Source organism: Spea bombifrons, chromosome 10 (genome assembly GCF_027358695.1).
Source record: "Spea bombifrons isolate aSpeBom1 chromosome 10, aSpeBom1.2.pri, whole genome shotgun sequence".
Lineage (NCBI taxonomy): Eukaryota > Metazoa > Chordata > Amphibia > Anura > Pelobatidae > Spea > Spea bombifrons.
This window is the reverse complement of record NC_071096.1, coordinates 28027460-28151530: the sequence shown is the minus strand read 5'-3', so window position 1 is coordinate 28151530 and position 124071 is coordinate 28027460. Positions and strand designations below refer to the sequence as shown.

Genomic DNA, 124071 nt, shown 5'->3' with positions numbered 1-124071 from the left:
TATATAGTCTTGCTGCGTGCTTATGTAGAATCGTATAAAATGCCTAAATATTATCAAATGAAAAGTGCTGTTTGACCAAAAGAAAGTTTACTTTCTAAAATTTACTTGCTTAGGAATATTACTAAAAGGTAACATTTTAATTGTTGGTTTGTTATTTTTTTAGCTTTTCAAATTAAGATAATAATTTAGGCATTTGGAGCTAACTTATAAGCATACCTGGGAACTCTCCGGTTCGCGGGCTCTTCGCCCATTTAACCTTTAAATGAGGGTGTTTCCTATGACATTGGCAGAAACGCCCACTGACATCAGTGGTAACGCCCACTAATGCCAGCGGGAACGCCCATTGACATCAGTTGGCAGTCCTGGCTACGTCCCGCAAGGGTATACCCCAAGCAGCCGGAGCCCTCAAGTTCCCAGGTTTCCTAATATGTCTGGACTGAAACATAGTTTTCATACTTTACTGAAAGACATCAATGGCATCGTCATTCGTGCTTCATCCAGAGCATCTGGTTTGCAGGCCACTTTTAATTCACTGTTTCTGCCCTGATGCCCTGGAGAGCTTGCAATCCATCATAGGTCAGTTAGGCTATAAAGGTATTTATTTTCGCTTTTTCTATACCTATCGCAGGCCGTACTGCCCATGCTCACACACTGCTCTGCACAGGCGCTAAAGCATTAGGGTTTCTCTCCAGGCCACCATGGTCCAGAATTGAACCCTGCCACTCCGGCCCATGCCAGTGGCACTATAATCTAGTAGACAGCCTAACATGCCCTCAACGTAAATATTGGTTGAAGGAGCTCTGCAAACATTGCTACTTCTACGGGTTTATTCTCACTTGATCCACATGCCAACTCTTTTCCTTGAACATAATCTTATGAAGATTTTTTTTTCTTACAGCTAAAAGTTCTTTGAATATTGCCAGAGTCACTAAATGATTATGCATTGATGACCATATTAATCTGGGTTTTAAGTCCAGTCTTTAGAAATAAAACAAATCATAGCATTGGTCAACAATAAATCACTCACACAGTGTTGGGAAGAAATTCCAAAAAATAATAATAAAACAAAAACATTACTGCAGCTTTAATAGAGATAACGTCTAGAACTGGTTAGCTTCCTGTTAGATTATCCAAAGAATGTTCCTATATATCATAACATGTAATGATTTCAACTATGTGCTCTCGCACACTGACCTTTTACAAAACAACTTTGAAATTCTAGACAAGGAGACGGTAAATCCACGTTGAATCACATTTTAAAAAAGCAGCCCTTCATTGTAGGGTGAGGCTTCTTCAAAAATCATCTGGTTTCACACCTTTCCAATTCAAACGCTCTCTCTAAAAAGCTTCTAAAACAACAAAAAAGATAGCAGTTTTTTAAAAGGGCAGGCGCACTTAGATGTTAGAAATATATATATATATATATATATATTCAGTATATCCGTACAGAACAATAAAAGATAAAAGGAAAGACGCAGCTGGTGACCCCACATCACAAGCCAACTTTCCTCGTTCGTATTATTTTTTTCTTATGCTGTGCTGGATCAATGAGTGACAGAGACAAAGTGTAAATTATACTTTAGCTTCTCATGTCTCTGAAATGACAGCGGTGCCACAGCCAGACGTCCATCACGTGTAGCCATGCACCTTCAACTCAATTAATTGGCCAAGAAAACTCAAAATTTCGCAAGACAGTAGCTCATTCAGGCCTAGGGTGGCAGATACAGGGGCCAGCAGCATAATAGGAAGCCAGTTGCCCTAATACCACTTCTCAATGGGCTAGTTAAAAGGGAGATCCTTGATCTCCCCAATTGGCCTATTAACATCATGCCAAGTCCATAGTTTTCTTCCACCCAGTGAAGCCCAGTAGTAAGGACGGCAACGAGGATGGGGTAGCTGGCGGGGTTAAATCTAAGACAAAGTCCATGATAAATCACTCAAAAGGAAATAAATCACTCAAAAGGAAACTTTGTATGATTTTGCTTTTTGCTGATGTTTATATAGCCTAAGGGTATTCTGGCCCCTTTTTCAAGAGGCATCATAGTAATACATGAAGAAAGTCTGTTAAGTTAAACTCATCCTGCCAGCTTTTGATCCAAAAGGCAAAAAAAAACTGTTTTTCCGATTTTGACAACTCGGGAGAAAAAATCTTTCTTGACTCCAAAAGGCAGATTTCTCCTTGGACCAAACACAAAAAAAAAATCAGTAATTCCGTTCAGAGAACCAGGAGTTTCCAGGTGGGATAAACATTTCAACTCATGGCATCAAACCCAGTGAACTTCTCCGGCAAAATGGGTGAGATGGACCTTGCTGTGTTCTCCCTCAATGTAACAGGGGCTACTTTACTGCATGAAAATGTGCCCACATGCATTAGAACATAACAAATATAGAAACACAACTTAATGGTAGATAAGAACCATTTGGCCCTTTTCCTGGTGCAGAGAACTTAATCGGTCTTGTCTTATGTCTATCCCATGTTTAAACTCCCTCACGGTATTAGTCTCTACCTCTTCTGCTGGGAGGCTGTTCCAAAAAAGAAACCACAATATATATATATATATTTGCTCCTAAATAATATACTGTCCATTTTAATTTTATTGGTAATGTTGTGTACTACAATATTTCTACAAAATCTACTGATATTCAATAAATAAAATGTACTAAGAAATATTATTATTATTATTGTTATTATTATTGTAAACAAGGGTCTAGGATGTTACAATGTTAATCTTTAGGAAATGACATTTTAGGTCCAAAATAGTAAAGTATTTTTTGGTAGTTATGGGATAGTTGTGCTGAACCATATGGCATTTGGAAACAATTTGCTTTTTTAATTAATTCAGACACAGTCAGGTATGTATTTATGGGCATTTTTATTGCAGTTCTCTCAGGAAATAATAATATTTTTATGGTTATATCAGGTTGCAATGTTTACATCGACGGGGAAGATGTATAAAGGTGGTTTTGTGGAAACAAAAGCAGCCTTAAGGGTGGTGCATATCTGAGGGGTAAATTTGCTCACCCCAAAAAGCTCCAAAGGAAAGCCCACTGTGAGAAAAAAAACCCCATTATTAAAATGTTGTGTTTAACAATTGTGTAATTAAGCATATCATCGGATATGTTATTCCTAATTTGTAAAATATTACCTCATTCGTTGTGTTTTTACCAGGAATGCTTAATTGTCATGTGACTCAAAAGCAGACAGTGTAAGGTTGCTGCCCTAGAAAGAGGAAACATTCTTACAAGTTAATACAAAAGAGTGAAATGAATGTATAAGTGGAACAGCACCTTTAGCTGTGACCATAGCTATATGCTTACTGCAATATTTTTCAGGAAGGCTGTTGCCCAGCAACCCACGTGACTGACACAAGGAGCCGGCTCCTCTGTCCTAGCGTCCATCTGGACCCAGGCAGGAAGTTGTGGGAGGGACTTAGCTCACAGAGTGTGTTCTGATTTGCTGTTCCTTTCTTTTCCCGCCATTTTGTTAATAGACTTGTGTTTCCAGTCACAGGCTGCGCGGGAGCTCGTACCCTGCTGCTGACAGTCATGGAGTGTAATGGCTGAGAGGTCAGTTAAGTGCCTAGTTTTTCCACCCCTGTGTTGTGTGGTAATATTATGTTGGGCCCTTTAATTTAGTAATATTTTATTATTAATTTTATTGATATAAACAGGGTTCGACATAACGAAGGAACGTGGAGGAATCTGCAATAAACACTTTTGTTTTATGTTAATTTTGCTTTATTTGTGCTGATGTAGAAAACCAGTTGGGCCCAAGAAAAGAGGCACCATTTTAATATAAAGAGGATTTATATTAATCCTTAGTATTCTTTTTACTACATACGTGCATACTACATACTCCTATGTTACTCAATGAGCTGGATGAGCTAAACCCAGGTTCTGGCTCTAGATGAGCTGACATTATTTGGTTAAATAATTCTACCAATCCAGTTGAATAACTCGCCACCAGTGTAAACTCTCAAGACGGTCTCTTCGTAATGCATATTTAAAACGGTGGGATACAGTGTTTCAACTTACCTACAACTCTTGGTCTAATGAAGAATCCCCAAAGGTTTACCCTCCTTCCTCTACTTATCTGCAGTGTTTTGGGTTTATTTATTTATTAATCAAAGGGTTAAAATAATATACATCGCCGGTCAATTATTTTATCTGCTTCTTCTAAGAAAGATCAAGAGTTTTGGGCTAAAGATGGCTTTAACATGACTGCTAAATGCAAACGCAATTAGGACAGCGAGGATGAGTCAGATAGTGATCCCCTTTCATGTAGGAATATAAAAGGATATGCATGGTTTTGTCTAAAATGACAAGCAGAGCAGGTTTACTAATGGGTATCTAATAGAAAAAGAGAATTTTATGATGCTCATTAATTACCAAAGTGTCATGTGCTTCTGGCAGAGCGACTTAATCCTTCCCTGTAGATTAGGAAGCTTCCACAAAGGACTTCAAAGGGTTCTCCAACCTGTCCCCGGGGAGATTCTGCCTGCAAAGCCACACAGTATTACCGGACCAAATTACAAGAACGGTGTCTTTGTGACACTGACCGCCGTTCTAATAGCAGGAAGAGAAGGACATTGAAAGAGTATGTCCCACCTAGAACTGGAATCGGCCATGGCCCAATTCTCCTTGATTTAGGACACCTTGTGGACTGAGCCGAATCCAAACTGGACACGAGTTACACCAGCATTCAAAAGTTTGGGGCCACTGAGATATTTCCATATAGATATATGACTATTGTAGCCGGAAACGGAATTAAAGGAATATCTTCATAGGTGTACAGAAGTCCTTTGTCTCTCCCATCACTCCTGTGTCCCATCACTCCTGTGTTCCAATGGCACGTTGTGTTCGCTGATCCAAGTTTAAGTGACTATTAAATATATTTAATATTTTTAATTCACGTGCACGGCTTTTCTGAAGCTGTACGATACAGTGTACATTTGGATTACAAAAAAAAAATCTTTGCGATATCCCTTAGGGGAATATTTAAATTCACAACACACGTTTTAATCCTGTAAAAAAAAAGACACGCATGCTCTGTTTAGAACGCTGTGAAACGTGACAAATTCTCTAATCCAGTAAGAATTGTAGTTATTTTAATTCCATGAAAGGTTGCATGCAAGTTGACGCCATGAAAAGTCACTAATCGGATACACTGGAGAAAAATGTAATGCCATAAAAAGTTACGCATAGGGCTGTACCGCGTATACACCCCATACCGCGAAAAAAACAAATTGTGGCAAGTTGTTCCACCTTTTTATAGCCACGCTGGTCTCTTTACATCATTTGCAATCTGTGGGTTTGTGGCACGTTAATCCAGCCTTGGGCTTGCATGCCATTTGATATCATAAAAAAAGCAAATTTTTACCGTTCACGGTATATAAAGACACAAACCCAGCAGGTTTTAACAGCAGGGAGAGGAGACGTTTTAATACTGTGACGAAAAGGCCAGATCGGGATGTGGGATCGCAGTGAGAGATGCACATGTGGTTTTACAAGAAATAGCGTGTACGGTTTTCAAGCCACAGAATGTTGGGCGCAGTTTTAATGCTGTAAAACATTTCAGGCAGTTTTAATCTTTTTAAAAGTTGCACATGTTTTTAATTGCATGAAAGGGAACACAATTGTTCTCCAAATGTTAATTCAATGCCAGAAACAATTATATAATAAAAGACAATATCCAGACACATGGCTTTTATTAAATGTGATTTTTTTTTAAAGGGATTTGAAATATGTGTCAGAAAATGTTAGATCAAAAAGACAGAACCAGGATAGAAGTTTTCTTTTTATTTTACTATTATATGTGATATGTACTGTAATGGAAGGCAAAACGTCTGGGTTGACGTTATCCCAAATGGGAAATGCAGACACCCTCAAAAAAGGCTATGTAAATGGAAACCCTTACTATCTAAAGTGTGCAGTTGATAGCATATCTCACACTTGTTTCCGTGGAGTTTACGAAGGTTTGGTAACTTGGTCCATGCCACTGCAATACAAACTCCTGGGTGTCTACAGACTTCAGAAATGATGGCTTGATGTTTTTTTGCAGAGCTTCCAAATGAGAAGATCCTATATGCCTCTAGATATTTTGAAAGAATATACATAGTGCATACAATAGTATTATTTTCTTTTGTTTATATAGCTTCAACAATTTATGTCCATACATTCAAGGGGTCTGACAAAACTAAAACAGAGAGACTAAGACGAACCGATAAAGAAGGTCCTGCTCAAGCTTGCAGTCTAGTAGGAGTGGGGTGAGGAGAGACATAAGGTAGGAGGAAGGCGAGAGGTAGTGTTAGTGAATTAGGGGTCGGTAAGTTCTAGCTACAGAGATTTTATGGCTTCTCCGAAGAAGTGGGTTTTGAGGTTTTTCTTGAATATTGAGAGGGAGATTGAAAGCTGGGGATCGGTGGAAGCGAGTCCTAGAGGTAAGGGGCAGCACGAGTGACGTCTTGTAAGCGGGAAAAGGAAGAGGTGATAAGCGACGAGGAAAGACTTTTGTGAAAAGAGATAAACTGCATGGGGTCACAATCAGTAACAAAGAACAGAAACCTACACCTATCTACAGAGCAGTCTTTTTACGAAGGGGAAAAGGGACAGCTGACCTGTGTCCGAGCTTATGTTAAAGAAACATCTTCAATATTCTATATTTTCTTATATTTTAATGAAATTTTTTAATGGCAGATTCAATTCAAAGTTAGATTCAAATTTGAATTCTTGGTCCAGATTCGATTTGAGATTCGAGCTGACCATACATAGTGAAATAAGATGATTTTTGGTAATGTACATCGATATGATGCTGAACTAATTACAGTGAAAAAGACCAACATGAAGTACATCTGTGTGACCAAAGATTTCATGTCCTACATTTGTTAAAAAGGGCCATTGATTGAATTACACTTTTAGCTAAAGACAATGCCTAATAAGCGGCCGTTAGCATGCGTTACACTCAATATGGGTGTTCACAGAAGTGTTCAATTAAAACCCAGCCCTGAGTCCGGATTTATAGCACTATCTAGTTCCAAAATGTGCTCTATAAGAAAAACATAATGCATTCAATATGTTCCCTGGTTTCTTAATAGTGGAAATTGTGAGGGCTGTGGTGTGGGGATTAGTGAATATAGAATGAGCATTTCATTTGTTATCCTTAACTGCTTTGGTTGAAGGTCACAGTGGAAGATTCAGATTGGAGTGGTCAGAATCCTTTTCCACCCCTTCTGTGGATGGCATACTGGACTAAACAGAGGGCACACATACGTATACCATGACTGTTTTACATTTTCAGAGGAAATAGAAGCCATTGGCGATAACATCAATAACATCAGACATCAGTACTCTGGGTACCAAAGTTTATTTTTTTGAGTACAGGGAAGGAAGGAAACAGCAGGAGATGGAATAGATTTGGAGATGTGGAGATGTGGACAGAAAGGAAGGCTAATATATTATTACCCCAATCCGCTTAGAACATATTGAACTTGACTTCTCCCCATTATGTATTTACTTTGTCCTTTAACATATTAAACTTTCCAACCCTTATACTGTGTTACATTGTTACCTTATATTTCCTTAAACTCTCCTATTCATGGTTTTCCAACTATCTTATGTCCTAACATATAAAAACATACTTTACATCCTTTTCTGTGTTGGCCCAATCAAAGATATCTTTGACTCTTAAGCTAAAATGACATCCTGCATCACAAATGAAACAACTTTACCTTTTGATATCCTCGTAATTAAGGTCAAGCTTATTTTGGTTTTACCCACATTAAGCATCCCAACAAATTATATATGGGTTCGTGATTATTAAAGACATAAATCACTCTACTTGTGTTACTGCAATCCTGATCCACGAATGTCCAGTCAATTCACCCTGAGGTTACAGGTGGTAGAGATATTGCCCGATGACAGTACAACTTCCAGACACTTCTTGAGGAGACCCTCTAGCTTACCATTTCTTACCCAAATGACTCTTTTTTTGTAGAATCTAGAACTATATACAATGATATCAAATTCTAGTTTGAAAACAATGCAAAGATTGGAATTTTTTTGTAAGTCAGGAACATTTAAACAGTCACATAAATCATAGTTACATTGCAAAAAGAGACACACAATCACACATCCCTGCTGCTTCCTTTTTTTAAAATCACTAGTCTTTCCCCAAAAAAGGGGAAAAAAATCATCCTTGGACTCACAAATGGCTCGCAGAATTCTCCTTTGTTGAGCCATATACATATATAATATATTTTTGAAAATGGTGTACATTTATCCTAAAACACTGGCTGAATCTCTCAAGGGCTAAGTTTTATCTTTATTCATTCATTTTTCAATATTTACAAATAAAACGAGCACTTCGTTTTTGGCTAATCCCATTTTTGGCATTTATGTTTTGGTTTGGTCATTGAACATATTTGAAATATTTCATAAATAAAACAATCAATAATAGACCACGCCAAAGATGACAATAACTTGGGCGCACTCATATTTGCTGAGCGCTGCATAAATCAAGCTGCATTTGAGTATAAGACTCTAGAATCGAATCCCCTTTTCTGTCATCGTAGCTGCTGCCAATAATCACATTCATACTGGCTACAAAACCGAAGGAGGTTTAACACAATTTTTGGTTCATGAATACACTCGATAGGTGTGACTGTACATATGTCGCTGGGTCTTGTTATCACTCTGCTACATTCTGAAAATATTTAGAGGGCGGATTAAAAAGAAGGGGGGATATGAGGAGTGTCCATTCTGGTTGAGATACTGTATGTATTATCGGTGCTGATTACGCATGAATGGGTTTCAGTGGCATGGATTGAATACGTTTTTAGTAGAGGTTCTGTTATTCTTGTTTTTAGCAGGATACCATTAATTGTGTCCCAACTCTTTGGCCTCAACCTCTACCCACAAAGAACTCATTCGCACACAGAGTATTAGGTAACTATAGGATCTTCCAAAATAAGATGTACTCATCAGAGAAAAAATGCCCTACCAGCACTAACAAATAATGGTTGTAGGATAAAACAAAAATAATGAGTTACCCAAACCAGTAAGAAAACAGACACCCTTACACTGCCCCCCAGGCTTGTTACTAGAGTTAGTGTTAACATTTTCCATGTCTTTTTGAGATCACCAATTGTTGAGTTAACTTCAGTTTTATTGGTGGGTGGTAATCAAAAGCCAATTAAATCTGCCAGCCTGACGTCAGTTATTTGGTAGGAAACCAATACTCAAAAGTTCTACCTTTCTATATAATCATCAGAAGGATGACTTTACTATGGCCTTTTACTATTTAGATTGGCCTTTTATCTAAGTCCTTTATTTATCTTTTAAGGAAGATAAAATACTTTCCTATCAGTACTTTCTGGTGTTAGATTTGTAGGGTATTCGACGAACAAGTTGTGCTGTGTTACAAGCAGTTCATCCAAGAATAGTTGCCTTAAACTACAATATTCCTTTGGAAGTTATTGTTTCTAAATCTTAGGCTGTAATTATGGCTATGCACTTTATACTCTGTGGCTTCAGATTACCATGGAATTGAATACTTTTTCTATATACTAAATTAGGCACTATAATTTGTGGGTTCTGGCCACCCACGAAGACACTTTTGGACACAAGACAACTGTTTTTTTTAACCATTGTAGCTAAAACAAAAAGGGAAAAGAAAAATAAGTTGCCGGAACTATGTGGTAGAACCAGCCTCATGACTCCAAAAGGAGTCATGTGTTGACATTCCAACGTCAGAGGCTTTTGGGAAGGAGTGCGATTGTTCATTTGGATTGAAACATCTATAAGGTTTTTTCTTCTACACTAATAGCCTAGATGATGCCTCCTCACCTGAGCAAAGTAGATTATGTGTAAGTATGTAGCAACGGGCTCTAATGATAGTCTTATCTCATACATGGGCCAGCTTAGTCATGTGTCCAAGAAGTTAGCTCCGGTTTCATAAATTAATCACTGTAACTATCAGCCTACAACTACAGTCCCCTCGCAGCAAAACTGTGGGGCATATTGCGCTCTTGGGTGATGAGGCCTGCTGGTGTGCTGATGCTGAGTGGGCCGGTTACAAGAGAGATCTCTGCTTTGCGCCTTTTAAGTCTTTAAGTCACAGAGTGCCAGAATATGACCTCATACTCTGGCATTCTGCAGAGAAGATGGTGGCCGTAGAGGGGACACTAGAGGCCACTGGCCTGGGTCAGACCTAGGGACAGAGCCCAAGGTCAATACATCGCTGGGAGAACCCAACATCCTTAAACATAATGCCCAACTGGAAGCCAGAGACTTCTTCATGGATATCTGTACAGCATCTAGCTTTACTAAAAATTATGGTTCTATATCAGACACTTTCTAGAACCTACATTTTATTTGAGTTATAATTAATTCAGTTTGCCACTGATGTAGTGCATAACTTGAAATTAAAATCCAGTGTTTCATCTTATATTCTGTCATGTTTCTACATATGATTGGTGTCGCCTCACATCCCTTTCAGGTATAATAGTACGTTCTCTCAAAGTCTCTGATCTTTTTATTTCATTTGCAGTTCGAAACATGCTGTTTGCTGGAGAGTTGCACACAGAACGTTGGTGAATATCCTCTCCTTAAGGACCACCTTCATTGTTCTGTGATGGGCTCTGTCTGTTGTTAATTGTCATTAAGTGCTTCTGATATCTGATCCCGTCCTAAACTTGCATTGCGGGTTTTATCACTGCGGTGGCCATCGAAGTTCTATGTGTTATCAGAGATGTCCGGCAGCCCCCTCTTCCCTATACTCTGCTGTGAAATAATGTTGTCCCAAACCAGCAGAGCTGGTTTAACAGTTGAAGCAACCCTTTTAGTGCTGATATCAGACATGTCTGTAGAACGTCCTACAATTTCCTATCTTTTCATCGCATGGGCTGCGTTGTGTATATAAGTTAACATGGGCAATCAATTATTGGGTAAATCTATACCTAACGCTCCAAATATCAGCCATATAGTGATGGTTTAATAACATATGTCGTAATCCGCAGGGAACTGATAAATTCTTTTTTTTGGACGCCCAAAACTAATATTTTCAAGAAAAATTATTTAAAAAAGCATGGATTTAGTCAGATTTATCCACATGGGAATAACTTCTAAGCAGTTCAATGCATCTGAAGGTATTGTGTAAGTTACATATCAGCAGATAAAGAGTCTAGGCAAAAATTAAAAGTCAGAAGTTGCACAACCAGCATGTAGTGCTTTCTATTTAGGTGATTTGACCTTATTTACAAAAATAAATGTAAAGCCATCAACTTTACTGTCTAAGACCGTTGTACAGTAATCATATAAATGCCCATCTTACTACGCAGACCTGTTGTAAAGTTAAGGAAAAACGCGCATTAAACAGTCATTTTACAGCTATTTTTGGCACTTCGTGTCAACATTGTAAGCTTGCGAGCCGGGCTCTCTCCACTTAACGTATCGGTTTGTCTTAGTCTGTCAATTCTCATCTTGTCAGATCCCTTGAATATATGTATTGTAAGAAGCGCTACATAAATTGTTGGTATATTGCTATATAAATAAAATATATTAATAATAATAACAACTAGTATCCTTGCACACTATGTTTCTATGTTTCTTCGCTCACCCTGGATGCATGACTGAGCAACGCTAGATTCATCACTGGTGTGAACATCCACTCCCAAAGACTGTACATGAGCATAAATACCGCTCAGATTTCACTTCAAGGGTTTCACTAAAATCAGCCGGTCTTACCGATCCCTGAAATAAAAATGTACGCATGGCTGCCCCTTGAAAAATATCTCAAAGTGTTACAGAAAACAAAGTTAACTGGAGCTGTTAATTGGAGAAATTGGAGACCTGTCTGCGATCCTAGTTGACAACTATGTTCTTTGTGATTTATTGTATAGTCAATAAAACATTAAAAAAATTATACACAGCAGGGTTTTTTTTGTGCTAAATTCTTGTAATGAAACAGTTTCTTCCATCAAAGCACGAGTCAGAGGTTCTTAGCACCTGTTTGATAATTATTTGCGCACCAGTGATCTTCATTGTCCTACCTGAGGCGTAAGTGGCTTTATCTAACACAATATTTATTTTTTTCTCCAAATGTTCAAAAGCGTTTAGGATCAAAGTGTCTATGAACAATTACGTACGGCAAAGAAACACGATGAGCCAGGACAAGGATAGGTAAATGCTTCAGGATTAAACCTTTATTTGCCAAAAGCACTTCAATGAGATTTATTTACTGAGGATATTTTTCGACAGAAGAATTCACGTACACACGGGGTTGGCAAATGAGTATTTAAAGTTGTAATCCTGTTTGTGCCAAGATTCCATACTCCATGCAAGAATGCATTAGAAAAATTCCACCTAAAACCTAATGATAAGCTTCTACAACGCAAATGAACAAAAATAATTGGGAACCACCACAATTTACCAATTTCTCCTAAGCCTTAGAGGTCTGCAGCATACAGATTATATAATATAATGAAATAGACATTGTAAACATGTTATTCATAACATATTTGTTTAAGAACTTAGTTTCTTTTTGCCCTAATATCGCATATCTGGCATGTTATCATACCTGAAAATCTTCTGGATTTGACTATAAGCATCATTTTCTTTCTCTCTCCAACCTAAAGGCAGAAATTTGAATCTGGTGGTTGTGCCAATGCGCAGAATGGCCGGCTCTGCGACTCTCCATGTGCTATACACCGCTAAGAGTAGAGGTACCTCCTTTTATATATTCCTTGTGGAGCCTTTATACGAGGTTAGATTTACATCTCACTCACTCATTCAGAGATTGTAATCTTGTGATCAGACAGTTCACGTTGTCTCTTACAGATTGTGATCGGAACTAGACTACTATATAAAACTACTGTATGCCACTCATACCATTGCACACCCCTTTTTTTGATTATGTTTCTTATTCTTCTTGTTATGAAAATAATGTGTTTTTGACTCTAACAATGCTTATCCAAGTAAGTAAATACACACCTTGAATGTTGAGAATTGCTGGCCTACAGCAGGTAGACATTGCCATTGTGCATCCTAACACTTCAGTATCTCTTCATTATTATTACGACAGTCGGTTTACTGGCCCTTAGGTAGACCAGTACTCTAGCTACAAGTACATGCAACTGATTCACTGGCCTTTGAATAACAACCATTTCACCTTTTGTGTCAAAATGGTAATCCAGTAGCCGATTTATAGCCTTAGAAATTTGACCTTCACAGGTTTGAAAGAAAAAAAGCAATTGTTACAAATGTTACTAGTGAAAGTTGCCTTGATGGTTGAACCTGTAAGAAGGTTAACTTTGTTTGTTTTTTTCCAATACTGCCAATGCGCCTGAAATGAATTTCCAGAAAACTCTATCACAAAGTTCGTATTATTCTTTGCTTCATCCGCACTGCCACACAGACAGCCTGATCATTGAAAATATAGTCACTTTACATACGTGTGACCAGTGTCATACCATCTACACAACTGATTAGGAGTTTGGTGCGGTTTTCTTTGTGTTTTATTGTTATTTGGGAGTATTTCATCTTTTTTGCCATATGTGGTTTTTTTTGTATTATGTTGAGTTTGTCATCCTTGGCCCCTATTTGGGACATCGTTCTTTTTGTGTGCAAACATTTGTCCTTTAAACAATTGGCATTTTTCCATACACCTTGTAACTTTATAGGTGGTCGATATTCTGGATTCTTGTATTTTATAAGGTCTGGAATTACTTTTAATTTGGTTTTATAATAATACGTTTTATATTATTTTTTATTCTTTAGATTTCTACACATAATGCTCACTCTACGACAAAGTTTCCTATACAACGATTGTACAATTCTTATCTCTTTACTACCCCTTTCAAAATATAATCTTGTTTGAGTTTCACATTTTAATTTGTGTTGCAAAGAAGGCATGATAACACACTATCTACAGCTCATAGTGTTGAGTGTTGAGAATGTTTTATCCCAAGTGTGGTGCTTTCACAAGAGATAAGCAATGCAATGACTCTAAGCAAACCAAACCTCTCAGAGCAATAATTACAGATCAATACTACATTCAAAAAGAATTATCCTGTGGTTTTGGAATAATGCAGAATAACAAACATTTACTATATATTTAACCCATATAATTCGAAATGGGAATACCATTTCCAACTATGGTACTTGATGATTATATTTGACCTGAAAAAAATGTATTTATCTTAAATCCAAGATTTCTGTATGCTGTACAATTCCTCATAATGTCTTGAGCTATTTGTCAGATAATATAAATTATAATACTCACTGTCTACAAACCAACCAGTAAGATCACGTAAAATGTTTAAAGGGTTATATTGTGCCCTTTGGTCAGACTGCAAACCCACTCGATATTTAAGTAGACATTTATCCGACTACTGCATAAAATAGTTTTAGCTACTTCATTTGAAGGAATAGCTGGAATGGTCTTTACATGTGCTCGATATTTTTACGTGAATGTTTCCCCATACTACGCGTGCTACAAATCCTCTTTGTTCTTTCCCTTTTTTTGGACCAGAAGTTGAAAGCTTCACAGAGCACCTGGTCCCAGTAATAATGAGATCTGAGCGGAAAGAACAGACTGCCTAAAGGAAATGAAATACAAACTGTAATCTTAATGTTATGCATCGGCCAATGTTCTCTGCATCTTCTCTGTTGTTCTCCAACAATCATCTTTAGTACCGCTTACCTGGACTTTTAAGTGAGAGGCATAAAAATAACTCTATATTCCATGAATAACGTTGTTTTATAAAATATTCCATTAAGGAATAAAATATTACTGCTTTGTTGCAGTAATAATTGTTTCTAACAGATTTTCTTTCACAATAGTAAGACCATAGTTTCAAACCCACAATGGGAAAAACAAATCCCCCCTCATTCAACATTTCAGGGCTTCTATGGCCCTCTTTTGCATGCGTGTATCTACATAAAACATATTTGAAATGCTTGGGTCTGTGTGTAATGAATACTAAGTGACTGTGTATATTTATGCATGTGTAAATGGACCACTTACTATATCAACACGTCTTTGTTTTAGACTATGTGTGATACAATGAAAGGGATAATGGTGTTTACTTTGGGTGTATCAATATATGTATCAACATACTGATCACTCAAAGAAGAAGCCGTGGCAACAATTCAACATTACAATTAACATAGATTGCCCCCATACCCATAGAAACATTATGTTAATGAAAGTCTATGTTAGCTTCGAGGTAATCCTAATGTTTTATGTCACATAGGCCTATGTCGCATAAATTGAATGCCACATATTGCATTGGGGCAAGACATTTGTAAAGAAATATGTATAGAATAATATTCAGAATATCATTAAGCCAGCTACATTGGGGATAATGTTTAAAAAGGCAGTTTATAAATCTGTGTCCATCGTAACCACGGGGGAAGGCTTCTGCTGATTGGACCATTCCAGTGTTTGCTATAACTTTACAAAATTTGTACTATTATCTTGATTTTTTTTTTAAAAAAAACACCATAATCTTAAAAGTATTTTTGATCCCTTATATCTTCTTGTCTTTGACAAGGTCAGTGTCCCTTCAGCTACACCAGTGTTGGTACTATATAAATAGTAAAATATAAAAAAGTATACATTTCTGTAAAACGTGATTATACTGTAAACTACTGCTATTTAACCTAATGAAAATTTCCACTAATTTAAGTAAATAAAGAGTGGTGTAACATATGAGTGCTGTAGACCACCTATAAACGCAAATCAACATTAAGGTTTTTTTTTAAAATCCTGGTTTTAACTTAAAATGCTCTAAAAATTCACAAAGTATGGCATGGTAGATGCATGGAGAGATTTGTGCACTTTAATCAATAGCACAGCATACAAAATGTTTCACCACTAAGAATATATTACAATATACAATGCAGTAGATGGGGAAATAAGGACTTTTGTTGGTACTTTGATCTCCATCATTGATACAAGGGAACAACATGGGGTTAGAAAGAGACCCAAGCTTCAGTTTGGTGGAGTTGGAATTCTATTTTAACATACTTCCTTTCTAGAAGACCAAGTAAGCTGTACATTCTCACTGTAACATAATCTACTGCAGTTTTATAACCAAACTGAGTATGCTTGGTTTATTTTGGACCTTAGCCACAGGTACCTGGCCAATCAGTGCTACGTTTTTGCCTGTTCCCCAGAGGGCAGGAATTAGGTTACCAACCAAGGACTAAATTTATCATGTGGTGAGAAAACTCTCCATTTAGAAATGCTCTTTAATTCTTACTGCATTATGAAGTGCATACTTATCAGGCTGGGATCAGACTGGGAGGATTAGTAAGTACTTTGATACCCGAGCTTCATAAAATAATATTTGTGGATTTGTTATGGCATTCCAAAAGGGGCCCCAAGCAAGAACATTTAAATAGCGGTTCATTGCTTGTAGTGGTACAATAAATTAAATTAGTAGTCTGGCTATATATATATATATATATATATATATATATATATATATATATCCTTTACAATGGAAGAGTTGACAGTGTCATGTACTGCAGAATTGTGAAAACATTTACAAATATATTAGCATACTTAATAAAGGATTATATACAAAAGACAAACTGAGATCTGTGGCACAAGGTTGGCAACGTAGCTTCATCTACTGTCCACTGCAAGGGGCAGTAGATAATGAGTAATAATAATGCAGAGCCTAAGAAGTTATGAAGGCTGCTCAACTGGTAAAGTTGGGTTTTCAATGCATAAGTATAAATTATTTTTACCTATAAGTACCATTATGTAATATTGTGTTGTTTACCGCACTGTTAAATGTAGCACTTGGAAAACGTGACAGATCCACTTTAAATACCACCTTTAAATGAGAGATGTTTACGCTGGTGAGGAAATGTTCACTACTAATAGGTTTCTACCTATGTCTGGCATGTACAACATGTAAGTCTAGAAGCATACATTTTCCCTGGACCCTATATCATTACATGCAAGCTACCCCCCCCCCTCCCACCTGCTCAACATTCAGTGGTTCATGGTACGGAACAAGCCCCAGCCATAAACTGTTTAGAAGCTCTTCTTTGCCAGACCTCAAGTCTAAAGCCCTTCATCTTAGCAAACTTTTTTAATATGCACTTTTAATGAGTAAATTTACATTATATTTTAATGGCCAGACACTCCTAGGTACGACTGACTAATTTTTAATGTTATAAATAATTATTTGCACAAATAAACTTATTTACTTGAGGTAGTTGGCTAACAATGTAAATTAAGCCATTATAAAATTATGAGAATATATTAATTGAACGTTTTTAGTGCAGCCAGATTTTCTATTTGAACAGGGAGATATTAACTGTCCATGTCATGATTTGTAATATGATCATAAAATGTCTTCTTGCCTTAATTTTTAATCATCAGTTATAATAGTTGGCACTTTACGTTTTAGTTGTGCTTGGTGTCCATTTATCTAGCTTGAAAGTGCAAGGATATATTCTGATTTGTTGTAACTCACACTTATTGCATAGTGTTCTAGGTTAGCAGGGAAGGGCCTTATTAGTGGCCATTTTTATTTGATATCTTCAAAATAGGTCAGTGTCTTTTCATGACAAGCTGATGATAACAAGAAGCACACATGAAGAGCCTGTGAAAGGCAGCTTTAGATCCCACAAAAATATGTTGCTGTTGGAGGTTTTTCTTTTCTCATCACACAGTTTTTTCCCACACACGGTTGCAATTACCACATCAGCCGACCAAGTGGGAAAACAGGCTATGTTCAAAGTGAAAACATTTTTTTTTCTCAAACGGCAAACTTCCTCTTGCCAGACTTCTTCACAGAAGAGTAAACATGTACACTCATACCTACTATAAAGGCTTTCCAGAATAAGAAAACCTTCTAGAAGTTATTTCAGCCACATTCTACAAACTCAACAGGAAAGGCATCGGACACAGACGCCAGAGCAGATTCCTACGTCTTGTCTCTCAGAATTTGCCCCTTCTAATGTGGAATCTGGTTACGCTGTTTGCTCATGGTATGGTTTATTTTCTGACATCATACTACATACCCCCTTTGCTTTGATATTCTTAAATGTCCAGTGACAAAATATGCAAAGGCAACCAATCAGGTAAGAAGACCTAGAACAGCTGGCAGAAAATGTACATCATTGGGCACATTATAGTTTCTTCAGCAAGACCACTGTAGTGAACGGACCTTCTGTCTATATGGCCTGGTGGGCAGTTTGACTCTGCCTGGGCACAAATAAAGGTTGGCCTCTCTCTCTATACTTGGCAGCAAATGCAGGATTAACACAGAATCTTCAGTAAACATTTCAGCTAATTGTCAAGAAATCCATTTTGATTATATTTGGTTTGTATTAAAAACCGCGATTGACCTTTTCATAAGATATCTGATTAAATGGAGGGTCTCCTGTTCTTTAAAGACAGGAGAAGTAAAGCTTGAAAAGGGATAAGGGTGAGAACATTATGATCTCACCATATGTATTTAGACATTTTTTAATCAGTGTAGTTCCTTTTTATCCATTGCAGGTCTTTACAATGAGTAAATGGTTAAATGGCTATTGCAATACCCCACAATTTCCCTTCTCCCAGACCTGCTGTTAAATTCACTCTGCAGTTAAAAGGACACAGCTTAAGTCTTTTGTTATAATACGGACACACTGATGTCATCTGGCTCAGGTCCAGCCTTTCGCTGCCCACTTATCCATGGGAAAATGCTTCTCATCTGAAGGTAACCCTCTGTTTAACGTGATAAAATGATTTCACATCCAGTTATTTAGTCCTGGAATCCGTGCACACAAAACCCTCAACGAAATTAGGAAAAAATGGCAGAATTATTTTTTTGCCACTTGCTCAAAAGTATATTCCGCTTTAGCTGGAAAAATAAGACAAACAAACTAATGAAATGGCTAAAGTATACATAAAAATTATCTACATATCTGTAAAATTACAAAGCTAAAGCCACTGTAACCAAACTCCAAACTTACCATTCCACAATTTTTAATCAGGCCACAGTTACCTTTACTGCTAGACCATCAGTGTGAGGCACAGGCACTGTTTGGGGCACTGACTATCTATTTGGGATCCAAGATGGCACATGCAAGATGTTTGGGGAAATATGGTACAGGGAAGTTGTTTGGGGGCACAGATGACACTGGCAAGCAGTTTTGGGGCAAAAATGGCACAGACAATCTGGGGCAAAGATGGCACAGACAAGCTTTCTTGGTACAAAGATGGAACAGACAAGCTGCTTGGAGGCAAAAATGGTATAGACATTTTGGTATAAATTGTTATCAGAATGCACTCCCTTTTTTGAAATGCAGTTTTTCAACTACCTTGCTGCCGCTTGTGGATCCCATCCACAAGATCATGTAAGATCCCTGCATGCAAACATCATTGAAGCATTGCAGGACTAACGACACCTCTTCCAATGACTGTACCTCCTTCCGTTCCCGCTAATTGGTGCCCCGGTATTATGGCATCACAAGCTCTTTTTGTGCTTTACCTGGTTTGCAGCTTTTTCTTTTAGACAAAAACGAGGAACCCAAGCAGGCCCCCCAGGACAGCCAGTCTCCTTATAACTATATTAGTTGTACCGCTCTGATGGCGGCCTTGTCTGTGTCGCACAGCTGCATCTGTATAGGTGAGGGCTGTGCAGAAGTCATTTAGGGGCCTTTGGCCTTAAAGTACCAGGGCCACTTTGCATCGCCTGTCGGGCTGTGTTTTAATACTTGTGAAATGAAGACAAACTGGCAAATAGAGAACTGATTTCATAGCTCCCAGTGGGGACTGAGAGCACATGGCTTTAGAGCAAGGGTCAGTATAGTACTAGCTGTGTGTAGGCTGAACAAAATGACATCTTGCCAGCCAAACACCCACAAGGCACTTTTTGCCCCATATACAATGTGTGCTTGGTTCTACATGTTTGGCTTTTTTTTCACGCATTTCTACAGATTTGTAAAGCTGGATGACAGGATGCTAATCTAACAAAACTCTTTCTAGTAGAAGCAAAATTTATTGCGGAATGTGATCCCTGGACTGTACATCACATAAAGGTTATCGGTTCTATTGCTTGCATTAGGCAAGGCTTCTATTAGCAGATAAGACTCACCACATGTCACACTTATCTGAATAGCAAACATTTAGTAAATGCGGTGCACGGCTAATCTATTACTTGGGACCCCAAATTCCACACAAAATTTATTGGGCTTCAAGTTATTTAGATATGTAGTCTCAATGTATCATACACAGGAATTTTGTGCTATAAATTATGCTGCTGCTATCAGCTGAACTGCATAGAAGAAACTGCACTGTGGAGTGTGCTTTTATACTTCTATTCATAGAGGTTCTCAAACTGGGATTCTTGGACCATTGGTCCCATGGATCATCTTTTAATAAGATATTGAAATATACAGAATTTGTCAACTAATAATAAACACTGGACCATCTAGATGACCCATATATAAAACTCTAGATTTTATTATTTAATATACCAATACCAAGATTGTATGTTTAGTCCCCAAACATCCCTGTCTCCATAAGTTATTTAGATTCTCTCCTAGCCTACAAAAAGGAGTTCCTCCTTCCCCGGAAAATACTTTCCAAACCTTCAGAGATTTAATGTGGGACGATTGCATTGCCTGGGGACTTTGTGAGCCCGCTTTGCACAAGCTCACTTTCCATTATCACAACACATCAGCTGTTCATAATGCAGCCGTACTTGTGTGTTTCAAAGCTAGGAACTCTTCTGTAACCTGAAGACCCAGGACACAAGAGACACAGTCTATGATTGTAAGTAGAAATCCAAGATCATATCAGGACAATCCTGCTACACCAGGACACTTTCAGACATTTGAGGACAGTTTTCTACTGAGTAATCATTTGGAACATCTCCAGATCTTTTTTAACCAAAGAAGATCAGCATTGTATATTTTTGACTTGGGAGATTAAACCATACATATACTGCACATACGCGTGTAGAATTACTCAATGTCTGTAGAAGAGCCCAAGACTTCAAAGTGAATTGTTGCATATTGGGTACTTTGGAATATTCTAATAGCATTAATGTTTTTGTCATGCATCGTTTTATGTGTCTGTTTCATCTTTTAATAAGGTCAAGTGTAATTTAGTCTTTGAGCGTCCGAGATCTTTTAAAATCAAAAGAGCTGTCAGCCTAGAAGGAAAGCAATCTGGAAAACAGCTTAATTAGGAAGCATGTGAGCTTTGAAACATATGTCAGTGAAATGGAATGCTATGTAAACAGCTAAGATTGCACTAATCAGTGTCAGCTAATATCCCTGACTACATGCACACAATGGAATAATGCAGCCTCCCGTAGATAGGAAACCAATATCACGGTCTATTAGTGTGCTCTTTTTGTAGTAGTTGTGCAAGTGGTACAGATCACTTCTGCTGCCTCTTGGGAGAGAGTGTAGTTTATCCAGGATGTAAAATGGAGCAATACTTGCTGGGTTAGAATTAAATTAAAAACTAGAACAACTTCAAAATGGAAATAATGGGCTTGATAGAAGTCAATACCCCCATTGATGCATAGCTCCATTAGCTGTATTAGTAATTACTTGATTTTTTAGCTCAGTGAAGATAAGCATTTACTGAAGGATATCACAGATGTCTTCTGCGTTATTACTATGGAGATTTACTACCCAACTTTACCAAGAATTGATCCACACATCTTGCTGTTGGGCTTGGCACTTTAATGCATTGAGATCATAAACCCTTGCTCTTAACCAAGCTCGTGGCCATAGAAAGTCTTTCTATACCCAGGAAACATCCCTTCTGTAGACCTGGCCCTGGTGTCATTGACGGTCAGTAACATCAGCATCCCTTCTGTACAAGTCCGGCAGCACCACTAATGAGAATGAATGTTGCCATTTTGTAGGCACAAATCTGTTGCAAGGAAATGTATGTCACTAACTATCTGATTTCAACATAAACTCCTTCGGTGAGCAAAGAGCCCTCTGTTTCTCTTAGGGGCAGACATCTGACTGTTCCAGTTCCTTTTAACTTCAGGCACAGTGTGGAGACAGTACCCTGTGCACTGGACAGATGTAAAAGGCGATAGGAAAAGGTTCCAGCAAGCCGACTTTAAAGACAGAACAAAGCACAGCAAGATCAGAGACAGCAAAGGGAATGTTGTGACACTAAGACAATTAATTACTCCTGGATGTGAAGGCGTGAGCTGCACTGCATGCTGGGAGGAGCAGCAAGGGGTTCTTGGATGAAGAACAGTACAAAAAGAAAAGTAGCTTATCATGTTATTGAACTGCTCTGCGTTTCTGTCATTTGCAAAGCAGTTCCTCTAGAAAGGGAATGAATATGAGAAAACTGTTTGTTAAGTTAACTGTGGCAGACATATTTATTTATTGCTGAGTAATAATAATTGTCCTGTAAACTCAGCTAATTAAATATTTAGGTGAAGAATAACATTGAAAAAGGCACAAAAAAACATGTTTTTGGCCTTGTCCCTAAAAGCACTTAGTTCTTCACTGTTTAAAAGCAATGGGGTATCCTGACCTTTAATGGATCCTGTACGATGGGAGAACTTTGCTGTTAAAAGCTGTCTCTTAAAGTGGACTTATCATCTAAACAATGTCTTACATTAATCAGATGAAAAAATGTCAAATGGCCCAAATGGTTTACTATTTGAAGAATTTCAATACCATGATCGTTTTAGCAAAACTGGGGTGGGGACACACTTTAATGAGGAATAATGTATATATATATATTTCATTTGTTCATTTTTTTTTTTTGAGGTTGATGAGAATAACGATGGCCATAAATGCATCCTGTGTATCAGTAGCCAGAATTACCCATAGTGTTGTAGTTGCAATATCATACTGGATAGCAATATCATCATGCAGCCCTCAAATACTCATCCATAACAGAATGACATATTTGCGTTTATATTTATTTGCATTTATGTTTATTTGTGCTAGGTTATCTCTCTGTGTTCCCCTAACTTATATGTTACCTGGGGGGCTGGTCTGTCCTATTTAAACACCTGGCACATATTCTCGAGATGCTCAGTTGTTTGGCTGTTCCTGCTGCAACTTGGTGTTGGGATTCCTCCCGAACCTAGACCTTAACCTGTACCCATACCTGCTTCTGTGTCCAGCCTCCTTCCCAGCCTTCCTCTCGTACCCTGTTCCTGTGACGTCGTCCTCAACCACAATATTCTTTGCACTCCTTGTTTGACTGCGGCTTGTCTTTTGAGCTCATTTTCTTGTTCATCCGCCTGTGTCTAGGTTCCTACCGTCTGTCCTGTACCCTTTCGTCCAGTATCCACCTGACTGCCAGCCATCTACCAGCATTCAGCACCCTACTGTCTACCTGGTTACTGCTCCCTGTGCGGCCTACCACTTAGTTGTGTTTTCTACTAGTGGGCAGTGCTAGTTGCAGACTACCTGCATAAGTTCCTAATCTCTCCAACCACATAACCATGTATGTCCTTTAGTCTGATTTTTTTTAGCACCATACTTTTTATTTAGTTTTTTTTTCATTTGTATCAGAAATTCCGAACTTGTTTCACCAATCGTTTGCTTCTTGGCAGTGGAACGTGGAGCAGATGTATGTCTTTTAGAAACCATAGACTTTTTTTTATCACACCACCACCCACCATCGTTGTCTGGAACACCAAAATAGACTTTGGATGAAAGACGGAGCGGCACACAGAGTAAAAATGCTAGATGTGTTATTTTATCTTTTCTTATTGGGCAGATTCCCGCCGCTTGCTTTTCTGCCGTATGTTATGGCATCTTTCGATCAACCAACAAAGGAAACCTTTTGAACGCAGCATGTGGTCAGATTGTAACGTTCTTCAAAGTTAGCAAAAAATCAGAAATATTGGCCTATAGGTATTGTCTTTTTCTTTACCTGTGGTCTTCATTATGTTTGTAGCTCTAACTGTATAGAAAAGGATACCAAACTTTCAAAGCGGTTTGAACAGTATAGTTTGTTAGAAGGCAAATCTTTTCGCTTTTTATATTATTCCAGCAAAGATTTCTAAAGAGATGAAATGCTTTGATGTCTGACTTTTCTTCTTCCTCACTGTTGTCCATGTTTATGAATCAAACCCTCCTTGGAAATGTCATTTAAGAATACATTAATTTGCTTTTGGCTTTTATTTTCTTATTAAAACACCAGGGGGGCATTTTTAGAAAAGGTCTGAATGTGGCAAAAACACCACGAGAGAGCAGAGCTCTGGAATTATATGACATATAGGAATTGAAACAAATTCTTTGATGTAACTAATCTGAGGTTCATTTTGTGTTGCAAAGCTATTAACCCATTTTTATGATAACAAAATGTTACCTCTTTTATAGATGTTTTGTTGGCATGTTGAGGCCTGAATACGTTAATCTCAGACACCAATATACTGCATCATGTTGGGGAAGCAAAGAAGAGGGTATCTAACTAGCTTTGTGAAGTCGTTGACTTTGATAGATCAGCTACTTTTGGTTGAAGGACAACTTCTATCCGTCTCTTCTTGTCCTCCTACATCCCTGATCCGTGGTAGGTTCACTTTGCTTTCAGTTGGCTGGTTTTTAATGAACTTTCCTCAGGTGCAATACTACCTGACAATGTCCTTGTAGATTATAATCTTTCAAGAGCTTGGCTCTCTTATACTTCTATAGCAATATCTCTTTAATGTATGTTTTCCCCTTGTAATGGTGCTACAGAATGTGTGGCGGCGCTGTAAATAAAATGTACCACAATGTAGGAATAAAGGATGCCAACTCTGTATGGTAGGAACATATTATGGAACTTATAAAACTACTAATATACACATCAACAGCTTATTCAAACAGCTGGCAAAATACTTTTACGCCTTATTACATAGCAAGTAGCCGGTGTACTCCTACCACTGAATAGACCTCTGTGTTCTTTGTTTTGTATCTGTAGCTCATAAAATAATCGGATACCTTGGCGCTCCCTTTTGTACCATAGACAATTGCATTTGTCACCTGATGTAAGTAGGTGTAACTTTCGTATAGTTAAGTTAGCTTCCAGCAATACCAAATTTTGGGTCAAATTTAGACGCCAGAGAAAAGACAGCTTTTGCTTTTATGAGGTGCATAGAGATTAACATAAAATACCACATACATTTAGCATTTAGAAGCCATGGCTACCTGACTTCTTGGATTTGTCTAGTCTTAGTCAAAGAGAACCCTGGTCACGCAATTGCATGGTAATTGCAAATATGTTCCTTAGGATACATCCAAATAACTGCGATAAGCAAACCATAAGGGTTTTGGAATCTGGAAAAGTACTTGAAGATAAAATTAAAAACACATATCTGATAGTCGACCCTCTGAAGGACATCTTAAATTGAAACATTTGATGATGTCTAAAAGGAATGCCTTAAGAGTGTAAAAGTAACAACAAGACCAATGTATTAGTTTCCCCTAAATGCAAATCAGCCTTAGTGTGATAAATTGTATTTCTGCAAATTAATGAACAAAGGAGGCAGCTCAATGTAAATAGTCTTGTACAGCATATTGTTCTAAGAGTATTGACTTTCAAATGATCCTGGTTTCCAAAACAGCGCACATCAATAATATAGTCAAAATGCAAATATGCTGTAAATGGGTCTATAATAAATGTTTCATTCAACATTTATTTTTCCCTCAAATCATCTTTTAAAGCCCTTTCATGCTAATGTCTGGAAGATGTGACATTAGAAAGATTGCTTTGACGTGACTAAGGGGCTCCAGGATTAACAGAAAGAGAAAGGGCACAATAAAACATTCAAAGGACCTCTTTCAGAGGAATTACGCCTCGCTTTGAAATTTGCCCAAGGTTGGATTCCATTTAAACATGTTGGCGTACATGCAAATGAGCGGTTAGGAGCAAATGTCTAGAATTTCAAGCAAAGGTTTAAACAAAAACAAAAAGAAACTTTGGAAGTGAAAACAATAATTTAACTTTCACAGATTCCTTTTACAGAGTTATATGTATCTGTGCACATTTTTGGATTAGATGCCTGCCACATTCTATAAATCCTTAATTTTTACCTTCTTGTTTCTTACTACGTTAAACATGAAAAGAATACATTTTTCGAATTCACTTTTATTTTGATCTTCAAACCTTGACAGTGGATACACTTTGCCCGACTAATGGGAGATGAACATGGCCACTGTGACATGACACTGATGTTCTTTCAACCTGTTGAGAGGTAGTTATACCTTCTATGGTTTATGATATGTAGGTTCTAAATATACCAAGGAATACTCTATAAGAAGTCTTAGAATTCCCCCAATTGGCCATCAAAATCCTTTTTCCCCATACAATGTTTTGGGTTTTTTTTTTATCAAAGACTGTCATTGACCTCCTTACCTCTTGTTTCTGTAAGTCGAATTGTTATGTTATGCACTACATGTTATGTCCTGTTTACCCATTGTACAACGCTGCAGGATATGATGGTGCTATATAAAACAATAAATAATAATAATACCTGAAAATTGTATGTATATGTCAATTATCATAACTGATTACTCAAACTTCCTAAAGTGTTAAAGATTGAGACAGAATATACTACCTTCTTTTTATTTTAACCATTAATAATGTATAATCTCCCAAACATCTGGAAGTGCATTAGTTGGCTTGAATTTTGGAGATTCTATTGACTTGACAGTAGTTTTTACAGAAGTTCTAACGAGACACAATTGAAACTCAATAGTAATTAGTGTTTTAGAAGAACAGCCAGAAAGGAAATGAGGACCAGATACTCAACATTCTCTCACAATGATAAAATAGAATTGCATATATTACAAAATCGCTTGTGGCTCCAAGAGATGTTCAAAGTGTATCTTAGGTCTTTCTTTGCTGACGAGGACACATGATCTACTCATTCTTTTCTGTCTGTGAGATTACATATCTGGTATATACTGCAGAGCAGCAACTTTTATGTGCCAGTTGTCAGTATATATGTGAAATATATGTGTGTCCTGGAAAAAATAGAAACATAAAATTTGATGACAGAGAAGAGCCATTCCATCCTTCTGGTCCGTCCATTTTTCCTGATGAGAAGACTCAAGCCTTATTCTCGGCTTAGATTCAGAACAGTGTGTTTACATTTTCTCACTGTATTAGCCTCTACTTCCCCTACTGCAAGGCTGTTCCACTTTGCCCATATCCAAAAAAAAGCAGAAAGTAGCAGTTCCTATCCCATGGGATGGGAGAAAAAATGATAGCATGTAGAACCCCAGACCCTTCCTTTAATTCTGATACTGCTATCAATGTAGAGGCCCCTGACTAGCATTAACATGGAATGAAATTGTGTTTTCATCTGAAACGTTCACAGTTAAAATGTTCTAATAGATTTTAAACCATAAATCATCATATATAAATATAATTTGAAACTTTTGCCACAGTGCAGCGAAATAGCAAAGCTTAAAATTCTAGAACACAAAAAGGTAGCATGTGTCATAGTGTGACATTTCCTTTAAAGAAAAAGGAAATATTATATTTGCTCTTGCGTGTCTGCAACTGAATGTGTTAATTCGTTTTCCCACTGCTTGCTGGTAGTTTTTGATAATTTCTGTTGCATTGTTAGATGTTTTGCAACATCAACTATTTGAGAACTGAATACAAATCAAACTCCATCTTTTCTCCGCTACCGCTTCTAATTAACGATAATTTGCCGCTAAACGTACCTCATTTGCATTTAATGACGCTTGAAAGTTTAGCCCTTCATTATCAAAGGCCTTTGTGTTATGATTTAACTTCAAGTGTCTGCCAAAACGTGTCTTGGAAGACTTTCAAAGAATGAACCAAGCATTTTGCATAGACTAGCATATTAGAAACGCACATTCTTATTATAACGAATTAATAAACATCTGACTATATTTGCCTAGTTTCAAGGGTACTTTTAACAGCCAAATGTATCCAAGTACTTTATGCTTGTATATTATTGCATATTAATTTATTAAATATGTCACCCACAACCTTTGAATATATCTGAATATTTTAGCAACTGGATCTGCTTTTTTTAAGTAAAGAGGGTACCTGGTCACAATATTCTAAGCGATGATTCTTGGTTCTTTGTTTTGGGCTGCATCAATGACAATATTACAAGATGTATTATTATACATTTGTGGGCGTAGGGGCACTTTATGCATCTTTATGGTTGTGGAGCACCATGTGTAGATGTCCACATCCACTGATCAGCTATGAAGGAAGAGTTGGGGTGATCTGGAACCAGTCGCAATAATAACCTATAATATGACTAAACTCTAGGTAGAAGACAACTGGTTTATGTCTAGAATCTTCATTGTGGTCAACTATGGAACTATAGGTCACAGGTTGAAAAGGAAAACAGGTTTGTAGGCCTTTTGAAATGACTGCTATCCCACTACATAGCCTTTTGTTACCATCACATTTAGGAAGATTTGAGAATCAAGGACATAAAACTTTCTATCCCTCGTAAGGTATGTGCCTACTAGAGACTAAGCAGGAGATAAAAGCCCAACATATCCAGGCCCTGCCTACTTTTTAAACAAAGTAGACTGCTGCCTAGGGGTCTCACCTGGTAGAGGGTGCCACCTTTAGGTTATTATCTATATTTACAAGCACATGGAGGAGGCAAAGAGCATTGTTGACTAAGGGCCAACTTTGGTGCTGTTCTGGGCACTGGCATGTATGGGGGAAGAAAATACATTTCTACACGTGATGTGATTTTAAATGTTTCCCGTGTTTTGACTGCTCACCATTCACAGTTCAATCATCAGAAAAGTTCATTCTTGAAGCTAATCAGCTTCTTGAGCTGATTTAATTTAAAATCCTTTAGGTTGCTGTAAATTCATTTCTATATCTTGAAATATATATTTTTTTCTAGTAGGAATCTGACACAGCAGAATATGTTCCATGGATCAAATTGTTCTCATCTTTTAAACCTTTTGGAATGAGATGCAACACAATGTTACTCCAGCTGTGAAGAAACAAAAAGATAATTATTACAGACACCTTCTTCACAGTTAGATCGATTCTAGTTGTTCCTTTTAAACATTCAACTGATGATCACCTCTGTGAAGTTGGACAGGGAGATATTGGGTGTTATGCTATTTCTAGAATAATAAATATTCCATCTAGTGCTTGTTTCATCACTTATATTATGTATATTATGTTTAAAAACCAATAAGATTTTGAACCACATCAGAGCATACTTAAGTTTTGAAGGGGGGGGTCATAGGCTTTAATCACTTTAATCACTAGACAAGAGGGATGCATGACCGAGACAATCTAAAAACGGCGTCCATTGATGCAATTGTCCATAAACAATATGTTCCAAAGGCCAACTATCTCCTTGCATAGCACATATGTAGGACCCCCCCTGCATCCTGTGTTAAGGAGGTTTCTCTCATGTATGTATCCATGCATATCGTTCAATATGTCAAAGGGCCAATCTTTGCTAAAAGAAGCCTTCGATCTCCCAAGCCTGGGGCTCCTGCGCCACAGGAGCCAGTAACATATTTTTGCCTAGACCTAGAGAGGCAGATCTGGGAGCGGCAGCCCCTGAGCCTCTTCATCATGTGCCAATCTCTAGCGGACACTAACTTTTTGTAGGCCAACTGTATTGGCAGAACTCAGTGGCATCATTTTCTAGTAAATTAATGTCTGGATATGGCATCATATCCTGTCCTTCTGCACAAGATCAGCAGCAGACATTAAGGACTATGGTAGGGCTGGAAAAGGCAGTCTACGGCAGCAACTCCAATAAATACCTAAAAATGTATTTAAATTCACCTGCAGTTTCAATCCTCCAACACTATGCATTAGCGTGGGTCAACCCTGGAAAAATCTTCTGAATAAGGCCTGAGGGGGCTCTGTCTAATGCCGAGTTCAGTTGTTGAGTTGTCCCTTTGTATCATTGATGTAGAAGTATATGATGATGTGCAACAGTTTGAAAGGAGATGCAAGCAAAATCGTTAAAATAACAATAGACATAATATACTGCCAATACTTTTAGCATACTCAAGGGTTAATTTCCAAAAATGATTTCACATCTGACTCAAATTACACTAACTAAATAGTGATTGTAAATCTTCTATGGTTGTTATCACAATGAAACAGCTAGGAACAGCACATGTGGCAAAGATTAGTTCCCTTTTCCCCCCTTTTTTTTTCCAGACTGATTCCAAGTGGGGCCGCCTCCTGAAATTCAGAGTGAAAAAAGGAAAACAGATCTCAACTGTACAGAAAAGACATCCACACTTCTCTCCCATTACATCCTTAATCGCAATGTATCTTAGTTACAATAAACAGTATGTTGCAACATTACATGGCATGAAACATTTAACAAAACAAAAAGAACAAGAAAAATCACAGCAAGTACAGAAAGAACATAAGTTAAATCTAAATATCTAGCTTTTCTTTACATTATTAATTGCATACCTTGGATCTTGTAGTTTAGATTGTAGATATGACTGAGTATGTTTTAGTGTTAGTGCCTATGTGTAAGTGTGAGTGTATATATGTAAATGTGTGTTAGTGAGTGTATGTGTAAATACGTATTAGCGAGAATCTGTGTGCTGGTGCATATGTTAGCTACCAAAAGGGGCAAGATGCTGGGAGCTTTACCTGATCACTGGGCTATAAGGTTCCAGCCTTACATTGACTTTTATTAACTTTGAAATACGTCAAATATATAGAGGTTCTCAGAGTCAATTCATGGACACAGTTCTAACACAACGCATATATAGGCTACTTGTTAGTAATTACTAACAGTGAAAGTTTATTGAAAATGCATACGGCTTTCTCAAAGCTAATTCAAAGTATTTTAGATGAGTTTCTTCTGATTTATACATTTCCTGTTCATTGTTTACAAAGAAAGGTGTTATATGAGTGTACCCATAGTGTACGCTGAAAAAGAAGAAGTGAAAACATTGAAGAGGGCTAAATATTTCTGCAATCTTTATAAGATATCCCCACGGTGTAGATCAGAAAAGGATTAGATATAAACCCAAAATAAACATATCTTTTTTTGCGTGTTTATGTAAAACTAATTAGTTAGTCTAAGCAAAAAGAAATCAACATGGAATTTCACCATCAGTATATTGCCAAAAAATCTTCTAGCCAGAAATGTTCTCACTTTTAATGTGTCCGTGACAAACTATATTTCGGCATCAAAGAAAAAACTATGTTTCTGCTAACACAGCGACCCTTTTAAACTCCCACAAGCTTGTGCCTGGAGTTGATGAACTTTTTTAAGGATTTATAACCCTTAGTCTTTATTCTTTTGCAGAATTGTGCCTGATTCCTTTTCATATTCTTTGAAACTCATGTTGCTAACTCTGGGCACTTTGCCAGAAAGCCATGTTGCCAAGAACGTCTGCTGCGGCTTTCTTTAAACTTCTGAGTAATTTCCCAGCATACATAAGGGAACTTCAGTAGGTACACAGTACACATCTGTGTCTTGCAACTTTTAATGATCACAAGACATGAAATGTTTGTAGGCCTCAAAATCTGTGGTTCCGCCCTGGTCTACTAGTGGTCTGCAAAGATCAAAGTAGCGGGCCTTATCTTTTGTTGAGTTCCATATGTATATCTAGTGGTTGCTGAGCACTTATACTGCATTACGTTATTTATTCTGGCTTTAGTATCAGCATGAATTGTATATTTAGGCACACTGTCCAGAAGTAATTCATATTAGAGTGGGACCGTAGCTCTGACTGTCAAACAGTTATCCCTAAATAACTTGTAGAACATGGATATTTAACCGAATCGACTAAATCAGTGTTCATATGGAAAGACCAGCAATGCATTGCCAAGTTCCCTATGATTAATAATAAATCTTCAATAAATGTAAGCTGCTATTTTATAAAACTTGTTTTCAAACATATATATATATATTTATATATACAAAGATTACTATAACGTTAGGTCCTCCATTAATAACCAATGCTTTATAGTTATACCCTTAACTGTTTTGGGCTTTGGTGGCACACAAGGGGCCCATTCATAACTACTACCAACAGTGCCATCTACAGCCATTTGGAATTGTTTTTATGGGTTGGCTGGAGTAACGCATTAGAAACACCCCTACAATATATGTTTATTCTAGAATAAATATTTACACATATATACCAGTGTGTAAGCTTCTAGACATACTTATTGAATGCACAGTATATTGAGTGTGAGTCTAGACTCCAAGAACACATTCTAGATCAGAACCACCCAGGTTTAGATATCTGGTGATTTTAATTACACCTAATACAAGTGCCCTTTCCACCACAACAAGAGGAACACATACAATATTGGCATGGCATTGAATGCCATGTTAATATTTCGGCAGATACATACTTGGCAGGCCCGGCAAACAATGCCACACACTCATCCGATCTGCCGCATGCGGCCATCTGCTGTACATGCTGTACATGTATAAAGGTAGAATCCGGCAGTGCATATCCAGCCGCCGGCCGTACTTACATCATCAGGCAGTCGCTGGCCTACAGTGCAAGTGCTGCCTCGTGATTGCCAGTCTGGGCCTGATGCTTAGTCATATGTGCATGTCTCTTGTGATATAGCAGACAGGTGCCTACTGACTCTAAAGGATAAGAGACCACTGGAAACGCGTCTTAAGATGTTAAGAACTAAGGAGATTCAGCAATGCATGACAATTGCATACTTAATGCATGGTAATTGCATATTTAATGCATGGGAATTGCATGGCTTTTTATGCATCTTTGATGTCACCAATGTAACATAGCAAGGTATTCAGATCCACGGTTGTCTGAAATAATATACATCTTAAAAAAAAGTTGTAGAATGTGTAGGCACATTAAGGATCCATAAAAACAAATGAGATCACAAGTAGCTTTAGTCCTGTCCAATTTTTACCGTAAGGAGATATTGTACATGCGGATGTACCTCGAGTATTATTCAGTTCTTAAGCTTTGATCTTACTTTATTGTTATTTAGCATACGGAAACGTGTCCTCGAATGTTGAAAGGGACAGGATGTGTGCAGACTCCAAGCTAGGCATGTGTGCATAGCGTATTCTCTTTCCTCTTAAGGAGCTTCAAAAAAAAAAAACAATCAACAGTCAAAACGCAAAATGCTTTGATTCCCCGGCACAAAGGAAATATATTCAGATGATAGAAAAGTCACAGGAAGTGACCATGGGAACGCAGACAAACTGTTCGCATAATCCTGTGATTTCTGCTTTGAACTGATATTTTCATCAAGTCAACAAAGACTGTAATGAAACCACTGAAGTTTAAAAAAAAATCATAAAAAAATATATAAACCCATGTGTTTTAATTATTAGCAGTTAACTCTTTAGGTTCCGACAGAAGAAATGTCACCACTTAACCCTGGGCTTTCTGTTTGTTTCATTTGACTTTACGGCTTTTGCTGTGTTGATTCACGTTTCTTCAAAAGGATGCTTTTCCGCCTACCTTCTTGAATTTCAAACTATATGCAGCATTAGAAACTTTCATTCTTCAACAGAATTTCCAAACACTTCCATGATTCCCTAATTATTTAACCAGCTAAACGTTTGTATCATTCATATTTCTTCAGGGGTATACTTAAATGCCATGTGACACAAAAGGGGGCACTCATAGGTTGTTGCCATAAAAACTGACGTTGTGATGTTTGTATACGAGTAAACCATAAGAAAAAAAGAAGAAAATGGCAGATCAGTTATGATTTCCTTGTTAAGTATACTAGAGATTATAATTATTTGTTTTCTAAACACCTATACACATATAAACATATAGTCCAAAGTCATAGTTTAGCTGGGGTATCAAGGACATGTGATTTTTAGTCCATTCATTTTCATCACTATCACTTACTAATTTTTATCCCATCTGGTGGTAATTTTCCATGTCCTTCACTTGTGGTTTTCCACTTTTATTTCTGCCATCTTCTCATTCATTTAATGTCTGCATGTTTACATCATGTTATCTCCAGTTACCTTTGGCAATTCTAAAACATATTATTTATTTCACTGAGGCTGTTTTTTCAGTGTTCCTGGCTCAATAGTCATCAGCTCAATAGAACCTCTTGTATTGAGCTGGATTACTCGTGTGTCCTCCTCACATCTGATTTGAGCCAACAAATCAATTTTAGTTTCCATATTGATGTTAATCATCCAGGCCAAGAAACATTGCAACATAAGTTCTTTCTGCAAATTAGTTATGAAAAATACATCAATAGACACATAAAATAAGAGTCACTTGCCCTTCACAGTCACTGCTTCGGTAACTTGTTCATGACCTTCAGTGCTCCAGTAATACAATAGTGTTTGGTCAATGCGCCCACACATCTCAAAAGCGTGCGGAAATAAAATATGTCTACAAACCCCTGACATGTCAGTAATGATACTAAAATCCCCATAGAGACAGATTATTACTTTCATCTTTTCTCTAGGCTTTGAAGTGATGCCGTGTGTGTGTTCTGTTTTGGAATTTACTGAACTTTTAAGATGCATGTCATTAGGTAGACTCAAGAAGGAAAATTTTGATCTCAAACTTGCAAGTTTCTTTCCCCGACCTGTGCCTTGCTATGCCACCATCATTAATTTGCTCCCCGACCGTGCAGAATAATATCCAAGGAAAGGAAAGAAGCATTATTTGTTGTAGTATTTGAATATTTCATTAGCTCCTATTGTCTTTTCCAAACATAATAGCTTTACACATCCAATATCCAGCAGTGTCCTATATTGCTTATCTCTAGAAATCCAAGACATAGAATATAAATAGAAAATAAAAGTTGTCCTTCGGCTTTGAAGTTGGGGGAGAAAGACAATCATATGTCAAATTGTGAAAGATAGAATCAGAGAGTTTTACATAATTCTCAGAAATGTTACGGTTGCAACCAATGACTTCCAAAGACCTGATTTGGAAACAGTGATGGCATATTGTAAGTTTGAATAGCCTGGCTATCAAAAAAGGACACATTTGTAGGAACTTTTTATAGTTGTCTGAAAACATGTATATGTATATATATATATATATATATATATATATATATATATATATATACAGCCTTGCCAGCCTCAAAGTTAAACAGTTTGGGACTAGTACGCACGCTCTGTTGTGTATTAGCTAAGCAGGATGTGTAAGAGATAATTTTGTGCTACGATGGAAGTCAACAGTCTTTTGTGGTCTTACTACTTGTATGGTTAATAATAAAAAGGTGCAATCCTCTCCCCTTACTGGGAAAACCAGTTACTCAGTCCATATGCTACATGCAACTATGTCTCTAGTCACAAGGAAATATAATTACATGCAGTAGCCATCAGTCATTAGTACAGCAGAAGTATGATGTAAACCATATAATTTACATCCCTCCTTGATCTTGTCTTCTGTTCAGGGTAGCTTTATGCCTGTTCCATGCCTGTGCTACACTTAAGGATGAATCAGTCCAAGGTCATCAGAAGGCAAAGCTGGTTCTAAATGTCAGAACTATTGTTGGCCAACTATTGTTGAAGTGGTATTGTAGTTTGGGGTAGCCGTATTAGTCCAGAGTATACGAATGCAAAAAACAGAATGTTGCAGAATCTTGTAATACCTTTTTTATTGGACTAACAGTATTTAAAATAATAGACGAGCTTTCGGGAGTCCTCCCTTTATCAAGTCAAAAGCATTTCTGACCAAGCAAGTGAAAAACACAGTTTAAAACTGACCAGTATATGTCCTGATACAGGGTTAAAACAGGGGTTAAAACAACAAGGTAGAGAATTTGCAGACAAAAAACTAAGAGGGTCATAAATAGTAAATAGTGGCATATACTGCACAGAGAAGTGGTATGGTATCTACAATTCCAAAATCCTTCTCTGTAAAGGGATTTGGTAGAAAGAGTTTGGTTAAAGGTGTAGCAAGCACGCCATGTATCGACTTTTAACTTTGAGATGTATAATAAAAACTCTAATAAAAGCATCATACCCCCAAAAGAAATATATATAATGCATCTAAATATTCTAACAATCAAATAATGTCCAAATAAATACACAAAAATGTTTTCATCTCGCATTCCAAACCAAGAATATATTAACACTTTTAACGCTATGTAAACTGACGTTCGAAGCCTTCTTTGTACACAATGACTTCCATGGGCAGTAAGGGGTCAAATATTTTGTCTACATGCAGCACAAAATTATTTTGGCACCTTATAAATAAATGACAAGAACAGGTGGAGAACAGATTTAAAATAAAAAACATGGAGTTCACCACATCAATGTTATTGCATTTTTTATTACCATGCTTTAAATACTTTTTCCTCTTAAAAAAAAAAAACAACACAAGGTCTAGAGTAAATGATCGTTGTCATATGGAGAAACAAAATCAAAATTCTTCATGCAATTTTTTCTTTAAATAAACATGTAATGCTAGCCAATAACATCTAAATGAGACATTTGTAACTTGAGCAAGGGTAAGAACTTATAACCTGTATTCAAAGGAACAATAAAAAAATTCCAATAAAAGTTATTTCATATGAAAGATTATTGTATCTGTAGCAGAACTGGCTTTTTAACATATTTGCACGCTGCTTATTTATGAACAGGAGGAAAAAGTGACCCATCTCTTTGTTTTCAAACCGCACAAATTTGCTTTAAGCATACCTGTGAACTATCAGGGTTTTATCCCTGAGCCTCAGTGTGATAGGGCAAATTTTCTCATTCTTGTTCACTCTCTTACTCTCTACAAATGTTTCCCTACCTTCTCTGCCGACCACTTCTGTTTCTGTTGACCACTTCCGCTTCCACATATCTTTTATCTTCTGCCTTCTCTTCAATCTTCAATCTGATATCTTCGTCCCTATCTCCGCAGACATAACCTGGCTGGAACTGCCACTAAAATGGTAGCGCCTGCAATGATGTCTTTTCCCCGAGCCTCCAATTGGGGGAGAGGAAATCACTGAAAGTACCGTCAATTTCCTCTACCTTGAACTGAGGGCAAGATGGCAGCGCATCCAATTCTTCTTCATCTCTATTGTGTTAACCCAGAAAAGGCAGTAGGGAAAAATAATAGCATAAGACTAAGCACCCAATTAATATATTTTCTTCTATTTACACATTATTAATTTATTTTACAAATATGTAAAATGTTATTAAAATTATCTAGTTTACCTCAAATTATGTTAAAGTTTTTTATCCTGTAGATGTTTGGTCATACATCATGCAGCCAGACATAGTAGTATATATTGTTACATATGGATGTTTTCCTGTAGAGGAAAGCACAGGACTGATATCAATGGTGACATTGTGATACTGTATGAATGACTTTTATGTACGAATAAGATGACTAATATCTTAGATCATCCAATTTCAAGAAAAAAATGCCCGTATGAAATCATCTGTTATAATTGTTATTGTTCTTTTGTGTGCTCTTTTATGTGGGATGCATTACCCGCAGGATACCCTGTGGGGGGGAGTAACCATTGTTAAGCCAAACAGTTATCATCCATGCTGTTTTCAGAGGCGTCTGTTGACTAAAGGTTGAATTGGCTCATGATGACAGTTTCTTACTTCAGTGCCATGGCTTTGTGCTGCTTTCAAGCCTTATGCCTATACCTCTAATACATTAGCCTCTGCTAGTGAATATAATACTTTGTTATATTAAAACTAATCCATTGATGCTCTATTTTTATGACCGTTTCTAGCATTTCTACTCCTTAGCTATACTGGTTCTCATATATTTTATGAGAGGTGATACAAGACTCATTTTCTGTGCCTCAATCCAGATTACACTTTATACTGGTTTAACAGTTCTGTGAGTTACTGCTCAGAAATTAAGCCAGGCCTTCTTCTAAGAAATGGTGCTATATTGAAGTACATCTGTCACTTTTCCTAAATTCTACACTATACTCTACAATTCAGTGCCCATATAATGCTTCTTATAGGTTAAAAGAATATATATTAAATATGTGCCATTTAACAGGTGGGAGGAAGAGAAGTTGATAATCTCATTATTTTACTTAATTATTCTACTAGATGAAAGATGCGTATAAAGTCTTTCATTTTTATGAAAAATGTTCATAAAACTGAGTGGGTTAATGTCAACATTACATCACCTGTACTCCATAAAATGTTAAGCTGGCTAGCAGATGGAATTTAATTTACCTGTCTAGTCTATTAATTATCCTATCTGCATAAAAGTTCCAACTTCAAAGTAAGTTCATGAAAATCCATTGTTTTTGCTGAGTTTGATGCCTGGAGGATATTGCAGGAACTATGTAATAAATATTTTTTATGTACTGTTGAACATTTAGTTCTTTGTGAATAGTAGAAGAGGAGCGGGAAACATGTTGGCTAGTAATTGTCTGCTGAGGTTCTTGACAATGTAATTTATGACTCTGAAGGGTAGAGGAGTCTTTGAAGGGTGGTCTGAGATGAGCATGAAAACTGTGTAGAAGAAGAGGAAGGTTATGGCGCAGTAGTACACACCACCAGAGGGAAGCCAAGGGCAATCAATCTGAAGGGACAACCAAAACCAAAATCAAACCTAGATCTGGGGCCAGAAGATCAATCCAAGAAGGGACAAAGCAGGGACAAAGATGAAGCCGAAGACCAGGAGACAAACCGAGATGTGAGGCAGGAATTCAGTCCAGAGTGGGGTCAAGACAGTGGGGACAGAGTCAAAGTCCAGGAGACAGGCCAGTGTATAAGCTGAGATGTCAGTGCAAAAAGGGGTTAGGACAGGTAAGGGAGGTATTCAGGAAAATAGGCAGGAGGGCTCTGTTTAAATAACTTTAGAAGCTATACCATGCATACCCACTAAAGTCTTTAACCCCTTAATAGCCAACTACATCACAATACAATACCAGCATTAAGAATACCCCGGGTTGTCTACTGTTCAAAAATATATGTTTGATGGGGTTAAAACGAATTAGGGGACTTCAAAAGCTGTTCCCAAATAGAATATGGAGAAAGGATGACCAGATGGCAGAAATCCAAAATGAAAAATGCCCTCAAACAACCCAACAAGCATATGCATGGGTGGTATCGCAGTACTCATGAGATGTTTTTTAACACAAATTGTATCGGGAGCTGTAAATTCATACATAAAGTATAATGTGTGTGAAAACACTACCACAAACTTTGACAAAAGCTAATAGTAAAATTAGTGCATAGAAAGAGTTGAAATACAAGCATTTGAAATACTCTGGGGTTTGACAGGGTAAATTGAATTGGCCAGATTCAAAGATGTCACAAATTGGGCATGGGCACAGGATGACCAAATCCCCAAAAAACTGTCAAACCTATGCATGGGTCGTAACAGATATGCAGCAGGGGATCTGCTGAGGAGGTTAGTAATTTTCTTAACAAAGGCTACCTTGTTCAGATATAATCCAATAAAATTCTAACTATTGTGAATTAGCTGGATATTTTGCATGCTCTTTCATTAATATTTATTTTCTGCATTGCTTTGATACTTTTTACGATTAGGATGGTATTATACAAGATGAAAGTCTAACCATTAAAACCTTGGGTCCATGTATACTTTGATAACATGGCTCTCTACAGAGCCACACTGAGCATGACTTAGTGGCTCTTGCACTTTAAGGCCACCGTTTACCAAATGACATGCAGTCGGGTGGTAAAGCACAATCACACGTTACATTTCTATACTTCCTTGATACTTCCATGAGCCAATTAGAGTGGTGGTTTTGACATGTATGTGGCTATATAGGACATGACATACCCACCATTTCCCCAATGTGCCAGATTGACAGTCAGGGCCTGCCTTTCCTTCATTAACCCAATATAATGTATTACTTGATGTAAAAAAAGCCTGACTTTGTAAATTTCTTTGTTGTTGCCCACTGCAAAGATACTTTTATTCAAGTGAATGTTACGTGTTCTTTGAATAGTTTTGTCCAAATTATCAGTACTATATCACAAAAATAATGTATTTTGAAACAGACTCTACATAAACTTTGAAACATTTTCTAAAGAAAATAGTTTTCTACAAAGATTTGTTTCGCATTTGAAGTTTTGCCTTTGAAAGCAAAAAAAGAAAAAAAAAAGCTTCCTCAGCATAGGTTTGTCAGCATATCGTCTTTGGGAATAAGAGAGAGTTTCACAACAGGAAAGCAACAAAATTTTGCCCCAGGCTTTTGGGTCTTTTGTTGTCCGATGCGGACGATGAAAAATAAAAACTTGAAACAAAGCAATTTGCTTTCACCTCATCTGTGAAAAACCTAATGTATCAAGGAAGGTGAGAAAAAGAAGTTGTACTAGCTTATATGAGAGGAGAGATTGTAATACAAGAACAACAAAGAGTGGTACAAATACCATTATAACGGTCCCAGGGTCAACACCTTCTATTTCTCACCTATACCATAATAATGAGAAAAAAAACAATAACTTTTACACTCACCCTTGCTTTCCACTGTCTACAGAGCCTACCCACTGTGCTGCATACAACTCACCTGACCTGGAACAGCCAAAGGTGAAGTTATATTTTTTTAAAGCATAAAATACAGGAATGTAGATTGGCATTGACAAAAACTTTATTTTATTTCATTTTGCTCCAATAAACTTCCTTTATCTGTAGACCTAGAGGCTGCCATTGTTGTCAGTCATGTGATGTCTTGGATGGCTTTTCCTGCTAAAACACCACACTGAGCTGATTCTTTATGGCAATTCTAATGAAGTCTGTTGCTCCATAGACTTTTATTAGTCTGACTGGGTGATTAACACTGAGTCGTTCTATTTTTCAAGCACGAGTAGTTTGATAAGAAGTCAGTTTGTTTGTCTAGTACATTGGAGTGAGAGACCATTACTAGAACACATGCAAATAACTAATAGGCAGCTATCTGAAATAATTATGCAAAAACTAGAACTGTTTTAAAAGCAGAAAGCAATGCTTTTGAAAATGTATTTTAATCTGATACTAGTGATTAAAATGGTAACAGTATCGCTTACTCATATTTAAAGGTGCAGTGAAAAAAAGACATATTCTTTAGGATGTTCAGTTGTTTAGTTCTGAAATGGATACCACTTTGAATTGTCCTGCCCTGTATTTGGAAACTGTCCCAAGGCATGGTTTTTTTCCTTTGAGTTTAATATTATTAGCTTTGATTTAAGTGCTTGGTACTATCTGGCAACTCAAGTTTCCATCCACTAGCTTTGCATGGAGTGGCAGCAACAGTCCAATAGGTGAAAAAACAGGAAGGTATGATATCTGTGCTCAACCTTGGTTATTCACACACCAAATAGCCTAAAATGTTTCTTACAGATTCAGAGACATTCCGATTCGAATTAAGTACGAGGAGGAAAGTGTATTCAAAATGAACAGGGATACTAGTTCAAGAAGTCATAGGCTAGACCTGGTAGGCCAAAGACTTAGAAGTGAAAAAATAATGTATCAAATTCCTTTGAGAGTGATGGACAAGTTAGTCGTCATGCACAAATTGTAAAAAGTTAATTAACACAGCAAAAAAAATGAGTATGCTTTAGAGGATTTCTTAGTTTTACAATATTTCAATCCATCACTTTTCATGAATGGACGGCCACCCTGGTTTCATTTTTTCCTACTTTTGGCTGGGAACTACGTGGTGGTGTGACCCCAATCCACCAGAGGTTCCATTTTCCTCAATGTCCATGGCGTTTGAATTTATAATAAGTGCACCCAACCTGCATCAAAGCTTTCCAAACAGAATCCATTGTTGTATTTATAGCATGTTTTTGAGTTGTTTTGATTTTATTTTAAATATTTATATTATATATTAACAGCTTTGAGCTCAATCAGTTGTTTTGTTCATCATTTTGTTCACAGCAAACCAGTTTTTTTCTGTTCTTTCTACTGAATAACACAATTCATAAAGTTCTTTATCGACCCGTTTGGCCATCACGTACATTCTGTGGCCAACAGCGTGTTTCAGAATAAAGCAGAAACAACAGCTTTTTATCTGCCCCCTCAAATTCCTTCTTCTTTGTGTGCTTTATAATCGGTTTGCATTTGACTTTGCTTACAGTTTCTCTTCCAACAACTGACACATTTGAAACCCTTCCCTGTTACTGATCTGATTGATAATCTGGGCATTTACTAAGGAATCCATGTATAATCTGGTGTATCTCCAGGGGCCAAATGTGCTATTAGCAGGCAACCATATGTTAATATCATTTATTTGATATTAGGCAAAAGTGTCTGCTTCACAGTCAAGATAGATACGTTTGTTAAAATAGTTCAATAGTTAAATGGTACCAAAGTTGAATAAACTGGTGATATACAGTATGCACTTAATTAGCCATTATTTCAGAATTAATGCGAGGCATGATAATGGAAACACGTGTGTTTAGATACTTTGTCATATTGTAAAAGATAGTAAAAAAAACAAACAGATGTAACTACAGATGCACCAACTACCTAACTGATCTACCATAATTGAGGCTATGCATAAGACATGGCTTTAGTGATTTCCTATTGTGTTATCACCATACAAAACCAACTGAATAATCCAATCAGCAGGATTCCACTATTGTGATATGGACACTTTTTGCATTAAGATGTAATCTTTTATACATAGACCCTATCATATTTGCAAGGCAGTTTGTGAATATGTTTTATGGCGGTTATTCCAGTATAAATCCAGTAAAAAAAAATAAGTATTCAGAAAAAATAATGCCTTTTTAGATCCTGGTGATGAGCACAGATGGATAGGAAAACTTACATAGGGTCTTTCCATCAAAGGTTAGTACAAAGAATGACAACCAGTTTGCCCACTAACTGAAGGATCAAGCTGTCAGCACCTGTTCTGTTGAACAGCCAGGTATTTTCTGTTAAGTTCTATGGGATTCAGAGACAAATTGAGAGGTCAGTGAGAAAGGTCAAGCACACAGCACAGACTGGTTAACCTTGGGCTTTAGTGTCTTGCTCACACCAAAAACAGATAGCAAATGCCTCCTCTAGGCTGAGGTTTTTGCAGGGAATATGTAGGAAGCAGATGCTTTTCCCAATTTAAGTCTTACTTATGCGCACGAAGACTCCATTACATAGGAGTGGTGTAAAAAATATAAAATGTGTCCATCACGCTGGGACCTTGAAGCAATGGTGTGCTAGGTACTTGACGTACAGCATAGACGTTAAAGAAGTTTCTACATGTCTTCTATGTTGACGTCATTAAAAAATGATGTCAACAAGTGCAGTCCTATAACATTTTATTCAATAAGTGATCATTAGAAATAGTAGTAATGCGTGACTATGGTTTGTGAAGCTTATCACCTTGCTATTGGAGGGATGGTCCCTCCTTGGGATCCAAATCCATTTGTCCTCTCCTGTTTATTATTAATCAAGAAGTAGCTCTTCTTACAGTCGGTACATTCAAAGAAAAAAATAAAACTGATAGACAAATCAATACATCCTGCTCGCAAGGTTACACTTCAAGGGTGTCTCTTTTTTCTATGGACTCAGAATGTTCAATAGCCCTAAAATCACCATAATGTGTACAGAAACAGCACGGAAATGTGAATTACATTTCAAAATTAAAATTCATTATTTGGATTTCTCACTTTGTTGAATTGCTAGCAATAGATCACAAAGTTTCATAAAAGGTCCCCGAGTGTTTTGAGGTATATATCATCTTCTGTCCTTTAACAGAGACTTCCTAATTTAAAGTGATTTTGTTTACCCACAGATGACAAAGACCAATTTATTTTCTTATAATCCACTTCTTGGATTTGCACTGAAACTGTATTGTTGTATCCCTCACCATATGTGAATGCCCCAAGGTTTTCTGTTACAAACAAGAACAAACATTGAACATCTGTAATGCCGGTTTTATTTGCCACTTAACATCAATTGATGCAGGTTTATATGATACAGAGAGGGCTCTATATGTTTCCAAGACCATACTCCGGTCGGTCTGTGTAATAAAAAGCCTGGAGTTTTAAATTCTCCAAATAGATCCCAGGTGTGTTTCCATGGTAACTCTTTAGGAGGTATTCTCCACAAAAGTAAAAAGAGTTTTGGTATCCACATTTCAATCCAGGATACATTTTTTAACTATTTGGTTCTCTGTGGACTTTTCATTGACTACATCCCATATTATTAATTGGGTGCCATGTTTTTCAAGCATCATGAAGAGTCACGTGGATGATCACTAGATCAAAAGCACTAGAGACTAATATATATATATATTTGATTTAGACTTTTCTGATCAACAGAGCATACATTTATATAGAAACATGGCATTTGGTGGCAGAAAAGAACCATTCGGCATATGTAGTCTTTTTGCCTGATGTAAGGACTCACACCCCTATTCTGTAAATAGAAGAGAACTTGACAACAATCCATCAGTCCCTTCTTTTGGTTATGTCCCCAAGGCTTCTGGAGATATTCAGGTGATTGGAACCTAATGGTAGTCAAACAGGTTTGTGAGCCAGCAGGATGAACCATGCATAAACCTCAAAGCCCAGTTTATAGCTATTACCAGAAGATATTCTAAAAGACCCATATCTAATGACTGTTCCAAATACTTCTTTAATATTCGTGGCCTATGTGCTAACCCGGTGGTTTCTGGTCCCTGTTTATATACTAAGTCATCTATACTTTGCATTGTTGAAAGCTATTAGAAATAATCATCTATTTACTGCTGACTCTCTTCCTAAAAAACCTAATATTTTGGTTGCTGCAAAAATCTGTGGCAGTATCTGTTAGCACATGTTCATTACTGCTCAAAGCACAAATGCATACACTTTCCCGTCGTCATAAATTTATAGCCACTCTCTAATTAACGTAATTAAGAAGATAATTGGCTTAAAATAGGTTACACCGAGTCACCCTCAATTAAACCACTCAACAGAACGCCACTGCTATTAGGACTTACCCCTTGAAATCGTATGACAAATTACAATGTGTATGAAAGGGAAAAAAGAGACCAATTTGTTATTTTGAATGGTTCACAAGGCACTGGATGATATAATATTCTTAACAGAGACAGACGAAAAGCCTGCAGGGGAAGGATGAGGTCTTTATTTTAAAGCAGCAGACACACAGTCTCCTCAAACAAAGGATGCCCTCCCTCTCTGTGCAGGCAAAGCATTTCCACAGAAAAAGATTTTGGTGTTTTAGTTTCTGCAGACGGTTATTACACACTGACATTAAACAAGCCAAAAACCTTCTGAACTAACCCCGGGGCTACCGACAATAATTACAGCCTTCTCATGCTACCATTAGCCAAAAATGGAAGGAACCTAGACAAAACAGGCCAACAGGCTAGAACAACACAAAGCACAACAGAAAACCAAACAAGAATCAAAATTGGTTATTAAATGTCAATCAATTATAATCATCCCACGCAGACTGTCTTTACCACAGTCAATCTCTATCCTTCCCTACTGTCTTTTTATCCTTTATGGTGTGTCAATATCCTTACTGTATTACACTTTAACTTTCACGTCTTTGCTCTTATTGTATTGCCTTAACCCACCATGTGCTCCACTACCACAACATTTTAATAGGCTGAACACATTTTACAGTACCTGACGGCTTGCCAGTAAATGTCCTTGTAAGTCCTTTTTAGTTATAACGAGTGCCATTTAGCTTGTGTTTGGGTTGGGTGCAGCAGATACAGCTGTCTAAATGCATGGCTAACTAAGTTGGTCAACGCTATTCTGGGTTCTTTCAATGAGAACCTCCATTCAGAGTACCCACTAAAACCTCACTGTACCAAGCTCCTACGTAGCTCATCTTTACCTAGTCTTAATCTTAAACACATGCCAAGTGACGGTTTCTCACGTATTATCTTGGAAACGTCCATGTGAATTTAGTAAACACTTTTTTATGATCAACATACGACATGATGTATGCGTGGTAATCGAGACTGAAGAGGATAGTGCCATGTATCGGCTATAAAAAGCAGCCTAGAATAAAATAATTTTGGGTTCCAAATGGGGAAAGCAAAAGGTGTTGATATCACGAAGAATGGTTGGAAAGGTACGGTGTAGCAGAGGCCTGCTCCACACGCAGTCCCCGCATTAGCTCCTTGATCTCTACAGATAAGATCTGCACAGGCAACCTCATAAGTGTCTAATTTGCTTTCTGTTGATGAATGATGTTCAGCAACGCTGTGGCATGAGTGACATATTTAAGATTATACATGTGTTTTGGTTTTAAATAGTATCCTTTATGGCTGGGTGATCAGATTTTAGGTAAAAGCCCCTAAATGAGACTTCTGTTAGCCCTAAAGATTGCCTACTGAAAGGAAAGACATATGACATCATAATTTTCGTATATCTTTTTGATATGCCTAGCAATAATTACATAAATGGGGTATAAAGTGATCACTGATTAGTGCAGAAAATTGATTAACCCATGTTAAGTTTCATCACCAATGAACAGCATCTCGGAGAGAATAGGGTCATCATATTCAGATACCCATTGCTTTTGTCACATCTTTTATGTTATATATATATATATATATATATATATATATATGTTTATAGACTATTAGGTGAACCAGAAAATAAACTAAGAAAAGGACTTTAGTTCCGCTTGCTTATCTTCTAACCTTCTAAACTCAGGATTAAAAGATCAGAGGGGGATTTGGCTGAGAGAAGATTGAGCTTTCTTACATCTGCATGCCGCTCCAACTCTCATGATCAAATGAGCTTTTGCAGCTAAAAAATAAATGGGGTTTATGAATTCATACATCTAAGTGTATTTTTTGTGTAGAGACGCATTAGCTATTGAGATGTAAAATGAAAGATGACATAGGCGGAGAATACATGAAGTGTGAGTATTAGCTGCTGCAAGAAATCATAAGCGGCTTTAAGAGCCAGAGATAATTCTATATGGGAAAGTTTTTTAATAGATATATATTGGGAGGGGGGTTTAACACGAGAACTGCAGCAGTCACAGTTAAAATCCCAATATACGGTATATAGATTGCTCATAAACTCTGTAGAAGAAAGTATTTCCAAAACACATCCAAAGACCAAAGAAATTTGCCCCTGGTCAAATTCTTTGGTCTGTTGAATCCCTCATATTACTTTAAGTTCCACCACAAGGGCTTAAGTGGATACACAATGTTTTAATAGATAGGTTTATTGATTGGGAGTCCCGTAGTTTTAACACATATTCACATATGAAACTAAAATAACAAAGAACCCGTCCTAGGGTGTTTTCGCTGACCTAGCAGCTTGTGGGAGAGATACACATTTCAACTCACTGACCTCATTTTGCATTATGAAGGGATAACCCCAGTGAGCTTCTCCTGCAAGGAGGACTACGCCAACCCGCCATAATTAACAGACAATGGGAAATTGTAAGTATACTCATAAGTGTAAGTATACTCATATTTAAAACTATACATTAACCTGGCCAGTTTAGCCATTCTTGGAGGAAAATCTCACTGGGTTGGATGGTTTAATGCATAGCACGATACAATGTTTAGCCCTCCAGAAAAAAAATATACTAGGACATTGCCACAATTGTCTAAAGCAAGCCTGAACATTTCTTGCTGTTTGCGACATCTTTCCGGATGGTTCCAGTATAAAAAATGTATTTTGGATTTACCGTTGACCATCCAAAATGGTGTCAAAATAATGAGCAAATATTGACAGCCCTGATTATTCTATATGGATCTTAAATAAGTTTCTATGTGTAGTTTTTTTTTGTGAATAAGCCAGATATAGGACTTTCCATCACTTATGATTTTATTGTGATAATGGTTAAAATTTAGTCTTCAGGAATGTTTGCCTTGCAGATCTTGCCATTATGAGGGGGGACATATACTAGACCATTAGCCCTGCCGTCTAATACCACTACACCTGCTGTTTTTGATCAGTATACTAATGTCAGTTACAATACTTTTTTTAGAACTTACAACACATGTCTACAATAACATTATTAAGGAAAGGATTATTGGTTTAAGTTTAAAAGAACTACTAGGCACAACTTGCTCTGATATGGCATACTGGTTGGAGTAAGGTCTGATCATCGGGAGCACTGTTCTTTGATCTCCAAAAGGTTTGAACCATGGTGGTCATGAACCTTTTTCGCTCGTGAATCTTAGTTTCTTTTTCCTGTTTAGATAATTGGCGTGTAAGAAAGGCAGTTAAAAAGCTCATTCCACAACCCACCTGTTCAACCATATGCTTGGCTTCAGTTTTTAAAGGGCCTTAATCACACAGTGTTTATATATTACATTCGCAAAGCGTAATAAATTACCAATATTAACATCATCTGGTTCTAATTATCAAACTGGGTTTCTTTTTTAAAGCACTGATTCATCATTTAACTTTCTTATTTCATGGAAAAAATGGAATGCATGTATTTACAGAAAAGTTAATAAAAAAATATTCCACACCCATCATGGGAAATGCAGAATGTGGGTCTAAATATCTGCAAAAATAAACTTAAACATTCTGTTTAAGTTACTATCAGGCAGGTGTACCAAGTTGAGTTTTAGTAGGTCTGTAAAGATCTACCTCCCACAGTGAACAAAAGACTTGAACGTGTGGCCCCAAAATGTGCTATCAATTTAGCAAGTCTTGGCAAACACCTTTACACTTGAAACCATGCATGCTTTGTACTTTATGGCTCAAGAAAAAGTAATTGTTTTAACTGAAATTTGTATTGTCCAGTAACAAATTGCTGGACATGGGTTGGATCCCTTTGGAGGTGAAGTCCATGGGTACCCTTTAGCCACCATGATTTTAAATCTCCTTTTCCCAGGAGGATGAGTTCTCTGCAGCCAACAGTACTTGATCAGGTGTGACTACAAAAATGTCATGTGCACCACTAAGATGTTGGTCTTTGGTGGCAAAGGGCGTGTTTCCCCAATGGGAGAGTACGTCTCAGCGAGTGTAAAAATATATTCCTTCTTTTTTATCTACTGAATAAAAATGCATAGACGACCACAACCTGGATTCCTTGAGATTCCAATGGATTTGAAAATGTATTTTACTACCTATTACTGATTAAATAAGTATTATGAGTTAATTTATTATATAGCCATTTACTTTACATTAATATGTGATATGTTGTAATTTTTGTTCTATTTTACTTAAATACATAATACATTTGTCCACAAAGTGGCCTGTAAAATTACAAAACGTATACTATCTTTAAGTTGGACCAAACAGAAATCAGTTCTCTGTCATTCAAAGCCTACAAAATAAATTAAAGGCTCTGTAGTTCTGTAAAAGATAATTAGGATTATACAGATTGGGTAACAATATAAGAATTATGAGAGGCCAATGCATGTCATCGACAGAATTAAATTTGATGATTCTATGTCTTTTTTGTTTCTGCTTAACATCTTAAAATTGAAAGCATGATGCTTTCGGAGAAATGACAGGGAGATGATAAAAAGGTGTGTTTTCTTTCAAGATGAATCAGATTGGCATGTTCTAGACAAAGTTTTGATTTTTTTTTCATACATTACACAGCAAGCCATCCCTTAAGACAGGGGAGAGACATCTTATGGTATGATAACAAAGGAAAGAGCAGTTGTCTTTGCTTCAGGAGAAAGAACGGGTACTGCTAACCCCTGGAGATGTTCATCATGTTATCAACAGACATAATGTCATTTATAATGAAGATTAGAATAGAAATGGAATATAGAGTTGAAACTTGGTGAAGAGGTAGGGAATATGTTTCTTATATTTGTAGAAAATAATGGCAACTTTACAAAAAGAGCCAATCCCATGGGAAATTAGCCCATGCAGTTAAGCCATTCTTGATTAGTAACTATCAAATGATCATGTTTCTATTTGACCTTCCACCCACAGTTAGTGTTGCTTGCAGTTATTAAGGCTATCATCAAGAATTGGCATTGTATATCCCTTGGACAGTTATTATGGAGGCAAACAAAGAATACATCATACCTCCCAAACACCATGCAACAACCAGTGAACTGCAAGGGCCCATGGTTCAAAATGTGGAGAGAGCTTGAACATAAACATAACAAATCCCTACTACAGCTCACTTTGTGGACTTCCATCATGCAAGTTTTAAGAACCTTCCTCTTGTTTCTTCAGAGGAAAGGGTGGGTCTTGCCTCTGGTTACACAAGCCCCTGGTACACCTAACTAGCCACTTTGCCCCTCAGCAGAGAAATGTGTAAAGGGAATTAGAATCACCCATTGTAGCTGGTAAAAAAGGGCGGACATATTGTCATTTCCTCAGGTGTGCTGTAGTTGAGTATATTCTGTGTACTGTACTTACGCTATAGAGCTGTTCTTGATTATACATACAGTCATCCTAATACAATATTTTTCATAAATATGCTTTCTAAGGAAAGTGAAATATTTTGTTATTTTACCATTATTAGCATGCAACTGCAGACGCTATTTATCATTTTCTGCTTCTGATGCTACATTATGCCTGGCATCAGACATACTCATAGATCGCACAATATCCTTTTCTTGCTGAGGAAAAAAGTTACTGCAGAGGGAATACATAATGCCAAACGAACAAAGTCGGTTTCTGAAACTGTGATCATATTGGTCATCTAAACTGCCTGGATTCCGGACTTCAGCCTCGGAAGTGCAGCACATCCGCCTGTCTATACACAGCAAGACAAGTCACTCTTTTCATTAGAATGTTTGAACTGCAGATCAGAAAGGGGAAGATTAAAACAAATATGAATTTAATCACAAGATCAGCCTTTTTTCTTGATGCGAACACAGGAATAGAACCCCAGGACATCTGCCTTAAATCAAAGATCTTTTGCTCACCACTGTCACAGGCTTATGTTAATATACTGATAATAGATTCTTCAAAATTAATGCAATATATATCAAGGTTTCATTTATAAAGTTATAAGCATACTAATATATATATAAATATTACAGTTAGCTACAGCCAAATTAGTACAACGGTTAACTATATTTAAGCTTTGTGCTTAGTGTCTTGAAGGTCTTGCAGGTTTTTTGCAGGTGTCTTTCACGTAAACAACATTGAGTGACATTATCAAGGTCATGCCAAGTACCCAAGATAATGGGTATATAAGAAAAGTAAAAGCGAGTTGGGGGCAAAACTGTGATTGCTGAGAGACTGTATCCCACGTGTATGTTGCAAATTATTATCTTTATTGGCAAGCATTTGATGTTCATTGGATAATAGTAAATCTACTCTTCCGCTTCTCAGAAAATTAGATTACAAAAACGTTATGAGGTGTTGAATCCCAAGAGTAATATTTCACAGGGAGTGAATGATATTTTTGACTTATTAAATATTACAATTTCGCCTAGGTGTAGGGGAGGACTGCTCGGATTTGACAATGGTGCTCCACAATTATATATATATATTAGAGTTTATAGAGTACGTAATCTCACATCTATATAAAGACTAGTCCTTTTTTTGATCTTGTATGGCCCTTCTGTGCAATACTTTTTATTGAATGTGCCTTGAACCTTGGCTGGAGTGCATTGAGTAGGTGTTTGCCAAGGTTGAGGAAACCAGTATATTGCTTAGCCCTTTAAATTAATCAGCTCGTCCTCTCCTGGTAATGTATAGGAGTGGGTATATCCTCCAACCTGGTCTGGGGTTTAGTACCAATGGCTCGTGTATGTACTGGTCCTTGTGGGATATTTGATGATTGCCCTTCGTAGTTTTTCCTAGATTGTTTATTCTCAGAAGGTGAAAACACCTACATTATTGTACTCCTTCCTGTATATTATGTACCCTCTACCACATTGAAACATATGTTGACACTGCTAAAATATAGGAAATATATACATACTTATCACGCACTTGTGGCGCCTAACCGCTTAAACATAGGGGTCATTAATAATGTTTGGACAGAAGAGGCATTGAACCTTTTAAATTGGAGAGAATTACTTAACAAGATGCTATTATGTGATCCCTATTTTGTCCTTTCTTGAACGGGAAATGTAATTAAGAAAGAACAATTACAAGCCATTTATGCTTCAGAGATAAAAGAAGGAGAGCAGTTTTCAAAGGTGCATTGAAGATAAGAAGGCAGAGGACAGAGGATGTTTCTCTGTATTTTACTTTTTGATCTATCAATCTGATTATTGAACCGAGGTAAGTTCAAAAAACCCTGAGAGACGTTCTATTGAGGTGCTATAAAATATACGTAACCTGTGAACAGCCAAAAGAAATCACTATATATATATATATATATATATAGCACAAAATTAGTGGGTAATGATTTCATTGTAAAATGATGGGAAGGTGTTATGGATACTTTGTTTGAATTGAGTAAATGTAATGTAAATACTTCTTCATTGGGACACCAACATGCACCACACTCTCACTACACCCAAGCTTCACCTCTTTCAAGCATATTCAGTTGACCACATTTTATGACATCGGTTTAGGAAAGTCAGCAGTTTGAGACATAATCAATGCTAGTGTGACGGTACTGCCAAAGGGCCAACAAGGACTATTGGTATAGACAGTGCATCTCCATGAATGTGTCATAGTTGTACCAACAGATCAAGGTATATCTCAGTATGCAACTTCCTCTATCAGTGCATTTGGGTTATACAAATATGAACTGCAGGGCCCTACGCAGCACCCATGACTCCAAAACCACTGGTAAATACCCCAAACCAGGCAAGGCGTATGCATGACACAGGTGTGGTTGGGCATAGCATGACATCACATAATATGGCTAGAGCCACACTGTGACATCATGTGAAGCAGGTGTCTCTTTTATTGTAATTCTTATTTTGGCTGCATGGCACTGGTCACATAATGGCCATTTAAGAAGCCAATTTCAGTGAGTGGCAATGATTACGAGGGAGAGGTTTCTTATGCATTTTGTGAAAGCTTGCTTTCCAGCGCAGGTAGAATTATAAATAAAGTACAGTCAGCTAACCCATCCTTCTAATGCCATACAACATATGTTTGGGCAAACGGCCACACTGATTGTAAATTATCCCATATGTTCTGTAAAGGCACAGCATCAAAATAAATTCTAAGACGGTTAGAAAATACAACTCAGCATTTAAATTCCAAAGTCAGCTCCATGATTCTTTATAAAGGTCGGAACATCACATTGCATGTCATTCTGCAATAATATTAATAATAAAAATATGGCATTAATATTCAGGCTTCTATTTGATTCTCCCCTTTTTGAAAATGTCCCACAAACTGCATGCACTTTGTGAAAGTTTTAAACATTTCAGTACAATCCAGATTTGAAATATGATTTTCTCTGCAACAAAAAAATCTGATAAGAAAAAAGGAAAAGTGGGAGCCTCTGGCCTTTCCCCTCCTCCGCATCTTCCACACACACTCTTTTCCGTCTCCCTTTATCTGGCTTTCATTATAGGACCTGCATGGACTCTTTTGTAGGAAAGTCTTCAGGGAGATAGGCACTTTCTCAGCTCCTGTGATGTTCCTGAAGATTAAAAAGCACCTTTGAAGCTTCAACATCTCTGTGTAACCCCCATTGGTAAAGGGACCTTAGAAAGAGCTGAGCCATCTGGCAAACTGACATGAAGACAAAATAAAGTGATTGAAACACTTTCTTCAAAGACTCAATGGCCGGCTAGCAGATTTGTTGATTTGGATTTTGTCTTTTATGTGTTCCGTCAGAAGTTAGAAGAACACCTATCCAATCGCACTGGGGACTGATTGGAGTTATATCTTTGCTGTATTATTAGATGTCAGAGTAAGAAGTCAGCTATAGCGAACACAAAACCGCTATTTGTCACCACGGAGACTTCTCATTGTTGTACATTAAACAGTTTAACATTTTGCCTGAACGATCTAGCAAACACCTGCCATGTTAACCCTACAGAAATTGAAGTGTTAATAGAGATATCATCTTTATTTGTTACTCCTTTACATGGATATGCTGATATCCTACTGGGGGCGCAGTAGTAATGCCCCTATCAAACAGGAACAACTCCATCCAATAATTTGCACCACTTCCTAACCACATATTTAGCAGAGTATGAGTTGTGGGAGTTGGGTGCCATATTTCAAGTGAGACACCTAGCACATATAAACTTTAAGGATACAACTGTGGATAACAGGTAAAAATGTATGTCTACTCAGTATATATGAGCATTGCTTGGAAAACATATTGATTCATTTCACATGTTATTCTATCTTAACCACCATTTTTATGCTCTGTATATTGGATCGGTGTCAGTATCTATAGGAGCATCCATCAAGATCGGTATTGCCCGGTTATACATATTTTGAGATTTAAGGTTAACAAAACGTACACAGAAAATGGTTTTATTTTGGGGTTCAGGAAACGATGGGGTTAAACATCTGGAACATTAAGAAACTAGAATTTCTTGTCTGCTGCCTGCCTCGTGTATATATTACGCATAATGAAAGAGATCCTCCCCACTGCTAAGCCCAAACTTTCTCAGAGAAAGCAATTACAATAACAGCTAGTAGCAATCAACAAGCCAGAGTCATCAGAAGCATAGGAAATATGCATGTGGCGCTAACAGAGCAAAAAGCAGAGGGGGACACATGATAAGCAAACCAAACGAAACCAAACATCCATTTAGGGCCCAAAAACTTCACACAACTTTTATTTTTATATTTTACTCTAGAAGGCTTTGTTATATTAAAGATGAACTTGATAATTTAGGGAAAAAATGCCTTTTGTCATTCTTAATACAAATCTATGTGGAACTCTGTAGTCAGCACATCCTAACATCAAATGCAAAAAGAAGACATTTTCAGAAAGGTAGAAATGTCAGATCTTTTGACTTGATGAAGGTGCTGGGCAGGTACGTGCTGTGTCATGGCTGGCCTAAAGCAGGGGTAAGCATGCTTCTGGTCAGTTCTGGTGCACCGGGCATGGATCACTTTGAATATGGAACACAAATAAAGAAGTTACATTTACATCTCTTGGTGGTGAGCAATGGCTTATTATATCTGTTTGAAAGAAGTTGGAGTCACAGGTATCCCTGGAAAGCTTCAGCTCTCTCCTGTATATTGAATTGATTGCAAGTGTTTTGCTTACAGCATTTTACCTAAGCAAACACTTACTGGATTGCTACATTTAACATCTCTAATAGGCACAAGGTGATGCAGTACCACAATTGTATACTTGTCCCATACTTAGAGACAATTTTTCAGCAGTTGCTCATTATGTGGCTAATGATTAATGACAGATATCTATAAATTTCTGCTCTACCGTCTATGAAGCTGCTGCAATTTTATTTTATATGTACTTGTTTTTCTTTCCCTTCCTTGTTTGACTGCACACTTACAAAAATGTGACCTTTCAGAACCAAGCCCCATATTGATATATTATAAGATTGAACAAGGAACACTTAAGAGCAAATACAATAAAAACTAATCTTTAATTTATAAAGATAAAAAAATAAATCACCCCATATATAAGTGAGGTGTTTTTTTGCTACTTTCCAATGATCTCCTGTAGGTTCTTAGGATCCTGTTAATCACCATTTTCATATTCCTAGGAGATGCATAAGTGTGTTATTGTTGAATAAAGAGTGAATTCTCAGATTACTGATTAAATAACATTATCTGTAGTAACTGGTATTTAACACAAATGCATTTGATTTAAAGTGTGCATTATTAAGCAGGGAATTAATGTTACACAAAAAATACACAAGAAAAATAGTAATTTAGTAAGGACTTAGTTTGTTTAATTAATATTTATTTATTCTAAGATTGATATTTAGACCAGTATGCCGTAGTGACAGCTACTTCTGGTCACCCTTCAGCACTCGAGAGAGGAAAAACCCCTGGGGGAACCTCTGGGGGAAACCTCTGGGGAACCATGGCTTAAGAGATTGTCCTTCTCTCTGGACAATAAGGGGTTCAAGGGGTGGGCTAAGGCACAAGTAACCAAAACACTCAGTGGTCACATAAAATGTGTTATAGTGAATGTGTGTTTATATGTGTTATAATGAGTGTGCTAGTGTGTTAGTATGTGGCAGTAGCTAGTTTAGTGTTAGCATGTGTGTATGGGTGGGTGCCAGTGAGTGATGTTAGCATGAGCGTGTTGGAGTGTACCTAGGGCCACTAACCCTAGGCTGTCCCCTAAAGAAGTTAACTATATGTTTAGACTTGTAGAATAGAAAGCGTCAAAAATTAGCTGATCAGTAACTAACCATAAAGACACAAAACAATGGTACATGACTACTGGACTTTTTCATACTTCTAAGCCTTTGTTTATTCTTCTCTTATTTCTTTATTGTAGATAGCAGATGGTAAATTTGAATCTACGCTACCTGCCTTTGACCCTTTGCGTCAGTCTTACCTCGTCTCTGGATTTCCTTTCTGTACTTCACCTCTGGACTATTTGTTGCCCTCATGCATAGATTCACCTTCTCAGCTGGTGTTTCTATCATCACCCAACTGAGAGAGTTTTTACATTTGTACGGGTGTGCAGTGTCTCTTCCTGCATTTGGACTCCTCATCTGAGGTAAGGACTCCTTGCCATTATAGCTCTTTATAAAGATGTGAATGGCTTCTACACACAAGCAAAAAAGGTACTGATGCATCAATGTTACCTTTACATTCTTGCAATGCACTTTATATACACATAGATAACAGCAGCTTATAAATGAATCAAATGTAATGAAGTGGTCTAAATGTTGTAGTTTACATTATTTATATACATAATCTGCAACAGAAATAGTTAATAAACATTCAATCATATATATAATGCTGTTGTAAGGTGCTAATGATTTTATACATGGTTTGATAATATTTTGAGTTTCCTAGCTAGTTGTTCTCATTTGTCACATCAACAAATACCAGGGTAGCATTTATTGTGTGAAATACAAAGCAGGGGGAGGCATCAGGTAAAGCTTCTCCTATTCCTGGACCTCATGTCATCTGCTCAAACCTGGATAAGATTATCTCACGAGACAAAGCTAAGCAACAGCTGGAGATCCTCCTGCTTTATAACAAGATATTTTGCTAATTTTGTAACAGTTTTAGGTGAGGGAAAAGCATCATAAAAATAACACCTTTTAGACTAAACTACAAATGAAAAACAAATGCCTTTCCGCAGAAAGGTTGCTGTTTCAGCCATCTTTTCCAAGATACATACAGTTTCACATGTTGCCGACCACATGTGTCCTGGACAAAATGAGTGTTATGTCTACTCTAGTAAGAAGCAAGATAAAGCAGGTGTATTGTTAAGAATACATTGTTAAGAAGGGTGGTAGATAAGAAGAATCGCCTCCTAACAATAGTAGAGGCTAATGCAATGAGGGAGTTTTAACATTCATTGGATAGGCATTTTGCTATCCCAAACATATATATTGGTCAAGACCAATTTGACTGTATCTGCCACTGCCACTGCAGCTTATATCCCCATCACTATGAGAGGGTCACCAGAAACAAAGTACTTCAAAGCTATTTATTTATTCTCTTTAACTGAAAGTGTCTCTGTTTCATCCCTCATTGATCATTTTCTTTCTCAATCAAAAGGGAAAACTATTGATATATTTCACACAGTCTATAGAACTACCTTCAATTAGGAATGGTAGTGACAAAATTTGGCAGGTTGGCAGATTTGTGTTAGTGTCATGACATAACGAGCTTCATTTCAAATGTAAACTTAAAAACATCAAACAAATCACTCAAAGGGTCTACATAGTCACTAAAATCAAATTTAGTGCATTCATATCCAGTAGTATAATTGTTGGATGAAACTACAAAACCGATGGAAAGTGGATTCAATGTTAACTCCCCTGGACTAAGTATTTGAACTCTGCAGGGTCTCTTGAGAGTTTGATCCAGGTCAAGTTCAACATCAATGTAGAAGCACAGAGTTCATCTGAACTCCATGGGAACTTGCAGCAAATAAGTTATAAGCCTTGTCCTTATCAAGTTCTGCTGAAGATCAAAGTCTTCACTAGTTGCTAGCCTAGAACAATGTGTTACAATTTATAGTTAAGAAGTGGTCTTATAATATGTCCAAATGTGATGGCATGCCGTCTCATACAAAGTTCTATAATTATGATGAAACAATATTTTGGGAATAGTATTCAGACAAAATGAATGCTTCACCTGAAAAAATAATTTCACATATCCACAGCTATTAAGGTTTTTTAAAGCTTTATGTTTCTTAAAACATATCTAAAGACCAAATTACAACATTCCCCACCTTTATCTTGAGTACACGATCTCTTTTCATTTTTTTTAAAGAAGCAAACAGAATAACAGAGAGCATTTTGGGTCAAAAAGCATTCTTTCACTAATTGCAATGGTACTGTGGATGCATGACACGGATTATTATTAGCAAGTGCAGGAGATATGCTTTAAAAAAAATGAAATAGGGCTCTTAAAAGCGTGGACATTAATCTTCCATAAAGACACTAGCAAGTATTTTAAATTGATTTTTTTCAAGCACCTTAACAGTTCATCGTTAAGCAGTTTGCTTTTAATATGGATATTTTGACTAGTTGAAAAAACGAATTGATTTTTCTTTACAACATGAATTTTAGAACAACATTTTTTTCATTAACTCTTAAATTATTGAGATTAATTATGATTATCTGATGATTTTCAACACTGATTTACACCCTTGTCACTGTGCGTTTTGGCACTTTAAGGCCAGCGACCGCTGAATGAAGTACTTGGAGCTACTGGGTGGGCATGCAAGGGCACAAGCAATGCTGCAAAATGCTCACAACTTGCGGCTCACAACTGGTGGCTGAAAATTGAAGGGCACAATTTGCCACTCGAACAGCATCAAAGGTAAGTGTGTGGCACCATCAGTCACCAGCCTACTGGGCATTTACCTGGTTTGTCAGATAGCCAGTCTAAGCCTGGTATACAGCATTACTTTTCTCTTGTGTTCCTTCTATGGTAACAAAAGGCTCATCTTATGTTCTATTGTAAAATGGAGATATCATAATATTGTCCTATATAAAGGACTGGAAATTTGGCTCCACACCACTATGTTATATAATTAGAAACAGTTTCTCTCATTTCTATTCTAGCTCTCATGACACAATGCCAAAAATGTTCAAAAAAAGTACCCATCTGGCAACATCAAATAGATCGAAAAAATGTAAACAGCTTTTTTTTGTGCACATGAAAAGGTACAAATATACATATACAAATATGAAAAATATTGTTTTACCTTTTCTTCTTTCTAAGAAATAGGTTAGCATGTGGACGCATTCCATATTTTTTTTACACAAACTAGACGTTTGTTATTATTTATAGGACAAATCAGAAACATTTTCTGTTACTCCTATTTTTGGAAATATCCCAAAACCTTTAATATTTGGTAAACAGATAAGCAATTTTCTAAAGGCTTATGTGTTAGAAGAATGATAGAATAAATAAATATGTGGGCTATACTGTACTATTGCCAGATGGACTGTAATACATATTAGAACAAGAATCACATTCTGCCACTAGAATATCCATTTTTCTTGTTTCTGAAGCTCTTATATGTTGCCCAAACTAATGTTATCTGTTTAGAGTTTTGTGCATGGGTATACAATGTATCACACTGGTGCCAAACCAGATCAGTCCAGATATAGCACAGTACCACGCTGTGTGAATGATATTGCCCAGAAGAGAGGAGAACAGAGTAACAGACATGTACTCCAGATGTGGTTCCAGCTTTAAAAATAAACAGCAGAAAGAAATGGTATAGTAAAGACTATATGTTGTATACGTGTAGAATATATGAATAATAATTTATATACTTCTTTCTTAGCATATGTTTCATAATCAAGATTGTAAGCTTGCGAGCAGGACTCTCTCCACCTAATGTATCGGTTTATCTTAGTCTGTCAATTCTCGTCTTGTCATACCCCTTGAATATATGTATTGTATTAAGCGCTGCGTAAATTGTTGGCGCTATATAAATAAAAGATAATATTAATAATAATTTGGTTTAAGTGGGCATGTCTGTGATTGGACTGTTCAGAAGGACCAGGCTTTGTTGTTGACCAACAACAAAATCACCTTGGCTTTCAATTTCACCTACATGGGACTTGAAGGCCAGGAAGTGTAATTTGGTACCAAATTTCTAGCAAACAGTATGGTCATCACAATCTATGAAATCTAAAGGTAGTAGAGACAAAGCAACAGTACATAGCATGACCCAGAACTATCCAAAGTCATGAGCCAGGGTCACAGAAGTCCATAGTTCAAAAAAAAGCATAGGAGAAATCAGGCAATGAACATAGGGTCAAAGGTCTATAACAGCTTAGCCTTGATTGGAGGGTGTTCTTGGAATTTAAGTGGCTTCCTCAGTCTAGAAGAATGATCTATACAAAGCCACGTTTATGCTTGCAAGAGCAACTGGTGATGCTTTCAACATCTCACTAGAATCTGACTGCACATCCACCAAACATTTGAGTGTTGTCCAGCTCTGTGTGACTAGCTTACACCCTAAGACCATTCTTTTTCCATTCTACTAAAACATGTACTTGAAATTACATGATTTATTTACACTAAAAGTTAGTTAATGGGGCAAAAAGCTGAATTGTAATAAAACCTTAGAACATTGTGACCCAAAATTCTAATTGACAAGATAATTTGAAAATGTCCTGTTTATATGCAAACACAATGATTATGCTTGAAATAAATAGAGACATTTTTCATAACTTCAGATATGAGCCAGCAGGCTGTCTTGAGTAATTAAGAGCTTCATGCAGCATTGAGTTGTAGACTGGATCCATTCTGTGTTCATTGTGTGGTGTCCTGTGTATGTGTTGAACGCTTCACTTGCTGTTTGGCAGATGTTTTGGGCAGATAGATTGCCTATGTATGTGTTTTCCCTCCTCATCTGTGTTGAGAGTTGACAGCCCCATCCAAAGGCATCATCTTCTGAAAAGTAGTGCAAGATAATATTAGATGAAGTCAGATAAAATTAGAATCTCTTGTATTTGTGTGTTCCACCAGTAGCTACATCAGTGATCCAAAAGAAGACAAGAAACATCATGAGAATCCTTCTGACTATTGTAACATACCAACTAACACCAAAGAGGTTCTGGATAAATAATTGAATGCCAATGTTGGCTTTGATGTGGAGGGCTAAGCAATATATGGTCATATAGTGTGACTGAATCCTATGTTTATGTTTTGAGCTTTTAAGAAGCATTTGCTGGTTGTGCGCCGATTCCTTGCTTTCTTGTATGCATATCTTACATATTTCAGTAGCAAACTGTTGCCATTAAAATTATCTGCCTAGAAATAGTTAATATGATTTCTATAAACATTGTTTTGTTAATTGTATATGATAATGGTGGATTCACTACATTGCCTGTAATTATACTGCAAGGTACAATGCGACAATTAATGAAAATAGTGAGAAGTATGGAATAGTGTGCCCCCTAGTGACTGTAATAAAGAGATGTTTTGAGATATATATTTAAAAGGAACTCTTACCGTCACAGCTTTACGTTGAATAAGTGTAATTGTTGTGACATTACATAGCATAAAAGTTAACTTTATGGAAGCTGAGATTGGTGACAGCATTTGGCAGCCTAAACAGCAATCCGGTCAGATAAATTAATGGGGAGTTATATTTACCAATTTTTTATTTTATTGTGTAAACACAATCACATGGGTACATTTACTGTACATCATTTTAAAATGTAGGATTTGGGATAAAGGATAAGCCAGTAAGTGGCCTGTTATACCATAAATACCAAGAGTTAAGTTTGTTTAAAATAGAGTTAAGGAGGTAATTTAATGTTCCTGACACCTTACTAAAGAAGAATGCTTATTAACGTATTAAACAATTGCCTGAGGTGGGAGCTGCAGCTCTGGTGCTTTAGCTGCCTTCCTCCTACTTCATGCTCAAATGATTCTAGATCAGTTCTAGGAAAGAGATCCCATTGAAATTAATGGGAGCGCTTGCAGCTCATGCACACAGGGGTCTGAACAGACCCTCGCCCACAACATTTGCCAAGACAGTGCTGGAGTTGACTGGAGGTAAGTATATTATGTACAGGGAGTTGTGTTTTGCTGAACACATCGCGTGCAGGCAAAAAAGATGGGCATGCATTTGGAAAAGGAACACCACCATACCTAGGACCTCCTCGGTTGAGACACCACTTCTCCAGTCCAATCTCTGGGTCGTGGAAGCAGCGTTTATACACATGCACTCTATCACCACATCACCACTCTATTCTCCCTCTTGCCTCATACAAATTTAAAGTGTTTTGGACTAGCCTCACCCATGTGTGGATAACCCCGTCCATTGTAAAGTCCCTTCCCCTGAAGAAGGGTCGAGGTATGAACGCCATGAAAATGTAAAGGGACCATGCAGTTACTCTATGCATTAAAGTGCATATGATGGCTGGAGTGTCATCTACCTTAGCACTATGCCTAATGCACACTTCCACTACTTAAAACATGTTTTCACCTGTTAGGGCTCTCATAAAATCTCTCACAAAGCCTATGTTAGATAAAAAGGCATCGTACTAGAAGGATGCCATGAGTTTTTCTATGAGAAATAAAGTAAAAAGTTGATTACAGTACCATATGTTTAAATATTTCTAATATTTTCATTAGAGATGGAGTAATGATATTTAAAGCTTATACCTCCAGCAAAACAGATCAGTCACGAACCTCAAGTAAAATTCCACTGGAAAATGTAGTGACCAGATTAACACGAGTCAGTGGACACTATTTCAATAAGTGATGAATAATCTGCCAGATTTAATCACATTAAAGCAATTTGGGCACATTTTGGAAAATGTCAGTTTATTCATCTTGACGTGGTCCCTTTCAGAGGGTTACAATCTTGTTCTATCAAACATTCATGCAGAAACTCTTTAGCCCAACAGAATTAAGTGGCAGTGACATTTGGAATTTCATCCTAACTAAACATCACTTTTACTATCTCGCAGAAATGCTTTCTTCGTGAACCCGAGGAGAGTTTGGTGGCTGCGGCTATCTGTGCAGCTTTAACTCCTTCATGGCGGGACTATTTTTGGGAAATTGTACCTTTATGACAATGACTGGTTTTAAAAGATCTGCTGTGTTTGTGTTTAGCTGTAATTTTATTCATTCTCATTTACTGTATCCACACAAACTTTTTTACTGTTTCTGGCCCTGGTATATTTTTTCGATGTTGCTGAATCCCATGATATCAAGTCATTGCAGCAACAATGCTGAGCAAAGATAGCATTTGTTAATCCTTTTCTAACAGAGCCGTAGCTAGCTCCTTTTGCGCACGAGGCAAGAATGGAAAATTGTGCCCCCTAGCTATTTTTTTACAGAGGCTATTTAATTTACACTGCCCTTACACACTGCCTTTACACACACCTGCCCATAAACACATATATTCACATACACTGCCTTTACACACACCTGCCCATAAACACACACACATACACTGCCCTTACACACAACTGCCCATTAACAGACATATACACTGCCCTTACACACGACTGTCCATATAAACTGCCTTTACACATACCTGCCCATAAACACGCATATACACATACACTGCTCTTACACACACCTGTCCATACATGCTACCTGTACACACACCTGCCCATTAACATGCATATACACATACACTGCCCTTACACACACACCTGCCCATAAACACACATATACACATACACTGCCTTTACACACACCTGCCCATAAACACACATATACACATACACTGCCTTTACACACACCAGCCCATAAACATGCATATACACATACACTGACCTTATACATGACTGTCCACACACAATGCCTTTACACATACTTGCCCATAAACACACATATACACATACACTGCCCTTACACACCCCTGCCTTTTCACATATGCACATACACACACCAGCTTCCAAACACACAAATACCTACTCTGCTCTTACACACACCTGCCCATACACACACACAAGCTTACAAACACACACATATATTGTTGTATTTGAGTGTATGTATTTCAATAGCATGCCTGTCACGTAAAGTGTCGCGAAGGGGTTAATGAAGAAGCAAAAAGGTGAATCAAAACCATTGGTTTCAATAATACACATAAACTGAACTTGTCATGTAAAAACATGGGCATGCTCCACTCTAAAGGGACACTCCAGCCACGATATGCACTTTAATGCAAATAATGTCCATGTGGTCCCTTTACATTTTTGTGGTACCCACCTTGCAGAATCTTCGATATAGTGGTGTAACAGAAAATACTTTGGCCCCTCTGCAATACTTACATTGGGGGCTCCCAGGGTCCTTCTACATACACAGTAAAATTCAAGCACACACAGTAACAAACACACCCATGCTAACATAATTAAACACACACACAGTAAAATATGTACACACTAACACACACAGTAACATAATAACATTCACACAAACACACTTACATACACACACAGAAACATACTTAAACACACACAGTAACATATTTACACAGTAACATAACATTCACACAAACACACTCGCACAGTAACATACTTAAAAACACGGTAACATACTTACACGCACAACATAACTATGTTTTTGTCCAGTGACCAGCAGCTCTTCTGCTCACCCGCTGTCCCCACACACTGCCAATGTCTAAGCACCGGGAAATGATATCATATCTCTGCACTCAGACTCAGCATGCAGGCATTGAGGGAGCGACACTCTGCGACCCAGTGGTATACATAGAGGATAATTAGAAAAAAATGTAATAATTGTAATGATGCTCCCCTGCTGCAGAATCCCGCATATGCATTTGCCCCTTTCCCCAACCCTAGCTTCAGCGCTGGCTTGGCGGACACTGTGCATGCGCAGAAATGCTCCTGTTGATTTCAGTAAACTGTCCCTCTATGAAATTAAAGAATGCTTGGAAAGATATGCTGCACTTTCTTTCTTTTTCTGTAAATATAAAGGTGCAAAATCACCCCATAAAATGTAGCACATATAATTTATAAATATATATATATTTATATTTTTTAATGCAAAGTAAGCTGAGACTAAATTAACCTCCACATCCTATGCAGCAGTATGGAATCTAGATGTGTAAAGGCTGGTAGTTTTATTTATACTATTAGCCTGATTTTAGGTATTGACGCCACTGTGTGTTTGCGACGCCTTTATAAAAAACACTAAATAATTAGTCATAAGGCAGAACTACTAGTGATTATTATTTTTTACAAGAGATGGTTACTTTTGCTTTAAAGTTTCACCCCTGATGACCTGTAGCTTTGCTGCTGCTTCTTCTTTCTATTATTATTATTATTATTGTTATTGTTTTTTGTTATTATTTTATTATTATGAAATTATGATTGTTGTTAACAGTGCAACGTAGTACTCCGGCCGCGAGGTGGTGCTCTGCGTGTCCACACCGAGCGAGCTGGCCTGAGAGCCGAGTCTTACCCCAGTGCGCATGCCCGTAGTACCATCCGCCCGCTACCCGCAACAACAACAACAAAGAAAGCGGACGGCGCGGAGAGGTGACGTCATTACCGCAACGGGGAAACGTAATTTGAAGCGACCGGCGGCTGAAATGGGCAAAAAACACAAGAAACACAAAGGGGATAAACACGGATATGAGGCAAAAACAGACGTGCGGGGAGCCGGTGAGACGTTTTACGTATTCGCCGTATACTCATTACTGACGTAGTGTGTACGCTCCCCGTTTATTATGTACCATGGGCCGTGCTGTATACACACTGTAAACTACATAATGACCTCCGCATGTAGGCTATACAGTATGCGATTGAATGGGCTCTATGCGTCTTAATTCACTTCCCTATTCCCCCTGCAATGGAGTTTGTCTGCAGCCATATTCTTATCTATTATTATTAATGTATTAATGTAAACCAAAGATTATATGTATGAATAAACGTGTCTTCTGACCTCATGGAAATAGATGTTATATGTGAAGTACATTGATGCACTACTGTGTTACTTACTGTACAGCACTACAGAATATGATGGTGCTATATAAATCAATAAATAATATTGAAGATAGAATTTGTTGTTAGTAGCTTCTTTTTATGATGATTATTATCATCAGCTTTCAACTCATAGTCCTAATCTCTTGTTCTTCTGTCATACGTATATATATATATATATACACACACGCACACATTAAATACTACCATTGATCTCTATGAATTGTCACAATCCGTGTGTGTGTATATATATATATATATATATATATATATATATATACACACGCACACACGGATTGTGACAATTCATAGAGATTCATATATATATTATTATGTTATAGAAGCTGGAGTCTGAGATCAGTTTTCATAAAATTCCTTTATTTCCCTCAACTAGAATATGTGGAAAAGCCACTAAAACTTGTTCTGAAAGTGGGAACCGGAGAGGTGAAGGAACTGTCCACTGCTCGTGCCGCAGCTCTCCCCCAGGGCTTCCAGGAGGATAAATCTGACCATGAAAAACACAAGGAGAAAAAGAAAAAGAAGAAAAAGAAAGGGGAAAAGGATGTAAATCCAAGTGAGGAAAAGAAGAAGAAAAAGGTGTGTTTGCCATTGGGCTTTGCTGTGTTTTGAAACTGTTTATCTTTTGTTTATGAAAGTGATCAACGTTATGTTATAAATAAGTGCGAATGTATATGTCAAGGAAAGAAGTGTTCTGATTCTGTTCCTATTGCTGTGAAGTATGAGATAATACAGAACAGAATATTAAGCTTCTTGCGCCACCTCTTTATCATCATGTGATTCATGAAAAATAATTTTATTTGACATGAGTCATTTGCATATAGAGCCACCCAGCGCTGTCTCAATTTTACCTTTATTCCTGCGTCTGTGTTCATCTCAGAATGCAGAGATTGTACTATGTATGCACATAGTGTTAGATTTCCTTAAAGCTATAGTCCTACGTCGGTGATGAAAAAATTAGCTTGTGAAAGTACCTTTGGTTTACATTATTATTCAATTGCTAATGAAAGCCAGCAGTTTTTGCTGCTTTGGTAATTTAGTGAAATAATTCAATTTTTTTTCTTTGCGGGCTGGAGGACAGCGTATCACTTCTCCCCTCTTTAGCAAATGAAATGCCACCAGAAAAAGTCTGCGTATATTTTGTTTCTGCATTGAAATCAACTTTAGTTTTGCAGTGTATTTCTAAGAAACAAGTTTTTGCCTTTTTAACCATCTTTGATTCCAGGATGATAAAAAGAAGAAAGATCGAAATCAACAGGCAAATGATGCTGACAAAGAACAAGATAACCATTCTCCACTGAGACCAGATATAGCAGCAGGATCTGGTCCAGAATCCTCCCTGTCAAAGCCAGAAGGTAAGAAGACGGGGGCTTCATTAAAATAAAAAATAATCTTAACAGTAGCTGGTGTAGCCTTAATTCTCTGTTTTTATTCATGCTAGTATAACTCCAGTATAGTAAACTCTATTCATATCTACAAAAGTTGGAGACAAAAAATGACTCCAGTGCTGTGTGTGAGGCCAGTGACGAGTATTAAGAGATGTCTGTGCTAATAAAGAGAGTGCATCTTTATCTTTTTATTAGAATGATAATGCAGGCAGGTATGGTAGTCTTGTAAAAGTAGTTTATCATCGTGTGCTCGTACTGACAATGCCCAGTTACACATTCACTGAAAGGGTCTGTCTTATGCAGTTAAAATTGGGGCAGATATATGGAAAAAAAGAGTATTAATGTGGGTACCAGCGCTTTAGGTAACATCAGTTATATTCTTCTGAAGATATTACCGAGACTTCCTACCAACTGGGGGCTCTTCTGGTATGCGGGCCTCTATCTGGCTATATTGCTCTTTTCCTTTTTGGAAAAATATCGGCCCAGCTTACTTTGATGGGTTTTTTAGAAGTTTAGACGTAAACTCGTCTGGTCCAAGTTGGGTACTTGGGCAAGTCACCATAGCAACCAATGGATTATTTGTGTAATGGACCACGTTTTAAACAGTGGATTAGGATCACATGTTCTTCAAATGTTCCTATGCTCTGATCAGTTACCTATGCCATGGAAGACCAGAAACTATAAATACAGATTTGATGTATATAAGTAACAATAACTTTTTCATTCTTTTTAGAAGAGCAAACTCCACTTCAAGAAGCTTTGAATCAGCTAGTAAGACAACTACAAAGGTGAGTACTATCGTGCGCTATAATGAGGTGACAAATGCATTCTGCATTCTATATATAATATGGACCAAAATATTTTATAATGCATGGTGTGCTATTGTTTTGTCCTCATATGACATCCCCTTTAACCTTTTTCTGTTTTTGAATATTACATCTCTGTTGGCGTTCACAGAAGGATATAGCCACACAGGAATATAGACGCATATACTGAGAGTCACTAAAGATATCTTAATGTAGTGTATATGTGATCAGAGTGCAGTCACATCAATTATCTGTGCTTTTACATCCATAGGAAGGATCCTAGCAACTTCTTCTCTTTCCCTGTCACCGACTTTATTGCTCCTGGTTACTCCATGATTATAAAGAATCCAATGGATTTCAGCACAATGAAAGAGAAGATCAGGAATAAGGAATATGAATCACTAGAAGAGCTTAAGGTAAAACAAAGTCTGCAAAGGTCTCTTTGACTTTAAGAAGGTATTAAAGTGTTCTGACATCTTGCTGCTCTGTAATGTGTTATTAATCTGGATTCTTTTTAACAAATAACTAATGCACGGATTTTTACAGGAAAACTTCAAGCAGATATGCCACAATGCCATGATTTACAACAAGCCTGGGACGATATATCACAAAGCTGCCAAGAAGCTGCTTAACTCTGGCATGAAAATCCTCAGTCAGGTAAAATGTCAATCACAGTTTGTGTTCCTAATCAAATAATTATAAAACATCTTCCTGTCACATCAGATTCTTTTAACTGTAAGGTAACTGGAAATGTGATATAAAAAGACCACTTCGATTCTCATTAGTATGTGTCTTCTACTGCATGTTGGATCAGTACAGCATGGGGTGTCCTTTTGACCTGAAAGATTACAATGCAAAACTCTTGATATATGTAAGACATAGCTTTTCTGCAATGCTTTAACTTTATAAAATGCTCGGCTGTTTGCTAGCAATTTATGGCAGCGCTGATTTTTCTCAATGGGTAAATTAATGTGTAAGTGTTTGGGAGCAAAAATAAAACAGCTAGGCTGTTTTCGGCCCCCTATTAGACGTAAGGGGCACAGGTGGCACAGGTAGTGTGTTTAGGTAGAAGAGAAGGCAGACGCCGACTGCCTAGGGGGTAGAGCGGGCCCAGGCCAGCTGCCTAATGATGTGTTGCTTCATTTATCACTCAATGAATTGGAAGGGGAGTTATTACATTAAAATACATAATGTTGATGGAGTTTTGTCATTTTGGAGGCCAGACATTTCCTATTCATTGTTTGGATCTTTTTAGCTTTTTGGATCCAAAGCAGCAACAGAGATACTACAGGCTAACATTAATTGCCTTTTATCCTTTATATCTTAATATACTTTTAGGAGAGAATTCAGAGTCTAAAGCAGAGCATCGAGTTTATGGCTGACCTTCAGAACGATGGGAAAGATAAAGAAAAGACAGATTTGCTGGGGAACGGAGAGAAGGTAGAAGAAGATACAAATGAAGAGTCAATGGACACGTGTGAAGTAACAGCTCTCAGAAGTCCAAGCAGGGATGTGAAAAGGTAACCATTATTAATGTTATCTGACTAACATTATGCTTAGACAAAAACCTTCAAATTCTTTGTATAGCATGTATTTTATAGCAGCATTAAAACCTTTAGTATACAGTCCATTTCGTTTTAGTTACACTGGTTATCCACACTTTGTTTTTATTTGAGCTTGTATGGTCTGATTATTGACTCTTTCACAGGAAGGATAAAGATCAGCTAGAGGACAAACAGAAAGTCGGTGAAGTCGCATCTGAAAAGGAGCAGGAGGAGATCGATCAGATAATTAAAGACTCACTCGGCAAATTATCAAAGAGACAGATAAGCAGCCAGGTGAGAAGACCCCTCTTCCTTGCTGTCAATGGGTGCAGTGTGTTTGACGTTGCACATATACCTTTTCCAATCTTTCGTTCAAAAGGAACATGATCACAGGATTAAAATGTACTTATTAGGCTTGTTGGATCAGTAATATTACATTGAGTAGATCTCACAAAAGTAATTTATACATTACGGAGGGCCAATGCCGTTGTTGCAGAAGAAATTTGCCAGGATTGTCTCTTTGTAATCTGTGGTGAAGGCAATGATCGGAAATAGTAAAATTCACATCCATTCCCCTGCAAACTGAGTTTAGTAAAAGTGTTAACTATATAGATCCTGGTGCATATTATGAATATCTATGATTTAGCCTTCATTAAAAATGTTGCAGGTCGAGTTTGAAAGGAGGAAAGCTGACGGCACAACAACACTAGCCCTGCTTAATCCTGGGGAGTTATATCCTGGAGGTATGCTGCTAGTAAAATACTTGCTCTTTCGCTGGATATGGGTCTGTAATATTGAGTAACCGGTCTGACATTGTACTGTGCAGTAGTGGGACCAGATATCTGGTCAGGTCACATTGTACACCTGCTCTGCTGCTAAAATAATAATAATTTCTCTGTTATACTAGCATTTTGGCATCATCTTGCTAAAAAACGCTTCATATTTATACAGAACCTGGTTCTGCCATCCTTGGTCCCGCAGCGGGCCGGCTTCAGTCTGGAGTTAATTCACTGCAAGGTTTCAAAGAAGATAAACGTAACAAGGTGACTCCAGGTTAGTGAGACTTAAGTTTTTATTAAGGCATGTTAAGCTTATGTTGCACTTGTCTCAATCCTACATAATGTTTGGACAGAGTAATCATTGTATTGTGGCAGAGAGCCCTGCACCTCAAAGGGCCCTCCCTGCTGCATATCTCCCACTTCATCCTTTTTTCTCTGCACGTTGTGTGTTGAAGTGTATGTTACGGCACATCAGAGATCCATCCTTGGAACAGTAAAGGGGTTTTGGTTTTTTTTTTATCCGGCTTCCTGCCAGTTAGACGTTTGCAAAATCTAAAAGGACCAGCAGATGACTCTGATTCTGTGACAGCATGTTAACTGGCAGGGAGCAGGAAAAGAAGAAACTCTGGCTATTCCATCTGAAGCTCCCGGAAACTTATGCGACTCTTCATCATTTTTGTAATGTTCCGTTAAAAGGTGTCACCTTTTGATTAATGACTCAATTTTTACCACTATATACATTTTCTTTAATGTTAAAAATGGAAAGTGTGACAATTTTAGAATCATTGTTCAAGTAGATCCGTGGTCGTTGTATAAAATGTCTTATTTGTCCTTAGTTCTGTACTTGAATTACGGACCGTTCTCCTCCTACGCTCCATGTTATGACTCAACATTTGCAAATGTAAGCAAAGATGACTCTGATCTGATTTACTCGACCTATGGAGATGAATCCAGTCTTCAGGGATCTTTCAGGTAGGACAACATTACTTCTTATGAAATTTCCCTGACCTATAAACTCACTGGAGCAGAAGGCTCATTCATTTGAAGGCTAGACACCATTTGTTCTCTTTTCCAGAGTCTAAAAGGGAATAAATGTTATTTTTTTCTTGGAAGGGGGTATGAACCTGGAGGTTGGCTTTGTAGGCAGTCATGTGATAATGTGGAAACGTGAGATTTGTAGTGGATACTTCCCGACTGTCACATGACTTCCTACAACGAAGATCTCCCGGTCTGCAGATAAACTGATTTTTCTTTGGGCATAAGACCTACACAAATGTAGGTTTATTTTTTATTGTTCCGCCAGCATACATCATTATCTCCTAGCTGGTCAGAGTAAATTACTAATAGTTTAAATGAAATCTGCTAGGATCGTGTTAGCCAGTTTCCTCTGTGCTCAGCTGGGATTCCTGTTTTTGTTGGGTCACATCAGTTGGCTCCCACCTATAGATGGGTGTGCATCATTACTCAAATCAAAAGGTCATTTTGCCCGGGTGGAAGGAAACCAGCAGGCGTTGCCTAAATAATTCAGTAAAGGGAGTTTTCTTTTACTTAACAAAAGAAATGTCAGACGGTCTACTCGGAATGAAAATATTTATTGCAGCTGGTGGATAGCTTTATGTCAGATATGCACCTTGCTACCCCTGGTGTAGTTAATGGTCACACTTATATTTAGTTTTCATGTTTTTTTTCCCCCATGAAATGAATTAATCTCTGTTGGGTTGTAAGTAATAGCATGAATGTGTGCCTACCTCCACTTAATCCCCATGTCAGCTGAATATAATACTAATAATTTATATTTAACAAAATTAATAGGATACCGAGTAGATAATGTCTGCGGGTAGCTATTGATTTCTTACGTTGACCCTTGTGGGTGTAACTGTATAAAGACATTATGTCTTTGTTTGCTGGTCACGTCCAATCATAACAGTTTAGAATACAGCGCTGGGATAAGAGACAGCTTTTAATTGGTGTATTAATGGAGACCTCGTCCTTCAATAGCTTGTAATCAACAATAATGTGAGCCCACTTTATTGTAAGAGTACTAACCTTAGCATGAAAAACTATGTAATGGTGTTCATCAGTGTCTGAACAATTCTAAACTCTTTGCATATTCGTAGCATCCAGGAGTTTTTGGAGAACACTCAGGACCCACCATATGGGATGGCGGACTGCATTCTTGATGCATTCACCGATGGAGAATATTCCAGAGTACAGAGAGAGCAAGACATGGTAACTAAATACTATGGCTACATGTTTAATTATCTGGTATAACAATCATTTTAACTTGAGTTTTGGGATACATCTGCAACGGTCTTCAGCAATATGTTTGTTTCCAAAGGCGGACGCAGGAGCCAGTGATTGTTCAGCCACGCCAGACTGTATCAGTACCTCTGACCAGTTTGCGTATTTGAAATCTGTCTTTGGTCTGGGACTGTTTGACGAGACCTTTGACTCAGTAGGTAAGGCATCTCATCTCATCAAAAAAAGTGACATCTGAGTTTAGAGTACAATTTGCTTTTGTTAATATTCCTGCCTCAATATGAATAAATATATTGTTTATCAGGAGCAAATCAGCTATAGATAAATAAAAAACATAATTTGATCACTTCTAAAGTTATTTTTCTCCGTATTTACACCAAGGTTTATGCTATAAAAAACTCATTTAAATTGTTAATACATCTTATACTATACAACGTGTTTCAAGTTTAATATTTTGTATTGTCTTTCCGCTGCATGGCCGTTCCTTGTGTAAAGTAGAGCTGTACGCACTTCATTACATTATCCCGTTTTTCCTTTTTCATGTGTTAAATGTAAAATGATCAATGTAAAGGTACAGCATGCTCAAGTAAAACAGAGACTGGAGTCAACAAGTAGGAATTATGTATATTTATTATTTAACTTTAAACATTGCAGAAGCAGAACGGTTCCAAAAGAAGCTTGATGAAACCACCGGTCTTCTCAGAGAACTCCAGGAAGTACAGAGCGAAAGGCTAAGCACCAAACCTCCTCCAAACACAGTCTGCCTTCTTGCCCCGTCTGCCCGGGAAACACAGCTTGGTATGTCAGGCATCAGCTCTTCCTGAAACTAAATGTAGATGCTGGTGAAACCACACAGATTGGTCAGCCTTTTAAATATGGTTCTACTGTAACATCTGTGATCATACATACATGTATTTCGTGTGGTCTATGATACAGAAGAACAGGGTGTGTTGGGTGCTCTGTTATCCCTCTGGCATCTATATATAGAGGCAGCTAGTTTAAGACAATGGGGTTTATTTGCTAAAGGAACATTTTGCAAAGAGTTGGGGCCAACGTTAACATGCTTCTCCAGCAAGAAGTATAATGCATTGGGTAAGGAGTGGATAAATCTCACTGATTTCACTGTGCATTATACAGAAGTTGGCTTTTCATAAGGTATTGTGAAGACAAGTAATTGAAACCTAAACTCACCTATCAACTCTTGCTTTAATGAATAGACCCTAAGGTGTGCTGTCTTGCAGTCAGTAATGAGATACTGGCAACAAATACAAGGTTGCTGTTGTTGTGGACTAAAACTATCCTTATGGTGAAATGCCATATTTCTGGCATTCCACTAGCTGTAAACTGCAAGTCCTGTTATTCTCTAACTAAGCGTGATGGGAGTTGCGGTTGTAGGTTTTGGAGAGCCAGGAATTGCCAGAGAGGACAACAAAAACAGGACAAGGAAAGTAGCTCAAGATACAGCAGAGCATGGCAGACCGGAAGCTGAAATACTAAAATACTCACAAATTTAATGTAATTTAAAAATTGCAATAATTAAGGTTGTCTTGTTAAAATGGGTCCACAGAATTGCAAGCATACTCATGTTAGACGTTGAGGCAGGATACTTACTCTTGGCTTTTACTTGTAGCGGATCGCGTAAACGAGAACCTGAAAGAACTGGCACAGCAAGTGCAACCAGGAGATATTGTGAGCGTTGCAGGTATCCGGAAAGCTATGGGGATCTCTGACCTTCTCTCGGGAGCAGAAGACTCCATGATGGATTTGACAACAGGTATGTTCCCTTCTTTATGGAAAGCAAATGGACCAGTGGCCCCTTTAAATGGTAATTTTTGCAGTAGCCCATGAATCTGCACGCTTCCAGAGGTAGCAGTGTGTAAAACCAGGCTTTTTAGAGTGTAATGTAAATCTCCGTCTTGTCATTTACCCCCGCCTCTGTATTCTTAACAGATACACAAGAAAATGAAACATTCCCTAGAAACCGAAAAGAATGCCAACCAGTCTCAGCGTAGACAAATGCAACCCCGTGACTTGTAAATGAATATACGAAAAAATCTTTTAATGACAATAAACCAGAGGATTGTGTTTTTCATAAACCCAAAGTGTTGTTTTTCTTGCAAAGAAACCAAATGCAGAATCTTTCCAAGCTTTCTCTTGGACTCAATGCGAATGTGAAATAACGGTATATTTGCATCCAAAATGTCTCTTTTTGGAGGTAAGATGCTTTTTAACATATGAGACAGGTCCTTGTCTCATTCCGAATATGAGATCCCCACATTCTTACGGAGGTTGTAGAAATTGGAAAGTGTCTAATTTTTATGCCAAATACAAAAATTGTTGTAATTACAGATTACTGTCTGTTAAATTACTTGTTTATCGTAGACTTCATTTGAAAAGCAGCAGCAATCTATTATGTTACAAAAAAGCTGCTGTTAGAATTATTGCTAGGGTGTTATATCTAGATGTTATAAACCAGATGAAGTTATAAATAGACAATAAATCTGAATGTTCGTCAGATCTGAGCTTGTTTACTGTGGATGATTATACAGAAGGACCAATGCAATATCATCCAATATTCTATAAAGTCATATCGTACATGTTCAAGCATTAGTATTGAGTGTGCTGTTAAAACAACCATCGGTAGACAACTTAATCAGTTTGGGACTCTGTAGCAAACTCTTACAAGTAGTCTTATCGCCATAGCAACCAAGAGTATGGTCCTGTTTAGTGGTGGCCATGGTGATAAGACCACTTCTAAACCTTTTGCTACAAAATCCTTTTTTTATTCAATCCATTCTATACATCCACATTATCCGACTTGTACGCACACTGAGCCAGCCAGTGTGTTTCTTAGAGCGAGACTGACGGCAAAAACAAAACTGCATTAATCAGCAGACAAAGGGTTAACTTTTTTATAATTCACTTTTATTTAAATTGCCCCTCTTGAAAAACAGACACTACTGGAATTAAACATTGTTAAACATATAGGCAGAACTTTACTGGTAACTAATACATAACTTCAGAAACTAAAAAAAGAGAGAGGTGTGTGTGCATAAAATACATATTTCTCTAAAAACGCACCCACAGGAAACACGTTTACCTCCACACCCAAATAAACGAAGGGATTAGTTCCCTCTAAGAGAACAATGGCATTTATATGCTTACATTACATAGTAATTACTAAGGAAAACACAGCATTAGTTGGCAAACGAGACACCAAGTGAATCAACACCACAACGCACTAAAAATAGTCTGAAAGCCAAGGGTACCATTCAGACATCTTATATCAACATATTAAAATTAAGGCACGTAACTATTCAAAACAATAATGACATTTTCGGGGAAGGTGCTGCTACACGTCAATCCGTGCTTTAACAGCAGGCGTGTCGTTTTATTAGCAGAGATATTAAACTAGAGCAATGTGAAGTATATGGAGAATTTAAAATCCTAATAAAACACTTTGTAATGGCTGGGTAGAACACACAACACTCAGGAAAACCCAAAACACTGTAAAATCAGGTAAAATGGCGTACCTATATTGATGCTTCTGGCAGTGGTTTGCGGTGTCCACTTGGTGGAAACCTTTCTGCCGGAAACATGTTTTGCTTGTGAAAGTTGCTACTTAGTAACTCTCCTCCGCATGGCAAGCGAAGCCTTATTTTTGCAAAAGTTAAAGACACACTTTGCAGACAGCTGTCTTGTAATGCTACAGCATCAGAGAACCTCTCTGCTGTTATTTACCCAATAACTATTATTACACCTCGTGTCTCCCAAATCATATATAGTCTGATATAACTGATCAGTGATGATTTCCCATTAACCCCTTAAGGACAATGGGCGGTCCCTACACCCATTGAAAACATGGGCTTTTGTCATTAAGGGATTCAATATCCCATAGGGTTATGCTACAGTAGGCAGCAATCCAAACGCAGCTGCTAAACACGCTTTCCTCCTTTTGCATCAATAAGGTTGTGTTAACAGCTGCACAAAATCACACAACGCTGCGTTTCCAACACTGTCCAGGATTCATTATTTGACTCCATTCAGAAATACTGTCTGTTTGGCATAAGACAGAGGTCACTCGTGGCGTCACTCCTATGTACCCTGTGCGTGATTTTGGATGATCCTGTGTAAGGATAAACTCCCCCAGGATAAATACTATTTAACCTGGATGATTTCCCACGGCCGCGTCTTCTTCAGATAAAACCAGGCAGAGTTAGTTCATGGCAATGCTCTGAGATTTGGCCATGTCTGTGCTCACAAAGTAAGTCCTCAGCTCTCCTTTCCCTTTGACGTTAATAAGCCCTCGGCACTCACAGGAATACCCCAGGCTTTCCAAAATGCGACACGTTTCTTCTGTTGTCTGCAATATAATTCAAAATTAGGGGTTATTATTGTACTTTCCCTTTTTTGTTGTATAGACTAAAGGTATATTATTTTTGTTGTCAGTCTGCGTAAAACCTTTTTCTTTTCTTTTCTATACTACACAGCACAGTAGGTCGAGAAGAACCTGTGGGGGAACTGAGCAGGGGCAGTTTGGTTAAGTGTTCTTCCTAATGTCTGTTAATAATATGCATTTATATCCTCTCCCTGACGTCTAGGAAAAACTTTACATGTAATGCTAATATATATATTGCTTTGTGATTTTCAGGCCCAACATAAGTATTATTACTTATTAACACTAAGATGGTTTCTGCACCACATTGGAATTCCAGAGCCATAGCTAGCTCCTTTTGCGCCTGAGGCAAGAATGGAAAATTGTGCCCCCCAGCTATTTTTCTACAGAGGCTATTTTATTTACACTGCCCTTACACACCCCATGCCCATAAACACATATATACACATACACTGCCCTTACATGATGCCCATAAACGCACATATACACATACACTTCCTTAACACACCTGACACACCCCGCCTTTACACATACCTGCCCATAAACACGCTTATACACATACATTACCCTAATACACGACTGCCCATATACACTGCCTTTTACAAATACCTGCCTATAAACACACAGTGTAAGGGCACATACACTGCCCTTACACACACCTGCCCATACACACTGCCTTTATGCACACCTGTCAATTAACACGCATATACACATACACTGCCCTTACACACACCTGCCAACACACAATGTCTTTACACACACTGGCCAATAAACATACACATACACTGCCCTTACACACGACTGCCTATAAACACACACATACACATACACTGCCCTTACACACAACTGCCCACACACAATGCCTTAATACACACCTGCCCATAAACACACGCATACACATAAACTGCCCTTATACACACTTGCCCTTAAACACACACATACACTGCCTTTACACACACACACGACTGTCCATAAACACACATATATACATACTGCCCTTACACACACCTGCCCTACACACTGCTTTTACACATACCTACCCATGAACACGCATATACACATATGCTGCCCTTACACACACACCTGCCCACACACAATGCCTTTACACATACCTGCCCATAAACACACATATACACATACACTGTCTTTATACACACATCTGCCCATAAACACACATATTCACATACACTGCCCTTACACAACGTCCATAAACACACATATACACATACACTGCCTTAACACACCTGCCCATTAACACACATATACACATACATTGCCCTAACACAAACCTGCCCATACACACTGCCTTTATACACACCTGCCCATAAGCATACACATACACTGCCTTTACACACACATACACATACACTGGCCTTACACACACACCCGCCCATAAACACGCAAATACACATACACTGCCCTTACACACACACTGCCCTTACACACACACTGCCCTTTACAAATACCTGCCCATGAACACAAATATACGCTGCCCACACACACTGCCTTTATACATAACTGCCCATAAACACACATATACACATACACTCCCCTTACAGATACACATATACTGCCCTTACACACACCTGCCTTTACACATACACATAAATTGCCCTTACACACAACTGCCCATAAACACACACATACACATACACTTCCCTCAAACACACCTGCCCGTACGTGCTGCCTTTACACACATCTGCCCATTAACACACATACACTGACCTTACACACACCTGCCCATTAACATGCATATACACATACACTGCCCTGACACACTGCTTTTATATACACCTGACCAAAAACATACATATATACTGCCCTTACACACACCTGCCCATACACACCAGCCCATAAACACACACCTGCCCATACACAGTCTCTTTATGCACACCTGCCCATAAGCACGCATATACACTGCCCTTACACACACCTACCAACACACAATGCCTTTACACACACCTGCCCATAAACACGCATATACACATACACTGCCCTTACGCACATGCCTGCCCGTAAACACTGCCTTTATACACACCTGCCCATAAACACACACACACATACACTGCCTTTACACACACAAACACACATAGACAGCCCTTACACACAACTGCCCATAAACACACACATACACTACCCTTATACACCCTGCCTTTACACACCCATATGCACATACACACACCAGCTTACCAACACAGTAATACCTATACTGCTGTTACACACACCTGCCCATACACACACACAAGCTTGCAAACACACATTTATACGCATACACTGCCTTTCCACCCCTTTCTCCCCATCTCTTACTTTTCTCATCTTCCATCCTCCATCCAATATTGGGAGTGTGAGGTCTGTCACTCAGGCTCTGCTTTATTGCTCCCTCATCGCTTTGCGCCAGCTATTGATGCAGAGCGCTGGGATGACTTCATATCCAAGCGCTCTGCATCTGTTGCGGGAGCGTAGTGATTAGGAAGCACGGAAGCCGAGGTTTGAAATAACTGACCTCGCGCTTCCTAATGTTGGCCCTTACACACACCTGCCCATTAACATGCATATACACATACACTGCCTTTACACACATCAGCCCATAAACACACATATACACATACACTGCCCTTCCACACACACCTGCCCATAAACACCCATATACACATACACCGCCCCTACACACGACTGCCCACACACACTGCCTTTATACACACCTGCCCATAAAAACACCTATACACATACACTGCCCTTACACACACGTGCCCATTACCACGCATATACTCATACACTGGCTTTACACACGACTGCCCATAAACACGCATATGCACATACCCTGCCCTTAAATACACACCTGCCCACACACAATGCCTTTACACATACACTGCCCTTACACACAACTGCTTTTATACACACCTGCCAATAAACACACATATACACATAGAGTGCCCTTGCGCACACACACACTTACTGCCGTTACACACACCTGCCCATAAACACACATTTGCACATACACTGCCCTTACACACCCCTGCCTTTACACACCCATATGCACATACACACACCATCTTACAAACACACTAATACCTATTCTGCTCTTACATACACCTGCCCATACACACACACAAGCTTGCAAACACACACATATATACACATACACTGCCCTTCCACCCCTTTCTCCCCATCTCTTACCTTTCTCATCTTCCATCCAATTTTGGGAGTGTGAGGTCTGTCACTCAGGCTCTGCTTTACTGCTTCCTCATCACTACGCACCAGCTATTGATGCATAGCGCAGGGAAGACTTCATTTCCCAGTGCTCAGCATCTATTTCCAGAGCATAGTGATTAGGAAGCACGGAAGCCGAGGTTTGAAGTAACTTACCTCCCTAATGTTGGCCCTTACACACAGCTGCCCATTAACATGCATATACAAATACACTGCCCTTACAAACGCCTGCCCATACACGCCTGCCCATAAACACACACACACTGCCTTTACACACATCAGCCCATAAACACACATATACACATACACTGCCCTTACACACACACACACATCTGCCCATAAACACCCATATACACATACAACGCCCTTACACACACCTCCCCCACACAATGCCTTTACAAATACCTGCCCATGAACACACATATACACATACGCTGCCCTTGCACATACACATATACTTCCCTTACACACACCTGCCTTTACATTCACACACATACACACACACTGCCTTTACACACATCAGCCCATAAACACACACATACACATACACTGCCCTTACATACGACTGCCAACACACAGCTCTTATACACACCTGTTTAGAAACACACATATACACATACAGTGCCCTTTCACACACACATACACGTATACTGCCATTACACACACCTGCCCATAAACACACATATACACATACCTTGCCCTTAAACACACCTGCCCCGCAAGGATGACTTCATATCCCAGCGCTCTGCATCTATTGCCGGAGCGTAGTGATTGGGAAGCACGGAAGCCGATGTTTGAAGTAACTGACCTTGCGCTTCCTAATGTTACACACACCTGGCCATTAACATGCATATACAAATACACTACCCTTACAAACGCCTGCCCATACACACTGCCTTTATACACACCTGCCCATAAACACACACATACACACACACTGCCTTTACATACATCAGCCCATAAACATACATATACACATACACTGCCCTTACACACACACCTGCTCATAAACACCCATATACACACACACCTGCCCCCACACAATGCCTTTACAAATACCTGCCCATGAAAACACGTTTACACATATGCCGCCTTTACACACGACTGCCCATACACACCAGCTATTGATGCAGAGCGCAGGGAAGACTTCATTTCCCAGCGCTTGGCATCTATTGCCGGAGCATAGTGATTAGGAAGCATGGAAGCCGAAGTTTGAAGTAACTGACCTCGCACTCCCTAATGTTGGCCCTTACACAAAGCTTCCCATACACGCTGCCTTTATACACACCTGCCCATAAGCATACACATATGCTGCCCTTACAGATACACACATACTGCCCTTACACACACCTACCTTTACACACACATACACATAAATTGCCCTTACACTACTGCCTATAAACACACATATACACATACAGTGTTCTTGCACACACACATACACATTTACTGTTCTTACACACACCTGCCCATAAACACACATATACACTGCCCTTACACACCCCTGCCTTTACACACCTGTCCATTAACACGCATATACACATACCCTGCCCTAAAACACACCTGCCCCTTAGGGATGACTTCATATCCCAGCGCTCTGCATCTATTGCCGAAGCATAGTGATTATGAAGCACTGAAACCGAGGTTTGAAGTAACTGACCTCGCGCTTCCTAATGTTGGCCCTTACACACACCTGCCCATTAACATGCATATACACATACACTGCCCTTACAAACGCCTGCCCATACACACTGCCTTTATACACACCTGCCCATAAACACACACATACACATACACTGCCCTTACACACACACCTGCCCATAAACACCCATATACACATACACCGCCCTTACACACACCTTTACAAATACCTGCCCATGAACACATATACACATATACACATACGCTGCCCTTACACACGACTGCCCACACACATGCCCATAAACACACATATACACATACACTGCCCTTGCACATACATATATACTTCCCTTAAACACACCTGCCGTTACATACACACATATAAGCATACATTGCCCTTAGACACGACTGCCTATAAACACACACATACACATACACTGCCCTTACATACGACTGCCCACACACAGCTCTTATACACACCTGTTTATAAACACACATATACACATACAGTGCCCTTTCACACACATACACATATACTGCCATTACACACACTTGCCCATAAACACACACATACACATATACTGCCCTTACACACCCCTGCCTTTACACACCTGCCCATAAACACCCATATAGAGATACACCGCCCTTACACGCACCTGCACCCACGCAATGCCTTTACAAATACCTGCCCATGAACACACACATACACATACGATGCCCTTACACACCAATGCCCACACACCTGCCCATAAACACACATATACTGCCCTTACTCATACACATATACTTCCCTTACACACACCTGCCTTTACATACACACATATACACATACATTGCCCTTAGACACGACTGCCCATAAACACACATATACACATACACTGCCCTTACACACACCTACCCATACCTACACACTGCCTTTACACACACGTGCCCATTACCACGCATATACTCATACACTGGCTTTTCGCACGACTGCCCATAAACACGCATATACACATACACTGCCCTTACACACAACTGCCTTTATACATACCTGCCCATAAACACACATATACACATACGGTGCCCTTGCACACACACATACACATTTAGGAAGCACGGAAGCCGAGGTTTGAAGTAACTGACCTCGCACTCCCTAATGTTGGCCCTTACACACACCTGCCCATTAACATGCATATACACATACACTGCCCTTACACAAACCTGCCCATATACACTGCCTTTATACACACCTGCCCGTAAGCACACACATACACATACGCTGCCTTTACACACATCAGCCCATAAACACACATATACACATACACTGCCCTTACACACACCTGCCCACACACAATGCCTTTACAAATACCTGCCCATGAACACACATATACACATACGCTGCCCTTACACACAACTGCCCACACACACCTACCTTTACACACACATACACATAAATTGCCCTTACACACGACCAGGGCCGGCCTTAGGGGTGTGCGACCTGTGCGACCGCACAGGGCGCCATGGTTGCAAGGGCGCCTGACCGGGACTTAGATTAAAGCATCGTTTTTTTTTTTTTGTTTTTTTTTTAAACTTTATTTAACATCATTGATGTTAAATAAAGTTTAAAAAAAAAACCGATGCTTTAATCTAAGTCCCGGTCAGGGGCGCCGAGCGGTTGCTCGTGAAGTTCTTGGCAACCGCTCGGCGCCCCTTACTCTCCGTGACTCCGTCGCGGTGCCAGCATCTCATGTTGAGCGCCGGACTATACCGGCGCTCAACATGAAATGCCGGCAGAGCGAGAAGACGGATGCCTCCCGCTCTTACCGCAGGACTCCGGCAACAAGGTAAGTGGGGGGGGGGGTAGTTTGAAGGGGCAGAGGGGGGGTAGTTTGAAGGGGCAGAGGGGGGGAAGTTTGAAGGGGCAGAGGGGGGGTAGTTTGAAGGGGCAGAGGGGAGGGGTAGTTTGAAGGGGTAGAGGGGAGGGGTAGTTTGAGGGGGGGTAGTTTAAAGGGGCAGAGAGGGCGGGTAGTTTGAAGGGGCAGAGAGGGGGGGTAGTGAGGAGGGGCGCCAGAGGAGTAGTCCGCACAGGGCGCCACAACGCCTAAGGCCGGCTCTGCACACGACTGCCCATAAACACACATATACACATACAGTGTTCTTGCACACACACACATACACATTTATTGCCCTTACACACACCTGCCCATAAACACACATATGCACATACACTGCCCTTACAGACACACACCTGCCCATACACACTGCTTTTACACATACCTGCCCATAAGCCCGCATATACACACACTGCCCACGCACAATGCCTTTACACATACATGCCCATACACATACACTGCCCTTACATATGACTGCCCACACACAGCTCTTATACACACCTGTTTATAAACACTCATATACACATACAGTGCCTTTTCACACACATACATACACACACATATACTGCCATTACACACACACCTGCCCATAAACACACATATGCACATACACTGCCCTTACACACGACTGCCCACACACAGCTCTTATACACACCTGTTTATAAACAGTGCCCTTTTCACACACACACACACACACACACACCCACATACACAAATACTGCCATTACACACACCTGCCCATAAACACACATATACACATACACTGCCCTTACACACCCCTGCCTATACACACCCATATGCACATACACACACCAGCTATGCGCCAGCTAATGATGCAGAGCGCAGGGATGACGCATAGCTGGCGTAGTGATTAGGGAGCACGGAAGGCGAGGTTTGAAGTGACTGACCCAATGCTCTCTAATGTTGGCCCGGTTAGAGGGAGATTGGGATCTCCCTAACCAGTCCTGCAGGCTGCTGCGGCTGTGCTCCCCCCTCGCAGCTGGGCCCTTCCTACTGCCCTGTGGAATTCTCCCAGCTGTAGAGAAAAGTTCTTTTCACATTTATGGCATATCATTTCTGCAGGTTGGGTGTTTAAACCCCTACTGACTTCAAAGGAAGCCCCGTGGAAGGCAGGGCAGGAGGAAATAAGAGTCATTACTGCAGAACCAAACATGGGAACCTGTGAAACTGCGCACAGGAAATCAATAGGCGGTAGGAGTAAAGGGTTAAGGGGCACTTAAAGTCTCTGCAACTGTGGGAAATTACAGATGTGTGAGCACTGAGGGGTATTTTACACTACCACACATGCTCTTGGAATCACAGTTAACCTCTTAATGTGAGAAATATTAGCGTAACAAATTACCTGTATCTTCCCAAGTTCGCCTGTGGTCTCCATCCGGCTGGCCACGTTCACTGTATTCCCCCAGATGTCATATTGGGGTTTCTTCGCTCCAATTACCCCGGCAATAACTGGCCCGTGGTTTATGCCTAAAGAGTATATGCAGTCAGACTTGGACTTGGCAGTGGACACTCACAGGACAGGCAATTAGTAATGCAGCCTGGGCAAGCGGAGGCACCTACTGTCTTGCTGGTAGTGTGTAGTGCAAATGGGGCCTTTTGCACATACAGCATTACAGCATTTGTTACGCAGCCCCTTTCACGCTCAGCGCACTTACAAAATATTGAACATTTTCCACCCAATTATAGCCTACACCCCATCAACACCTTTTCAACACAATTTGTTGTATCCAATACATCTGCTATTTGTACATTATAAATTGCCATAGTAACTCACCAACACGCAGGCGGAAGTTATTGAATGAATGCCGGTTGATGCCATCCAGTTTCAGCATGAGGGCCATAGCATATTCTACAATGATTCCTATCTGAGCGTTTTGCCTTTCCTGATCCTGCGAGGTACAGAAAACGTGTTAAACAAAAACTTCCAGCCAATCGGTGAAAAAAAATAAGGTAACCGGTAACCTAACATTAAGGTATGTGCTGTAGATATAGCTGTATTTTGTATGTGTTTAAAGCAAAAACTCATTGGGACATGAACCCCGGCTATAGATAATGTTTACCTGATTATTCTCCTGTCCGGGAGTGACAGTGAGTCCAGCTGCTGCCATGTACGTGCTTCCAATGGTCTTAATTTTCTCCACACCACTGAATTTGGGTTTCATTAAAAGCTGTTTTAACAGAAGATCCAGAAAATGAGCCCTTATCTGACAAGCTAAGCAAGACAACGCTTCATTTGGAGAAAAGACAAGGGGATACCTCGTCAAAGTCGGCTATTATCTCGTTCAAGAGTCGCAGACACTCAAGGCCCTCCTTGTTGACGTCACACTCTGTGTAAAAGACCTTAAACTCAGGTACAGAGGCAAACATCACACAGACGCAGTCATATGACTGATGGTACAAGTCCTGGAAAGACAGGAGACAAAGCGATACAGTTTATGTGAATCAGTTCACCGGGTAAGTTACATCAGCCCATCGCCAGTACAATGAAGAGCATTAGGCTAATTACAGTATTTAATCAAAACAATCACTATGTGGCACTTATAGGCACAGTGTAATGTGTATTGCAGGGGTGTCCAAGCTGCGGCCCTCCAGCTGCTGCAGGACTATATATCTCCCATACTCCTCAGCCATCCCCTTCGCTGAGCATTATGGGAGATGTAGTCCTGCAGCAGCTGGAGGGCCACAGCTTGGACATCCCTGGTGTATTGCATTTCCTGCGTTGTGATTGGCCCAAAATGCCATCACTATCATATGTAAATGAAGACTTTTCATTTAAATCTATTAACCTACCGAGATTCACGGATGTAGGTGGTGAATTTGCCAAGCTTCTTTATGTAACCTGATATTATATCAAATCCCATAGTTTCATAGACATCAGAAATGTTATTTTACATTCTGTTTGACCAGATCTCAAATAAAAACATTTATTCTTATTAAGAGTGAACGGGGTTAAAATTGTCCACCCTATCTTTCTTTTTTTTTTTTTTTTAGATTTGCGTTTATCTTATTGTTGGAGCTGCAAGAATCCACACCTCATTTAACTTGTTGTCGCCAATGAAATATGCCGCTACGTGTGCAGGGAGGACATTCTCCAAGAGAAGGCGGTTTAGATTTTCCATTGTTTCGATTTCCTCGTCTTCCTCCCGGAATTTTTTCTTCCACAAGCAGTCCAGCCTGGAATAATAGTCTACCTGAAATAAGATGGCAGACAATTATCGAATAATGGATTGTGGTTTATCACAAGTATTACAGTTAAGACTATAATAACAATTATTAAAATATGGAACAAGATGTAAATACAATCCTTGCTTAATGCCATAAACCCCCGCTTTATGTAAAACAATAAATAATGACCCCCCAAAAAATGGTGTAATTTAATTGTATTATCCTCCCTGTTGACGATTCTCAATTTGCTTTTGTATCAAATAAAAAAAAATGTTTTCTAAAATATTGTGCTGATTTGTTTTTAAACAGTTCTAGTTTAATGTTTTGAAAAAATTTTACATTGACTATTTTTATGTGTTCTAGCTACCTTACCTTAATCTATTTAACAATCTGGACTCTTTTTTATACTGCATGTGGTAAACAATAGAATTGCTCAGTCTTAATGCCCAGCTGAACATTGTGACTAATAAAATAAAAATGGAGGAACAGACTTCATTAGAAAAAGACATCCAGAATACCGTGTCTGACAGCAATGGGACTTCCCCTTTAAGGATGAAGAAGACATTTGGACAGAACATGAGTTACAAATGTGTGGTATAAAGACTGAAATAGAGATTCACAATGACATATGAACAGGGCTGGACTCGCATACTGGGAAATTTGTCTCCACTGATGCCGGTGTTGAGGTTGGCCATCCACTAACATATGTGGGAAAGTGCTTAGGAGAGGGTATGACGATGAAACGGGTAAATCTGGTTTACGGTCTGGTTGAGGGCGTTGGAAAAATTGGATTCCGAAGCCTGTTTGGGTCCTGCAGAGTTCTTGGAGTATGTAAGGTGTCTCCAAAATAGTACCAACGAAGTCAAATAAAAGAGTAGCAAACTCCATTTGTAGTGGAGGTTCTACACCTAACATTTATGCAATGAGGCGACTAGACTTGTTTCTTCCCCATAGATATATATTGCTTGCCTGCTCCCAATGTATATGCACCTACTCCATGACCTGTATTGGAGGTTCTACACATAACCAGACTACTTTCTTCCTACCTGTGGATATACGATTCTTGCCTGCTCCATGTATACTCATATGCACCTACTTACAAAACTTACTTATAGCGCTTGCCTGAACATATAACAGGCGTCTTCGGAGATCAAACCAGTAACCTGTATTGGAGGTTCTACGCATAACAAGACCACTTTCCTTCTCCCTGTGGATATATGATTCTTGCCTGCTCCATGTATACTCATATGCACCCACTTACAAAACTTACTTATAGTGACTGCCTGAACATATAACAGGCGTCTTCGGAAATCAAACCAATATTTTCAATCAAATCAAATCTCTATTTCAGTCTTTATACCACCCAGACGCCTGGGCTCTGTCCTGCCCCATGGATATATGAGGCTTGTCTGCTCCTCTCTCACATATACTCAGGATCAGGCAGGCATTACATGTCCTTGGGGGAGACATCAGATGTAAGATCTTGGTGGCCTAGCGGTTAGGTTTGATGCCTATGAAGCACAAGTTTGCTGGTTCAATCCCTGGCAGTGTTTCTATAATGTGCCTGTGTATATATACACAGCTGCACTAATATATAAAAAATACAGTGCACATGTATCTTATTTTTTTTTTTAAGCGCAAAATATTTATATATAGCGACATTAAAAACAGGTGCCTTATCTCGTGATTCTTTTCCCATGAGTCCTAACACAAGTACGCCGTCACACACAAACAGAAACATACCCATACACAACCACACCGACTCAAGCACTCACTAAGGCCGACACCACCACCACGGACAACGTGAACTACATTAGGGCTCATGGGAATTGAACCAGCAACCTTTTGTATGGTGCATAAGACACCTGGCCATTGTGCCACCCGCGTGGCCAAGCATGCAAAGCTTTTTTGGTAATCATATCTTTTAATTCAACCTCTCTATACATGTCTATATATAAAGAAACTATAATAATACACGCAGGCATTCATGGGGATCGAACCAGCAACCTTTAGTATCGGAGGTTCTTCACCTAACCTGCGCACCACCTGGCAGTTGGACATGCTCCCACCACATGGATATATGACCCTTGCCTGCTCCCCACTCACATATTCACGGAAACAGTCAGGCTTTATATGTCTATGGGGAGGACAACATGCGACAATCTTGTGGTGTAGTGGTTGGGTTGGGTTCCTAAGATGCGCAAGGTTGCTGGTTTGATCACAGGTGCCACCTGTAGGGGTTATCTGTGTAAATATGAGCCTGATTCTTGTGCATGGCTTCTGTCTTACAGTTTTTAAGCTCAAAATATTTTTACATAATGGCATAAAAAGAGGTGTTTCATCTTGTGATTCAATTTCCCACAAATGCTGACATATCCAAACATACCATCACCCAGCCGCACCACTGCAACAGCTCACGGGATTCAAACTAGCAACGTTTTATATGGCACATAACACCACCATGCCACCCAGGGGAATCGAACCAGTTACCTTCTATACTGGAGGTGCTTCGCCTAACCTCCACGCCATGAGACAGCTGGTGTTGTTTCTGCCCCAGGGATATATGATGCTTGCCTACTTCCCACTCATATACACCCAGTAATAGGCAGTCATTTTACGTCCATGAGGATCTCAACCATGTTGTAATCTTGTGGTTTAATGGTTAGGTATTATACACAAGGTTGCTGGTTTGATTCATGGTGTTTCTACATATTGACATAAAAGTCAGGCGTCTTCTTGACTGGTTCAACATCGCCTTGACTAAACAGCAACTTCTTTAAAAATTGATCATTTTATACTTGAAATGCATTTTTGCATTTTTCAGCTCCCTTAGTTGGTCTCAACCCATAGCCACAGTGATATTAGAAACGATGCGTTTCAATATGTATCTTACTTTTGACTAATGTGTTTTTCAGATCTGTTATATCTGGGCACCTGCTCTGCTGCTTTCCTAATTCACACTATTTTATTAGTTGGATAACCCAAATTTAGAATATAATAGACAATGTATTCTTCATTGAATCCTTTCTTAGTTTCCCATTTAACACTGCTCTTCCTAATTCAGCACAATGGTTTGCACCTATTCTGAACAAATGCATATTGGGGCCATAACCCACCATGTGCAAAAATGGTTTTAATTCTTAGTCTGGCATATATTTTGTATATACATTCTGGCTTCCCGATTATCACTAGAAAATTCAAAACGAGGGATATCACAGTCAAACATATGCAGATCTGTACATATTTGCACTTACTTTCACTTACCTGTCTTGCCAATAAAACCAATGTTAAAAAGAAGAGTGAGAGGTAAAAGCAGGACATCCTCTGAAGATCTTCCAGGATTCCAGTTGTGCTGAAATTAAAAGAGCACCGTTAAATGGGAAACTGAGAAAGGATTCAATGAAGAATACATTGTCTATTATATTGTAATCTTGGGTTATCCAGCTAATAAAATAATACATAATAGGAAAGCAGTAGAGCAATACGTGGACTGGGACACACAACAGAACCATATCTCCTATAAGACAGGCATGAAAGTAAACAACAGACCGGCTCAATGCCATCATACCCATTTTGTATCAAAAGCCTACCTTACTTTCAATAACCGGCTATCTCTATTTTTACTGATATTTGTCAACTGCAAAGTATTTTTACATTTTTGGAACAGTTGTAAGGGATGTGGAAATATGCCTCAGTGGGTGGGCAGGAAGCAACATTGTACTCCCTTGGGGAATATGTTTACCCCCATCTCCTCCATATATGTATCTTGAAAGTCTGTACTCAAGACCAAACGCTGGTATCAGGAAGTAGAAACCTTAATCCCCTTATTTAGATAATGCAATGTAATTTATCCATAAAGTGCAATACTAAATATTCAATTTATTTATTTAACATTATTTGGAGCCTTTTTACAACATTATGACAAATTTAGATCCAGGGGGACAACTTACTTGCTGTTTGGTTCCAACTCACTTCTGAAAAGGCCAGAATGCGTATTGAAGATGATGACATTGTACGCGGTAAAAGCAGCCAACAAAAGAATAACCTTCAGCTCAAAACTCATTCGCAGGAAAACAGAGCATGCGATGAAGGCCAGAATACAAGAGTAAATGTAATACTGCAACGTAGGAAACAAAAAAAGTAATCAAGATTTAGGATTTTGCCAATCTGTCACAATTAAGTGTATCCGTAGCTAATGTGTAAGAACAAAATAGCTATAATAAGCACAGATGTATCATTTTAAAGGGAATCAGTAATCTGCTTGATCTGATGGTTATCAAGAAATGCAGCACAAGAAACATCATTGCTAAAACTGTTGAACGTCCAATCCCTTTCTCAGGGATAACGTTTGTCTTGTTCATAATATTTCAAGGAATGCTTAAATGTCGCACTAAAGTTTATTTGCTTTATTTGTCTAAGTGAGAGAAGAAGAGAGAAGAAAAATATTATTAAATGATTTTCATTAAAATTCTCATGGTTAAAAGGTCCCAGAGGCAGAAATTCTTTGTATCAACGGCAGCCCTCCTACTGGCCTCTGATGGCACATATTTGACTTCATCATTACACCAGATGATACCAGATGACACCAGATGTTAGCCACATTATCACTTCTGTGTTGAGTAATGTTAGTAATCAGATATATCTGGATCATATGGGTACTTTAGTCCCAGCTCCAATTGAGAAACATTACTTACGGGTATACTCTGGCACCTGGCATCTGTCTCAAGACTGGAGCTATTGCATGATAAAAGTGTCTGATCAAGAGGCTGCAATGAAAAGATAATGGTGAGTTGCAGAACTATCATTAGCCTGCCGGTAAGACTTTTTACAAAAAAAGGAAGCCACAAACTCACCAAATTGATGATGGCGATAACCAAAAGAGCTCCAATAGTCAGGGCAGCCAGTGGGACCCTTAGTAATGGCTGTGTCTCCACCTTCTCCACTAGCGAACGCATTGCACGTGAGATGGATGCACCCTCATTACAAAAGCGCTGTCAAGTGGAATCATCACATATTACTATGATTTACTCATAAAGCATCATACAATATTTATGAACTCCAAATTACCCCATATTTTATAGTAGTATTGTCGTAAACCGAGACCGAAACTTAAATACACATTTTGCAGGGTTGCAGGTGGAGTGAGATGCCTTATTTTCTGTACATAGCTCTGGAGTTAGTTCAGCTTCTTATCTAACCCATATATGTGGCATCTGTAGCATTCAATATGTTGCATATACACACTGATTGCATCAACCCAACCAAAGAGAACACTGCATATAGAAACAAAGATCATGTACACTCACTGTCCACTTTATTAGGTACACCTGCTGTTAACACAAAGAGCAAATCAGCCAATCACATGGAGGCAACTTAGGCACGTAGACATGGTCAAGACAACTTACTGAAGTTCAAACCGAGCATCAGAGTGGGCAAGAAAAGGGGATTTAAGTGAATTTGAACGTGGCATGGTTGTTGGTTTCAGATTGGTTGGTCTGAGTATTTACAGAGAATGGTCTGAAAAAGAGCAAATATCCAGTGAGTGGCAGTTGTGTGGATGAAAATGTCTTGTTGATGTCAGAGGTCGGAGTAGAATGAGCAGACTGGTTTGAGACAACAGAAAGGCAACAGTAACCCAAATAACCTCTTGTTACAACCAAGGTATGCAGAATACCATCTCTGAACGCACAACACGTCGAACCTTGAAGCAGATGGGCTATAGCAGCAGAAGACCAAACCGGGTGCCGCTCCTGTCAGCTAAGAACAGAAAACTCAGGCTCACTAAAATTGGACAATGGAAGACTGTAAGAACATTTCCTGGTCTCATAAGTCTCGATTCCAGATGAAAGCATGGATCCATCCTGCCTTGTATCAATGGTTCAGGCTGGTTGTGGTGGTGTAATGGTGTGGGGCACACTTTATGACCACAGTGTACCCATCTCCTGATGGCTACTTCCAGCACCATGTCACAAAGCTCACATCATCTCAAACTGGTTTCTTGAACATGACAATGAGCTCACTGAACTCCAACGGCCTCCACAGTCACCAGATCTCAATCCAATAGAGCACCTTTGGGATGTGGTGTAACGGGAGATTGCCATCATGGATGTGCAGCCGACAAATCTGCAGATCATGTCCATATGGACCAAAATCTCTGAGGAATGTTTCCAGTCTCTTGTAGAACGTATGCCACGAAGAATGAAGGCAGTTCTGAAGGCAAGAGGGGGTTCAACCCGGTACTAGCAAGGGGTACATAATAAAGTGGCCAATGAGTGTATGTTTCTATGGTTCTATGTAACATTTATGCCAAATGTATCTCCTGCTCCCAGATTAATCTGAAACTTCTTCCCCTCTACTTACAGCACACTTGTCCGCATAACATATAAGTAGAACAAAGATCACAAGCAGAGACACCACTCCGAAGGAAACTCCCAGCTTTGTGCTCCTGAAACAGAATTAAAGGAACAGGTAAGGGCGCCCTGTAGTTTTAGTATATATATATATATAGGATATAGCAATTATACACTCAATTATACACTCAGATACCAGCTAGCGTTATCTCCTCCCCTGGCTTCCCGCATACTCGGAGCCCAGGGCGGGGGGGGGCTTATAACTGTAGGGCTTGGTGCTTTTGTTTAGTATCCGCATTATTGATTTATCTTTATGTCCTTTGCCCTACAGTTGCTTTAGTGGTGTCAGGGTAAATTTATTTGGGATTGGGTTTTTCTATTCTATCTTTATTTCTCCATGACCATATTAGCAAATATTTTCAAATACATGTTATGTTTTAGGGGTCACAATTTCTGTTGTTTGAAATATTGGAAAGATTGAATGATTGAAGGAAGAAAAAGTGTTACCTTCTCCTCCTTTTGTTTCATAATTCGATTTTAAGATCACTTTATCCTTACCACGGAATATGTATAAACTTTTAGTACCTGAATGTGTGTTTTGACCAAAACTGGCCAGTAAGCATTAACCTTTTTGGAGCAGACTACGTCAGAGATGTGCTTTGGGTCCAGGATATTGGCGCTCCACTCCATTCTAATTAACCAACTCTCCATTCTAAAATTATATTACCCATGAATATGTAAACACAGCGGTCAAATAAAGAGAGGCGTTCATAACGGGGTGTACTAGAACTATACAAAATATTACTATTGGGGTCCGCATCAGATATAAAGTAGTACCCTACTATTGGGTAGTACCCTACTGTAGTATGTATTTAGAGTAAAATAAACATATATTACAGCAATCATTAGACTTCCAATGGAATATAATTTTTTGTACGCTTTACAGTCTGGCAAACTGACCTGGGCATTACCAGTATCTGGATCAGAAATATACACAGGAAGACCATCGCCACACATAGGAAATAATTGCGGATCTTTGGGATTCTAATGGTGCGGTACTGTAGAACCAAGATAAACAGTCACCCATCATAAACAAGAAAAAAAAACTTCAAATACAGTTCTCTACGAGAGTTCATTCATGACGCCAAAGGTATCTGTAAAGGAGAACGGACACCCTGAAGGATCCAGAAACTCCGTTTTTATACTTGAACCTGCATTCTACTGATGACTGCATTCAGGTTTGCATAAAGGTTTCCACCCATGTAGTAACCCTGTGCACAGTTAGATGATTTACCAGATGCCAAAAAATCATCTTGTGGCTCAAAAATATTTTTATTTGTAAAAAGGTATTTTTTCAACCTGTACTTCCAGTTCGGCCTACAGTTTTTGTGGGATTGTTTTCCATCGTAGGCAGCCAAAATCACATTTGTACTTTGAAGGGATCCAAAAAACCTTTAAATGTGAAGTTCAAGTATATACAAGCAAAGTTCTGCCTTCATTTTTTTGTAATGGCGGAGGAAAGCAGCAATAGATTTTACAAAGGAAATTTCACTAAATGTCTACTATAACCCACCAAGGTCCAAAAGACAGATGACGCTCTACCTTCGTTGAGACTAAATAACAGTCAAAAGACCTTTGTTCCATGGCTCTTCTTTAATTTGAGACATTGTTGCATGCAATATCCATTCTACGGCTTAACCCCTTAATGACATGTACGGGCTCAAATTGCATTGTTTTCAATGGGTTTAGGGACCGCCCATTGTCCTTAAGGGGTTAAACTACAGCAAGATAAGTGTTTCCAAATACAAACACTATTTTAAATAAGTGCAATTAGTCAAAATGCCCCCTACCTCTTTTTCCAGTCCATCAGCAGTGAAAAAGAGCAGGAACACATAGAAGTCATCAGATTTCCCAAACCAAGGTCTGGAATCATAAAAAAAAAACATAGAGGTTCTGCAATTAACAAAATGGTAATGCAAAAACCAAATGTATTTTGAGTAATAGGTGATATAGGCTGTTTCATATTCATTTGAAAGTTTTTTCTATATAAATAGTCTGGTTTTTTTTGAAATTGTAACTCATGGGGCTTCAACTCATTCAGTTACAGAGTCGAATAGAGCAGCATCGCTGTCCTAAGCAGCACGCATATTGTATGTTTAACCAACGTACTTAGCAGAGCTGAGTCCATCGATTGTGTCCATCATCCGCTCATGGAGTTCTTCCTCCTGGTTCTTCTTCTGTGAGCCACTCCTGGTGAAATATTAGCATTTTACTACCAATAACAGACAAGACTAAGAAAACAAATACCCAAGATGCATAGAATTGTATAATATCAAAGCAAAGAAAACAAATGTATTGTGTGTGTGAAAAGTATGCACAGGGGTCTGTGTCAAAACAACATCCAACATACCTGTCTGTATTGGCTGGCCGTCCAACACCCTGGAGTGGGATTTCCTATAAAGAGGTCAAATGTCAGATACATTCTTTCTCGTTTGGGCCACATTGCCTAATAGGAAATTCAGAAGTCCCGATACATGACAATATGGGGATCGGAGGTTTGGACCAACAACTGTAACAGTCCAGTGGCCATGAGCTAGAACTGTATCAAAAATAGCTTTGACAGTGATATTTTCCCTTAAACCAGGTTTATAGGAGATGTTGCAATGAAGGTATGCAGATAGGGCTAAAAGATTCCTGACTTTGTCTGTCCCCACAAGCCTTCTGTAATAATGACATAGTGTAACGGCTACCCATTTTTTACTTTTAGGAGACCTTACACAATATTGACGATGATACATTAATTTTATATAGCACATTTATCACGCTGTGTAAATATAATGCATTCATTATTATACAAACATGCTGAACTACATAAAAGAAGGGAACATTAGCTTGGGAATTTCCAAGCCACACATCTATTGTTGATGCCTACTGGGGATTATATTTGAGAAGCATGATTGAAATGTCTTGTGACATTTTTACTCTGCATTACAAGCTGTTGTTCGTCTGATGAAAAGGAATTGAGATTTTATACTCATGTCCACAATTACTCAATATTTATGATTTCCTCCTGACTCATTTCACCATATCTGATCTTTTTTTCCCCCTTTCTATCATTTGCCACCTGCCTTCTGTCTCCTTACCTCTCTTTTCTTTTATTATGTTTGCTTTTTAGAAATGTTTAAAAGACACAGAGACACTGTCTGTGTATACCGGCTATAGTCTATAACGGGGAACCTGCCAAACATTATCATGAGTAACTATATCAAAAGGGCAATAATAAAAATATACAACTTAATATCATCTCTGCACCATGACTGAAGCAGAATTTAAATTTAAGCAAAAAGTTTCTTTAAAATCCACTCAAACACAGCATCTTGAATAATTAAATACATAGTAGAATCATGAACCCCTATGTGTAAGTGGCATGTTTCCATTATAAAACATTTTGTAAATTTGTATTACTTTGTTTACAATACAAGCAATGTTTCTATCTGGTGCCCCTCTTATCTAGTTCTCAACTGAGTCTCCACATTAACAGATTACATGAATGGGCCTTTCTTTCTTTGATTTGCTTCCATAGAAATTATTTATAATATACACTTTGAGGCAAAAGCATTTACTAAGTATTTGAAGAGCATCGTAGCCCTTAATTAATCTCTTACCGGTTTCGGTTTTCCATTAGGGACCAATGTACCAGTACTGGGGGTCTCATTGTGGTCAAAATGGGAGAAGGGTCTGGCTGCACCCCAAGATTCCAGATACCGGGTCATCCTAACAGAGGGTCGGACTTTAAGGCCATCATTAACTCTTGGCTTGGAGATGTGATTGTTTTGGGCATGACGTTGCTTGGCCTACAGAAAATAGGAAAACAAAATTGTAACAACGTGGCAATTATCACCATAAACAAAGCATTAAAAAGACATTGTTAGTGGCTATGTACCGTATGCCAAAATTACATTTTTCTTCTTCCTATTCACTCACCCTCGGATCAATGACCAAGTAAGTCTTGATGTTCATTTCTTTAAGGTAGGGGTCTCTTAGCTCTCCATGTCCATCCTCCACTTTGTAAGCTCCATTCAGATGTTTCAATGTTGCTTCTGTGATGTGAACACGACTGGATGGGAAAACAGGTATCAGTTATCCAACAGTAATATAATACAGGGATTATATACTTTAAAACTTAATGTAATTATACATTAGAAGTAATAAGATTCAACAAGCTTAAAAGAGCAATTATAAGTACAGGACACATTTTGTTTTCTCCTGGCATTGTACTAGGCAGGTAAGTTAGCCTACAAACACAGAAGAAGAGAGGGAGCCATGCATGAGAACCAAACCTCCTGGGACTACGCTAACGTTGTTACCAGATCATTCAACATATGGGACAAACCTTAATGGTTTGTTTGCCCTGCCAATGAGTAAGTAGAGGAAGTTACTGACTGCTAGGTATTTACTCTATTAATTGCAACAGAATCTTACCCTGGAACTCCCGCAGATTCCATGCGATTGGCCAAAGAGACATCATGAGACCAGACATCGAACTGCCACTTTCTCAGCCCGATTACCCCACAGAGTACATTTCCAGAATGTACCCCTACCCTCATGTTGATATCGGCTCCAGTGGCTTCTCTCACTTTTCTAACAGACAGATAATACATTTTGAAAAAATGTAAACTGAAGATCAAATGGTTGCACTTTTTAACTAGAACAGATCCAATAATATTACTTGAGTTCTTGAAACAAAGCCTTTAATATGAGTACACTTGCAGCTGTACAACATACCTTTGTTTGGGATAGTTTTACCAAGGTCAAGATCATTTAATTATCATACCAGTGTTAAAAAAAACAACCACATACTAAGTTAAACAGACAAAACATGAATGCATAAGATCCTGATCAGAGTTTCTTGTGTTATAATAGCAAAGTCTAGTACCATGAGCGGGAGACCATTGTTGCATTATAGTGTATAGGTGGCTATATAATGTTGTTTTGTGTTTAAAGTTGTGAAAGCATTTTCATAGCATTCCTTCACACAGTGTGGATGCAAGCAGTACTTACTTTATTGCTTCACACATATCAAGCCCCATCTTAACACAGTTCTTGGCGTTGTTGGGTAAGGACACAGGGAGGCCTGATACGCAGTAATAGCAGTCACCCAAAATTTTAATCCGCATGCATTCGTTTTCCTGCAAGGCCAGGAGACAAACCACTGAATGAGCAAACCGTTACGTTAAAACCTAATTTCAAAAATGTATTATTCTCTCTACACGGAAACACAGTGTAACGTGGTCTGAGAATCCTGTTGATTGATCAATGACTGCAGCAGGTGACAAAATTAATTGGATTAGTGACAAGAACGTAACTGGAAATATTATAATTCATCGAACTGTGTATTACAGGTTGATTACAGAGGTATTTCTTATCAGGAATAGGCACTATAGTGTAAGGAATACCTTACTGTATATCCCTAGTATAACTATTGCATAAATAATATATATTCCAATAGTGAAGACCGATTCTGCTAGGTACATATACAGTCATGGCCAAAAGTTTTGAGAAGGACACAAGTATTGGTCTTCACAAAGTTTGCAGCTTCAGTGTTCTTAGATATTTTTATCAGATGTTACTATGGTATACTGAAGTAACATTACAAGTATTTCAAAGTCTTTTATTGACAATTACATAAAGTTTATGCAAAGAGTCAATATTTGTAGTGTTGACCCCTTGGTCAAGTCCTCTGCAATCCGCCCTGGCATGCTGTCAATTAACGTATGGGCCACATCTTGACTGATGGCAGTCCATTCTTGCATAATCAATGCTTGGAGTTTGTCAGAATTTGTGGGTTTTTGTTTGTCCACCCACCTCTTGAGGATTGACCACAAGTTCTCAATAGGATTAAGGTCTAAAGAGTTTCCTGACCATGGACCCAAAATTTCGATATTTTGTTCCCCCACCCACTTAGGTTTGCCTTATTTTAAGGTGCTCCATCATGCTGGAAAAGGCATTGCTGGTCACCAAACTGTTCTTGGATGGTTGGGAGACGTTGCTCTTGAAGGATGTGTTGGTACCATTCTTTATTCATGTCCATAGGCAAAATCGTGAGTGAGCCCACCCCCTTGGCTGAGAAGCAACCCCACACATGAATTGTCTCAGGATGCTTTACTGTTGCCATGACACTCAACTGATGGTAGCACTCACCTTGTCTTCTCCTAATAAGATTTTTTCCGGATGCCCTAAACAATCGGAAAGGGGATTCATCAGAGTATCTTTTGCAGAATGTCACTCTGTCCCTGATGTTTTTCCTAGAGAGAAGTGGCTTCTTTGCTACTCTTCTTGACACCAGACCATCCTCCAAAAGTCTTCGCCTCATTGTGTGTACAGAGGCACTCACACCTTTTACATATTGCTCACAAGCCCTAATAAAATGCTGCCCTGCAGTATGGGGGAAGTATGACTGATTAATTGGTTCCTTTCCATATGTCTATAGCTCCACCATACTGCAGGTTGGCATCTTATGTGGGCTGGTCAGCAGTATGTAAAACGTTTGTGTCCTGGAAAACATGGCCGATGTGGTCAACCTACCTGACACATTCTTCACATTCTTCACACATTCTTCCTATAAATGGTTGATTTGGGTGCACTCTTACTAGTAGCAATACCCTTGCCTGTGAAGCCCTTTTTGTGCAAAGCAATGATGACAGCACGTGTTTCCTTGCAGGTAACCATGGTTACCAGAGAAAGAACAACAATGTCAAACACCATCCTCCTTTTAGATCTCCCAGTCTGTTATTCTAACTCAACCAGCATAACAGAGTGATCTCCAGCCTTGTCCACGTCAACACTCTCACCTGTGTTAATGAGAGAATCACTGACATGATGTCAGCTGGTCCTTTTGGGGCAGGGCTGAAATGCAGTGGAAATGTTTTTGGGGATTCATTTCATTTTCATGGCAAAGAGGGACTTGGAAATCAATTGCAATTCATCTGATCACTCTTTATAACATCTGGAGTATATGCAAATTGCCATCATCTAAACTAAGGCAGCAGTCTTGAAAAGTGAAAGTTCAGATTTGTGTCATTATCAAAACTTTTGGCCACGACTGTACATAATTGTGACATACTGAAACAAGTGTATGATTTGATTTTTGGATCTGTTACAGATATGCGCATCACACATTGATACTTCTATACATAATAAATGTATTATACATTTATAAAATCACAAAGAAGTCAATCTTCTCGTATCTAGACTGGCATTATAGTTACCTTTGCAATCTGGTCAAACTTGCCAAACAGCTCATTCAGCATGACCACTAGTTCCTTGGGTGAGCAGTCACTAGCCAGCCGTGTAAAACCTACAATATCCGCATACAGAATACTGCAAGAAAAAAGATGAGTAGAGATCTAAGAGCCAGACATTGTAAGCCCATACAGTCACAGAAAAAACAATCTGAGAACTTGTAAAATTTATAGGACTGAGCATCTTGTGTGAAGATTTGTAATGGTTTTATGGCCAGAACCCTAGTTAACATGTCTCTGTCCTTTCCCATACTTCCTGTGTGTATGAGGTAGGTAACTCTTCTATGTTTCTGCTGCTACCGTATTGTGTTCACCCACCTGACATTTTGGTGCCGCTTGACATACAAGCTGTGGAAGTTTTTGTCCGGTTGCCGGTTGTCATTGCTTTCCTTAAGTCTGTCCTGAATTGCCAATTTCATCTCCATGGAGATATAGACAGGGAGCACAGACAGCAGAAGACTCTCCTAGGATGACAGGAAGGCGTTAATATTGATTATGGTTCAGGAAATTGTAGTCTGCCATTACTTTGTGAATGGCCCAGGATCTATCAACAAGCAGCACATATCTATTTAGTTTAGCAGAGTTTAGTCCGTAACAACAGTACTGATAGACTTTGAGATGCACAGTGTGGACTTCAGACGTAGGGTTTACATGAGGTGAGGAAGACGCTTTCTTGCTGATAATCTAATAGTTTATCAACTCAAGAGTGAACATCATGAGGGACAAAGAATGGTCTGCTTGGTAAATCCACCATCCAAAGCCAGCATAACGAGGCACCATCATTAACAAATGTAGCCTGGCATCCATACAATGTGTAAGGAAAAGAGAAGGCGCACAAGACCTCCTAGCAAATATAAGACACCATTGAGATTCTATACAATTGATAATGGAGGAACAAATCAATGAATGTATCTAATCTACTACTCCAAAGCAGAAACTATTTCCAAGCTGCGCTGCCCTTACCTGCTGCCTTTTTTTCAACTCCAGTTTCATTTTTGTCCGGATACATTTCACCGTGTAACTGTACAGATCCCGCGAAGCATCCTGCATATGATACTTGTGGAAGGCGCCCATGAGATTCCCACAGAGGAAGATAATAGCATTGGCAATTATCTAGGAGGGAGAACATATAACACAGGATATTGAATAACAAAGGGAAACCATTTCTGAAATAGATATATAATAAAACTTTATTCTTCAGATGACTACCAGAAGAGCAAGAGATTCTAAATTCAAAGATTTAGTGCGTGATAAGATGAATGTCCAGTTCTGGACAGTTACTAACACTGCTGGTATATAATGTTTTATTTGCTATGTAGAAGGGATCTGACCACCAGAGTCATGAAAAACAGAACAAAGTAAGGTATTTTTCTGTTGATTTTTGGCTAGCCGATATATGAACCCATTGTGATGTTTAAACAAGCTTCAGCAAACACCCTAATGGATCATTAACCAAGGTCCAAATCTTTCTACTTCGCAATCAGCCAGCAGCACTCTTAAATTCGGATGCATTTGTAAATAAAATTCTGATTCTTGGGCAACTAGGTACATTTTCGAGTTTATGAATCCCTTTAATACATTTTTATTCTACTCTGCTTTTAGTGCACTTTTCTTACTAGTACATTATGGAGGAAACGTCTACTTAAATGTGGGTGACTTAATTTGGTAAATTATTACATCCCGACACATTCCATTTCCATTGAAGGACTGCTACCAGAACCAATTGGTTGTCACCATTAATAGATTGCTACAAGAATATTTGTGATGGGTCGGTAATGTGTGAATATCAAAAATCCGACGGTCGGCATCACCAGTATTATTATTTGATTTTAATTAAATTAAAAGACAATGAAACAATAAATTACATTTATTTTGTTTAATACATGATACTTTTTTCAGTGTTTTCTATTGTATGTTTGGGACACAAATAATAATGAAAAAGAAGAGAAATCAGTGCTGGAATTTCAGTTTCCAATATGAGCTTTTATTAATGTCCTCCCTCAAACCCTCCCGGAGGTTTATAAATCACTGCATAGACTGAACTATAAAACCAGCACCTAATTACTAATAACTTCTGTAAGCCTCACATTTATTTCACATGTGTTACATTCCACACATGAACAAAGAAAAAACTACTAATACTTTGTATCCTATAGTTCTATACTGCGGATGGAAGAATTTCTATGTGAGGAACCTGACATTCCCAGCTGGGATTTTCAGCATAGGACCGAAACATGTAATGATCACACAGCTTTGGATCAGGGGTAACGGACTGGTATTCTAAGTGAACCAAACACTATTTAACACTGCTATACATAAAATATATTCCATAAGACGGTCAGGTCAGGTCCCAGTGGTTTCCTAAACCCACCCAAACAAGGACCCTTTTCAAGGATGTTTCCAAGACCATATGTACTTTAAAGGAGACCTGTTTCTCAGCAACCCCCATATCACGTTTCATACAATTTTTGCCAGACGTCTCAACGCACTGGGTGTAGATGTGTGAAGGTTGAGCACTACACTGCCGCACAAGTGGCCTGTCTGCAGAGAAGGATATGAAGTCATGGAGAAACATTTCGGGTGCCTGAGTCACAGCTTGAGTCTACATTAAGCTTAACATCAAGGCTGCCAGGACTGTGTGGAAGACATGGTAAAACAATGAATTGCAGGTCTCTCTAGCAACAAACAGGTTAATCCCCAGGAATGCTGCGGGAAACTGTAGAAACTGACAAGCTGAGGGTCTGCCTTTGTACTCATTTAACAAAAATCAGGGCGGAACATATGTTTTAATAAAAAACATCTTTCTTACAGTAGCCATCTATCACAAGTATTATTCGAAGGTTGTGTTTCATTCTTTAAACGGTTCAGTGATGTCGAGCTAATAATGTAATAGCATCTCAGCGACTGTCCCAATTTGGGACCTAAATTCTGCGGATCTGGGTTATCTTTTGGTTGTCTCACTTTTCTGGGTCGTCAGAGGACAAATCCTAAAATGACTGCACTGTATGCACGCTAAAGCTCGGTACAGAGCTCTACTCCTGCGGCCGAGTAAGCCTTTCCCCGTTTAGCTTCTGCTACGGAAAGCGCTTCACTGGCCCAGTTTTATTCTGAGGACAGATTCCATTTAACATCAGTATAGAAATTAAATATACTGGCTTTAATACAACCCTTTTTAATATATTTTTATTATCTTCCCATTTGCAAAAGCCTTTGACATATATGTAATAAACTGGCTAATGACCCGCCATTGCTATCCATATCCAAGTAGAGGCCCGCACTGCGATACAAGGACCTAACCCCCACCTTTTAGCTCATATTCCGTGTTCATTCCTCCATGAATTTCATTCATATAATCCTTTCTTTTGTGTGCCTTATTCTATGCCAGCCCTTTAGATGTCAAAGTCAACCTTTCATTATTTGTAGCAGGCCATCACATCTCTGGAACTCCGGGCTACTGAGTAATTCAGCCTGGCCCGAGCCCTAAGTGTGGTTTTTATGCTATTTGATGACAGCAGCTTTTTCTTTTTTGGTGTTGGGTCCACTTTACTCCTCATTAGTAATCAGGTGACGATTCACATATCGTTAAGATCTATCTACCACTTTGAGTCAGGAGTTCCATAATGGTTTTGTCATCACAAATGCACAACACGTTAAAAAGTTAGTGATCTGAGTTACTAAATTCTGTGGCATTACCTGAAAGGCAATGGAATCATGGGTTTTGTTGGACAGTATGACAGTGATACTAATGACGATGAGGTGGGAGGTTCCCGACATGATACTGATAATCATACATGCGCGCGTCCCCAGGGGCAGCATCGTGTACACAGAGAAGGTAATGAACAGGAAAAACGGCACCTAAAATAAAAGTGATAACATGTAACACGTGTGTACAGATAAATGCCATAAGTATTTCACTATGATTCCAAAATATGATGGGTGCTGGTTCATGACAAAAAGTATTTCACAAGCACAGGGTCAAATACATTCAAAGGCACACTATCATAACATAGAACATGTATATTATATTATGTTCACATATTTAATTTCATATCTTTATACAGTACATCTCATTATTGATTATCAGCATGTAAAAGTCAACAAATCCCCACTTACCAAACCAAGATGCTAAAAAAAATCATTATATGCACACACAAATCATAATCCATTTTTAAGGACAAAATAATTTAATTTCTTTCTTAAGACTAAATATGCACTTCTTTTATCACCTTGGAAACCCAGTGATATTTCAATTTTAAAATTCAATTTACATGGAAATTGTGGAAAATCAGATACAGGACCTCCTTATTTGAAGACACAATCATTTGCTCTGCCTAAAGTCGCCAGTCTCCATTAAATTGTGTTCCTAGTGACATGTTACCGCAATAAGGTGTTTGCAGTATTTTGTTTTGTCAAACGGGAAAAGCTGACTGCATGCAGGGGATGCGGAACACTTAAATAAATGAAAAACAGAAGCATTTGGAAATGCAGTCTGGGACCGGGGGGGACATCATTTGTGAGTGGCTTCCAAGTCTTACTTTCTTGAAATTTAAACCCTTGCAGCTGTGCATAAAACTTTGGACGGGTGAAGCAGTGATACTGGAAAAGCCCTGGAGAGAGTTCACAGAGAATGACACGCTAACCCTGCCATTCTAACCGTGAACATCCCGGATAATTAGCAGCTGTTCCATGGGAACCGGGAGCCGTGCCAGTCACTTGTTATCCTGATACCTATTAAGCATCTTACGGAGTCCGCGGGGAGTGACAGACGTTTGGCTGAAGACCTGGAGCTGGACAATGCTATGGTCTGACTACCAGACAACCATTTGAACAAAGGGTTCAAACGCTTAATATCATTTCTGTCGCTATGTTTACCCAAAAAGCTCTCAAAACTCAAAAAGCACATATTTTATATTTTGTGTATGGGAATGGAATGGAGAAGATTGATTAATTTTACTTTTTTCTCTCAGCTTCCTACCTGTTTTTCTTTTGTTTTATCAAATCAAAACATGAACATGTTACGTAAACATATAAATATATACACGTAGCTTTCCCACTCCCCTACAGACATTGGGAAGGCAGTGTATACCCACATACTTGAGCAAGATGAAGCCAAGTTCCCTCCGTCATGTATTAAAATGAATAAAACATTATAATAAGAATGTGTCTCATTCAATCTGTGATAACTTTCAATAAATCTTCCCACATTATCTATGCAATGGCCCAGCATAATACATGGCTAATGTGGGAAGATATCTTTAAAGTCATCTAAAAAAATGTATGATGCAGGCCCGGCTCAGGACTTCTTACACTAGAAGCTTGCTGGGGGTGATTGCCATAAAATCAGGACTATTGAAAATGGGGTAAATTGTATGCATTATACCCAAGATTTTATGGTAGTTATATTTTTGTAGAAATATGCTGCTTATATTGTGGGCGCCAATGGCGGACACGTTAAAGGGACACGGCAGCCATCATATGCACTTTGATGCAAATTCACATGGTGCCCCCCTTGCATGGGGGAATTCTGCACGAACATTTGCCTCCTTGGCCATCCCCACCTATTATTCCTATTTTTTGTCCAAACCTATCCTTGCACATGATATACCTACCACCAGTCAGCTCTAGCGCTAGCTTGGCAAAGTCTGCGGATACCTGCTCACAAAAGCACTAAAAAGATTTTACCTCTCGGGTTACAAACTTAGGCTGCCGGAGTGAACCATTTACCGACAGTGGAATTCCCTTTCACGTCAGCAAATAAAATACATTTTAAAAACTCCATTAAAGCTCAAATTTTCACAGTGGTTTGCTGCAGTTTACAGACTGCTGTGAGAAGCTCTCATATATACTTTGCTATAAAAGCAGTCATTATACACTAGGCACTTTTGTACGAAAGAGGTGCAGCTGCATCCCTTGCGTATCCCGTACAGACATCTGAATGAACGACCCACACACCTGTTTCATTAGCCCATTTTCCCACAGCATTGAAAGGATTGATCTTGTACAGTCATTCCGCACACTTTCACCACCCTAATACTCTATGCATAGGTACAGATGTGTTACAGTTATTGTATAGGAGACCCAGCTGATGCACAGAGTAGCAGATAATGGACAGAAAAAGCAGACTCAGGGCACAGTGCCATAGCTTTCTATTTCTCTGAATATCACACAACCTAATACTCAATATGTAATTTGCTATAGTCTACAGACTATAGTCGATGACCCTTGGACTACCAATACAGGCATCAGTTCCACCATGGCATGATTAACCCAACTTGGATTACCAATGCAGGCATCAGTTCCACCATGCCATGAATAACCCAATGAATTATTGCCAAAGCTCCTCATTCTGCCTATTCATACTGATCTAGTCCCTCCGATAATTTAAAAAAAAAAATCTGATGTAATATTTCTTGCACAGCAGAGCACATTTACACCGGTTCAAACACTTTTGATATTTACATTACTCTCCAGATGTTCTGTTGGATCCACATAAAAAATGTTCAGGTGCATTTAGTCTTAAACTTTTTTAAGTGCCTCTCGACAATGATTTTGTATTTTGGGAGATGAATTTACACCCGTTCTTGGGATTTTTATTCATATTCAGGTTGCTTTACAGGGATGGGAATTAAAGCCTTTTCTCCTTTCCCTTTTCTTACAACAGATCCTCAAAAGATTATGTTTTTATTATTGCTAGCCACTTTTCCACATTTTCTATCATTTCTTCTTAAACTGCAAAAAAGTCTTATTTGTTACAGCAAAAAAATGTTTCCTTTTCCACTAAACGTCGGTGCTGGGAACATCTATTTCACTCTGCATACTTGTTTTTACACAACAGGAAACAGAACAAAGTGAAACCTGTACATATAGAAATAAACTGTAAACGAGAACCAGCTCTATTAGAAAACAGTGTTTGGTTTCACTCTTAATGGTATGACCCAGCTGCAGATATTGTTGCACCGCAGACTGGAGCTCTTCAACCTAAATCATCCAAATTAAAATAACACAGCCTTGAGATGTTATTGGATACAGATTATTTAGATTATTTTAAATAATAACGTTTGCACAAACAACAGCAGAAAGCTCGTACCTGGTCCCATGTGTGAACTACGATTGGGTCGTAAATCAAGACGTAACCGATGGTCAAGAGGCAGATGTAGATCACCAGCGAAAACACTCTCAGCCATTTCTGCGCAAACAGTTCTGTGTATACCAGCACGTAGAGGGCGCAGAATATCACCAGTGCCAAAAACACTGTAATTAATAAAGCAAGGTGTTCTGTAGGCTCCTGGGGAACAAGAAAATAGGAGATGGTCACTACAGTGCTCCAAAATGAAGTCTTTAGTTAGAAAGAATTGGTATATAATATATCATGAGACAAAATCAGGTCACTCACTGGTATATTTGATATATTGATTGTGTCAATATATTGTGCAGCTCTGTACTATGTAAACAAAAGTGCTTCTCAGGGCTTTAACACAGGAAACATTTTCTGGTCCAGAGTTTGTCCACCAAACCTCAATTTATGTTTATCAGTTGAAAGTTCTCAACTAAACTATTCATGAGAGTCGCTTTGAGTTCAACTTGACCCACCCTGAGGAAAGTCAAAAATCTAAAGGTTGAACCCAAGTTCAAGCAGGCTGGCAGCCCAAGTTGGGATTTGGCTACAGCTAGTATCGGATTTACAATTTGGCAATATGTAAGTGAGAAGCCGTGGGAAAAACAGTCCGTCGCACCGCGGAATCCCATTACAAAATACGAACCGCATTCCCTGGGTATAAAATAATTTTCGACGTATTTTGTTTGTTTTCATGCTGATTGAACTGGTGGGCTATACTGTAAAAAGATTCTTCCAAGTACCACAATAACAAAACAGACCCCAATGATACAAATTAACTCCTATAATCCAACTTTTACCAAAGTGGCATTCATTTAGCATACTCAAAGGGTATCTGACAAACAAAAGATGTAAAAGAAATGGAAGGGGAAAGTGTGGCTTCTATGTCATCAACATGGATACATGGAACATGGAACAAGAAAATCCATGGAATATGAATCGGAGAGAGTATGAAGTACTAAGAGAGCGGCCAGACTTGATTTGCTTGCTGTGTAATATGAGAAGGCACCAGAAAGAGGAGCTAGACGTGATGTAAAAGACTTCTACAACAGAAAACACCTTCCACGCCATTTATCTTGGTAACATGAAGACACCTGAGCTTTAAATACTCGGAAGAAGCAAAATCATTTAAAACATACAACATATTTATAACGCTAGAAAGTAGTTTGACTCTATTAGTATCTATATTTTTAATCTACACAGAATGGAGTTTGTAGAATTATAAATTCATAAGCTGAGCACAGACCGGAATCACAGACTCTTTTAAGCGAAACACTGATTTTTTTTATCATTCAATGAAACTTTATATAAACATATATGTTTTATCATGAAAATATAATAATTTTATTAAAAAATATTACTAAGAATAGTAAGAAGGTTGACATAGCTTTACGTAACATATTTTCATTTTCGCCTACAAACAGTTGTGATACGTCGTTAAAAGAGTGTTTTAAAAAACGAAGAATCTGCATAAAAGTGCATACGCACCTTAAAACAAACCAACAACTCAAATAAGTTCCTTTACCACCCAAGAGCTGCTGCCAATGCCTGAAACCCTCTTCTTGCTATGGTTGGATTTTGGAGTAATAAAACCATCTGAGTCAGCATTTCCAGCTGTTTGGCATGTCCTCTGTCTGTCTCGCTGAGTGTTACATAATGGATTTCTAGTGAGACTAACAGAATGTTTACTTAATGGAGCATTTAACATGTGGCCAACCTAAAAGAGACTTAATTATGTTACAGTCTGAGACCACATCGAGTCTGTGTGCCTATTGTTGATTTTATCGTGTTTCAGAAGTGGCCAAGTGCACCTTACACGATCATTTTAATGCTGAAATCATATAAGTGCGGGTGAGTTAAAACATACTAACGCACCAAATATACTATATGTTATGGAACGCCAACCATGATGTGCTTCTTTTGCAAGAAGGCTTAATTGGGTAACACATAGAATCCTTGGAGAGATGACCCAAGAAACCTCTCCAATTTATTTATAGATTACAAAGGGCCATTATGTCTTTTTTTCTCACTGGGATTTGGAGATGTGTAAACATACCACAATTCTGTTTAGTGGATTAACCCCTCAGATTGCATTTTATAAAAGCATGTCAATCTACGTTGCCATTGTTGCCTTTTTTTTGGCACTATAATTTATCGATAAATCAGCAGTATACAAGTTACATATAATTAGGTGAATAGATATTACCATTCATTATTGTTATCTTTTATTTATATAGCACCAACAATCTATGCAGTGCTTAACATAATACATATATTCAAGGGGTATGACAAGACGAGAATTGACAGACTAAGACTAACCGATACATTAGGTGGAGAGAGCCCTGCTCGCAAGAGTTTACAATCTTGAGATTAGGAGAACACACTAAAATGTGAAGACACACATAAGCTTTCAGAATCTCAGGGGTGTCTTCTTCAGTCAAGACCAATATGTTTGAAGAATGGACCTCTTGAGGTCCTTAAAGCTCTTGTCATATCCTTTTCTATGATGGCTATAAGAATGTTATCAGCTTTGACTAAAGGCTCCAAAAGCAGGATATACAAGTTCAGCTAAGATCTCACTGATTATATGGGTGTGGAAAATGTGTTCAACTTGTTCTCTAATATGTTAAATTTAAACGTAACTTCAGTGTGTTTCATATCACTGCCAATACTAACTGGTATCACCAGACCGGGTCAATTATACTTTTATTAGACGTCAACAAAACCATATGTGAGCTGTCTGCATGAAATGGTCAAACTGCATGCAGAAAGCCTTAACCACATATTTTTACTAAACATATATCTCCATATGCTGTAGGGTTCTAGCACTAGGTCAGGTTTCTAGGAATTGTCCATCTGTGCATATAAACCTATAAAGGGGGTTTAAATGCTTCCCAAGAGACACAAAAAGGTGGTTTGTCTCATACAGAACAGCACAGCGGCTTCAAAATTTCCATATGTTTTACAAATGGAGCCAAGATGTTGCAGAATCTTTACATTCATAAATCTCTTTCTTCTTCAACTAGAATGAGGCAAAACCTAGTGTTAAGGTAAGATAAATAAAAACAAACAAAATACTCTAGATTTTACAGAAAAAAACGGGAGAAATACTAACAATGTCCTAAAGTAGACAGCGATGTCTCAAGTAGGGGGTAGCACCAAAAAAAAAAGAAAGAGGTTCCTTGGCAAGAACAAACATTTAAAATTGTATTGAACCCAGTAGCCTATTTACACAAAACAAATATGAGATGCACCATTTGGGTAGACAGTAATGGTTCCCAGTATATGTAGTAGTTAGGGAAATGTTGCAGTATATGAATCTGATGAGGACTGGAGCTCTACCCCTAAAAAGGATATCATTCGAAAATAATTACATGCTAGGAGACAGATTTCAGTTTAAAGAATCGTAGGATGGTAAGAATCCTAAAATGTAAACATAATAGATTTCTGTTACATCGAAAGGCTACATTTTCTGCCAATATAAACCATGAAATTCCTCCATATGCTCTAATGGCCTATGTGTTTAATGACACTACACATCCCAACAGGTGTTAAAGAATCCCTCTGCGTAGTCTGTCAGGAAACATAGAAACATAGAATCTGACAACAGATAAGACCCATACCCCCCACCTAGACTGCCCATTTTTCCTGATGTAAAGACTATGTTTGTTTAAATTCAATTAGTATAGAAACCATACAAGAGGCTGCATAGTCCTGCAGATTTATTGGCACTAATAGAGCGCCAATATGCTTTCCAATTATTGTCAGTAAGAAGACCAAAGCTTGAATGATGCCTTCATCATGTACATGAAAAGCATACTTGATGCATCTAAAGCAGTATTTATTGTCTAATCAGGAACATGTCATGTTATGATTCAAACTACGACCATTATTCATAAAGGTTATGATATGATGATCACTTTCTTTTAATGGAATGACATTTAGATGTATAGTTAGTTTGGGTGTGGAGTCAGTTTTGCATTGACTGTGTTACAATGCATCTTCTCTATGTACATAAGGCTACTGTAGGCTTACTTCTCTATGAACAACATCAAAGTTGTCCATTTTATGTAACCATTGCTCCCACTGTATGAGGTCATTGATTTAATATTATCTGAATATTTGAATGATAGTTGCTCAAGAGTATAATACTTTTACTAGCAAGGCAACCAGAGGTCCCTTTGTATTAGGTATGCTTATAAATCACTGATGAGCAGTACACATTTTAACCGAGACCTTTGCCCCCACGTCCCAAAAATACTGACACTTTTTGATACCTTACTTTTATACATAACCCCAGAGTGTTCACAACCCCAGGATGAAAACTGATGAAACCCACTCCACTGACACAAACCGAGTGTGATCTACACAACTGCTTATCTGAAGTGGGTAATCTTTCAGGATTAGGGGTCCACTTTAGCAGAGGTATGGCAGCTTGGCCTGCTGCTTGTAATATGTTAATGAAGATATTTCCTGCCAAAGGTACCAGCGGTGAAAGTGAAACTGTAAACCGGTTATTGAGAGAACCTGTATGCCACTGAAGATCCTAATACTATTGTCTGTGGTTTAAGTTTAGAGTTCCATAGAAAAAGGAAGAGTATTTTTTCCAGTAGGAAGCATGAATGAATGAATGAATGAATGAATGAATTATATATAGAATGAATATGTTTTTTCATGAAAACAAATGTAGTTACGCTTGGCTTTTAATGTTAAATCCTAAGAACTAATGGAATTGGATAAATCAGTTTTATATTTCCTAATCATTTAAAAGGGCATGATAGGACATCCATTTTAAAGGCAATTTGCGTATTGGAAAGGTCAACAGATCTTCAGAAAAGTCTCCTAAAGGTAGAATGAAGGAATACCAGCATATAGTATTTAGAACGTCGTCCCAAATATCAGATATTGAAGAAGCTTTCGGCACAAAGTTTTCTAAGGACATCAAAGGTGGCATCAATTATCCATCACAAAACTTCCATCACCCCCAAGTGCTCACTGAGCATGAGGAAAGGAAAAGCAATTATCCGTCAGCCAGCCCACCCTGAACAATGAGGCTTTTACAGCTCTTATCAACCCCCCACCATCACAATTGCTTTCATTAGACTATGGCTCCCTAGTGAAAAGGGTCCTCATCTACTTTTACTGAGTGTCTTTCGGACACTATAGAAGTACAGGCTTCCTTAATGAACTATAAATTAACATTCAGGCCACATAAAGATGTAACCCACAAAGAGACACTGCTATCAAGCACAACACAACAAAAGAATGGAGTTCTAAAGAATATGAAGCTCGAACGTAAAACTCGGATCTAAAATATCTAGAACTCAGTACGAAGATATATCCATGGCAGTTCTGGTTTGCATGCCTAGCCATTTTGCTGCAATTAGGGGCTTTTTAGGTATCTGTGGCAGTGAAACAGTTACAGCCACCTTTCTACTGAGCCATGTAAATACAAGAGCCGGGGTAGAAAGTTTTACTCACTTGGTCGGATGCGAAGAAGAGGGCGATGAGAGTTACACAAGCGGTTACGACCACAAAGAGTAGGATGAGCAGAAGCGGGTAGTGCTGGCTGATGCACTGGTACTTCTCATAAAGTGAATGTGTAATAATCCAGTCTTCGTTATCGTTAATAAAATACTTCCCCTTGGATGGCATTTTAATCCAGTCTGGCTTTTCCTTTCCTGATCTCCCAGATTTTCACAGATCCAAGCTTGTCGAGTCCCTGGCTGCTGTGGCTTCGCCTGGCTCATTCACATTGTAAGCCTGTATCCGCCGTGAGAAGTCTGCAGCTGGGGTAAGGTAAGAAGCCCAGGTCCCTCCTCCCAAAAAGCGTGTGCAGCTTATCTAGGGTTGCAGACAGGCACTGCTGAGGCCGGGTGATAGCCTGTCAGTCTACAGCAGGAGAACAGCTTTTCGTCAGACACCATGTCACGGTTTTACCCCTCGTTGACTCCTTTGCTTTCTGGAAGAGCTGCGAACCAACACAGAAAAAAAAGACAGATTTAGGAAAATGTTTCAGAACTGAAATCGTCGTCCCCTCCCCACCTCCCCTTTCCCATCCGCAAAAAGCAATGCAAATGTGGTTAGGAAAAAAAGGAGAGAAATGAATAGAACAGAACATGTGTGATCTGGAATCATTTTTAACATTCCGGCTTTGTATCTGGTGAATAAGTCAAGTTGCTCCGTAAATGTCTCCATGTTTCGTAATAAAAAATAAACAGTTAAACGTCCGGCAAGGTATAACAGCAAGGTATACAGGGGAAGTAAATTCTGAGCCCCAAGAGCTTACAGTTCGATGATAGGTATACGAATACTTAAATGTACCGGAGAAACGTTGTTGAAGTTACAGATGCAGCACTTAGAAGAGGTGTGTGAGAGCTGGAGTGACTCAGGACACAAGAGACAGCTCATAAAGATGAAGCAACCCACTTCCTCTCTGTTCGTCTAACAATGTAATTCAGGTTTGTCATTCGAGGCAGGATCACCTCTTAAACATTCTTTACCTAGCCCTGCCTATTACTGACAGATCACCATTAGCTGAATGGTTTGCAGGATTAAGATACACAAAAGACTAAGTGACCTCAACAGTTATAGAGAGACAGGAGATATGGTAGAAACATTTAAATGTTTAACAAGTAGAGAAGGGAAGTTTATCTCAAAGTAGAAGAAACGTTAAAACAAGAAGTCACCATCTAAAACCACAGAGGCTTAGATGTAACGTTGGGAAGTTTTACTTTACTGAGAGGCTGTTAGATACATGGAACAGCCTCTCATCAGACGTCGTAGAGGCTAGTACTGTAAAGGAATTTAAACATGCTTAGAATGGGCATAAAGCTATCCTGAGTCTAAGGCGATGCCAAGGACGAAATGGGCAGACTAGATGGGCCGAATGGTTCTTAAATGCTGCCAAATTATACGTTTCTAGTTGTTTCTTCCCCACATACAGAGAATTTTACCCACTGGAAGGATTGTGACTTACCCTTCTAAGACTTGATATTCATAACTAAGGAAACTCACTCTATACATAATAAATCACTTTTCATTACCAGGAACAGAATGTGTTTTTACATGAACTCCTACAATGTCAAGAGAGGGAGGTTGGCGGAGAAGTGCTTTTATATCCACTGTGCTACAAGGTGTACCTCGCAGTGGAGGGGTTTCAAAGAGTTTACCCCTCCTTTATAATCAAGGGGTTAACTCTGGGGTTCTAGAGCAATACAAACAGACCCCTTATTTGTGGAATGAGGAAGTATTCACATAAGTATGATTTACAGAAGGCAATGTAATTAATCGTATAGAATTTTTTTCTGGAAAAATCCAGATTAGTATTTTAAAATGAGTGTTAGGAGCTTATAGCCTTCTCCTAGTGTTAAATCTGGATACAGGAGCTTATGTATGGACGCCGATTGTAGAGCAGAATTTGGGTTATTAGGTTCCGCTGGGTCTATTCAAAGCAAATTCCAACTTCAACCAGAGTCAAACTGGTTTTATAAAGTCCTTTCTGGATTCAACTTAACAAGACAAAAAGGAGAGGGAAAAAAGAAACTTTGGGCAAATTATGATACAGGCATGGATACAAATGTTACGTTACAAAATAACTACAAGGGAAACAGCAAGGAGACAGATTAAAATACATTAACACTTTGTTACGTTGAAAGGTGTAACAACACAGGGGAAAGTAAACACTAAAACAATGTAACTAAGTTCTCCTTCTGGAGACACAATGTGAGAACGTAGAGATTTCTGGGAGGAGATCTACGCCACATGCTTTCATGGTAAAGGCAGCGTGTGCTATAGAGAGCGATAGATGGACCGGCAAAGGAGGGGAAAATGTGCAGAAAAGAGAGATTTTGTTAAAAAAAAAAGAGGGTCACTTTAACACAATGAAAGGGAGGCAGAATGTAAGGGGTCCCGGAAAAGGGAGCAATGCGGAGATACATAGTCCGCTCTAAAGAGCTGTGTAGACGAGCCACAGACTCGAACAAAGAAGTCAGACTACCTCTCTTTCTAAGCAGCTTTTCCTCCCTCCATGGCAACCACGGAGAGTTCATTGCACAAAGGATTGGCAAAGACAGGGTGTTAACCCATTCCCTCCCAAGGCTGTTGGCTAAAAAAAAACCCCAAAAACCTAGAAATTAACTGATAACAAAAGTCACCACTCCTCTCACTGCGGTACAAAAAATGGTTCTGGTGCAGAGTTAGAAAAAGTGGTCTTGATGTCTCCCTAGCAACCACTGGAATGGTTCTGTGGAAGTACCATTCCAATGGTTGCTACGGTGATAAGACCAATTTTTGAACTTTGCACCATAAACACTTTTTACACATAATCCCTACGATATATTTATATTTATTTATATTTATTTCCATCATATAATTCCATAAGACTCCATCCTGCTGCTATGTGAAGACTGGCTTAAGTAAGAAAACACTCACTTCCTTCTAGAACTTGAGTTAAGTGATCAAAGTCCTTTTCCAGTCAATTATGGAAAAAAAAGTCACATATTTAAAATAAAAAAAAACCTAAAGAATGTTATAGTTTAGAAAAGTTTCGTCATAGGAGATAAATGTTATGTTCTTGCATATCCAACATATGAGCAGGACAGATATGGGCTGGCACCGCGCTGGTAGCGTCTTATCAATTACATGCCTAGACTGACATGTTTTGATAACGCACACCTAACACGGAAAACATGTTCGCCGCCAGCATATATGTAATTAGACCATGAGGCCCCGACAGCTCATACACATCATGAAGCAAAACAGAACATGGTTATTATGTTAATCAAATGAACTCATGGCTCAGCTGTTTAAGCCGTTGTTATACTATAGGATAAAAAAACGTACTAAATGTTTACTCATCCTAATCAGAGAGATTATATAGGTAATGCTGAGACGGTGACGGCTTGGAACGTTCAATCAGATGTCAACATGTGGGAATAAAACCTGTAAAACCTATATCACACCAAAAAAAGGCTTTTGCAAAAATAAAAAAAAAAGAAACCGAATTGGACAATTTAAAAAAAAAAATAAATATGCTAAAAGATATTAAAGCAGAATTTGGCCTTTTGAACAAAAAATATTTTTGGAATATAACTACAAATATATATATATACCTTTTCAGGCTACTCCGAGATCAAGGGGGACAAAGCAGAAAAAAGAATGAATAATCCAGGGGGCATATGCGGCTCTTTGAAAAATAATAAATCTTATCTTCCCTTGTATATTCCCTTTATTAATCTGGTATATTTCATTTTACAGGAGAATAGTGTATTTTTAACTTGTATAATGATTAACAGTTTCAGGAAGAAGAGGCTGGGCTCAATGGTATTAGCAACCTGTATCCAGGATCTGAAGAACGAGAAAATTGCATTTGCTTTAACAATGTAATAACTAATAAACTTGGAACTGCAACGCAGATTAAACAAACAAACATACGAAATACTGCCTCCGATTGCTAATTGTTTTAACAACGAGTTTGGGAGCAGGAAGCTAAATGAACAGACGTTTCAATCAACAAGCAGATTGTTCTAAAGTTATAGATTTTAAAGAGATATTGGATAAGGTCATATAGTATTTATTTCAATATGCAATAAGACTCATTTTTTGGTGTTTATCCTCGAATTTGACATGTTTTTCCTCCCTTCCTAAATTTAGCCCTGCAGCAATGCTTGGCAAGCATTAGTGGACATTGAGATCCTTTAACCAGCCTTATGAACGAGAGAGACCTACAAGTCGACCTTGTTTAGAGATGAAGGAAATCTACACCTTCAAATCTTTGATGCGTTTCCCATGTACCTCCATATGATGCTTGCCATGTAATGCCATGAACGCATTACCCTGCATGGCAATAACAGAATGATGTCATAGGGCAGTAGACCTTATAGGCACTCCAGGACTGGGAGTTTATTGCAAATACATGCCCTGAGACCTGTGCAATTAAAATGGATAAGGCAAGATATTGGTCTCCTAATGATAACCTTAATAATCAGGACTTTGTCCCACTCCAATGTCCAGGCTTGTCGTCAATACTAATGACTCCGCTATGTAGTAGGCTGCTGGATCTTAGATAGAAAGATCTGGAGTCTTGTTTCTTGCTCAGATGATTCAACTCTTTTTACTATTTCATAATAAACCTTGCTTTCCAAAAATCAGCGTTTGTGCCATTAAATCCACTGGCCTAGGACAGGGAGCTGAGAACCCCGAAAAGAACCTTCAATGGCTTTCACCTTTCAGCTGATCCACAATTACTTTAGAGATGGTCACATTTGGAAATGATAATCTCAGATCAATATAATCTGATAAACGGTCAGACAGTGGGTCAACACCATGTGCACAACTTGACCCAGACAGCAATTTTCTTGAAGACATTTGATTGTTGAACTCTGTCCAACAACCTATGCAAAGCACATCCAAGAAGGAGATATGAATCAGTTGCTGTCCAGTAATTTTTGGAACACGGCTCCTATGACGCTTACAACCGAAGAAGCAGTCTCAAGAACATCTAGATGACAAATACTTAATAAAGTCCAAAAAAGAGAAAGTTTTTGTGTTGTGTGAAAACCACACGCCGGTACGAGATGACCACCAAAGATAACGGGGTAATGGAATTGTTATAAGCTAAGGAACATGACGCTGTAAGAGTCTTGCCAAACAATTAATTCTGGAGAAGACATTTCACGTTAAGAACATTATCAGCGGCTACAAAAAAATAGTTTATCTTTCTTTAAAGAAAATATCTTAGAATTGATTGATGAGTTAGAAACATATGACCTAAAACGGCAGAGTAAATGCACGCGGCTCGTGTGTCCTCTAGTTATTTCTATTGTCTGCCGGCTACATATATGTAAAGAATGTATGTGCATTTAGCATACATGCTTCATGCAAGATACATTAAGGAAGAGGAGCGAAGTTCTACAGCAATTCACCATTTAGTGAACATGTCTCATTAAAGGAATAATCATAATATTTTTTTTCCTAAAACTTCTTCAACCCCTTTTTGTTTTTGCAATAACATGGATGGCTCTCGGAAGGAAGTTTGGGTATATCTGCTGTACTTTATTTTGTAGCAAAATGGAGTAGTTTCCACTTGCACAAGGAAGAAATTGCTGTGGGAAGTTCCTTGTTGCTTCATATGACATGGTAGCATTTCATTATCACTATGCATATCAGTTTATTACTCATATCCTATGGCAGCATGCAAGTTAAACGCGTATAAATCAACCATCTGACTTATAGGTGCTGGCATTCCTTTAGTTAACCTCTTATTAATTACTATGATCTAATGACAAAGTCTTTTAGCAGCCAAGAGACCATACACATTAATTATGATCGGCACGTACAGGCATGATATAATTACGCCAGAGCATGACACGTAACCACAATGTCAGCTGTTAAGTAACCTGAAATTAATTTACAATAACGATCCATGTGACATATCTACTGATCAATCAATTAAATAAGGGAAAATGGATGGTAGATTGAACGTGGCCGACCAGTAAAATAGTGAAATATGACATGCAAAAGATGACACTAACACAAGAGCATACCAATGACCTCTTCCAAAGCACGGATGCAACCTGGAACTCGCTATGATACATGGGTCTGATCAAAACACTATTATAGGTGGCAATGTAGAGCCAATGAGGAGAAATGTTGGCCAATATCTGGTACAAGCTATTTGTCCATACCTTATACCAGTGCTAAGAAAACAAACTTCAGTCTCTCTATCAGAAAAGATTCTTTCTTTCACTCTCCCCTTTTTAAGATGAAGTACCACTTACTGTTTAAAATAACATACGTAGCGGCGTCATCATTCAAGGTAAAGAAGCAAATGTGTCAACATTCAAATACTTAGCTCTGCTTCCCAGTGGATTCCAGAAGTGCGTCACGCAGCCAGGCAAACCCATGTTTGTTCGCAGGCATCCAATGGGTTAGATGACCTTGACCTTGGGTTTGCCAAACAGAGACAACCAGCAATTTATGGAGCCGCTAATATGACTTGCTTCACTCAACGGGGAACACTCAGTAACATATCTACTTATACTAAACAAATAAAGCTTTAACTAAGGGGAAAAAAGCAATAATTACACCAGATCGGCAGTTTCAGAAAGTTGTCAAGTCTGTGCATTCTTGTAATGTTAGTTAACCTCCAATTTGCAGCTTATGCGGTTTTATTACATAAGTCTACTTTCCAGACCATCTCGTGAACCTAAAGACGAAAACAGATGTTTCAGCGAAAGAATTCCCCGTTTATTTCAAATTTAATCCAGAAGAGTTGTTTGATATTCCATGTGACTGCCTCGAGGAATCGCAGGATCAGCAAAACTCAACAGAAATTTTTATGCTAAAATATTGTTTTGTTCTGACTATTCCTTTACATTAGACCTATCACCCTCAACCCAGCCGCTAGGAGGCAAAGTATTGGAGGCGACGTACAGGGCAATTGACCCCTGCCTGGTCCACCCCACTCATAAGCTGGGTTTTGCACATGCCAGGAAAAAAATTAAATAGTGTACATCATGCAGATTTGCACAGAGATGAAAAGTTGTTAGAAAAGTTTTATAGAGTTAACCCAGGCAGAGAAGTACATTGTTGGGAGGTTACAGAAAATGTTTGTTCTCAAGGAAGTGGTTTTCAGGCAAGAGATACATTTCACTCAGCTTGCAAAGGAACTGAACGATGTTCTTTTGCCATTGTGCAAGGCTCTGTATTTTAAATGTGTCATTTGCGTACACAAACACAGAAGGATCCACATATATATTTTTAGAAGATTCACTTTTTATGCCCCACACTAAATCGCTTCTTGTGTACAAAACCTTCTTTTTCTCTATCTAGCCTCTCCTTGCAGTCACAAGCAGCGTACAATACGTAATACTTAACCGGAGGTAAGCTTAAATTTAAGGAATAACATACAGTAAGGGAATTTAAACACGCATGAGAGAGAGGTATATGGCTACCCTGAATCGAAGACAAGACCAAGGACCGATTAAGGGTGTCTAAAACAGAAAAAAGCGACTAGATGGGCTGAATGTTCTTATCGACCATCAAATTCTATGTTTCCATCTCCTTTTGCGTCACTAAGCTGTGCAAGGGCGTAAATAGAAGCCACGGGACCCTGATGCGAAAATTCCCCCCAACTAGTCTGCGGCTTCTTTGCCCCTTGCCCCTCCTTCCAACATAAAACATATGTAAATACACAAATTACACACACTTACTCATACTCACTAACACACGCTCTATCTCACCCTACTTAGACATCCATGCCCACACACGTACACACAAACACACATACATACATCCCACCTCAAGCCCCCGCTTACCTCTCACCGCTCCCTCAGCTTTCTGTGCAGCTGCTGACACACCATGCGGGCAGCCTCGGTTTCACCGCAGGGTCACATGACCTCATGTGACCGCCGATTGGCTCCTTTCTCCCCGTGCCAGTTCAAAATAGTATAGAAAGGGCCCTTCCGACCTTGATCGGTGCGGAAGGGCCCTTTCTAAACTATTTTGAACCGGTACGAGGAGACAAGAAGAAGGGGTCACACTACTCTGGTGAAGCTGTGGTTTTAGAGTCAATCTATTAGAGTCATAGCCGACTTATTACTACCTTTTATTTATACTGCGGCAAAACATTCTGCAGCGCTTCTTACATCACATACATTCAAAGCGTCTCACCAAACCAGAACGGAGAGGCTAAGACGAACCGATTCATTAGGTAAAGAGGGTCCTGGCAAGGATACTCAACATTAATTCATTTCATTGAATGATACATTTCAGGTCAATTCGACATTTGGTATATTAAAAAATAAAGACAATTTGTAATTTGACGTACTGCCAGCCACGCAGAACTATACCAAACCTTCCTCATTCTAGAAACCTGTATTGAAGTTCATTTTTAGATACATTTTTGTTTATATATATGTTTTTCCGCATATGTTCCTTTTAAAAATGTATCGCTGTACACACAAAGTGCTACATCTCTCTTAAAAAAACATATCACTTTACACTGGAAAGGTAATAAACCGGTATTTACAAATACCTGCCCAAGATATACACGGATTCATCAAAATTAACGCCGTCACGCCCGTTGCATTGGGTAAACATTATCTCATTGTACCAACACTTGTACAAGCTAAAGAATTGTCCAAAAATATTGGCTACTGGAGGCCAAAGTCATAATTTCAATAGACAGAAGACAAGCCATGACAGATGTATAATACGGTGAATCCGATAAATCAATGTTGTCTTAACGCACCTCCCACCAGCATCACTTGTTCTTAAAATAACCCCTGTGTGTATAAATCACCTTTTTGGGCATTGTGTCAATACCAGGGGATTAATTTGTGTTCCCTTTTTTTTCGGGACGGCCGACGCGATTCGCTCGGAGAGAATAGAGCTAGGAGGGAGGGATGCTAGGAGAGGTGTTTGGTGTCATGGCTTGGAACAAGGCGCACCTTGTGAATACGAGACACACGCGGTGTTCCTGAACGACTCAATGAATCACACACACAAGGACACAACACAATCAAACGGAAACACACAATGACGCCATCCCAGTATATGTTACAGGTCGAAGGCTGGGCTTAACCATTTAGCTGCCAAAATAAGACAAGGTCGAAAAAGGACTGTACAGATTTAACCCTTTACCAGGTTGGAGACTTTGAAGGGTTTGAGATATATTTATTTATTTTTGTGCCATAAAAAAGGGATAAAGGAAAAGAGATGAGAAATTCTTTTTAACTATATTACTCCGTCCACAAGTTGGTAAAGGGCACAATTTTAGCTGATTTAGCAACATAACCCAAGCTGCAGCTTCATCCTTGTTCCGCTATTAACTTCCCCAATCTCTACTTAACGCAATCACTGGAATAACTTCTGCAAGCACAATACATTATAACAATTGCAAGATTAAAATGGGTCGGGGGACAATTAATACCTTTCAGTTACGTGAACAATTTTAGGTTTTTTTCGCAGGGTCAGAACTAAAGCTCAAGTTTCACCTCCCGGCATGTAAATCAGATGTTAAACCTCTAAGCATCAGATGAGTAACAATAGCCTCTGGCACTCAAAGCGTTACACCCTCTGATACTGTATTAAGACCATATATGCATGTTCGGGGTATCAACATGTTCTTTGAAGTATGAGGATCTCAGATGTGCTGCTAGGATTAAGTATTTAGGTTAAGACAAAAATAATGTTATATATATATTACTCACCTATGAGTAAGTTGCTTGTCTTGGGCTTTATATTTTCAACCTGGTTTATAGTACAAAAAAAAACAAAAAAATAAAATAAATGATTCCTCAGAAAGAAAACAAGCCGGTGACTTTAAGGTCCCACCGATAGCTGCCGGAGGAACATTATCAGTTTCATCTTCTCGATTTGCAGAACTTCCTCTGCACACCCAGTTTTTTTTTTTTTGGAGAAAATGTCAAAACAAGTAAGAGTGTAAAGCGGCCACATAAAACCCTTTTGGGACTTAATACATGCGCGAATAAACATCCTTTAACTGCAGACCAGGGGGTAATATATGAAAATAAAAACATGATTGGGGAGGAAAAAAAGCTGGCTGGCTCCTAGATCCAAACTAAGTCTGTCGGCCCCTGGCGTAGATACTTACTATGAATAATATTGTGCTACCGGGTCACTCTCAAATTTCAGATAAAGTGGCTCATTGTACACCAAGATGCTGGCGACCAAACAATTCTCTCCTACCATTAACACATCCACTCAATGTTTTAGAGGCACTTAAAATGCATTATTTCAGATTTCCCTGTCTGTATTACATGAACCATGGTCAACATACACACACACACACTAAAAATATATATATTTATTATAAGTGGTGTTAAATATGGACAGGGAGGCTCTGTCAGGGCGCCATGTTTAACACAAGCAACAAAGGGGATAACTGAACAAAATAAAGAATATAAGGGTAGAAATAGAAGGATATGGACATGGAGTGGGTGGTAGAAGTATATTTATGGGAGGCAGGGAGGTGGAAGGGTATGGAACCAGAGGGGTATGGACAGTAGAGGTGGGGAGGAAGATGGCTTCTGAAGTGAGAAGGAAGGCCGAGGGGTATGGACACGGAGGTGGGGAAGGAGGTAAACACTGAAGGAAGGAGGGGGTTGAGAGGTCTGGATACTGGGGAGGAGAAGCATGGACAGGAAAATCAGAAAGGATCTGGGAAAGACAACGTGCCATTGGAATACAGGAGTGATGGGAGTGATAAAGGGCCTTTGTACGCCTACGAACCTAATCCATAAAAAATCAGTAGTTTCCAGCTACATTTACAACATTAACAATATCTGCGCTAAATTTCTGATCCATTTGGTGTTATTTTAATGGACAACCCCCCCCAACAAGGACAAGTGACCCCAAACTTTTGAATGGTGGTGTATATACCAAGTTGTGTGCGCTGCCGACAGAAATACAGAGATGCTACATCTCCAATAATGCCTCTATTAGAAGAGCACCGATCCACTCATCTCAC

The 124071-nt window shown here is 38.6% G+C and overlaps 2 protein-coding genes and 1 long non-coding RNA gene across 5 annotated transcripts; 1 reads left to right on the top strand and 2 right to left on the bottom strand.

Annotated features, from left to right (window-relative positions):
• The first annotated feature begins 65167 nt into the window (after positions 1 to 65167).
• On the top strand, positions 65168 to 74600 carry BRD7 (bromodomain containing 7). 2 transcript variants are annotated; one of them, XM_053449563.1, is made up of 16 exons: positions 65168 to 65266; positions 66105 to 66307; positions 66954 to 67083; positions 67850 to 67904; positions 68194 to 68338; positions 68469 to 68579; positions 69261 to 69442; positions 69631 to 69760; positions 70134 to 70209; positions 70418 to 70519; positions 71082 to 71217; positions 72363 to 72474; positions 72584 to 72704; positions 73159 to 73302; positions 74135 to 74278; positions 74455 to 74600. In XM_053449563.1, exons 1-16 carry the CDS (start codon positions 65200 to 65202, stop codon positions 74514 to 74516), a joined length of 1920 nt encoding a protein of 639 aa, XP_053305538.1. In that variant the 5' UTR covers positions 65168 to 65199; the 3' UTR covers positions 74517 to 74600. The 2 variants fall into 2 exon arrangements, with proteins under 2 accessions (XP_053305538.1, XP_053305537.1); XM_053449562.1 differs by having other exon boundaries at positions 65168 to 65392.
• LOC128467852 (uncharacterized) lies at positions 73119 to 74205 on the bottom strand. Its single transcript, XR_008345761.1, has 2 exons — positions 74116 to 74205; positions 73119 to 73330 (listed from the first exon to the last, which is right to left on the bottom strand). It is a non-coding gene; the product is annotated as an uncharacterized LOC128467852 (long non-coding RNA).
• Positions 74601 to 76510: 1910 nt separating the features above from the next.
• On the bottom strand, positions 76511 to 113953 carry ADCY7 (adenylate cyclase 7). Of its 2 annotated transcripts, XM_053449550.1 has the most exons (26): positions 113901 to 113953; positions 113058 to 113547; positions 107550 to 107747; positions 104156 to 104317; positions 101426 to 101575; positions 100781 to 100926; positions 100430 to 100541; positions 98223 to 98350; positions 97644 to 97802; positions 97146 to 97278; positions 96827 to 97015; positions 95572 to 95615; positions 95331 to 95411; positions 95012 to 95084; positions 94122 to 94219; positions 93172 to 93256; positions 91665 to 91802; positions 91506 to 91577; positions 90762 to 90928; positions 90076 to 90163; positions 86679 to 86837; positions 85903 to 86049; positions 85707 to 85814; positions 85421 to 85535; positions 84989 to 85113; positions 76511 to 76867 (listed from the first exon to the last, which is right to left on the bottom strand). In XM_053449550.1, the coding sequence occupies exons 2-26, from the start codon at positions 113229 to 113231 to the stop codon at positions 76721 to 76723; spliced, it is 3198 nt and encodes a 1065-aa protein (XP_053305525.1). In that variant the 5' UTR covers positions 113232 to 113547; positions 113901 to 113953; the 3' UTR covers positions 76511 to 76720. The 2 variants fall into 2 exon arrangements, with proteins under 2 accessions (XP_053305525.1, XP_053305526.1); XM_053449551.1 differs by lacking the exons at positions 76511 to 76867; positions 84989 to 85113; positions 85421 to 85535; positions 85707 to 85814 and having other exon boundaries at positions 85912 to 86049; positions 90066 to 90163.
• Positions 113954 to 124071: the final 10118 nt, after the last annotated feature.

Coding starts and splice junctions, on each gene's coding strand:
- ADCY7 (XM_053449550.1), bottom strand. CDS start 113,231: ATGCCATCCAAGGGGAAGTATTTTATTAACGATAACGAAGACTGGATT. Junction 95,412..95,571: donor CGGCCAGCCAATACAGACAG/GTATGTTGGATG, acceptor ATATTTCACCAG/GAGTGGCTCACAGAAGAAGA. Junction 91,578..91,664: donor TTATCGCCATCATCAATTTG/GTGAGTTTGTGG, acceptor TTTTCATTGCAG/CCTCTTGATCAGACACTTTT.
- BRD7 (XM_053449562.1), top strand. CDS start 65,200: ATGCCCGTAGTACCATCCGCCCGCTACCCGCAACAACAACAACAAAGA. Junction 68,339..68,468: donor AATCACTAGAAGAGCTTAAG/GTAAAACAAAGT, acceptor GGATTTTTACAG/GAAAACTTCAAGCAGATATG. Junction 70,210..70,417: donor TGGGGAGTTATATCCTGGAG/GTATGCTGCTAG, acceptor ATATTTATACAG/AACCTGGTTCTGCCATCCTT.